Genomic DNA, 118,948 nt, shown 5'->3' on the forward strand with positions numbered 1-118,948 from the left:
GGAAAGGTTTGTCCATATCTGGTGCAAGTAGTACAGGTGCAGTGCTGAGTTTTTCCTTAAGGATGTCGAAGCTGTCTTGGCAAGTGTCAGTCCATACAATTGGTCGTCGTTTAGGTCCTGTTCCTTTGGTAAGATCAGTTAATGGAGCAGCAATTCCAGTGAAACCTGGGATAAAACAGCAATAATGCTGTGCCAAACCAATAAATTGGCGCACTTCTTGAACATTAGAGGGTGGAACCCATTCTTGTATGGTCTTGACTTTATCTGGAGACGGGAGGATACCTTGAGCAGACACATTGAAACCAAGAAATGTCAGTTCCTTTTTGTTAAATTCACATTTTTTAAAGTTGGCAATCAGCTTGGCTTCGCGGAGACGGTTCAAGACATGTCGTACATGTTCTTCGTGTTCTGCTGAGGTTTTACTGAATATGAGAATATCGTCCAAGTAGACCAAAGCGAAGTTGTCTAAACATTCTCTCAGAACTTTGTTCATCAAATGTTGGAAAGTTGGCGGGGCGTTGGTAAGACCAAAAGGAAGGACCAGGAACTCGTATTGACCATAGCGGGTGTTAAACGCTGTTTTTGGCACATCTGAATCTTGAATGCGTACTTGATGGTAGCCACTCTTGAGATCTAGGCTGGTGAAATGGTTGGCTCCACGCAATCGTTCTAGGCATTCGTCAATTCTTGGTAAAGGATGGTTATTGCGGATTGTGACTTTGTTGAGAGCACGATAGTCTACACACATGCGCATTTCGCCATTCTTTTTCTTTACAAATAATATAGGAGCACCCCATGGAGATGAGCTAGGGCGAATGAGACCAAGGTCAAGGAGTTCTTTGAGTTGCTTTTTGAGTTTGTCAAGTTCTCGGGGGCTCATCTTAAAAGGCGGTTTGTTTACAGGGTGTGCATCTTCAGTGTTTATTACATGTTGTACATCTCGACTCGGTGGTAACCCTGGCAAACCGTCTTGGAACACATCGTCAAACTCTTTCACTAGTTTCATCCATTGTTCATTGTTGGTTACTTCTTTCTCGGTCTTGATGTGCAGCAAAAAACACTCTGCCTCCTCCCTCCAAGAGAGTTTCTGGACTTGCTTTGCAGAAATGAGGTAATTAAGTTGAGGTTTCATGGGGCGGTTGCCATGGGGACGCAGGACAAACTCTTGGCCATCACGATATAAAGACCAGTTATCTCGATGCCAATCAGGAACAGGTTTAGCAGTCTGTAACCATGTGCGACCGAGAATCAAATCGAATTTAGTGGGGAAGATAAAAGCATCAACACTATCAGTATAACCATTAAGAGAAAGTGTAAGTGTGGCTTTCTGGTTAATTTTGATGCTATGCCCTCCAGCGGTTTCAACTGATCGCCCAGGAATATTCGAGACTTTTGTGGCAAGGTGTTTGATCCGGGGTGACACATAGTTTGCACTGGCTCCACTGTCGATGAGAATCAAGATTTGTTGTCCGTGAAGTGTTGCCGCATATAATGGTAAATCTGTGTCCACAGCAGAGTGAAGGTCTTCCAAAAAACGTTGATCGGTGGTGAGACAAGGGTCACAATTTTCTTTGGAAATGGCTTTTTTCTCTTCATTGGTAACAATTTTGTACTGGTCAAAAGTTTCTTTATTACTTAAATGTTCTGTAGGCTCATTACTAATACTGGCCTGTGGGGAGGATTTTTCTTCCATTGTACACAACCGACCTCCCATTACGGTTGTGCTTCGCGAAAACCCTGCTTCTTAAGACGCTCCTCGTCCAACTTCTTGATTGCGGCCAGACGGTCTCTACAATTTCTCTTGAAATGACCGGAGTCACCACACCAATGGCAAGTAGCATTAGTGCGTCTTGGAGGCGGGCGAGACTGGTAGTTGCTGCGACGGTTGTTGATTGCGTCCAGGTCCATGGGCTCGGGTCCACTGTACTGATATTGCTGTTGTTGGTACTGTGGCTGGTACTGCTGCTGGTATTGTTGCGGAGGTGGTACAGACGCATAATTGTTCTGGTATCCGAGTTGGAGACCACTGGCATATGCCAAGGCGATGTTACAAGCATTGTCAACATCAACAGGGCGGGCAGCAAGGACATTTCCACGGATGGACGGGTGTAGTCCACGGACAAATTTATCAAGTGCCTCTTCATTGTTCATTCCAGGCAATTCCAATTGAATGTCTTGGAAGGCATCGATATATTCAGCAACAGTCCCAGTCTGGTGTAATCGTGCTAGTCGATCTCTAGAGGTCTGGAGGGAATAAACTGGGCGGAATTCTCTGGTGAGGGCTGCTTTAAATTCGACCCAAGTAGTGGGATGGTCTGTTTTGAGTTCCGTGCGTCTCCACCATGTGTCAGCTCTATCGCGCAAAAGATTTACTGCAAAGTCGCAGGCTTTGGTCGGGGCGAAATTGTAGTACTTGGTGTAACGCTCGACTGCGCGCAGCCAGCCATCTACTACTGCGGCGGAGCGTTCACCTCGGAAACAATCAGGCTGCTTGATTCGTTTGGCACGGGACTCCTGTTGTGCTGTGATTGCTTTCATTGCTTCTGCAACAGCGGCTGCGATTGCTTCAGCGGTTACAGTGGCAGTTTGTGGGGCCATCTCTTCTAGTTCTTTATTTTTTCCTGTTAATGTTGCGGCAAGTTTTTTTGCAAGTTCGGACCACTTTTGTTCTCGTGCAGGAGTGTTCTTGAGTCTCTGTTCTTCAGGTATATGTGGTACACGCCGGTTCTTCTTGTAGTCGTTTACTAGTTCTTTGGGTAACAAGCCCTGGACTCGTTCTTCAATCTCGAACTGGCTAAGTGTCTTTTTGTCAAAATTTTCTTGGTGTCTTTCACCAGGATTCATCAAAGGTCTTTAGGAGGAAAAATAGCTTCAGCTACCAATTGTCGTTCCCGATCTGGGTTGGTCTTCCTTTTACTATAACAAAGTCAAAAGGTCAAACCCACTGGGGATCAAGGAGTATACGTAAAATCAAAGAGAGGATAAAAGATACTTTTTATTGATATGAATTGAATTGTCTTATATAGTTTTCTAAACTAATACTGCGCATTATCCGCAGTAGTTATTATTTATATTTAATTAAAGAAATAGTCATTATACTGCGGTTAATGCTCAGGAAGATGTTACTGTGGTTAATCTTTACAAGACATTACTGCGGTTCGTTATCTATGAGGTATCTTTGACATACAGAACTGCTGCAGTCAATTATCCCGATTTCTCGGATTCATCAAAATAATGTCCGACATCACCCCCTCTCGAAACTGTTGATCGTCCTCGGTCAACTCTGGTAGACTCTATCATCGAGAACGGCAAGGTGGAAGAGGAATCTATGGCCAGATCACGTCGCATATTGTTACGAGCAGCGGTCGGGTGATACCAGGTGCGGTCGAAATCGTCGGATTTGGCTATTTTGAGGCGGTCAGCATGAACCCAAGAAGTATAAGGGACACCTTCCATTGTTGTGAGCTTGTATATATTCTTATCGAAATTTTTATCTACTACAATATATGGGCCCATCCAGTTATATTCTAGTCCAAATTTGTTTTCATGCCGCAACAACAAATGTTCACCGATTGCGAACTGATGAGGTTTCATGATCGAATCCCATCGTTCCTTGTCTTGTTGGCTGTTGGCGGTTACTCGAGCGTCAGCATTTTTGCGAGCCTGTTGGAGATTACGAAGAAAAGGGATAGCGCCATCGGATACGAGGGTCGGGTCGTCAGGGATAGATGTATCCATAAATGGACGTAGGGGATCACCAGGAATACGAGGTTCGCGGCCATAAGTCAAGAAAAATGGACTGAACCCAGTTGTACGATGCTTTCTGATTCGGCAAGCCCAAAGTGCTGTTTCCAGATATTCGTCCCATCGGTGAATGGCACCATGTACATATTTACGTAACATCTGTTTAAGAACACCATTTAACCTTTCACATTTTCCATTAGTACGTGGGTGAAATGCTGAGGTTAATTTATGATGGAGCTTAATTTTCTTAATGTAAAAGCTCAAAATATGTGACATAAAGTTTGCACCACGATCTGTCAGAATTTCGTCTGGGCAACCAAAACGCATGACTATTTCTTCGTACAAAAAATTGGCGATGGCTTCGCCCGTAGCAGCAGGAACAGCACGTGCAATTGGCCAATTCGTAGCGTAGTCGACGGCAACCAAAATCCATCGATTTCCGTTGATTGTAGTGGGAAGTTCTCCAATGAAGTCGAGATGCCAACGAGAGAAAGCAGGGGGGATATCCAATGGTTCCAAAGGGGCATGGTGTATGTTGCGTTCTGCGTTTGAGACCAATTGACATTGATGACATTTCGATAACCATTCTTGAATTTGACTTCTCATGGCTGGCCACCACCAACGCTTCTTCATTAAATCATACACCGTTGTTTCTCCAGCATGTCCGAAACCATTGTGGAAATTATTTACTAAGTCTGCACGCTTGGCAAACAGTGCAAAACGAATTTCTTGTACCATGTCACCTATTTTAACGAGACGGAAAACCTTTTGGTCGTGGACCACAAACTTATTGCGTTGCCGATGGAGTAATTCTTTTATGTCTTCTGGCCATTCATCTTTTTTTCGTGCATAAAATTTTGGCCAGTCGGACGTTTGTGAGTCTGGTATGGTGTACAGGTATTCTGGTTCCATTGATTTAATTAATGTTGCATCGTATTCTGGGCCATCGAGACGAGAGAGCACATCAGGGACACCATTGTCTTTGCCCAGTTTGTATTGAATTATCGGGTCGTACAGCTCGAATTCAGAAATCCACCTTATCAGGCGAGGCGTGGGCTTAACCTGACTGCGAAAATACTTGAGTGGTAAGTGATCGGTGAATACAGTGAACGGTTTTCCTTCGATCATGCAGCGCCAAGTACGCAAGGCATGTAGAATACCGAGTAACTCGCGCTCTTGAGCAGGATACGATCTTTCGGCAGGGGAGAGTTTTTTCGATTCGAACGCTAATGGTTTCCAACTTCCGTTTTCGTCTTCTTGCATTAATACGGCACCAACACCAAAATCTGAAGCATCTGTTTCAATGCGGAATGGTTTATCCATGTCTGGGGCAAGTAATACAGGTGCAGTACTCATTTTCTCTTTTAGTAAATCAAAACTTTCCTGGCATGTCTCCGTCCAAACGATAGGCCGTCGTTTTGGTCCTGTCCCTTTAGTTAAGTCTGTTAAGGGCGCAGCGATTCCAGCAAACCCAGGGATGAAGCGGCGGTAGTGCTGTGCAAGGCCAATAAATTGTCTAACTTCTTGTACATTTGTTGGCGGTGTCCATTCTTTTATAGTCTTTACTTTGTCTGGCGATGGTAAGATGCCTTGCGCAGATACGTTGAATCCAAGGAAAGTTAGTTCGTTTTTGTTAAATTCGCATTTTTTAAGGTTGGCAATTAATTTCGCTTCACGTAGTTGGTTTAACACATGTCGTACATGTTCTTCGTGTTCTTCTGGTGTCGTGCTAAAGATTAGGATATCATCCAAATAGACTAAGGCAAACTTATCCAAACAATCTCCAAGAACTTTGTTCATAAGATGCTGAAACGTCGGTGGGGCATTGGTGAGACCAAAGGGAAGAACCAGAAACTCATATTGGCCATATCGGGTGTTAAAGGCGGTTTTTGGCACATCTGAGTCTTGAATTCTCACTTGATGGTAACCGCTTTTGAGGTCCAAACTGGTGAAATGGTTTGCTCCACGAAGGCGTTCCAAACACTCATCGATGCGTGGCAATGGATGGTTATTGCGGATAGTAACTTTGTTCAGGGCTCTGTAATCAACACACATGCGCATCTCACCATTTTTCTTTTTAACAAATAAAATTGGAGCACCCCATGGCGAAGAACTCGGACGAATTAAGCCGAGGTCTAGAAGTTCCTTTAGTTGTTGCTGTAATTCGTCGAGTTCTCGAGGGCTCATTTTGAATGGTGGTTTATTGACAGGGTAGGCATCTCCAGTGTTTATAACGTGTTGGACGTCACGGTTCGGCGGTAATCCAGGTAAACCGTCTTGGAAAACGTCCTCAAATTCTTTTACTAATTTCATCCAGTGTTCATCATTATGTATTTCTTTTTCTGTCTTAATGTGCAACAAAAAGCATTCGGCCTCCTCTCTCCTAGAGAGTTTCTCAATTTGTTTTGCAGATATCAGATAGTTTAGGTGAGGTTTAGTAGGACGGGGCCCATGAGGACGCAAAATAAATTCTTGTTCATCACGATGTAAAGACCAGCTATCGACATGCCAATCTGGGACGGGTTTAGCCATTTGCAACCAAGTGCGGCCAAGAATCAAGTCGAATTTAGTGGGAAATACAAAAGCATCGATGGTGTCAGTGTATCCATTTAAAGAGAGGTTTAATGTTGCCTTCTGATGGATCTTAATGCTGTGTCCTCCTGCAGTTTCGACTGATCGTCCGGGTATATCCAAAATGTGTGTGGCCAAATGGGCGATCTGGGGTGATACATAGTTTGCACTAGCACCACTATCAATTAACACCAGGATTTGTTGTCCGTCAAGTATAGCAGCGTATAAGGGCAAGTCTGTGTCCATGGCAGCATGGAGATCTTCTAAGAAATGTTGGTCGGCAGTGAGACAAGGGTCACAATTTTCTTCAGACATAGTCTCAGGCTCTTCATTGGTAACATTTGTATACTGTTCAGACACGTCTTTATTAATTTCTGGTTCGCTAGTTTCGCTAATATTATTAGCCTGTGGGGAGGATTTTTCTTCCATTGAACACAACCGACCTCCCGTTACGGTTGTGTTTCGCGAAAACCCTGCTTCTTGCTACGTGCCTCATCTAACTGTCTAATCGCTGCTAATCGATCCCTACAGTTCCTCTTGAAGTGACCAACTTCGCCGCACCAATGGCAAGTAGCCACATTACGTTTCTGAGGGGGGTGAGATCGATAGTTATTATGGCGACCTTGAATCGCATCCAGGTCCATGGGCTCGGGACCACTGTACTGCTGTTGGTACGGCTGTTGGTATGTCTGTTGGTACGGTTGGGGGACGGGTGCGTAGTTGTTCTGTTGCCCCAAGTGGAGGCCACTGGCATATGCCAAAGCGATGTTGCAGGCATTGTCAACGTCGACAGGTCGGGCGGCAAGAACATTTCCTCGTATGGTGGGGTGAAGTCCGCGGACAAACTTGTCGAGGGCTTCTTCATCGTTCATTCCAGGCAACTCCAACTGGATGTTGTGGAACGCGTCGATGTACTCTGCGACCGTTCCTGTTTGGTATAGTCGAGCAAGGCGGTCCCTGGACGTCTGTAGTGAGTAGACTAGACGAAATTCTCCCGACAGAGCCATCTTGAACTCATCCCAGGTTGTTGGATGTTTGTCCTTTACTTCCATGCGTCTCCACCATGTGTCTGCTCTGTCACGCAACAGATTCACTGCAAATTCACAGGCTTTTGTTGCGGAAAAATTGTAGTATCTGGTGTAACGTTCGACTGCGCGCAGCCAACCATCCACTACTGTGGCAGAACGTTCTCCATGGAAGCAATCAGGTTGCTTGATTCGTTCAGCACGGGCCTCCTGCTGCACCGTGATTGCTTTCATTGCTTCAGCGACGGCAGCAGCAATTGCTTCGGCTGTTAGAGTGGCGGTTTGGGGGGCCATTGTTTCTTCTTGTTCTTGTTTGTTCTTTCCTGTTAAGGTTGCGGCTAGTTTTGTGGCTAGTTCGGTCCACTTCTGTTCTCGGGCAGGGGTCTTCTTAATACGCTGTTCTTCAGGGATATGAGGAACACGCCGATTCTTCTTGTAGTCGTTTACTAATTCGCTGGGTAACAAGTCCTGGACTCGTTCTTCAATCTCGAATTGGCTAAGGGTCTTCTTATCAAATATGTCTTGGTGTCTTTCAACCGGATTCATCAAAGGTCTTGTTAGAGGAAAAATAGCTTCAGCTACCAATTGTCGTTCCTGATCTGGGATGGTCTTCCTTTTACTATAGCAAAGTCAAAAGGTCAAACCCACTGGGGATCGGAGAGTATATGTAAAATCGAAGAGAGGATAAAAGGTCCTTTTTATTGATAGGAATTGAATTGTCTTATATAGTTTTCTAAACTAATACTGCGCATTATCCGCAGTAAACTATTATACTCTATTTAATTACAAGAGAAGTCCTTTTACTGCGGTTGATGCTCAGAAGATGTTACTGTGGTTAATCTTTACAAGACATTACTGCAGTTCGTTATCTATGAGGTATCTTTGACATACAGAACTGCTGCAGTCAATTATCCCGATTTCTCGGATTCATCAAAATAATGTCCGACAAAAATAATAATAGACAATATACATTAAAAGTATAATAGTGTAATCTTGCCTTCTGCCAGAATTGAACTGGCGACCTTCTGCTTACTAGGCAGACGCTCTGCCAACTGAGCCAAGAAGGCACGTTTACGTCGTCTCACACATAAAAAAGTACACAACTCGTAAAAAACACTTGGTGTTGATACTGGCCGCATCTTGGATATCAATTTTCCTGCCAAAGATGTAGTTGGCATCCTAGTTCACAACCAGTATGCTGAGAAATTCCAGACCACTCTGACCACAGTTGCCATTGAGATCTTAGATGCGTTTGACCCTTTGGATTCCAAAAACATTGCAGATCCCAAATATAAGTCTCTTTCTGATTCAGAGCTAGAAGAAGTTGCTGCTGAACTTCATTCTGATCGTTGTCTGAAGGCTCTCAAGTACCTTCGTCCTCATGTTGCTGTTCCTGTTGGTCATTTCTTTTGTGATCAAGACTGGATCTCTAAGGAAGATATTCCTGTCCATTCTGTTTCTGGTCCTGGTGCTGGTATTCATGATTTCCAATCACCATCTTGTCGTACCTCTGTTGCAATATCTGAATGAGTGAAATCTCATTAGGACTTTGGAATGCTAATGGTCTGCAGCCTCGTGCAATTTATGATGTTCTTCAACACTGTCACTCTCTATATATGCTTTTTATCACTGAAACATGGCTTCTCCCCCCATCTTGTCTCCCCACTTCTTGGTCCCAGATTCATCTTTATGGTTCACCTGTAGCTAGCAACTACAGAGGTTCTATGGGTGTTTCTGTTCTTATTTCTCCATCTTGTCCTTATCCTGTCACTCAGATTCCTATGTCATCTAATTATGCTTTAGCCATCAAGATTGGCTCCCTCAGAATTGTATGCTTGTACTTACCGCCCTCTATGTCCACCCATGATGCTCTTGCAGTTCTCTCATCCCACTGCAAAAGGAGGGTGGATTTGGTCGAATTTTATTTTTTGAATTTTGGCAAAATTTGGAAAAATATTTCAAACACCATCATTTTTCAATATATTTTTTTCTTGAGATGGGAATTCGCAATTTTTTCTGATTATATTAAATAAACACAGATACAAACACAAATATTTATTAATTAGGCAATAAATTGTACAATTGTCTTAAAAAATGTTTCGATTGACTTGGCAGAAAAATAAAAAATAAAAATAAAATATTAAATGTTAAATGTAGTATTTAATTATTTTTCTGGAAGGAAAAACTTGTTGTTACAGATGCACCTAATTTAGACTCAATAATATTTTTATTGCATCGCAAAAAATACCGATTTTTATTAGAATATAATAATATATGATATATGACTTATTTTTAATAAGAAAGTATATCAAAAAAAATTGAAAAAAAGAGCAAAAATTGATGTCATAAAAAATACAAGAAAAAGAAAATCCAAAAAAGGCCACTTGCCAAAATGAGCGAGAATTGATGTCATGTTAAAAAAACGCAAAAGAGAAAAACTACGCCATTATATCAGTGATTATTAAATTGAAGCCCCATTAATAATCAGGCACACTTTTTTTAAGAAAAGATTGCTGCATCAAAATCTATTTGTAATTCTTACTAATAGGGACGGTAAGCTCAATGTAGTCAATGACATAGTGAACAAGATATATCAACTCATTATTAATGACAAAAATAAGAGACATATAAAAGATGAAAATAAAATATAGTATACACCTCTTTATTATTTTATTATTATTAATATTATTCTTACTGTTATGAATTCTACAACTAAAACCTACACTGTTATGTGTACATGTTCATCATGTACCAAAAATGCAATTGGCGGAATTTTGCAAAATGCACAGACCTTTAAGCGTCATAATAATGCTGATAAGTTATTAGACATTGGCCCAAAAAATCGAGGTAAATGACATTTGAGTAGTACGCGCATTACTGGATAAATTGTAATCTAATATTTTTTTTTGTTAATTATCAGTTAATACAGAAGTTGTCAAAGAAGAGACAGACGTTGAGATGGTAGATGTATCTGAAACATCGATTGATTGTGAGTATAAAATTTCTTTTTAATAAATCATAATTTAGATAGCTAATAGTCTGGTTTTACTATAGATGAAGACAATTATTCTATTGTATCAGCCGAAACTACCGTACAGAGTGTACCTTTTTTGAGAGAAGACGAGATTTTTCAATTCGAAGAGTCTGATGTCAAGACAACATCATTGGCTTCTGACAATGACGATCCTGATTCAAGTGATGAGTCTGAAGATGAGAGCGAAGTTGAGGTTGCCGGTGTTGAAGATTTTGAAGACATGGTTGCTTCCGGTATGCATACATTTAAAAAAGAAATATACATAAATTGTGTTACAAATAATTAACAGAAATACTTGCCTTTGTAGTTGCTTCTTTGAAAATTCATGAAATGTCTCAAACAAGCCAATTCATGGCTCTATTTGGCGTTATCTTTCAGGCGTTTTACTTGGTTCAAGCAGGTGGAACTGCTATGTTGAAATTCTTCCGCCATCTTCTTGTTGCCTTTGATAAGGATACCGATCTCCCACTCACCATTGATGCATTAAAGACTATGACCGGCTTCAATTTCATGACAAAAAGCATCGTCAAATACACTATCTGCAACAAGTGCTTTGCAATTTACCTACCAGGCAATCGCCAACCAAATTGCACATTTGAAAAATACACAACCACACCACCAACATACTGCGGAAATCCTCTTTTCTCTGACACCGAAGCTGATCGCGCCATCCCTCTCATGGTTTTTCCATACAACTCGCTCAAGAATGCATTGGCACAGCATTTCGCCAAACCTGGGTTCGAGCATCAAATCGTTCAATGGAGATCAAGGGAAACCGTAAACAGTACCTTGTTGGACGTCTATGATGGTGCAATGTGGTCTGAGCTCCTTGATGAAGATGACGAGCCTTTTGTGAATCACGACCATTCTTTGATGTTGACATTGAATGTGGATTGGTTTCAACCGTTCGAGGGTCGTACACATGCAAGTGGGGCCTTGTACCTGTCAATGAACAACCTGCCTAGGGAAGAAAGAATGAAGCCGGAAAACATTATCCTTGTCGGTGTCATGCCTGGTCCAAAGGAAGCAAAGATCGACCAGATGAACAACTTCTTGGAACCTCTGGTAGACGAGCTGGTAGAGTTATACGGCAGCATAACTATGAAAACTCCAGAGTTCCCCAATGGTACTAGTATCCGCGCTGCTCTTATGTGTGTTGCTTGCGACATACCTGCTGCAAGAAAGACTGCTGGATTTACAGGATTTGCAAGTACAAACGCCTGTCACATATGCAAGCGTCATTTCACTGTTGTTGCTGGAACAAGTAAGATCAATTATTCTGGATTCGATCATGAGAACTGGGTCTCCCGAACAAAAGAGGAAAATGCAACCGAAGCTGAGATGTGGTTCTGCGCAGAATCTGATGCAGAGAGAGCTGTTTTGGAGAAGCAGCATGGCACCCGTTTTTCCGAGTTGCATCGCCTACACTACTTTGATCCCGTCCGATGCATGATTGTTGATCCCATGCACAATTTGTTTCTTGGGACAGCAAAGTGTATGATCAGTGTTTAGAAAGACCTGAGGTATCTCCCAACTGCTGTTCTCGTCCGTATGCAATGTCTTGCCGATGGTATTCTTGTTCCTCCTGGGTATGCCGTTTTATCAACAAAGATCGAATCTGGTTTCCTGTATATGAAGGCAGACGAGTGGCGATCGTGGTGTCTGATTTATTTGTTGGTGGTACTAAAAGACGCTTTGCCTGAAGACGACTACAAAAACTGGACTCTCTTTGTAAAAGCATGCCGAAAGTTGACTGGTCCTTCAGTCACATATTCAGAAATTGACAGCGCACACCAGCTCCTTGGAGAATTCGGAAAAGAGTGTGAGACTCTTTATGGAGAGAGCAGCATCACGCCAAATATGAACTTGCATATGCACTTGCGTGAGTCAATGCTTAATTTTGGTCCGGTATACACATTCTGGCTGTATAGCTTCGAGAGATACAACGGCAAGTTGAAGAACATCAAGACGAACCGTCGCAATGGTCTTGAGGTCACCTTCATGAGAGTCTTCCTGGAGAAAGCATTCATTGGTAGCTTTCTTTGAGCGTATTCTACCAATCTTTCATCACCACTGATAGAGTTCCTTGAGGGGGTTGCCCAAGTAAAATCAAATTCCGACAGCTCTTCTCCCTTGAATTTGGATGCTGGCCACCCTCCTGCGTTGCCATTTAGCTTAGCAATGTTCCAACAAGCTGCTACAAATCCATGGTACAATGTCACCGGAAGTGAGGCCTTGCCCCCAACCACATTGCCAATCAAGTTGCAGCCTTTGACTATGATGAAGGATGATCACTATCAGTGGTTATTTGAATTCTATGTCAAGGCTTACCGGAGTACAAGTGTTTCCTTCTGTGTGGTAGGGAGAATCCCAATTGGTGAGGATGTATTTGTGAACAATCGGATTCAAAAGGTGAAGAAGATTTCGTTGCTGGGGCAAGAGTACTGCAGTGGTGAAAAGAAGAAGTGCGGGTCTTTTGTGAGGGTATTGTTTCTTGAGAGAACAAATGACGATGTATCTGAATTCCCTGGTCAAATAGAGTATTTATTTACTCATACCATCAAGATCGGTGGAGTCAAAAGAGTGTCAACGTTTGCATTCATTAAATGGTTTCCCGCCTACCATTCAAGTAGTCATCAGCCATTAGCTGATCAAGGTCTGCAGTTGTGGGACAAGGGATTTATGGAAGAAGATGCTTCATGCATTGTTCCAGTGCATCGTCTGCATTCGTGCTTTGCGTTGACTACGCATAAAATGCAGAGTGGGACGCAAAAGCACCTGGTTATTCCACTGCCTAGAAAAGTAGTCACATAAAAAAAAATAACAACTATTTAGGTTACCAGTATAAATAATTATAATACAAGTTTTTTTGACTGTAAAAAGGTTTAGCTTTATTTATCTCTGTATTCTTATTTAGTTTTAACATTACTTCTTTATTAAGTATTTAAAAGAGCAATAGTAAATTATATTACCAGTTTTTTTTAACTATTAACAAATAGTAAAAACCATTATTTATTTCTCTTGCTTTTATCAATAATATAAAAGACAAAAAAACTTGTATATTTAATACCCGACATTTACCATTTTCTTTGCCTTTATTGCATATTCTTGCTAATATCGGTATTATAATTTCCAATAAAAAAACGAGGATAAAACAATCAGGGTTATATAATTAAATAATTGCTTTGTATATATATTTTTTTTTATTAATTGGCTTTAAAATAAAATAAAATAAAATAAAATAAAATAATAATTTATTATTTTGATTTTTGATTTTGTCTTTTTCTTTTTCCTTTTATTTATATATTAATTGCTTCTCATCTTGACAATACCGCCTGATTATATTTTACCACTTCACCCACATCATTCAACACAATCAATAAAAATCATTAAAGTACTATATGCACTTTGTAAACAAAATAACGATTTATTGTTGGCGTGTGTGAATCCAAGCAGCAACACGTGCCTTTTTCTCATTCGATAACTTGGTGTTTCTCAAAATAATTGGATAGACAGAATTGCCAATGACGTCTGGTCCCTTGTTAGCAAGTCTCCGTTTCTTCAAAACAGTAAAGTATTCATCCACCTGCATTATAATATAAATACTTTTGAGTTAGAAGTATTAAAAAAAATAACTTTTATCATGAGAGCCTTACCAAGAGATGTCTATTTCTAGGAGTATATCTAGTTTTATTTTTCTCCTCATCTGACTCAATATCAGACAACATGTCATAGTCCAGAAGGTCAACGACAGTCTCACCAAACTTAGACTCAAGGTTTGCCTTGTCAGCTAAGTGAATTGCCTTGTAGTCTGCAAGAATCTGAAAAAAAAAGTTAAAATAGTTTACACAAAAACTGTTGACTATACTTACGTTTCTCTTTCTGGACCGGCGTCGAGAAATCCGATTTTGTTGAGCTATCTTTTCTGGCAAAGCTTTTGCCCTTTGAAGCATATACGAAATATGTCTTCGGGTTTTCTCTTCCACAACTGCAGACGAAACAGACTTTACTTCAGCTTGCTGATGTGTGTAGCTCTGCACTACATCAGCAATGGGACGGTTGGATGTCGAGAAGGCGCCCTCATTGACTGTCAATGGCATTGTTGCCAGAACTGCTCGTGTTTGAGAACGGATCAATCTCTGCAAAATATAATGTAAGTAACTTTGCAATATTCTATTACTAGTATATATCCTACCGAAACCGTTGGAAGGCGGTACTTTATATATTCTCCTGTAGTAAGAGCCTGACCGATGGGACTATGGTTCGAATTGTTATTCTGGCCATTGGTTGCTCCCATGTTGTGGTAGACCTTCTCCAGAAGTGAATGAGATTCATTCAGTCAGGTGCTCATGGTGGACAAAGTGGACAGGACAGTACCATCTAGCTCTGCGCTAACTGTCAAGCTGGGAAGAATTTCCCGTTGTCTTGTGCTTGCTGCTGTCCCAGCGGTTTGTTGAACAGACTTTTTTGTAGTCGTCTTTTTCGTTTTTTTGGATTGCTGCGTATTAGAAGACATGAATTGAGATATTTAAGGCTAATGAAAGAAATGGAAACAATGTGAATACTTTAATAATTAGAGTCGGGTTTCTTTAAAATAATAAAATAAATCAAAACATACGTAAAGGTGGAAAGTAAGGCACCAAAAGATTATTTTTCTGATGATGCTCTTTATAGCATTTTGCTCTCTATATTATACTTTTCTTTATAAGCCGACTTGGAAAGGCATTTGTAATAGCTTACATCCATTACAAAGATGTGAGAGATTATGGTTTAGTACGTAATGTCTTGTCTCAATCGGGATGGGTTGAATGACTTTCAATTTGCTCCATTGATTCTATCAGTTTCTCAGGGTCAACGGTCATAAAATTATAATTTTGAATTTCCCCCGTTTTTTTTTTTTTTAATTTTTTCTTTCTTCTTCTTTACTTCTTTCTTAATGTCTAACATGGTAAGCATCAACTCACATCAAAGTTTCAAGACCTAATCATCTTGTTGTTTTTATTCTAGCATGATACACTATGCTTTAAACCACCAAGTCCTTCTTAACTGCCTCAAAAATAATGATAAAAAGGTAATAAAAATATACTTGAATATTTATTCACGATTTATGTATTAATTATTCTGCTTATATTTTTCTGGCCCGTTAACAAAGACATATACCTTGGGAGGGTTTACAAAATGGTATGTTGTATAAATATTAACGTGCACCTTCAAGATACAACTTGTATTTATTATTTTTCTTATGTATACCATACACTCTATAGTCACTGATCTTTATCTCGGTCCTCTTTTTTTGATTATACACCGACTCTTATTCTCTACAGACAGACAAGTAAGTAAATAATCATTCTACTTCTTTGTATGTAATTCTAATGAAAAGAAATTATTTTATAGATAATATCTCCATTTCCCGCATGCTGCATCTTCTATTGTATTGAATAATTGGTAAGCAAAAAATAGTCTGATACTCTTTATTTCATTCTAATAAAAGATTATATTTTATAGACAATGTCATTGTATTTTGTGTTTGTCAACTCTTCTGTTTTCTGAACTGTCTGGTAAGCAAACCATAGTCTTATTTACTTTGCATCGTATTAACAAAAGTTATTATTTTTATAGACAATATTACTATAATTGAGACATTTAACTAAAACGTTGATATATCTATCTTTATGTTAAAGACATCCATCTGTTCTCGTGTTTAACTTTATTGTAAGTACATTCATATTTTTTAAATAATCTGTCGCTCTCAAATAAATATACCTAGAACATTCTTTCTAATCCACCCTATAATTATTTTTTATAAAAGTAAACAAACAGGCCAAGAAGGCGTGCCGCAGCAAGCAATGGAATACAGTAGGGGTCGATTGCACCAGGGGTGGACCAATGGATGTTCGAAAGGAATAACATAGTATCCACTAAAATAAATGACGGCATCGAGTGTGATGTTTCTACCCAATTGCAACAGAAGACGATTAGTGATGTAGACGAATAGAAACAGCTAGAAACAATAAGAAAATTTTTTCAAACCAATAAAAACCTTTAAAATGACCCATAAACCTCTAAATCTTGACTAAATCTTGACCAAATCTTGACCAAATCTCTTCTTTAACAACCCATATATAGTAATAAAAAGATGTTGAATGTTATGTGCTGTATTTAAAAAAAAACCCCAAAACCAATATAAAATGAAAAATCTGCGGTCTGATAAAAGTGCGTCTATATTTTCACGACCAAAATATATCACATAAAAGTATATCACACTTTTTCTTTTTGCGTTCCTAAAATTCAGTATACTAATTGTATTCATTTAGCTCACGAATTTTAAAAAATTGGCATCATAAATTCCAATCGAATTCATGCTGAATTTTATTCATTCAGACAGTATTTGGTCAAGATTTAGTATACTGAATTGGCCCTCCTTTTGCAGTGTCCATTCCTTTGACCAATGACACTATTATCTGTGGCGATTTTAATTCACGTTTGGGTTGACTTACTGGTGACTATGCTACTAACACTCGAGGTCTTGCTCTTTGTCAATGGTTAGAAGAACGTGCTCTTACTGTTGTCAATGGCCAGCTCTCACCATGCATACCTACATTCATTTCATTCCGCCAAAATGTGGAGATAAGCAGTATCATTGATCTGTTTATCACTAATATGTCCCTCACCAATGCCACTCTCAACATTCATACCGACCTCTCACTCAACTCTGACCACCGTCTGCTTTCACTTTCATTTACATATGCCATCAATCCAACATCACATGCACCACCACCATCTCGCAAAACATGGAACCTCTCACGTCTTCAAGAGCCTGATGTTCTCAAACTATATGCCCACACATTTGTCACTAATTCCACCAACCTCAAATCCACTTTGCAATCGACCTTCGAACACCCTCCTTCCTCACGTCCACCAATTGATGCACTAACTGATGAATTCAACTCACTCATTTATAATTCTTTAAGTAGCTCAATTGGCAACCGTCCTCCCCGTCCTTCCCACTGGAAAAAATTCTGGAATTCAGTACTTCAAGCAGCTGTGGAGCACCGCAATTTCTGCTACAAGAAATGGCGCCATGCATGTGGTATAGACAGAATTTATTGGTGGGATAAGCATCTCAAAGCGCAGGCAGAATTCCGACATCAAGTGCAATCATCTAAGCGCCAATCATGGCATGCTTTCTGCAAATCAATGGAACAAGACTTTTCCAAAGCAACATCAAAGATCAAGCTACTCAAACGCCGACGGCAGCCTCAGCACATGTTTCAACATAGTGATGGACCAGCAACAGCAGCAACAATTATGTGTGAGCATCTTGCATCTGTATACAGTAGCAGTATCCTCCCAGATCAGTGTCCTCCTCCTCCTCTTCACAGTACTAGTCTGCCTTTTGCCTCTGCCAACTCGCCATTTGTTTCTTCAGTAGTAGAGGGATGCATGCAATTTATGCCTAACTGCAAGGCACCAGGCCCAGATCATATCAGAGCAGAAATGTTGAAAGTAATTCGACCACAAATTGCTCCACTACTCTCACTCTTGTTCACCATCTGTTGGCAATGGTCATATGTACCTGTTATTTGGCGTCAGGCTCAAGTTTTTCCCATTTACAAAAAGGGAGATCCATCAATTGCTGCTAACTATCGACCTATTTCACTAACTTCCGTTGTGCGGAAACTGATGGAAATGTGTATTTCTCCAGTGCTTCACAAGTTTTCCCCTCCTCTGGATGTTGCTCAAGGTGGTTTCCGTCCTAGACGTGGTGCCATGGACCAAGCTCTCTGTCTGCATGACCTCATGAAAGCACACTTCCACCGCCATCACCATTATCCTGTTGTTGCATTCTTAGACATAAAGGCAGCTTATGATACAGTAGACCAACGAGTCATTTGGGATGCTCTTGCTAGACGTCACACACCACCAGCTTTACTTGGACTTCTTGTCAATATGTTTGATAATGTCTCTATATCTGTTCTTCTTGACAACTTCTCTTCTCATTCTTTTTCTCCCACCACAGATGTCCTTCAAGGTTCCGTTCTCAGTCCACATTTGTATTCAATCTATATCAACTCTCTGCCACCAATACTCTGCATAGTTGCATCACCACTCACCTCAACACATATCCCATCAACCTCTCCTTTCTCATTGGATGCTTACAATTCTCTTCTTGCACTATCAGATGCGAATGACTTTCAACACATTCACTTGCCTACTGCCATTAACAGTCTTCTTTTTGCTGATGATGTTGCTATCTTTGGCTCTGTCACTGATGTTCAGAGTATGCTTGATCTTGCTGCCCAACACTCCTTCCAGCTTGGCTACCATTGGAGTCCTTCAAAATGTGCTTTACTCTATCCTCCTTCACGATCTTTACCACGTTCTACTATCTCTCTGTATGGCGAGTTGCTTCCTGCAGTAAATGAGTTTATATACTTGGGTATACCTTTCCGTAACAAAGGCATCTTTGGACCATCTGTTGTCACTCATCGTCGTTCTGGAGCATTGGCTGCTATGGCAACTCTTACTGCTGTTGGTGCATGTAGATCTGGTTTCAGTTTGCTCTTAAGTTCACGTCTGTTCAAAACCTTTATACGACCAAAATTCGAGTATGGTCTTGCAATCACATGTCTTTTGCAAAAAGATGTTTTACTTCTAGAGAAAATTCAAGATAAATGCTTGCGAATGATTGTTGGTGGCCATGCAACTTCATCTACTGTGGTCTTGAAACATATCTGCAATCTGCCCAGTATGGCTTTTCGCGTTGACATTCTCAAAACAAAATTTTGTCTTTGGGCACACACTCTTCCTTCTGGTTGTCTTCTCTCTCTGCTCCATTCTCATCATCTCCAAGCATCAACACTATCCACTCTTCACACAAACCTTCTTTTTGCCAGCATTCCTCCTGATCTTAATTGCTCCAGCCACATAAAACTATTCAAGCACTTTGAGTCTTTTAGACAAGAAAAGTTTGCTCACTTTTGTCTCACCAACACTAAGATTCTCATCCAAGCTTGCCGCCCTCTTCTTGGAGTTGATCCTGTATTGTTTCTTCCTGCTACACGCATAGAACGTGGCCGTCTAGTACGTTGGAGAATGGGCTGGTTGCCTGGTAACCCAAAGGAGTGTGCATGTGGCTTTGATCATACTTCAAGACGCCATCTCCAATTCTGCATCACAATCCCATCTCAGCTGTTATCTCAACTTCCAGCACCACCCACAGATGAAGACAACATCATTGACTTTGCTATATCAGCACTACCAATCTCGTCTACATATCCAAGCCCTCTATATCGGAAAGCTCTTCTTACAATACTATGGCATATTGACATGCTATGCAATCCTAATGGCAACTACACACATGAAAACGATCATGGTTCTCTCTGGCACTAGCTCTAATAATTTAATATCTGTTTTCTTTTACTTCTTTTCTTCTTATTTTTGTTTTCTCATTTATGAAATGTTTCTAGATCTGCAATTCTGTCTCCTCCCTTTCACTGTTACAACTTTTTACACAGCTGCAAAGTGGAGAGCAGATTCAGTCTTTTAGCTTAGTATTGTTTATTTCTCTTCTTCTATTCATTTTTTTGTCTTTTGTGATCCTTTTGGACTTTTTTTATCTTTTTCTTTTGTACTTGGGAGGCTATATGATCTATAGATTGCCAGCAATATCTCCTTAATAAAAATAATCTTTAACCTGAGCCAAGAAGGCCAGCTCATGATTGTATAAGACCTTTGTCCACCCAAAGTTTGAATATGGTTTGACGATCTCCACTCTACTGAAACAAGATATCAAAGTACTGGAGTCCATTCAAGATAAGTGTCTTCGCATGATTGTTGGGGGGCATGCCACGTCCTCCACAACTGTGTTAAAGCACATCTGCAATCTACCAAGTATGAAGTTCCATGCCGATGCTCTTATTGCCAAGTTCTGTATAAGATTATGCTTTTTGCCAGCCCAGTGCCTCCTGTCTCTTTTGCACCATCATTGTTGTAAATGAGTATTGACTACTGCTGTAATTGAGAATAAGTCTGAAGGAAATAATATAAGGCCTCAGCTATTCCAGTCAAAGGTGTCTACTAATTACTTTATTATTTAACACACAGGTTTAGCATGCATGATAGTGATTATATTTCATATGATGATATCATCATAATATGGGATACATCAGTGGATTATTATAAGCATAATTATAACTCATAAACACATTTACTTTTGATATTAATACTTCATTGGGACTACACACATTTATATAATTAATCATACATTAATTATTCCAAGATCACATTGCTCTGATTATGGCTCAGATAGGATCGATTACCTGACCCCAGTCATATAATTTTCCCGATCCAAAATAATATAAATAGCAGTAGTAGTTCAGTGTAGGAACCTCGTCAAATTTTGATACCAAATCTTTCTCAATAAACAAACCTTACACAAGTTCTGATGAATCTTTGTTCCTCATCTCAAATCTTTAATTCTTTCTTTTAAAAACTTCTTCAACTTCAACCACCACAACAATTATAAATTAGAAAAATATATAAATATCAGTAGATAGTTCCGTGTAGAAAAACAATCGAATATTATTATTCTTTACTTTTCTTTTGAAATAAACAACCTATACAAATTCTCACAAATTCTTTTGTCTATATTGTATTTTGCTTTATTTTCTTCTCACAGCATAAATTATACAACAGAAGTAATATGAAACTTATAGTTATAATGTTTTTTATTAAACATATAAGATATATACACTTTCTGAGAATTATTAGTCAAAAATAAAAATCGATTCAGTGCAAGAATAAATATAAAACTTGGTGCAATTTTCTGCCATTTCTCTTCTTAATTCATCTTTTTTGATGTATTTGGTAAATTCTATTTTTTCACCAAATCAATTTTTATTTTTGTATGAATAATATCTGGAAAAAGTATATACCAGCAGGCAAAACACAGAAATGCAGAAAATAAAAAATAATATGCAATTTGAGTTTTTTTTATCGAAATTTACATTTATATTTTGTGCAAACAAGCTTTGCAAATTGAAGCTAAAGTAAAAATTAAAAGCACAAATTAAAAACGTAAATTTAAAAAAATATGCAAATTTGATAGAATAGAATGCAAATTAGTTTTCTGTGTGACAGCAAACTGATTCTAAAAAAATGTAAACTCTTTTTTATAAACTGCCAACTTTTTTTAAAAAACTGTAAACTTATTTTTATAAACCAGGATCAAATAGAAAAAATCCATTAATCTAAAATTCTGTAAATTATATTTGACTTAATTGTAAATCTTATAAATCGTATCTGACAAAAAAGTAAAACTAATAGGCTAAAAAAGGCATGCTATTGGCTATAAAAGTTATGAGTTTGTAACTCGTTACAAGGTTGGTATTTTAAAGACTGATTTTTAAATAGCAGAAGTTATGAGTACATAACTTGATACAAAGTTAGAGGTATAAATCCTGCCATTTTCTACAGTGCTAGCATCTAAGACATATTAATGTAGCTATTCTTTTAGCCAGAAATCAAGTATCAATTTGTATAAATAGTCAAGGAATCTATTTAATAAAAAGCATCTTTTATTTCCTATCCAAAAACTATTCATAAACTTGACAATCTCTGGTGGTATTGATTCTGCGACTTAGCTACAAGTGGAATACTGTTAGTTCCCCAATGAGAAAAAGAGGTCACAGCTGAAAAACCAGTTTGATTTTAAAGTTTTTTTGTAAAGTCAATTTTTTAAATAAAATAAAATATAAGATATAGAAATATGAAAATATGAAAATAAAAGATAATAAAAAAGATTGAAAAAAAAACTATATTTGTCTACAAGGACGGAACTGAGAGGGAGTGCCATGTTCTTTAAGTTTGTTGTATGCAGACTTCAATGGCATTAAGAATTCTTCCAAATCTCTTGGACTATCTTTATACTCTGCCATTTTTTCTTGAGCTCAATAGCATACAGTTGAATATGCTTGTCAATATCAGCTGATATCTCATCAGAGAGAAGAGAAAAGTCAACTACTGTAGTATTTTTGGCAAAAGAAGTATTAGTAGAAGAAGCAGAAGAGAGATTCTGACAGAGAGAATAAGACACTTGTAGCACTCAGTTGACAAGGAAGATGTGTTTGCAAAGTTTGGCAGTGTCAGGGCAGATGCAGTTTTGTAAAAAACTATTTTTGTACTTAATATTATAAAAGATAAGATCAGTAGTAAAACATCTGCATGTATATAAGAACTTGCTTTGTTGCTCTACCATTGAATCTGCTAATTTTTATTCACCCAAAAGTACTTTTCTTTGTGTCTTTTCTTTTTGCTATGAAAGACTTATGGCTTGGAACCCAAACATTGTTCTAATGTTATCTTGTCTGTAATCAAGGGTCAAGACTTTTGCAAGAGGATAAATAAGTCTATCAATATAGAGAGATCTCGCACATCAAAAATAAAATGTCTTTAACTGGTTGTGATATGATTCTATGAAGTTGTTCATGTGAAACGTGACCAGCTATTGTTTAGAACATTCATACTGTCAGTAAGAAATTAATCCAAGATAATTAATAGCATACATACTTGTCTCCATGCTTTACTCCAAAGCTGTTTTTTTGGGATCCCCATTTTTTCAAAATAAGCAATAAACGTTTCATAATCTTTGCATTTCTCAAGAAATGAATTATACAAATTATTGAAAGCAACAGAGGTAGAAGCATACATCATGTTGTTTAAAGCAGCTTGAATAATATTACATGCAATATTAGAATCTTGAGTAGAGTTAACTACTTTAATCTATATAGAGATATTATAAGATATATATCAGTAATTAAAAATATATTTCATTTATATGCTTTTTTACGTTTACTTCCCATGCTCTTTTAATATGCCAATGACGTAATATAAGATCAACTTCATTTCTAAAAACCTTGCCAATTGCTCTAATCTCGGCAGAACTGCAGTCAATCATTATTCTCTTAACATTTAAAACAAAGTTGTTGCTTAACCATATTAATCATTATGCCACAGTAGAAGACATTTTATGATTTGTTATAAAAAACAGACTGGTAATCCCTCATTTGTAACAGGACTGCAAACAACAATTGTATAGAGATAACAATCTTTGGGATCTTCATCTGGAACAGTTTTGAATGACTTGCTTGTCTTATGAGTAGAGTCAATACACTATTGTTCAGAGTTTTGAAGATACTAATTGAATAAGAATCAGAATCAATAACAATATATAATATAATATAATATAATATAATATAATATAATATAAATGATATGATTATTTACTTCTTTCTGCTAATTGGAAACCCAAGAAACAAGGAAGGGTCTATCATCTTCATGAGCTTGAAAGAGTGTGCTATTCCCACTTTCCCTCAGCTCTTGTACCTATAGTCTGACACTTTCACAATGATCTACATTTTTTCTCAAGAGTTTTATCATTCGATCATTAATTATATTTCTGACATACTGATAGTCAATCAAAAGAGAAGAAGGGAAAGAAGATCTATCACCAGCTTGTTCAAGCTATGTAATTAGAAATCAGAGAAAGAAAACACTTAAAAAATTTTATGAAATATTTACTTCAAGAAGTCTGTCTTCACTTATTCTTAACATGTTTTTAATGGATTTCCAATCTATATTTTGGTTAACAAGCTCTTTGACCCATTGCTTCAGTTTATCAAGTAATCTAGAAGCACTGATCTCTTCAATCTTGAAAGGATCATGTTCAGGATGTTGTCAGTTATACTTTACAAGAATTGCACCATCAGTTAACACATGCTTATAAATGCTGGCAGGACAATCAATCTTAATAGACTTGGTTACTCTGGCACATTTTTGGGCAGGCTTGGAAGAAGACTGTTTTTTTTGTGGTTTTCCAGCGTGATCATATACAGTCTCATCAATTAAATGAAAGAAAATTTTAGCTTCCGCCAAAGTGAAAAAATAACATCCTTAACTCTCTCCTCATTGTTTGTCTACTTTTACTTAAGAAACCACTTTCAAAATCATTGGAATAAGAATATATAACCTTTAAATATTAAGAAAAATAATTTTTATTGAAAGTTTAATATTTAGTAACATCACTACGGGCTTTCTTCATACGGGCTATACGAGTTGGCATAGACATGCAGTAGGCCTTGCATACTGCAACCGGTATTTTCTTCCATTCTTCATGGATAACCTTGTCTAGCTCCTTAATAGTTCTTGGAGCTGGTACTCTTGCCCTTACCATCCGACCCAAATGAGGCCATAGGTTCTCAATAGGACTGAGATCTGGGCTATTCGGCGGCCATTCCATTATTGGTACATTATGGATCTTTTTCCAGTTCTCAACAAGTTTTGACTTATGACAAGGGGCATTGTCTTCTTGGTAAATAAACTCCCCGTCATGTCTTTCACTTAGGCGACCATAAAATAGGAGCAACTTTCTTTCCAAAAGATTTATATAGCCAAATTGGTCAAGGCTGTTAATAATTGTTTTTAGTGGGACTACTCCTCCTGCCCACACACAGCCCCAAACCATCACCAAACCACCTCCAAACTGTACTCTAGGCATGATACAATCAGACTTGAACTTCTCCAGAGGAAAGCACCAAATTCTAAGGTTTCCATCCTTTGGGAAAACTATAAAGCGAGACTCATCGCTCCAAATCATACAATCCCATCTTTGATTGGTTTCTTTGCAACGTTTAGCAAACAACAATTGTTTCTTTTTATGTGCTCTGGATAGCTTTGGCTTAAACACAGGATGGCAAGAAGACATTCCGATCTTACGAATAGCTTTGCAGATGGTATTCTTGCAAATGTACTTGCCAATCATGAGTCTCATGGCGTTTGTGAGTTCTCCAAGTGTGACATTATGATCTTTCTTCATTTTGTTTTTAAGCTGGTGTAAATCTCTCTCACCCAAAATTGATGGACGTCCTTGGCGTTTTTCTGTTAATGGCGTGCCATTCTGTTTCCATCTTTGAACTGTGCTATGTACAGTTGTCATGGGTACGCCTGTCTTCTCCGAAATGGCAGTCAATGAAATATTATGGAGAGCACCACCAATAATAAGTCCTTTTTCATAGTCTGAAAGCTCTTTTCATTTCTTAGGAATACTTTTATTGATTTGCTGAGACATTGTGAGATTTGAATGAGAAGAGTTTTTAAAAAAAGCACAACAACTTTACATTAAAGATGTTCTATTTAGTTGAGTTTAAACTTTTTTCTTTCATTTATTGTATGGGTCTGTAGATAAGTAACTGTTTTTATTTTAAGTAGTTTTTTGAGACGTTGTCCAACAAAGATAAGATTTTTTGGGTGTTTATAAAAACAGTGATAAACCCAATTGACATGCTTCTTTGCTATATTATTAAGCCATGCTGTAAATTCATTCTTGGACAAAAGGTTGAAAGAGCTAACAGATTCTATTTAATCTGGAATAATACGATGATCATAATTGGTTGTACTATCAAAGGTCAACATTTCAAGATTAGAGAAAGAATTACATATTGAAGAAGAGATTTTAAGGGGTATGCGCATAATAAAAGTATGTCCATATAAAATGAGCAAAAAAACATTGTGACTTTTTTTCTGGTTGGGGAATTACTGTTACTGATTACAAATGCCAGAAAAGAAATACCAGATTGAGACTTGACAAAAATAATATCTGTCATTTTGTCATTCCCGATCTGGGTTGGTCTTCCTTTTACTATAACAAAGTCAAAAGGTCAAACCCACTGGGGATCAAGGAGTATACGTAAAATCAAAGAGAGAATAAAAGATACTTTTTATTGATATGAATTGAATTGTCTTATATAGTTTTCTAAACTAATACTACGCATTATCTGCAGTAGTTATTATTTATATTTAATTAAAGAAATAGTCATTATTGTTGTGGGGAGAAAATAAAGCAAAATATAATATAGACGAAAGAATTCGTGAGAACTTGTGTAGGTTGTTTATTTCAAAAGAAAAGTAAAGAATGATAAAATTCGATTGTCTTTCTACACGGAACTATCTACTGATATTTATATGTTTTTCTAATTTGTAATTCAGTGTGTGCTTAAGTAATCTTTATCACGATGAGTCATCTTCCAGGAGTATTGTTCTTCTGGAAAGATCCGGAAAGACCAATTGATATGATACTTCTCCAGTCAGATCAGTCCAAGAGTTTTGGTAAAGAAGAGCATTTATGCTATTGGTAATATTTTAGTATTCCGACCCAGATACTCGGGTAATGATTCATAATATTAGATAGTTGTAGTTGTAGTCTCTCAATTAAGTATTTGTATAATAAAAGAAATATGTAGATGAAATATAATGATGTCATATATATAATGTATATGTATTTGTATATCCCATGTCATGGTGATAATAATAAATAATCAATTATGTGTATGATGATCTGTGTATTAGATAATATCATAAAGGGAGATCCATTTGACTGGAATAGCTGAGGATATTATTTTATCCTTCAGTCTTACTCTCAGATTCCGCAGTAATCAATACTCATTCACAACAATTATACTGCGGTTAATGCACAGGAAGATATTACTGCGCATAAAGAAGTACTGCGGTTAACTATTGTCGTTCCTGATCTGGGATGGTCTTCCTTTTACTATAGCAAAGTCAAAAGGTCAAACCCACTGGGGATCGGAAAGTATATGTAAAATCGAAGAGAGGATAAAAGGTGCTTTTTATTGATAGGAATTGAATTGTCTTATATAGTTTTCTAAACTAATACTGCGCATTATCTGCAGTAAACTATTATACTCTATTTAATTACAAAAGAAGTCCTTTTACTGCGGTTGATGCTCAGAAGATGTTACTGTGGTTAATCTTTACAAGACATTACTGCGATTCGTTATCTATGAGGTATCTTTGACATACAGAACTGCTGCGGTCAATTATCCCGATTTCTCGGATTCATCAAAATAATGTCCGACAATTTGACGAATCAACACAAAAAGGACCCACCGTGATTTGAACACGGGACCTTAGGATCTGCAATCCCACGCTCTACCGCTGAGCTATAAGTCCATAGCTGATATGCCAAAAGAGTTGTAAAATTTTTTAACATTAACAAAAAACACATATTTGTTTGATGGGACGTCAACTTATGGACAGACTATTAAGTTATGGACAGTGCAAGGTCGTGACTCCATCTCTGGACATAACAAAATCCGATTTCTTGGATTTATTTTCTCTCTCCCTCTTTTTCCTTTTTTCTTGCTATCGACATTTAAATTCCTGCTGGACTTTAAATGCTTTTCCTCTTTTTTTCTATTTTTTCCTTGATTTTTATTTCCTTTTTAGCTTGCTTCCCTTTGCATTGCACTTGTTTCTTTACACTTCTTGATATTACTTCTTTAGTATGCTTCCCGAGAGTTCATTTTTTTAGTAGTTTGATTATTTTTATTTTTAATTATTTTTGATTATTTCCTTTTGTGATTATGCCTGAAGACCTGTACACTCTTGTAAATAATTATCATTTAGCATAAAATGTATCTAGATTGTCACCTTGTATACAGTTGTCAATTAGTATATAAGAGAGATGTTTTTATCCCAATAAAATTCATTCAGTTTTTCTCTATATTTCTTTTGAACATTGTCACTGAGCTTGAGCTATTGTCCTGCGGGAAATACTAAGTTGCACACTGTTAGGATCTACAAGTACTGTCTCACCCTTTGTCTGCCTGTCTGCTTGTCCATTGTCTGTTTGTCTGTTGTCCATATATCTGTTTCCATCCATTTAAAGTCCCGTTTATTGTCTAAATTCCTTTTTGTTGGATTGTTCTGAGCAAAATCACAAGAATATAACTATATATATAATATATATTATATTTCTAACCAGTTGCTACTATGACTAAAAAAGTAGTAACATGTTACTACTTTAGTGGCATAACTGCCATTTTTTACATAATAAAAAATGTCAGATTTGACTCTGTATAGCGCGATTAGAGGCATAGTTGTCATTTTTTTTAAAAGACCAAGGTTCATTTGTTTTTTTTTTTGTTTTTTTTTGCTCCACTGTATCCAATACCAGTATACTCCCTTGTTTTATCTTTGCCATATTAAATGAACCATTTATTGAATTGAATTAAATTGAATTGAATTGAAATGAATTAGAATGAATTGAATAGAATAAAATTTTGCTTCAATTTATGTTTTATTATATGATAGCAGTACTACTAAAAACCTGTCTATTGGAACTTGCAAAAAAGATATGATATTATTTGGCTACTGCAGAGGTATGTAGTAAAAACCTTTTATCCCAAATGCATTTCATGTGTTTTGAGTACTGCGATATAGACTAGATGACCTTCTTTAATTCTTACTGGTTTCTGTAAATATATCAATGTTAGAGAAAAAATAAATAAATAGGCATACTAATGTAGTGCTTACCTTTATGTAATATGCTTGATAGCTTCAAATAATAATTTTTTGCTATAAATATATATATATTAGAAAATAATATTAATATGTAAGCTTCTTATGTTATTAAAGAGTGTTAGAGTGTCTACAAGACAAGTGAAAAAAGCAGTGAGTATCACTCAAAATTATTACCAAATAAAACCCAAAAAAAAATTTGAACCATACAATATAAAGTCAAGTTGAATCTAGTTGAGAATTGAATGAGCACTGTTTTATAAACACGAGATGTATATTCTATCAAAGTACTTACATAGAATATAATAATTATCAAGTATAACATAGCAGCACAAGAGTATTATTAGTTTTTTTTATGTTCTTTAAAAAAAGAATCTATTGTGTTTCATTCAAAAATTAATTGTAGCAATGCTGCAGATATTGTACATTAGTTTTAAATGCTGATGACTATATAGATATCAATCATATAAAAAAGGGTTACACATCTTTATTTAAAAAGAAAGGAAGTAAAAAAAAACAAGAGAAAGGAAGAGAGAAGAAGAAAAAAAATATAAAAACTGAATTAAAAATACACTAGAAAATATTTTGAACCAATCAAAACCTCCTATGATCTTCGGCTTCTCTTGTGTGCTGGCTTAACACTTATTTCTGCCAGAGGAGACCTTTATAAAAAAGTAAAAGGTTTATATTAGATTCGTATTGACAGCATCAAACCAGCAGAAACCATGGCAACTCACAGCACATCCACCATAATAGGCAACTTGTCACCATTCATTTCTGACATATTATCAGAAGATAATGAAGAATCATTTGCATCTTGCTGTGCCTACATATTTTTTTAAATGTTAATTAAAATATATGAATGAAACATTTTGATTAATAAACTTACGTTGTTCTTCTCTACCATTCTTTTTTTTTGCTTCTGGTTGTCACTTTTGAAGCTTCCCCAGAGAAGGCTTTTTACATACCACATGCTCTTGCATTTGTAAATAGCAAAGCTGCTATCCTTTGCCAGTCTCTCCAATTGCATCATGTAGTACTTCCAGTGCTTTGCCAGGATACTTTTCCATTCTTTACTGAAAGCAGGAAAGACCTTGTCAAGCAGGTCATGCTTGATGCTACGACTCAAAGTCTTAAGCTGTAGTCGCTTCATTGTCAAATTGCTGTCCAAAAGAAGTACTAGTTGAGGCAAAGGTTGTCCTCCCGGAATTTCTTTGCAGCATGCTTTCCAGTCTTGTTCATGAAGCAACTGCAACAACAAATTGTATTTCTGGGCTTCGTTTTTCCCTTTGAAATTGCCACCTGTGCTAATTACTTGCTTGTCAAGCTGGTCAGGATACTCGGTGAATTGAGACCTTTTCACAGACTCAGCAACACATTCAAGAGCTACCAAAGAGAAAATTGTATACCATAATATTAATAAGGCAAGCGAATGTACTAGAATATAGTAAATATGTCTTACCACTTTGTTCAATGATGCTTTGTTGCATTGTACTAAGGTCTTCTGCGCTTACAGTTGGGGCAAATTGTTTGCTAAACTGATCTTGAAGTATGCGTACCATTTGCTTTATTTCAGCAATATCAATTTCAATTTTTCTGACAGAGTTTATGAGTGTGGTGTTGATATCAGACATTTTTGAATTATTGTTTTTAAGAAAGATAAAGTTAATAAAAGTTGTACTTCCCATAATATATATATTTCATAATGCTTACTTGTTTAACTTTCTGAAAAAAATATAAATCAACTTAACCATAAACATATAGTTGCTACAATATTATTTTTTTAATTTTTGGTGCCAGAATATTTTACCAATTAAAATAATAACATCAGTATAGATGGACTATATAATAGTAACACGATGTTTAAATACTATAAAGTTAATTAATTGTTAAGCATTGATCTTTTAAAGTAAATACTATTATAGATATACTTATATCATACTTGTTGTCATTATTAATCAAGATGTGTTTTAACTAATATTGTCATTATTGTCTTTATTGTTGTATCATTATTACAAGAATTTGTTTTAAAAAAAAACATTTTGTCTCAAAAGAAAAGTATATAAACCTCTCTTTTACATTACAAGAATATCATCAAAAACCTCTTTACACTTTAATATCATATATTAAATACTTACCAAAACAATCAATATGTCTTCCTCTAACACCAATCAGCAGAGAGATAGATTATCTACACAAAGATATCAATGTGCTCAGTGTGCCCTGTCGTTTTACAATTACCAGCAGCTTCAAAATCATAAGAGAGTCCACAGAGGCGATTGTACAACAGTAGCTGTCACAGATCAGTTTATTCTGCATGATGTTGAAATGCAACATGATGGAAACAATATCATTGATAACAATGAATTCGTTAGTGATTCAGGTAATAATAATCAATGTAATAATATCATTAATTTATTTGAATACTTATCTGATAATGCATTGTAGATTATTCCATGAATGCAATAGAGATCAACAAGGCCATTTCATATAAGTGCGGCTGTAGTTTTGAGGACAGTGAGGGTGAAGCTCACATTTACAATAGCAGCAGAATTGGTAGCAATACCTTTACAAAAGCCGAGTTGATAAGTATTCATCTCTCTCAATTGATGCTTCAGCACAGAATTTCCAGGGCAGCTTACAGAGACATTGTCCGATTTGTTAATACAATCATTCGAGATCACAATGAAATTATGTTGGGTAAAATAGAATATTTATGTTACCTTATACTTTAATTCCAAATTTCTAACACGTAGTGATTTCGTTCCTTTTTTTTTAGAACCTGGGGCTAAGATCAGCCACGGCAAAACTGTCAATGCTTTGCTTAAGTCCAAGTCAAGTGTCAAGGGCCATGAGTATGATGTCTGTCCTAATGGTTGCCAATTGTATGGCATTAATGACAATCAGGAATCTTGTGTTGACTGTGGCAAACCGCGATACAAGACTGATACTGAGCAAAGTCAAACACCAGCTGCCAGTATGAAGCTCATGTCAGTCGGTGGTATGTTTTCTCAAATTCTGGCTGATTCAGCCACAAGAGAACTTCTTCATTACAGGGCTAACCGGGAATCTGTAGCTAGTCAGCTCACCGATATTTTTGATGGTGAAAATTACAAGCAGTTGGTGCAGCAAGGCTTGTTCTCAAATCCTGATGATATTGCCATTGGGCTATATACCAATGGTTTTGTTAACCAAAAAAAGGGCAAGAGTTCGTACACCATCGTTCATGCTGTTGTATTCAACCTTGACCCATCAATAAGGTAATAAATTAATTAATATATTAATTTCAAAAAAAAAGTTACTAATAAAAAGCTTAGATACACAAATGAATACCTCTTGTATCTGACAATCTTGTCTGGTCCCAAGAAGTCTACCCACTTGGACTCTTTCCTGATGCCAATCATCAGTGAAATAAAAGATCTTGAGATGCATAGCTTGGTGATCAAGAGCAATGGAGTTGAGATTTGCCGTGCCAAGATCCACTTGTTGCTTGCTTCTGGTGACATCCCAGCTGTGGCTGACATGGCGCACATTGGCTCACATGCCAGTTTGTTTGGTTGCCGAATCTGCAAAACAAAGGGAAAAGCCCCAGACAACAGATGACACAGAATGTACTTTGAAGATAGTTCTGCTCCTTTGCAACCTTTGGAAGACTTCAAAACCGGCAATCCTGTAAGTATATAACAGTTTAATTAGATTTTTTCTTGTACTAAATAATTGCTTATAATAGATAAAAAATATATACCAGCCAAGCATCTTTAGTGAACTGTCAACCTTCTCTGGATCTTCCTTCTTCGCACTGAATGAACTTCATTTAGTTGCAAGAGGAATCAGAAAGCACATTTACGACTTGATCACTGTGTCCCTTACCAAGGGGACAAAAATTTTTATACCCATCCGGATGATACGCTTTCCACCACAGAATACCCATTTTTCATACCAAGAACTAGTCTTGTGACAATTGGCAACTTTATCACAAGTTCAAGACCATATATACCAGTATCATTCCAAGGCAGTTTTGATAATGTCTTCTCCAAGATTGACGGCACTCGTGCAGTAGATTGGCTTGACTTTCTTCTGTACATTGTTCCCACTCTTGTTATACCATTCTTATCAAATAGAGCTGTGAAAACTGCGGTGTTGTCACTTGTCAAAGGTTGTGCACTGGCATTGCAATAGACGTTGACTTCGGAGTTGCTGGATGAGATGGATGTGTAAGTCATAATGCCTCTAACACTATATATAAAACTAATCACAACCTTTTTTTTAAAAATAATAATAACAATAACAATAGACATTTTAAACACTGGCACCACTATCTATCGCAACAAGTCTAGAACAAGACTATATATCATAGTGTCTTCAGACCAGTACAGCACTATCTTATGCATATACCATTCATTGTCAAGCAACTAGGTCCACTTCGATGCTACTCCACTCGATCAATAGAGAGAGTAATTGGTGTCTTTTCCAAGCTAATCAAGTCTAAGTGCAAGGGCTGCTGTAATGCCAGTTTTCTTGTGGAGCGATTTACATTGCATAACTATATCAACACGGCCATCAGTATCCAGAACGAAATTGATCTTATTCAGCCCAAGCCGTATGGTAGAGAAAGTTATATGGATCTTCCTAATGATTTTAGTGGTGCGCAGTTGTGGGAGCCATTTCATCGATTTGCTCATTTGAATGATGATTTGGTGGAAGGTGTAAGCAGCCCTAGTGTGAAGGATGCCTTAACTAGATACTATCAACGAACTTCAGGTTTGATGATTTCCAACATTGGTGATTTTACGATTGTTGTTGCTGGTCGTTTATGGATGAATTCGACCATGTATTCATCTTGCATATATCAACAAAGAAGAAATGAAAGAAGCCGTGGTAATCATTACGTGATGTTTACCTGTCTTTACAGAAAGTAAGTATATATCATTTTTCAATATAAAATCAAAAGTTACTTACATTATATTTATTTCTTTACTTTAGCAACCGTAATATAATTGTTTACAGCTGGCTCGTTGGTGTGGTGATATTCTTTTTCCAGCATGAGTATTCACTTGGCTCTCTTCATTTCCTTGCTTTTGTTGAAGTAATGAAGGAACATGATGCGGCTGCCCACGACTCATCTGTACCAATCGTCAAACAGCAGTCACAAAACAGCTCAACAGGTCGCCAAACACAACCTACATATGCAGTAATAAGTGTCAATGATATTTGTCATCAAGTTGGCCTTATACAATACCCACCAAATGGAAATCAGTTCTATATAATTTCATCTTATTATGTTTTCAACAATAATATGCGCATTACAAAGGGCAACCTTTCTATTTTATAACTTTTTTTTTATTTTTTATTTTTTATATGCTCTATATACCCTATATTTTTATGCTTTCTATATCTCCCATGTATTCTATATTATTATTTTTATTTTCTATATACCTTATGTTTTTTTTATTTCTTATATACTCTATGTTTTCTATTTTTTTATTTCTCTATATGCCCTACCTTTTTTTTATTCTCTATATATCTTATATTTTTTTTCATTCTCTACATGTTCTACATGCCGTTACGCAATTTAAATTAAAATAAAATTATTAAGTGAACAAGAAGAGAGGTGTATCTTTTTAAAAAAAGTCTTGGTTTAAAAAAAAATAATGGCAGTTATGTTTCCATTTCGTTCACACATTCCATAAAAAATTAATCCGAATAAAACTAGACATCTTTAATATTAAATAAAACATACATTTTAATACTTAAAGTGGTCATTACAACTTACAAACACTTTTTAGACTATTCGAGACATCGTACAGCAACAAAAAAAACAGATTTCATGCTACTTTTTTAAAATGTTGCTAATGATATTGCCACCTTACCAAAAACTGCGGAGAAATTATTGGCTTTTGACCAGAAAAATAGCAGTTATGTGCCTATTTCGGGCACAGTTGCCACTCATATAGCCATAGTGTGCACCACACACCATAACTCAATACACATCAGATATTGACAAGGGGTGTTGTAAGAATGGTCAGCTTTTAACAAAATTTCAGTTGTCCAGCAGTGCGGTAAAGTTGCAGAATTCTTTGTAATTCTAGAAAAATTATATTCTATTATTATTATTATTTTTTGATTTTTTGACAGCGGCCAAGGCTGAATAGAAAGCAATTTTTCTATTCGTAAAGCAAAACACCAATAAGTACAACAAAAAAGTATCATCCTGTCAACAATAACTTTAGGCAACCACACATTATATCTTATTTTCTCACTATATTTAACTGAACGAATCAACTTGGAATTAATATTATTTTTATTTTATATTCTTATAAGCATAATTATCTTCATGATTATGACTTAATAATTATATTATTTTATTTGTACTTAATGATAGTAAAGAACAAATCACATTTAATAGATCGTCGATTATACAACTTTTATTATATATGTATTTTTTTATAGTTTTATTTATTTAATTATTCAACAAGTCAATTGCAAAACTATAAATATCGCAATACTTGCATTTAATAAACATTGATTTTTCTTCGTCTTATTTTCTGACAACAAGTTCTCTTAATATTTAACACTGTTGATATTTTACTTGTTTGATTATCCAAGTATATTGAGTCAAGTCTATCGAGATTGATCAATAGTACTGGTTTTCTCTTATTTTTCTCTTATTGATTTTATTATCAAGGGGTGAGGATTTCTAAAGATTTCTCTGGACATTCATTTTTAATGACCGACACTGGAATAACAGCCAATATCTTAGGTTCCCACCCAAAATAATTATTTCTTTTCAATGAAGGTCACCACAATTTTTTTTTCATAAGTTATATGCAGCCTAATAAAACTTTATTAAAAATTTGGTTTTTTTACATACATCTAAAAAATTATCATTATATTTTTATATATGTTCTTTAACATATTGATGAAGAAGCAGGTTTCTTTTATTAACTACTTATCTTGTTTCTCATATATAAGTGCAGCAATATCTTAATGTCGGAATTTCTCTTAGTCACCTATTACTAAGCATAATAAATTACAATGAATTTTCTGGCAAGACATTAATATAAGTAGCATGTAAAAGTTCTACCTTTTCATCTTCCCAGATCTTTTAATATCTGCTCAAAATGAACCCAAATGCTCCTAGCTATTCCGCTGCAACTTCTGATGTGAATGTTAGAATGATGGAGGCCCAGGTGTCTACTTCTTGCGAAGCTGAAGTTAACAGACCAGAAAACACAAAGAGAAGCTATGTTTCTAAGCAAAAAGAGTATAAAGATTGGTGTGATGAAGCTTTCTTGAGCATTCCCCTCGAAAATTGCTACACTGTATATGGAGATAAGCTCCATTTGTTTCTTAAAGACTGTGTAAGTTTTTTGCTGTTGTTTGGAGATATATTCTGTAAGTAATTGAATTAATTATCTTTTCTTCTGTTAGGTTGTCAACCGAACCTATGGAAGAGACACTGGAAAAACCATCAAGTATGGAACTGCAATGACCTATCTTGCTGCTATTGTGGATATGTACCAGAAGCAAGTTAAAGTCGGTGTGAGTAACCACCCTCACTCTCGCAAGGCTTGTATCCAGCTGTTGGACAACATGAAGCTCAACGATGAGCGTACCCATTGTGCTGAAAACCAGAACTGTGGCCTTGGAACTCTGGTAGATGGATACATCACAGAGAACAAGATTGCTAGCATTGTTAGCTATTATTTCTCGAGATCAAGTGGAGGTGACCTGAGAAATGCAGTGTCTTTTCTCCTGTTGCATTTTTGTATGCTCCGTGGCAAATCTGCAAGAAAAGCCGAATTTGCCGACCTTCAGACAGTCATGTTGGATCGTGAAGGACCTTCCGAATGCCCTGCCTTTGTCTTGGTCTTGAAGCAGGGAAAGACGAACCAGTTTGGACAAATTGAGCTTGCAGCCTGCTTGAGAAATTCCAAGGTTGAGATTTGTCCATTCATGGCACTCGGATGCTATTTCTTCTGGAGATGACATATTGATGGTGAGCAGCTTCCATCTTTTGAAACATCCAAGGAATAGTTCAACCATAAGTTGCTACGATCTGGGCAGGAACCAACCAGGGAAATGCCTTACTCCACCCATCTCAAAGCAATCAACAGGGCATTCAAGGCCTGTGGAATCGTTTTCACAGCAAAGACCCATGCTGCCCATAGATTATCAGCAAGAATGGCTGACATAAGTGGTGCCAACGAGTCAGATATCAGAAGGCAGGGTCGCTGGAATAGTAACACAATGAATGGTGCATACCTCACCAATCTTCCGAGAGGTGCAATGCGTACTATAGCTGGATTTCTGTCAGCTGAGGGGCAGTTCTACTTGCCAAGAGCCCAAGTGAAACCAGCCGAGTTGCTCCAGTGCAAGGTTTTCCAAATGGTAGACTTTTGGTATGGCAGGATTTCGTCAGGAGCATGCCAGCAAACCGCAGCTGCACATGGGTTTCTGGAGCTTCTGAAGCAATTAAGAATCACTTTTCTACAGGATTCTGTGTTAATGATGAGCAAAACTCCAGGGCACTCATTGTGGCAGCACAATGTATTCTATGATCCCGAACACATTGAGCTCAAGAGGTAAAAACAGCTAATATATAATACAGTGAAAAAAATAGTTCTAATATATTTACATGTCAATGTTTTAGATCAGTCGAGGCTTTTGTGGAGACAGATGTTGAGCCTACTGACATTCTTTTGCAGAGAGCACTTCCTCTGATGGCCAGAAACTTGGCTGAAATGCAGAATGCGGACAGCGGGTTTTGCAGAGAAGTTCTGCGGGAGTTTGATGTTCTTTGCCAGAAGATTGACGACTTGGTATCTGGGAGAATCCCTCTTCAGTCCCTTCAAGAAGATGGAGGGGAAAGAGGTGGAGCTAGATCAACAGAGGTCCAAGCATTTACAGTCCTGGCCAACAACTCTGGACTAATTTCCCAGCTGCCAGACATACCTGTTCAGTATAGAATAAGCAGAGGTGGGCAGACGGTACCTGACTTGTGGAGAGAATGGCATGTGGAACTCTCTGGCTGTGTCTCTGTACACGAGATGAAGACGAGGTATGACATTGCTTGGAGAAACAATGATCAACAGTTCTTCAATAGACGTAAAAGAATTGTCAGTTTTATTAAGGAATATATGGTTGACAATTCCATAAGTGAAGAAACAGCAGTCGAACTTGCAGAAGAAAACCGAAGAAGAAGACAAAGAACTCTGGACTTTTTGTCTAAAAATTCAAGCCAAATCTTTCAATGATTGTAAAAATAAAAAGAAATATCTTGTTTCTTTTTATGATATTCAGTTAATGCTGCTGTTAAGTAATTTAATAGCTTTCTATTATTTTCTGGTACCATCCTTGCTATATTCTACTTTATTAGATCGAATAGCTATATGTAATTAAACATATACTTAAAGAATAATACTTTATCCAATTCAATATCAGCTTTTTGATAGATATAAGAGAAATATAGATACTTTTAAAGCTTCTACTCACGTTCATATATATATATATATTTATAAGAATTTGAAAAAATCTCTTGTATGTAAAGAAATATTTTGTTTTGATCATTTTTTTGTAATGAGCAGCATATTTTTTGGTGAAAATTACCTATAAAATTTGGTGTTCTAATGATTTTTTTATTTTAAACAAGTCACTGGTTGGCTCGTCGTCTGAGTCTGTAACCCCACTAAAAACTCTGTGATAACTCCTTATTATCTTTAATTCTACATTCTCTTTTGAGTTTGTCTTTTTCTCTCTTGTGGAAAAGAGAGGTTATTTTACATCTACAAACCCATTCAAACCTCGAAAACCATGATAATATCACCTGTCAACATTTACTACAAATACAAGCACCAAACGCATCAAATTGGTGAAGAGAGTGGGATTTGAACAATTTATTGTATCCCTATTAGTGTGTTGTGCCATTTATTTTATTTTTTCAACAATGCCTGAAGACAAAAAGAATCAAATCAGTCTTACCAAGTTCATTGCAAATCTGGAGCCATTTTATAGTAACAAACAGGATAAAAAGCATACCACTTGGCTTAAGAGTGTAGACCGTCTCTGTAAAGCAGTCAATATGTCAGACAAAGATGTTCTTGTGGTTGCTACATCTTACCTTCATGGACCAGCCAAAATTTGGTGGGACAGCATCGAAGACCGAACATATATATGGAAAGAATTTACTGATACCTTTATGAATCGGTTTGCTTCTTGTCAACTGGATAATGTTTGCTGAAAAGAAATCCAGAACACCCATCAACAATCTGGAAAAACTATAGACAATGTTGTCTATAAGCTTCGGGAACTATTCTCATCTGTCAAGGTGAACAGTGAATCTTTCAAGGTCCATAGTCTTTTGCAGGCGATTGATCCTCAAATCGCTTATGAATTGGAGCAACGTGACGATTTGCCTGTTGATTTTGAGACCGTAGCAGAAAAAGCACAAAAACTGGAGCTGGTAAAAGCCAAATATCATAATGATTTGGTTGAAAGATCAAGCATTGGTTCCGAATCTGGTTGCAGTACCATTAGCAAGGCCTCGACTCTCCGTGATTTAGTCAAAGAATTTGGTGCTCTAAAGGTTCATGTAATTGAACAACCCAAATCCAAGTCTGTTTCTCTGCCATCAACTAATAAACCCCGTGGAAAATGCTGGGCGTGTGGTTCAGAAGATCATATTTCTCCCCAGTGTCCACAACAGCCCAAGCATAACAATGATCAGAGAAAAGGCAATGGCCAGCAATAAAAGAGGGTACTGCTGGTTCTCAAAATTCAATTCCTTATACTCAATTAAGACCAAGTCCTGTAAATCTTAGAGTACTATTAATTCCCCAATCAGAAAAGAAAGTCAGAACTTAAAAGATTCTTTGATTTTGATTTTTTTATAAAGACAACTTTAAAAAAAATAACAATTAAAAATAAAATAAAAAAAGATAGTAGTTGATAATATATAATTGATAATTGATAATAAAAAAAATAATAAAAAAAATTATATTTGTCAAGGTGGACAGGATTGAGAGGGGGAGCCATGTTCTTTCAGCTTGTTGTATGCAAACTTCAACGTATCTAAGAACTGGCTCATGTCTTCTGAGATTCTCTTATACTTGGCTATCTTGCTGTCAAGTTCAACAGAGTATAATTGACAATATTTCATGATATCAGCTTCTATCTCGTCAGAAAGAAGGGAAGTGTCAACTACTGCTTTAGTATTAGTATTAGATACATGGACAGCAGAGGAGGAGGAGGAAAGACTTTGGCGCAAAGAGTAGGAAATGCCTAGTGTATGATTGATGAGAAAGATATGCTTGCAAAGCTTGGAAGTATCAAGGCAAGTGCAGTTTTGCAGAAAGACATTCTGTAGCTCAATGTTATATACAACAAGATCAACTGTGAATGATCTGCAAGTGAATGCAGTACTACTCAATTTCTCAACCATTTTTATAGCAGTATTGCTATCTAACATGTACACATTTCATCTTTTTTACTCTTCTTGTCGTGTAAGACATACTGATTGGAATCCATATAACATCTTAACGTTCTCTTGTCTGTAGTCAAGAGTCAAGACTTTGGCCAGAAGATAAATAAGTCTATCTACTCAAAGAGATCTTGCACGTCCAAGATAGAAAGTCTTCAGCTGATTGTGATAAGACTCTATCAAATTATTGGTGTAAAAGGTTGCAGCCTATTGTTTATATTACATATTAGAAATGGGCTAATAATCTATAAAGTTTCATACTAACCTCTATGCTTTGCACCATAATTCTTTTTTTGGCACCCACATTCTGTTAAATACAAAATAAAGTCTTCATATTCCCCAAATTTAACAAGAAATTCATTATACAGTATATCATAGGCAACAGAAGTTGTTGCATGCATCATATTACTCAATATAGCACGAACACTGTTATGAGCTATGTTCGAAGCATGTGTTGATTTTTGCACTTTAATCTATATTATAGTGTTATATGAGATATACACAATTTTAAATAAATATGCTACTTACATGCTTCTTTACATTAATTTCTTATGCTCTTTTAATATGCCAATGACATAACAGGATATTAACACTATTGCCAAAGATTTCTTCAATTGCACCAATTTCGATGGAGCTGCAGTCAATCATTATTCTTTTCACCTTTAATGTAAAGATGTTCTTTACCCATGTTAACTATTGACTCAAGGTCGAGGTATATTCACGATCAGTTATAAAGAAGCAGACAGACAATCTCTTATTGGTGATAGGGTTTTGCTCAACAATTGTAAACAGAAAGTAATCTTCAGGTCCTTTACCAGCTACAGTATTGAATGACTTGCTTGTTTTGTGTGTTGAGTCAATGTACCACTCTTCCAAATTCTACAGAAACTAATACAATAATAAGATATATAAATAGGTGTGTTGTGGTGGTTGAAGTTAAAGAAGTTTAAGAAGAAGAATTAAAGATTTGAGAAGAGAAACAAAGATTCATCAGAACTTGTGTAATGTTTGTTTATTGAGAAAGATTTGATATCAAAATTTGACGAGATTTCTACACTGAACTACTACTGCTATTTATATTATTTTGGATCGGGAAAATTATATGACTGGGGTCAGGTAATCGATCCTATCTGAGCCTTAATCAGAGTAACGTGATCTTGAGATAATTAATATATGATTAATTATATAAATGTGTGTAGTCCCAATGAAGTATTAACATCGAAAGTAAATGTGTTTATGAGTTATAATTATGCTTATAATAATCCACTGATGTATTCTATATTATGGTGATATCATCATATGAAATATAATCACTATCATGCATACTAAACCTGTGTGTTAAATAATAAAGTAATTGGTAGACACCTTTGACTGGAATAGCTGAGGCCTTATATTATTTCCTTCAGACTTATTCTCAATTACAGCAGTAGTCAATACTCATTTACAACAAGGTGTATAGAATAAAATATAAATAATACATGTTATTTACTTCTTTCTGCCACTCAGAAACCCATGAAACAAGGAAGGAGCCATTCTTATGAACCGTGAAAAGAGTAGTATTTTCACTTTTGTTCAACTCTTCAACCCACAGTTTGACACTTTCATAATGATCCACAGGTTTTCTTAAGAGTTTCATCATTTAAGCATTGATAACATTTCTCACATATTGATAATCAATGAGAAGAGAAGAAGGGAAAAAAGATCTATTGTCAGCTTGTTCAAGCTATGTAATTTTAAATAAGCAAAGTCTCTCAAAATATACTATATAATATTTACTTCAAGTAGTCTGTCTTCACTCATTCTAAGCATGTTTTTGATGGATTTCCAATCCATGTTTTGGCTGACAAGCTCTTTTACCCATTGTTTTAATTCATCTGGCAATCTTGACGAACTGATCTCTTCAATCTTAAATGGATCATGGTTTGGGTGCTGCTAGCTGTATTTGATACAAACAGTATCATCAGTCATGGTATGCTTATAGATACTAGCAGAACAACCAATCTTGATAGACTTAGTTGTTCTGACGCATTTCTGAGCAAGCTGAAAAGTTTTTTTCACTTGTGGTTTTCCAGCATGATCACACAAGTAAACTACTGTCTTTACTTTGAGAGGATTTTCAAGAGGCTTTCCAACGAAGACCATGTTCTTTTCATGACTGTAAGATCGATGGTAAACCTAATTAGCATGTTTTTTAGCTGTATCATTTAACTAATTTGTAAATTCATCTTCAGATGAAAGGTCAAAGGAGTTAACAGCTTCTATATAATCTGGAATTATGCGATTGTTGTAATTAGCAGCAATATTAAAGGTTGACATTTTGAGATTCAGTAAAAAAAAGGTGTGTTTCAAAAAAAAAATTTAAGGGGTAAGTGTGTAATAAAAGTTTACCCAAACGAAACAAATGTATGACTTGCTTTTCTGATTGGGAAATTACTGTCACTGGTTATAGCATTGGAATGTCAAGTCTCGATCTGGTATTTCTTTTCTGGCATTTGTAACTAAGTTGCAGAATCAATACCACTGGGGATCATCAAGTTTATGAATAGTTTTTAGATAAGCATAAAAGATGCTTTTTATTAAATGTATTTCTTGAGTATTTATACAAAATGATAATTGATTTCTGGCTAAAAGAAAAGCTACAATAATATGACTTAGATGTTTGTTGTCTAGTAATATCTTCTACAAGTATATTCACCATCTTAAACATCTAAAACATATGTGAAAGACCAATCGGCGAAGTCAAGATCTTTTATCCTAAAAAGTCAACCATTACTGGTTGCTTGTGTCAGATATTATTTTGATGAATCCGAGAAATTGGGATAATTGACCTCAGCAGTTCTGTGTCAAAGATACCTCATAGATAATGAACCGCAGTAATGTCTTGTAAAGATTAACCACAGTAACATCTTCTGAGCATCAACCACAGTAAAAGGACTTCTCTTGTAATTAAATAGAGTATAATAGTTTACTGCGGATAATGTGCAGTATTAGTTTAGAAAACTATATAAGACAATTCAATTCCTATCAATAAAAAGTACCTTTTATCCTCTCTTCAATTTTACATATACTCTCCAATTCCCAGTGGGTTTGACCTTTTGACTTTGCTATAGTAAAAGGAAGACCATCCCAGATTAGGAACGACACTTGTAAATCCTGATTTTGGTTACTAATGTCAACTCTGACAGGAAGAACAACCCAGATTGAAAACGACACAAGAATTCGGGTATGACAAAATGTAAAATTTGAATGCAAGTGCATAATATAAATAGTATATAATAAGCCCAACGGGGGGGTCGAACCCCCAACCTTGAGATTAAGAGTCTCACGCTCTACCGATTGAGCTAGCCGGGCGTATTTGAATTGTCAAGTGTGTTGTAAATAAGTGTGGCGTTGGCCAGTTTCTGGTGATGGATACCTGACGGTGGATTCCTTCAGTGGTTTAGTTCGGCGGTGAGCCATGATGGGTAGTACCAGACTCATGGACGTTGACGTCGACAGTGAGTCGACCAAGTGACATGTCTCGAGGGACAAGAGTGGTCCTCCCAGGTTTCTTGGGAAATCTTGCTCCCGATAACCCTATACCTAAACCCCCTCAATATAATCCGGTTCCTTAAAATTAGAATACCCATCTATATTGTCACCTCAGAAACACCTGTCACCCACTAAAAACATTATACTTCTTTCCCCTAATTTTATACACTTCTTTATTGCCAGCATTTATTTACACTATCTTTTATTATATTTTATTAGATTCTATTATTATACTACTATTATATTTTTTACTTTACTTTACTACATCGTTATTATATTATTACTTTACTTCTATTCTACCTCACTATATTTTTACTTTACTCTCTTTATAATTTTCTATTCTATTTCTACTATCAACACCAGTTACATGTAGTAAAAATTTTCACTTGACTTTCTTTTCTTTTCTTCAAATAATTATTTTAATCAAACATTTTTGTTTATAAAAGGAACAATCTTTTCAATCAAAAAAATAATCATTCTATCCTTAATCTTATTTATTTTTTGTCTGTTATTATCATTATTCTTCATTCATACACAGTGTCCTTGTTCTTTGGAGTGTTGTCTGTTGATCTTGATATATTTTATTTCTCTGTTTTCCCTTTTCTGTTTTTCTCAAACTTTGTTGTTGTCACAATTTCCATTTTTATCTTCTTCCTATTTTTTCTACCTGTCTGTCACCAATTCTTACCTGTCAAATTACCCATTCTTTCCCATTCTTATTGTATTATCCTTCTTGTATTCGTAATTCACATTACATTTATTTGCCAAGTGATACTGTTACAATCCACAACAAACAAACACATCATGCATCAGAATTGACACAAGGTATAAAATCAATGGTCAAACATAAACAAACTTTTGGTAGTCCAGCAATGCAGTGGCATTGTAGAATTCTTTATAATTCTAAAAAAATTATATTCTATAATCTTTTTTGATTTTTTAATGGCGGCCGAGACTGAATAGAAATCAAATTTCTTATTTTTAGAACAAAATACTAATAAGTACAATAAAAGAGCATCACTCTGTCAAAAAAAACTTCATGCAACCACACAGCTTATCTTATTTTCTTACTATATTTAACTGAATGAATCAACTTGGAATTAATATTAAGAGGTTTCATTATCTGTTCGGATTTGAATTTGGATTAGGATTTGGAATGCAGATGTTTAAATAGTGAAATAATTGGCTGAGAATAATCTGAATAGAATTAAAATATATAAATTTAATCTAAAGGAAAAAACTTTAGTATTCAAGTTTAGAATCACTCATTTTGATGTCTTAAAATACTTCAAACAAAAAATTATTAATGTCTTTGCCTCTCTTATATTATTCTACTCTATATATCAATTTTTATAAAAAATACCCAATATAAGTAATAGAAAAGTTTTTCTCAAGTCGCTTAAAAAGTTGATTCTTTAAAAACTAATTGAATCCTAAATTCACAGTAAGAATAACGCATTAAACATTACTGTTGATATATCAGAAATCCTTATATATCTTACATTATCTAGAAAGAGATATCTTAGAGAGCAATCTATAGTCTCTTGGTCACCCAGTACAATCAGATGGTTTTTGAATGATTCTGATAATAATAGATTTAGACAAGAGTTTAGAATAAACAAGAACTCTTTCTTTACCACTGCAAAAGACTGCAAATTTGACAATTTAATATAGTTTTATTAGCATTGTTAAATTTTCAAAAAAAATAAAAATTAAAAATTATATTTTATTTTTAGTTGTAATTTTAAATCTGTTTTTTTTAGCTGTAAAGTTATATCAGTATCACTTTCCCCTCTGCATTTTATGTGTCTTTAATATCATTGTAAATTACACTCAAAAAAATATTTATATTAAAAGTGTTGTGGTGGTTGAAGTTAAAGAAGTTTAAGAAGAAGAATTAAAGATTTGAGATGAGAAACAAAGATTCATCAGAACTTGTATAATGTTTGTTTATTGAGAAAGATTTGATATCAAAATTTGACGAGATTTCTACACTGAACTACTACTGCTATTTATATTATTTTGGATCAGGAAAATTATATGACTGGGGTCAGGTAATCGATCCTATCTGAGCCTTAATCAGAGTAATGTGATCTTGAGATAATAAATATATGATTAATTATATAAATGTATGTAGTCCCAATGAAGTATTAACATCGAAAGTAAATGTGTTTATGAGTAATAATTATGCTTATAATAATCCACTGATGTATCCCATATTATAGTGATATCATCATATGAAATATAATCACTATCATGCATGCTAAACCTGTGTATTAAATAATAAAGTAATTGGTAGACACCTTTGACTGGAATAGCTGAGGCCTTATATTATTTCCTTCAGACTTATTCTCAATTACAGTAGTAGTCAATACTCATTTACAACAGAGAGTCTTAGTAAGAAGTTCGAATTTGCTATTTCCAGAAAAAAGCACTGTCATAACGTTTGAGAGAACTTGCATCAGCTGTTTATAGTCACACCCAACAAAAGAACCATTATGATGAAGCTGGTTTCTGAATTTTCTGCTATAATTCTTGCAGACTCTGTAAGAACTCAGAGCTGACTCAAGCCTTGCCATTTCTGCTGTTGACATTTTCGAGAACTTAAGGAGGTAATTGACCAGATACTGTGATAAGCCAAGTAGGATGATGTGAAGAATTTCAATGGGCATATCTTTTGTTGCATCAAATGCTTCAAGTCTAAGAAATTCTTTGCTGCCGTTCTTGCTATAGTTTAGGTCACACCCATGCTTATACAATTCTGAATCTGTATTGGCAGTGACAAAAGCATTTAAGAATTCCTTTGTTCTTTTTTCAGCACTATTATGGTCGACTGGAAGATAAGGTATCTCTGACGTGTTGTCTTTTTGAGTGCTTTGGGGTGTTTCTAAATGGCATTTCCTGCAGAAATGCTTTCCTGATGTTTCACTGTGCATAGCAAGTTGCAATTGCCAAGGATTATCACCCATGAACAATAACAGAGGAGCAACAACCAGAACATCTTCACCATAATCTTTGGAGTACATCACAATTCCTTTCTCCAATTCCACAAAATTATCAACAATCGGGGGCAGCATCTCAACAGCATTCAGCACATGATTTGAGGTGGAAATCAATATTGCATTCTCTCAATTATTTCTCACCTCAAGAGGCATCGCGACAAAATACATGAGATAGCTGTTGTATTTGTTGTATTGCTTTGAAGAGTTTCCGGAAGTGTTGTCAGAATACAAATTCAGTGGGCAAATAACTACCTTCATTAACCCGCCTCTGGGAAGTCTTATCTTGAATCTTTTAACAAAGAACGTGTTGAGTCACAATTGAGACTGAATACCAACAAGAGTGTCATAAAAAATCTCAGAAGGGCAGGACGAAACAGATAAACCACATCCAAGAAAAAGATTGCTGTCTTTTTGAACAATAGACAAAATTTTACTAACTCTAATAGTATACTTAAGGAGAGAGACAGCAAAATTTGTGAATCCACCAAACAACCAGAAGTAAGCATCATCACAATAACTTGGCAGAATACTATGACCACCATACACTTGGAAGATATTGGCATATGTAGATTGATTTTCTGTATAAAACTTCTCTAAGAGAAACCAATTTGACTACCCTTGTACTTTAACAATACTACCTACCCAATAATCCAAACCTTCAGATGTAATCATTGGGTTTTGGAATATGGGATTTTCCTTTCACTTGGTGCCTTGGTTGAGATTCAACCATTGACTTTCAGTGAAATCAGAAAGTGATGACATCTGTGCCGTTTTCCTGGACATGCCAGAGTATGCCTGAGATATTCAGATGGTTTGTTGATCAAAAATCCATGGCATTGGTCTTTTTAATTTACAGTAATACATGTTGTTGTTAGAAATATCTGGATCTCATTCTTCTTTTCCAAGTAATAATCTATCACTGCGTCAGACTTTGAAAAATCTAATTTCTCTTCAGCTTTCTCACGAGCCTTCAAAACTTCTCCATAGCAAACATGATTTTCTTGATAGATCTTTCAGAAGAAAGATTCTCATTGCCATAGAACAAGACATGTAAGATAAACACTGCCTTGGATTTTAAAGGACTTATATATCCAGAAAAACTCTCAGCATTGTTCTCTTGATGGTAGAACGTTTGTGTGTTGCTATATATATCCAAATAGGCATTCATGATCACAGCTATAGGGTTAGTGCCTATAAAAGCTGCATTTGTTTCAGTATCATGGCCCAGGACATCACTTTCAATGTCAAATTCTGTGCTTTCTCCATCACTTGACATGACTTTTTCATAATTACAAAAGTACTAGTCAAGCAAGTCATCACAAGGTTGGTCACTATAAATAATTAAATAAGTAATAAGCATTTATATTTTACAGTATTAACTAAGAAATCTCACTTTAGTATATCATCTGCACTATCATCAGAAGTACATATGGTATTTCAGATATGGAACAATAGAAAAATAATAAATTTGATAATAGAGACGTATAGAAATACTTTGAGACTGTGTAATAATCTAAATAAAAGAAGAGACTTGGAAAGTACAGTGAAACTTCTTTTATTATGAAAATTGAGAGAGGATCAAAACATTGTGATCTTTTGCTCCCTTTATATACATTTTAATCTAAGGACTGTCTTATTTGTTTCAATAATTTAATTGTGTGCCTTCGGGTCCAGTCACACTCTTTTTTATAACATTGATATTCCGCCTACTCAGAAGTACCTGTGGACTTCACAGACTGTATATAAGTTGTCCTTTATTCATAAATAAAAAGTATCCCTTTTTATAAGAAAACACAATCTGCTCTTGTCATTTCATCTTAATTTCTTAAGGTTTTCTTCCTTTACTATATTTGATTATTAGAGTGTATCACACCAAAAGAAATCAGGGTCCAAATTTGGACAGGTTTTAAGCATTGTTTTGTTGGCGTTTTCTGGGAGCAATATAATTGCCTTATATAAAATACAATAATTTCACTACAGAGCGTGTTTTGAACTTCATTTTTTAAAACAAATTGGAAATAATGAGTTTTGAAATGCAGCAATTTTATTCAGAAAAAATATTGGGGGGGGGGATTCAACTTTTACTAGGGTGGGAATCAGGCTAGGCTAGGTTACTGCTACTAGGACACCTTGGACTGATGCTTAGATTTCACTTGATCTTTGCTTTATGCCCACCCAGAATTTACCTGACTACTGAAGCTACCTAGATTCCATTGAGGCTCACTGACATAATATATGGAAAAGCAAATGATAGTGTGAAGAGACAAAGATGCTGGCAAGCTATCTGTATAAATACAAATAGAGATATTCATAGCTAACATAGAAAAATGACAAGAGTTAGGAGCTGTATTTACACTTATAATCAAATAATAAAATATCTTAACTATGAATAAAGAGCTATGCTATTTGATGTAGCTTTACTTATCTGAAATGTAAGCTATGTGTTAGTATGAAGTGTTTTGACTTGGAGCAGTTTGTTTATTTTTGTAAAGCTTACCTCACAATGGCAAGTACTTGATTAAAAGACTTTTGATTATTTAACATGTAGAAAAAGTAACATACAGTTTGATTTACTTACCTAAACTGATTATGAGCATGATTTGAGAATTCTATATAAGAGTAAAGTATTAATCATTGGCCATTACAAGTTCTGTTTGATGAGTAAAAATAAAGAAGGAAAAAAATTAACTTATAAAAAAGAAAACAAAGAAAAAATAAAGAAAAAAAAATACTAAGTGAAATTTAAGACTCAGAAGGGTATTTAAGTTTGCATTAGTTTCATTATTGTCAGGCACCTTTCTTTACTTCCTTTCATTTAATTAATCTTACTTTATAATGGGCAAAGAATAACTGAAATACAGCAAAAATTTGAGCAAAATTAAGCTCACAAGCCATTCTTTCACCTGCCATTTGTGCTCGCAAGAGTGCAGCACATCGTATAACCTTCAGCAACACGTTCAGACACATGACATAGCAACCTCTTTGGACTCTTTGACTGAAAATGCACCCAGCCTTAACATTAGAAGCATTCCTAATTCTGAGAGGGAATTTAATGTAGTCGAAGATAATTAAAAAGCATTGTTTCAAGCTGATATTTCGACCATGATTGAAGAAGAACAAGAAGAAGCCATGGGAGAGAATATCTCTTCTCTTAGAGAAAGAATATTCAACATGGCATCATCGACAATTAACAGTAACAAGAAATCAGATCTCCCTACCCTGGCTTTTGAAGATTGTCAATCCCTTTTAGATTTTTCTGCTGCTTCAGATGAATGGAATCGAAGCATGCCCCCCTTCTTCCCTTTTCAAAATCTTCAGACCTTGGTTTTGCAAGTGTTTGTTGACAGCAACGACAGCATGATCTCAGTGTCGATGCTTACAAAGGTCATGTATACCATCAATTTGTTGTTTGAGTTGAAGAAAAGAGCAGATTTTAAACTGCCAAAAGTCGAAACTCTGTTGAATTATCAGTATAACAAGTTCAACAAGGTCCCTCTGTCCCCTACCACCGTCAAGAAAGTGACTATCAAAGCTACTTCGAATTTGGGTTCAGGAATCACCAGTCAAGTGAAAACCATAGACTGCCATTTCAACTTACCTTCGGATCACTTGCGTCTTCTCTTGGCAAACCCCAAAAAGGCCTTTTATCTTTCAGCCCTCCCAGACTACACCGAAAATCAGTGTCTTTCTGTCCAGCAAGGAGAAAAATGGAGAAGAAATCCTTTGTTTCAACATCAATTTGTTCAAACAAATGGCAAAGACTTTTGGATTGGAGATGTTGCCGTGTTACATAGTGGGCAATCTATTCTAGTTGAAAGGTTCTACATGAAAGACATGCTTGCTCTCTTTGACAGATATCTTGTTGAACAAGGCTCTGACAGTGAAGGCCATGCTTTACATAAAGTACAAAGCTCTCCTGTCACATACGAAATCAAGTATCTGGTTTCTGCTTGGCTCCCTTCAATGTTCTATAGTTACCCCAAGAACTGGTCTTCCTCTGGTGAGACATCCTTGAATCCAACGCACCATGAACTGTTTTTCAAGAGTCATCCTATAAAAAAGCCAATATTCAATAGTGCCAACCAGTTCATTTGATTTCAGAAGGCCATCATCACTCCACTTGCTATCTTTTCTGATGATACTTCTAAGAACCTTACGAAAACGCATGGAATGTACAACAGTGTGCTGGTCAACTTCCCTGCGATGTCATACAGCATGAGAAACAGACGCAAGAACAATTTCTTTGTCACAGCCGTTTCCCAGCAAGCCGGATTCAAGTCGACCCATCTGATGCCCGTTCTAGCCACAGATCTAAAGACACTAGAAAATGGTGTTGATATGTACTCATTGACATATGATGAGACTGTCACTGTATGTGCTCCCTTGCTCTTTATCGCAGCCGATAATGCCCGACATGCTGAACTTGTTGGCTTGAAGCATTTGACGTCGAATTTCCTGTGTAGAAGATGCTACTATCGAAACCTGTCCAGATTTGGCTTTGATGACTTCGATTCTGAGTATTTGGTTTGCGACTGCCAGCACAGAACGAAAGAACATTATAAGATTGCAGCCACTGATCCAACTTGTAAAGAGAAGGCAATTCCTGGTATATTACCAAATGCTAATAATCTCTATCTGAAAATGGAAAAGCCTATCAATAAGGCACTTATCCTTGCTGATCTTGGATATAGTCATACTGGTACTGACAACCTACTGTGTTTGCAGTCCTTTAATCCTGCTCTTGATACACCTGTAGAGATTTTGCATACTGTGGCTCTTGGAGTTTGCAAATATCTTCTTAATCATCTGTTCAAGGAAGTTTTAAAGGGCAACACTGCTTCACAAGTAAAGTTATCTGATTTGCTGGAGCAAGAAAAAGGGTCTAGGGACTTCACAAGAACTTTCAGAAAGAAGCTTAGACATAGTGGGTCTTACCTTGGCAAGGAGTTCAAGATTCTGGCGCAAGTCTTGCCACCTATTCTTAACACTGAATTCACCAACAACACTGAAGTTAGTATGATTGCTAAGCCCTTCATGGAACTTGGCATTCTATTTTCTCTTTTATTCGTTTGAGAGGTCGATTCTGATTTTGATCAATATCTCAACAATGTTAATAATACTGCTCGTCGTCTTGTCAAGTCTTTGTATGAATATGATATATATGCCAACACCAAGTTCAGCTTGACTCTGAAGACGCACCTTCTGCTGCACTTGAAAGAAGACATCAAGAGGTTTGGTTGTGCTCTCCACTTTGAGACCGAAAAGGGTGAACAATTCAACAAGTTCATCCGGACTCATTTGGTGTACTCAAACCGTTGTGCTGATAACAGGGATCTTGCCCTTAAGTTTGGAAAGCAGGACATGCTCAGACACATTGCCAGTGGAAGCTCATGGATTGACAAATCTACAGGTACTCAAGTAAAAGGTGGATCTGGTATCTTTGCCTTTCTTCATGATCAAGAAAACAAATTTTCTGACAATTTCTTTGGCAAACACCAGGAATTCGTGAATAACAATCACGTGAAAACAAAGATAGTTGCTGGTGTCTCTGTTGCATTTTCTTACAGTAATAATGCTAACAGGATGTTCGTTGGAAGGGCGGTGGAAAGTAATAGTATTTTGCGCATTCAGCATTACCAGCTCTTCTCGCCTAACCTGAACTTGGCAACAGTCAGATGCCAGCCCATTGAACATTACTGCAATTTGGAAGACGTTAAAATTGAATGCATGCTACATCTGACTTCAGGTGAGCATCTTTCTTGCATCAACCTTCTCAAGTTTGGATCTTATCACTTCTTTTGCAAGAATTACTTCCATTTTTTTGCTTTGAATGAATAAACTTCTTATTTCTTCGCCCCCCATTTTTTTTTTCAATTGCTTTTTAATTTCAGTTTGGGCTATTAAGTATTTCTATTGGGTGCTTCTCAAAAAGTAACAATGAGTTTCGATTTTAGAAGTACTGACCCTTCAAAATAATTTTTTTTTGAGATTTTTCTAAAAAAAGAAATAGTTTTCAGCCTAAATTAACTTTTATAGATAAAAAACCCTTATTTTAGGCTCAGAGACCCAAAATTACAATTTTTATACAAGAATTTCTCTTGGTATGATTTACTGCTTAACTAGTGTTGGTGTTACAATTATGACATCAAGTCATAAATCATACTTCTTTAGCTCTTAGCTATTCTTTTCTCTTTTATACTAGAGCTTTAGAACTTCCTACTAAATTAGCTCCATATCAATCTGACACAGTTTACCTGGAAGTATGATATAATTATCTTAACAATCTTTAAGATATTATCTACAGTACTAACTGTAATAATTAGTGGTCTGATTACTTAATAGTTTATATATATTTTATACTGACAAGATGATAGCTACTAAGCTATCCCAATATAAATATGCTCTTATATGTGATAAACCCAACATCCGAGTGTCTGGATTACCACAGTTCTCATTGGAGCAGGCAACTCATTGCCAATAAAGCACATGGTGTGAAGTTTAGATACACCCTCAGATATACAGGGTCAGCACCCAAAGAAGGAGTTATGATGGGCCAGTTTCATCAAGTCTGACACAGCTGGATTATTGCCAGTTGCCATGACAAAATGAACTTTGACACTCACTTGCCCAGAATTTGTCTGAACTCTCAGACCAGAAGTTTGCAACATATGCAAATCTTCTACTATTGGTTCCAAAAAGGATGCAATATTCTTTGGGTGTTCAGGTCCAAGAATTATCGCCAGCTGCATCATGTTGTCTCTCTCATATCTAAGCATATTTAGTTAGCAATTTTATACAGGCGTCTTATATTATACATGTTTTTTGATCAATGTTGAGATTGATAACGTGGATAACAATTGCAGATATTTTTGAGTTGTTGAAAGGGTTAAATTGATCAATGAACATTGTAACCAAAATATCATTCTGACTAACAACACCACTCTGAACCAAACAGCAGACAGCATTACTGTCAAGGATATCAGATCTTGTAGTACTAACATTATGTGAAAGACAGTTTGTGCCATATTTCATCTTGGTGTGTTCCTGGGCATTACTGAGCTTGAATCTCAATTGCTCAGAGAGAAGCACAACCTGGAAGGTCTGCACAGAAATTAAAGTGCCTCTCTTGTGTTGGAATCATCAGCTATTACAATGAGGGCACCGCTCTTCCTCATCTGCATGCTGTTCAGCTTCTATGGCTTCAAAGCAGATACAACATTTTTTACACATGTCATGTGTGACAGGACGGACAGTATATTCTTGTCTTAGAAGTATGTCCATCTTGTAGTAAGACATCAGTGAATTGGCAGCAGCTAAGATAGTAGTAAGTTTACATGCTATAATTAATTGATATTGACTATATATTTACACAATTCACATTCTGCCATATACTTATTCATCATTTTCACACACTTGTCAAAAACATTATGAGACACATTGTTCTCAACAAACATGAAGAACAACTCCAGGCTAGCTGCCTCTGCCCCATTCATGAGCTCGTAATGAGAAACTCTAGGAGCCTCATCCAGTTTGCTTTCATCACTTTCATCGCTTTCATACTGGCTTGGGAAATCCACATGATTTACAGTGTTATGAACATGAAAGTAACCATGACCAGATTCTTATGTATATATATTTGCGTGTGGTTATTATTGTTTTTTTTTTCAGAAATTAAAGAGACTAGTTTAGTGGTTTCTTCTTTTCCCTACCAAGTGGAGTCTTGATGTCTGTAGGCACGTCTTGGCCAAATTCAACATCTATCACTACGCTAAAAAATAGGAGTTTTAGAGGTGGTTTCACAGGTGGTTCCGGAGGGGAAGCCAGGGCGCGTTTTGTGTCCTCCCCCTTTTTTCCAACCCTGAGTTTATGTGCATTTTAATACATCTCCGCTTACCAGTAGTTTTAAGATTCTATTAATATATTGATAACCTTTTCTTTTGCTAATATTTGTCTTTCAATTGGACAAAACTTCTTTAAATATAGTTGAAATATTATATGCCATTGGTTACTACTAATTCATTATTCTTTTAATTTAGATTCTTTTAAATATTTCTTGCTTAATCATTGTTTTTATTGGATAAGACATAATTGCACTGTAGTGTATTTTATAAAAATACATTTTTATTGGTTTCTCAAATGGATATATTTTTTATTTATCGTTTTTATTGGTTATTACACTACACAATTACATTTTATATATCACTTTTATTGGATGTTATGATAGACATTACATTTTATACATCATTTTTATTGGTTATAAACAGTCAAATACATCATATACTTCCAATATTAAATATACTACTTTACACTGCAGTGGATAGTTACTTACAATTGCCTCCTTTGATGGTCTTTCCAGAGATGACTGACTTTTGCAATGGATGCCCAATTTTGATGGCATCTGGTGAAATCTATACCAACCCTCTTAAGCATGTTTGCATGTTTATTGCAAATCATTGTTCGATCACATCGCTGGTGAGAATCCAATTCCTGCCAGCACAATGATACAGCTTCCTCTGGGTAGACAGCTTGCAGTTGCTTTGGCCAACGACCGCACCAGAAAAGAGATGTTGTATCGCCACCATCATACGCAAAAGGCTGATGGCAGCATTTCCGATGTCTTTGATGGACAGGCATATCAGTCAAAGAAGCATCTTTTCTCGGGTGAAAACGACATCGCCATTTTGCTGTCTGTTGATGGGTTTGCTCCCCATAGTGTTTTGGATTTGGTAACCATTGTCCACGTTACCAACCTCAACCTTCCCCCAATGATCCGCTACGAGCGCAGCCATATGATCCAAGTCGCGATCATCCCTGGTCCCAAAGCACCCGCCAACTTCTGGTCATTCCTGGAGCCTGTTCTGAAAGAACTTCGGGTTCTCCAAGCCGGTGGAATGGTTGTGAAGACACCATCTGGAGATATTAGTGCAAAAGTCCATGTACTAATGACAACTGGCGACATCCCAGCTCTGGGAAAGATGGCTTGTTATGTGGGCCATATGAGTAAGGATGGCTGCCACATCTGCCACGTTGTGGGTCAATCTCCTGGCCATGGCCAATATTTCCGAATGCCATCTGCCATCACCATGCGCACACCAGAAAGTTTCAAGCACTTTGATGAGGTGGTCTCATCCAGCAAAAAAGGGTTAACTGGCCAATCTCCCTTCTCCTTACTGGATTCCTTCTCTGGTCCGTTCTTCTTTGCATTGGATGAAATGCACGGCATTTGTCATGGCATTGGCAAACAGGTCTGGGGGCTCGTGTGTGGCAAGTATGGAAAAGATCATCCTCTCTCTCTCCCTTGCTGCTCAGAAAGAAATTAGTACTGCCATGGTGTCAACTAGAAGGAGTATTCCAACATCTTTCCACGGTGCATGGATCAACATTGCAACAAGATCAGGGTACTTCCGGGCTGTGGACTGGGCTGACTTCATTTTGTTTGTTATCCCCACGCTTGTGGCAGAGCGTGTCCATGACCAAGCTGCCCGTAAGGCATTGCTTGACCTGGTGCAGACATGCAACCTACTCATGAGCTGGGAGTTATCAGCAGAGGAGAAACCTTGATCAAAATGTAAGCTTTAATTATAATTAATATTATTATTTTATAACTTGTGTTAACTTATCTTTTTTTTTTAGAAATCTCGTCGCATGGAATGCGTATCTGAAAGCCTCACTAGCTAAAGGAGAGGTCCAGCTCAAGATTTTTATGATTAACCAGCACCTCCTGCAGCACTATCCCACAATGATAGAAGCATATGGTCCCCCCAGAGCATATAGTGCACGATCTGTTGAGAGGGCGATTGGGAAATACTCATGAGCAATAAAGAGTAATTCAGCAATTGAAATCAATGCTGGCAACATCATGCTTGGCTTGACACAGATTCGACAGATGAGAGTTGAAAATGCAATAACGACAACAGCAACAGTAACAGCAACAACTCTCCTTCAGTATGACAATCCCTCTGCTGGTTGGCCAATTGACCGAGAAGGTAGTAATGTTGATACTGATTCTGACATTGAGTTCTGGAGGCCTTTGAGAAACAGAACGATTGTTGATAGTTTTGGAGGCATTTCTTGTCTTCCAGAGCTTCTTCAAAAGTTCTACGAATCAAAGGGGGAAGAGTGTAGTATGATTGAAGCAGCCATTAAAACAAGCTGTAAGACATTTGTAAATGGTTATGTTATTGACTCTGCACTTGACCATAATTGTGTAAGAGAGGCACATAACGTCAGACTTCAGGTTCAGGTTGATGAGAACTGCAACATTGGGCAGAGCTACTCTCCAATCTATAAGGATTTCTTTGGGAAGGTCGTCGTTTTCTTTGAGCACAAGCTCAATAACAAGAGATGGTCACTTGTCCTTGTCAATGTTTATGCAGTTCGTTTGGTAAATAGTATACCAGCAATCAACAATGGGCAAATGAAGCCAATGGTAGTTCACCTGGCAGATGTCAAAGCATTAGTTGGTTTGGTGAAGTCGGACACAACTATAAACACAATAACAACAACAGCAACAACATATGTAATGTGGCCAGAGCTTAACCACGGCTCTAAACTGTCATTTGGTTCTCTTGCAGACTTATAATTTTTTTTTCTTGTAATATATTATTTTTTTTTCAAATTGTCTTAACATATTTTATCCTCCCAGCAAAAAGTTTAGATATTTTTCTCTCTTTTATCTCTGACTTTTAATAGTCATCAATTGCAATCTACATTTACTAAAAATGTAAGATCTGTAGTTAAAATGTACTTTTGTCTATCAGGAGATTTAATTTTAGGAGGTCAATCTGCTTTTTGTCAACCTTTTCAAAAAACAGAGATTTTTTTGTTTCATTTTGAATTTTTGGTGATTTTTTAATTATTATAGACCAAAAACAAAGTCACAAATGCAAAAAACCGCCCCTATTTTTTGGAACGTCTATATTTTCTGGTAGATGGTAAAGTATTAGCCGAAATTGAGGCTTATTTACCAGAAAATAAGACAAAAAATGCGATAATTTACTAAGTCGTTTTGAAAGTTGTTTCAATTTACAAAACATTTCTTTGAGAAAAAAGCTAGATAGTTATAATTTTATTCTTGTGTATGAGATCTGCGAAGATGAACTTCATATTTGTTTTTTATAGACTGAAAGACTTGTAGAGAGCATTGATATGCATCAAACAAAGTCTGACCATCATCTTCAGTCATATACTGTTGCATAGTCAGTAGATCTTGGTTTGAATACCGAAGTGTTTGATTGATGTCAATACATTGCTGTATAAAAGCAGATGTACGACTGATAGTTGGTGTGATTGTAGCTGTTTCAGATGTAGAGACTGGCTGTATTACGTTTGTACTTGTGACAGAAGGTGGAGAGAAGTAGAGAGATCAGTTTGTATGCATTTTAAGCAAATACATATGCTTACAAGGTTTATATCTTTGCTGATAACCAAAGCAGGTGCACAAAATAATCAAGTTTGGCTCTGCAACCTGAACAACATATGCTGTATTTTCATTTACAAACGACCAAACTTGCCAATTTACATCTTCTGCAGTACCAGAAGCAACAATCATCATTTCCTTGTCATCATCATCGACTTCTTCAGCTTCCATCTCATGTATTCTTTGTTGTCTAGTAAAAGAACTCATTGGACCATTGTTTGACATGACGCGTTTGTATTCTTGGGTGAGATAATACTTAACATTATGTACTAAAACAAAAACAAGCTTATCAAGTCTCTTGTTTCTAGATCTTTTCATGAAAACTGTTTTTAATTGATTGTGCCAGGACTCGATATAGTTATTTGTGAGCATATGGGAGAATTGTCGTTCATGGTATGCTCTACTCCAGATCTTAAACTTTGCTTCTGTGCACCAGTTTCTCTCAAAGTAATCCAAGAAGCTTTCTTGGTCGTCAAAGTCTTCTTTAAACTGTACAATTTTATGATGAAACTCGTCTATGTCTTCTTCATAAATGATCTCTTGCAGAGACTTCATCATCACACCACGTAAAATTCGTGCCTCTGATATTAAGGATCCAGGAATCTTCACACTGTCAGATAACTTTTGGTTCCATGCTTGGGTTACGTGAAAGATGCAAAATTAAATGGATGTTGCAGGGAAAGTTGTCTGAATGGCGTGAACTTCTGCTGCACAACAATCAATAGTAAATTGCTTTGGGTCAACAAGCAAAGAAGATCTCTTCAAGAACTGCAGCCACTGCACAATGGAGCTTACACCTCAATCATTGGTTACCATAAAGGCAACAGGCCATCCTCTACCAATATCTTCATCCTGCACCAAAAGAGTATAAAGAATCTCATTCACGTTGCTAGAGATTGCATGAGTACCATCCAAACAGAAAGAAGTTGCAGTTTTTATTTTTTCTTGCTGAACGGGTGACATAAAACCATATGCAAAGGCTGATGGATCTGGAGAATATAAAGTGTTTGCCTTAAAGATGTTGAAGTTTAAGGCAGGAAGTTTGTTGTTCATCCAGATTAAGAAAGAAGTCATTTGGTCTTTGTCAAAATGATACAGCTTTTTATTGATCTTTTACAGACATATATTAAAGTAAATGCTATAAGATATATTATTTTTAAAGCTTACTTTGTTCATCAAATTCCAGATATCATAATAGTTACCTTTTCTTTTAGACTTTCTACCATATCGATCTACAGCTCTCAACATATCAATTCTAATTTGACTAGCAGATTTTGACAACTGTTCTAATTGCTGGGCCAACTCATGAAGATATTTCTTTGCAAGAGGAAGGGTGCAAATGTCACTACGCATATCACCAGGAGTATGCTCTGCATGATCTTTTGTAACAACAAATTCATAAAACTTGGGTGTCTTAAAGAATCCTTTCACACAAAGAAGAGCAGAACACTTGTTTTTCTTTGTTCGCTTTTGAACCACACGCAAAGCTGCCTTAGATTCATTGGTTCCCCAACGATGACAGGAATACTCCTGAGAAAAACACAACTTAATACCAGTTGCTTTGGCTTCTTCAGCAGTAATGTTGGTGGGTTGCTTATTGGTGTTGCGAATGACCCACTTGACTGCACAAGCTTCCCCAATCTCTGTTAAACGTTCTTTCTACTCAGATGTTTTTACTCTAATAATATTTTCTAATCTAAGTGTCATCACTCCTGAAACAGAAGAGCATTCCAAGGCTTGGGAGATTGTTGCCAAAGTGTAAATGGTTTCATTAGATTGAGTGTTGTTGATTAACATATTTGGTGAGAGTGTGTATTTTAATAAAACACGTAATTTAATGGATATAGAATATCTGTTTCAAATAAACAATTCAAAAACAAAGAAAAGGATTGGCAGTCACCATTTCGGTTAATATTTTATCATCTACCAGAAAATATAGACTTTCATTTTTTGTAGTGTATGTCCATTGAACTTTTTGGGCAGTTGGTGGTTCCCTCTGACATAAACTCTCCCAGGTTGTATGACTCATTACTATACAAGGTATTGTCATAAGCAAGAGCCGAGAAGCATCTAGAAACATAGTTATTCCATGCTTGAATGCCTTGTTGATCAAATTCAGTTAAGTTGAAGACGTCTTTAGAATAGTTCATCAATTCAACTCTGTCTTTGTTGACACCGTTTTCAGATGTTTGTGTAATAAAATTGTCAATATTCATTTTAAATAAAGAGGTCTTTTTTATGAAGGATTAGTTGGATAATAATATATAGTAAAAATGTTTGGAATATAAGTTAAGAGAAAAAAAAAGATCAATATAGATGTGAATTTACGTTTTAGGTTTTTATTATTTCTTTAATACTGAATATAGTAAATTCATGCAATATATTGCATGATTATGACTGTGGATAATAAGAAGAATTTTTTCTTGTGAAAATCGGATTTCGTTCTCTTTCCTTTTCCAAAAAAAAATGTCAACTATTCAAGATCTCACAACACAAACATGCCTGGAAGCTCTTGAAGCTACTGTTGCCCAGTTACAGGCACGGGCTGATAATTCTTGAGAGATGGGAAATAACATTCCTTTGGAAAACATTGGCCATTTACTGGCTGGAGAACAAGAGATAGGACAAGTACCCAATGACAAGACTCTTCAAGACATTAGACGTCCTGGTGGAAGTGTTCCTGGCAACTCTTGGAAACTTTTGGCCGTAGCAATCTAATATGCAATGGCCATATATCTGACTGAAGGCAACGAGGCAGCTGCCTGTGTCATGTACAGATCGGCCTCAGGAATTGTTTGTAGTCTCCTCAGGACTGCTTTTAAACTTTTGCATGATTGAGGAGAGAGTGTTCCATTGTGGAGTGATCTTACAAAGTTGCAAAAGAAGGATTTGATTGAAAACCTTGAGCTACATGCTTCTTTTAGAAATATTTATCTCAATAAGTTTGTAGAATGATGGGGAGCCAAGTATATGGTTTCTCAAAAGTGGAGATCTGCCAGACTTCGATTACCAAGAAACTAAAACATATATTCTTTGAAGAAAACATGTATTATTTAATTATTTTATTCTAACTCTCAAGTAGTGTAATTCTTTGAAAATAACTGGTTATTCTTAAGTACAAAAGATAAAAATGTATACACAAAGATATACATAAATGTATACTACGGAAATTCTGTAGCTTAAACTGTTACTTAATAACATATGAATGAGTGCTTTCTTTACATACTTCTTCTTTTTACATTTACTTTTGATTATTTTGATTCATAAAAACAATAAAAATAAAAACTATAAAATTCCGATATAAAACATCATGCATTTGCTGGACCAATTATAAGAAAAAGCAGAGGCACTAAAAATGATATATATCTGCTATATTTGGCACTTTTGATTGGATTAAATGCAAAAATAATCTGAAATCCTATAAATCATATTTGACTATGCTCTACAGTAGTTCCTCAATAATTTCACGCCCCTTTAATTTCATGCTTCAATAATTTCAAGGCTCTGAAGACACAGCTCAAAAAATAGGGCTTAACTTTCATGATTCTTGTTAATTTCACTTTCACAAAATTTTTTGGCCTTGAATCCTTAAAGAAAAAAATTAGCCAATCAGACGAGAGCAATATAGTTACAGCTTGCTTTAAATTTTTTTAATTCTAGCTTTTCACGATTTTGTAATTGACATCAATGTCAAGTGCATTAAGTTTTCATGCCAAACACTGGGTTATCAAGTTGTCATCTAGCTTACTTTTTTTAAATTTTTTTTTCATTTTTTTTCATAAATAAAATAAAACTATATGTGCTATATTTTGATTAAGTTTCATTTATTAATTGTTTAGTAAAGATTATTCACTTGAAAAATATAAATATAATTCTAATTTGTTTGTTATAAAAGTTTTTATTATAGATTTTATTATTTCTATCTGTCATTACTATTTATTGTTATTTGCAATTGTTACTATTTACAAACATATTACAAAATCAAGCTTTGACTGTACTTGGCTGCTAACTATTTTTTTCTATTTTTAAATGAAGAAAAATATATTTCTTATAGAAAATTGTTTTTATTTTATTTGAAAAAGAATAAATTTTAAAAAGATTTAAAGAAGCTGGTTACTTTGGTTTGCTTTGAGTTCGCGGTTTTCTGGAACTTGTTTCTAAGGCCTTCAACCTTACTGACAAAGTCTCTGTCAATATTCTCGTCTTCCAAGATATCCAAAAGCGTGCAAATACACTCAAACTTTTCCAAAGCAGAATAAGTTCTCTTGAAAGGAACTGCTGATTCCACTTCAGCAATTTCTTTATTGCTGTTGTTGTTGGCTGCGTTGTTGTCTGTGTCATGCTCTTCCATGACAATGTCAGCGATCTCATTCTCATTGATCACTCTATGAGTGCATTGTCTCTCATAGAGTGGATCTGATTTGCTGGTCGGACAATCTTCAAGAGACAGAAGACCTGATCCGGCAATCTTGTCTAGGGTTTCTTTCAAACCCTTAACCAGAACCTTTTCAGTCAGACTTTGCTGAATCATAGCCTGGTTTACATCTATAAATTATATTTAGAATATTAAGAAAGTGGAATTGAAAGATTATAGTACTATTATAACCAATAAATTGTTTTACTAATACCTTCACTATCTTTGTCTTCAATGAAGCAAAAGATTATTGCAATCCAGCAGTTCTCAATAGTCTTTGCTGAGACAGATTCCCAAGTCTCTCTTATTCATATCATTGCCCACTGTTGTGGGGAGAAAATAAAGCAAAATATAATATAGACGAAAGAATTCGTGAGAACTTGTGTAGGTTGTTTATTTCAAAAGAAAAGTAAAGAATGATAAAATTCAATTGTCTTTCTACACGGAACTATCTACTGATATTTATATGTTTTTCTAATTTGTAATTCAGTGTGTGCTTAAGTAATCTTTATCACGATGAGTCATCTTCCAGGAGTATTGTTCTTCTGGAAAGATCCGGAAAGACCAATTGATATGATACTTCTCCAGTCAGATCAGTCCAAGAGTTTTGGTAAAGAAGAGCATTTATGCTATTGGTAATATTTTAGTATTCCGACCCAGATACTCGGATAATGTTTCATAATATTAGATAGTTGTAGTTGTAGTCTCTCAATTAAGTATTTGTATAATAAAAGAAATATGTAGATGAAATATAATGATGCCATATATATAATGTATATGTATTTGTATATCCCATGTCATGGTGATAATAATAAATAATCAATTATGTGTATGATGATCTGTGTATTAGATAATATCATAAAGGGAGATCCGTTTGACTGGAATAGCTGAGGATATTATTTTATCCTTCAGTCTTACTCTCAGATTCAGCAGTAATCAATACTCATTCACAACACCCACAATTGATCAATTTCAAAGATTTTATCAATGGCCCCAATCTTATCTTGTTGGGCATTTTGAATCATGCCAATATACGGATATGTCCTTGCATACTGTTTATGCTTGAAATAAGTCTTAAAAGCCCGAATGATACTACCATCCAATGGCTGAAGGTAGGACATGGTGTTTGGAGACAGAAAAAGAAGCTCAACATTTGTAGACACATAATCTACTATATGGCCAGAGAAAGTATTGAGGATCAAAAACACTTTGCAGTTTTGCGCTTTTATTGAATGATCAAAGTGATAAAAGAAAACATGGAAGATTTATCGTGTCATCCAGACATTACTGTTGTAATGATATATAGAAAATTCATGATCTACTACCTTTTGTGTTTTGTTGTTTTTGTTAAAACAGCTTGGTCTTGTTGTATGACCAATCATAAATATATCAGACTACTTGTCTGTTCCATTGGCATTGCACAAAGGGTCTACTGTAAGCTGCTTTTTATTTTCCTTCCAACCAGAAAATTTCTGGCGGGAAATCGTTGTTCTTGGTAGGGTGGTATAGAAAAGTGCTGTTTCATCAAAGTTATAGATGTCACAAGCGCTATAAGCCTCTATCTTCTCTTTGATAGAAGCCTTGTCAATCTGAAGTGACTCTATGTCTGTTGAACCAGCCTCACCATGAATTCAATTCATCTTGATACAATGACGCTTTCCAAACTTCTCCATCCAGCCTTGAGAAGTATTAAAATCTTTAACATCTATTCTTTCAGCAAAAATAGTAGCTTTAGTCTTAATCAATTCCCAAGTGATGAGAATCTGATTATTTTCAGCAATGTTGATCCAAAGGATCACTGCTTCTTTGATTTGCTATAGTTATGTGACAATATAATAAGGTTAATTTTATTTTTTATATAGAGCAAAAATGCATAATGTTGAGATATATTACATACAAGCCATTTTTCCTTTCTAACACACTTTCTGTTCTTTATGTCGGCTTGCATTATCAAGCCCTGGTCTTCTCTCTTCAAAATCTTTGAGATTGCAGAAGCATCAGGAGCTTTCTGAAGGCCAAAGATTTCCTTTGCCCACTCAGCCAATTGAGGGTTACTCATAGACAGCTTTTTCTTTTTCATATCGCAAATCTCAAAATGATTTGCAATATTAAGCAAAACGTTTTTTTTGCTTATATTTATTGTTTAGTTCTGGATTTGATAGATTTCATTAAAGTATCAAAAAAATTGAAAATGATATTTGATAAGCATTATATAATAAGTTAAAAGCATACCAAGAAGCTGTTATTATTTGATTGAATAAGAATTTGAAACAATAATTGGTTACAAGACAGGGGGAGTGGAAAACAGTAATGCAGCCAGAGGTTATATTTAACTAGAATGAATTTAAACAGAGGATTGAAGCATATCGAATCATTACTTAATATATTTTTTCTATTAAAGAATAATGTAAACTCCGCCCATAGTTGGCGGAAAATATATACTCCGAACTCATTAATTCTACTCTTTGATAATTTCAAGGCACCTGGCCTTCTCTAGGCCTTGAAATTATTGAGGGACCACTGTAAAACCCCATAAATCATATTTGACATAATCTAAAATCCTGTAAATCATATTTGACTTAATCGTAAATCCCATAAATCGTATCTGACAAAAAAGTAAACTAATAGGCTAAAACAGGCATGCTATTGACTATAAAAGTTATGAGTTTGTAACTCATTACAAGGTTGGTATTTTAAAGACTGACTTTTAAATAGCAAAAGTTACAAGTACATAACTCGGTATGAGGTCAGAGGTATAAATCCTGCCATTTTCTACAGTGTATGCAGGAAAGTAGGAGTGATAATAAAAGTAAATATATATATACACTACAGGAAAAAAAAGGTAGTTAGACTAGTGGTTTGACTGGTGGTTTGACTGATGGTTTGACCAGTGGTTTTTTGCAAGTTCTCCATTCAAACCACCATTGAGTTGGAATAAAAATAAATGACTTTCCACACTCTGTTCTTTAATATGTTGTTTGTATAACATAGCAATATTTCTTTCTTAGTATTGGCTTTTCTATTAGACGTGGTTTCTTTTATTTATTATATAAAGCTTACACGTCATTGGATACTTTTATTTGGTACCCTCTTATATGACAATTTTTGTTTTAAAATGTAGATTAAATAGACATTTTATTGGACACAATTTATTTTTGTTATTATTGCTCTAAAGAAAATAGCTGTCTATTGGATTATATTTATAAGAATTATTGTTTGATTTAATAATTATACTTTTATTGGGTATTATTAAAGAAAAAAGCTTTTATTGTTCATTTTATTGGATGTTAACACTGTAAGAAATGACAGAATTTGAAACACAGCCCTTACAACTTTCTTTTGGCCAATAGAAAACCAGTATTTAACCATTAGTGTTACAATGCTTTTCCTGTACATCGGAGGATTATATTCTTATTAGAAAGTTACATATACTCAAGTTTATTAAAAAAAACTTTATTGAAAAATAGAATTCTGCTTGTTGTGGTGGTTGAAGTTGAAGAAGTTTTTAAGAAGAAGAATTGAAGATTTGAGATTAGGAACAAAGATTCGTGAGAACTTGTGTAGGTTTTGTTTATTGAGAAAGATTTTGTATCAAAGTTTGACCAGGTTCCTACACTGAACTACTACTGCTATTTATATTATTTTGGATTGGGAAAATTATATGACTGGGGTCAGGTAATCGATTCTATCTGAGCCATAATCAGAGCAACGTGATCTTGGGATAATTAATGTATGATTAATTATATAAATGTGTGTAGTCCCAATGAAGTATTAACATCGAAAGTAAATGTGTTTATGAGTTATAATTATGCTTATAATAATCCACTGATGTATCCCATATTATGATGATATCATCATAAATATAATCACTATCATGCATGCTAAACCTGTGTGTTAAATAATAAAGTAATCGGTAGACACCTTTGACTGGAATAGCTGAGGCCTTATATTATTTCCTTCAGACTTATTCTCAATTACAGCAGTAGTCAATACTCATTTACAACACTGCTGAAATTATAGTCGAAACTTTTTATTTTATTTTCTCAAGTTGAAAATTTTGGGGTAAAAAATGCCCTAGTATGCGTCTAAGTACTTAAATGTCTTTTAGGAATTTTGCTAACTACTTGAGAAATATGGCATGAAAGAAGTAAAAAAACAATAGCAATAACTGAAACAATTTACACCTATACATAAAGAAAGAAAAAAAGGAAAAAAGAACTTTAGTATTTGTGATCTGAATGAATTTACTTTAAAAAACATACTTTTGATATTGAATGAACATCAAATAATACAAAGCTTTGTATTTGATTCTTTTTACACTTTACCAATATTTTTATTTTGAGTATTCATACGTTTAATGGTCTGAATGATGCAAGCCTAATTATGATCGAAATATGTTTGATTAGTAATGGACCATAAAAGCTATTAACATTGATAATATCTTTTCACTGATCTTCACATCTACATAGCAGTATTTTTCTATAGCAATGTTACTTAGTATGCAGCATGGTTAAAAGTATCATTGTTTTTATGATCTTAATTATGGAACATAAAAAAATATTAGTGTAATTAAAAAGCACTTAGTGTTTACTTTTGAGAAAAGAAGTCTAAGCCGCAGTACAATAACTGAGTATGAGTGTAAAGCTAGCATAAATTCTGCTAAGTCATTTTTTACTACTAGAATTCTATTGTGATTTCATTTACGAGTGTTTGTACATCACGGCAAGTCTTATTAAGGTGTTTTATTTTCTTCAAAAAAATAGTAGAGTGATATTCAGCACAAATAGTTTTACCGGACCAATTATATATCTTGTGAGCTTTTGATTTCCTAATATAACCTCGAGAGTCTTCTGTGACCAAACTCTTATTTAAACATTAGAATCAATATGCTTAATTAGACTTAAAGCATCCTAAACATGGTAAAGCTTGTAGGAGATTAAAGAAGTTGTAAGGATTTTACCACGAGTTGTAAGTTTTTTTAAAAAACTTGCAAATTTTTTCTTACAGTGTAATATAAGAAAAAGTTTTTATTATTTATTTTATTGGGTATTATTATAGGAAAAAGTTTTTATTGTTCATTTTATTAGGTGTTATTATACAAAAAAATTTTAATATTCATTTTATTGGTTATTATTTAATAATAGAAAATCAACATTTGAATTTTATTGGCTATAAACTGCACTATATTCTAAGTTATTACAGCAGAGTATCTCATTCGATTTTATTACATTCGATTACTTACAAGACTGCAATCTTCTATAATGGTCTCTCCAGAGATGAGAGATTCTTGAGGCAGACGCCCAGTTTTTATGGCATCTGATAAGGTCGATACCAGCATCTTTCATCAATGTTGCATATTTAGCACACATTTGTTTTCTAATCATTACTGGTATAGGCCCCCAGCTAGGACAAGAATCAAGATCCTTCACCAAAGAATAGACAGCCAGCTCATCACAATTGATCTTTGTAAATACTTGGAGAGTGGCCTTCTCTTCATTGTTTACCTCAATACCAAGATCTTCACTCATCATTTTGAAGACGTGCTTCAAAGTTATATCCCGGGTATTCAGAATAGGTACACAGATAAGACTGTTGCAAGGCTATTGGATTACATGTTAATACATATTCATTTTATTTTATTTTTGACTTACAATGTCAGTGGCAGAAGGTACTGTCTCTTGCTCAGAAAATCCTTTGTTGTCCAGTTGATTCTGGAGATAGTCAATATTCAAATTCAATTCTTCTCTGGTAGAATTCACTTCCAGTTTGATAGTGTCCTGTTCTGCCTTCAAAGAGATTATCTCACTGTGCATAGCTTGTAGTAAAGATATGACTTGGCTTTCTGTGTTATTCATGTTAAGAGTTTAGTTTGTGTGAGCAAAAAGATTGTTGTGAAAGGAGAATAAAGAGTGAAAAAACTTTCTATCATCTATTATTAGTTTCATATTAATTAGTTTAACTTATTCATCTCAGTCAATATTAATTTTGACTTAACATAGTTATATTGACAGCTAATACACAATGTTTCAGATTTTGTTTCTGAGTTTATACTCATATTATCTATGTCATCATTATCTTGAAGCTATTATGTCTATACAAAACTCAAAGTTATTAAGTATAAAGACATATCATTTAAAAGCAATTACTGATACTCATACCTTTATTTCAAAGTGTTATTTTCAACCTTTAAAAATGTCCTCAATTACAAAGCGTAGTAGTTACAAGTGCAGATTCTGTACTACATTTTACAATAGCACAAGAAAAGTCAATTTATACAGAATTCAGTGTATGAAAAACCGTTCTTCAAACATGGTTAATTTTGAGATTTCCCAACCTATTTCTGTCCCTGAGCAAACCAACGTTGTATCAAGCATTGTATCTGGATACACCTCTGAGTAAGTCTATGAAAGACATACGCACTGTTAGAACAAGTAATTAATTATATTATTACCTTCATGAACAAGCAGAGAAAACACGGTCACAAGTGATAACCAAACTGTGAATGCCTTCAATAATGGTGACAATGATAATGATCAGCCTATAGTAAGATATATATATACATCTATGTATTTATGTCTATAATACTAATTACTATTTATCTTAATAAAGTATGATGCTGATCTTGATCATGCCATGGATGACATCCACGTCAAAACCTCTCCTCTGATATTTGATTTCAGTCAACTCACTCCCATTCCTAACAATGACGACGCAAAAATCTTGAGTTCATTAAGATAATCAAGGATTTTGGAATTTTGCGTGAAGCACATGAAATGATTGCTTGTCATTTCAACAAGATTCTAGAGACATCTAATGACATAACATACAGAGCATGCTCTTTATACCTTGGAGATAAGCTTCTTGAGAGATTTTCTTCTGTAAAAAGAGAGAAGTATAACATCTGCCATAATAATTGTAAACTTTACAATGACAATCATGAGACAGTGTGTCCTAATTGTGGTGAGGCACATTATAAAAACGATGCCAAAGACAAAGACAGATTGGCAATTCCTGTCAAAACAATGATTCAGATCCCTTTGGTTAGACAGCTTGCTCTCTGTTTGGCCGATGACACTACAAGAAATGAGATGATGTATAATTATAACTATCAGTCCAGTCAAAATAGAAGCATATCTGATGTCTTTGATGGCCAAGCTTATGAATCGATCAAGCACTTTTTTTCTGATGAGAATGATATCGCCATTTCGTTGTCAGTTGATGGCTTTTCTCCACATAAGGTTCCTGGTTCGGTGACCATTTTACATGCCACTGTGCTCAATCTTCCTCCAAGGGTCTGTTACAAGTGCAGGCAAATAATCCAGATTGCAATGATTTCTGCTGCAACTGTACCTGCCAACTTCTGGTCATTTCTTGAGCTGACCATCAAATTGCTTGAGATACTGCAAGCAGACGGAATGGTGATAAAAACACCAACAAAAACAATGAGAGCAAAAGTCCATGTTCTCATGGCAACTGGTGACATTCCAGCATTGGCAAAGCTGGCATGCCATGTTGGCCATACAAGCAAAAATGGCTGTCATATCTGCAATGTTGTTGCACAAATTCCAGGTCATGGCCAATATTTCAGAACCTTGCCAGGCACCACCATCTGCACCGTAGAGAGCTTCAGAAGCTTCAACCCTGATAGTGTGTTGTGCAAGGGCCTCAAAGGACAATCTCTATTTGCTTCATTGACATCATTCACAGACCCATTTTTCTTTGCCCTCGATGAGATGCATGGTCTTTGTCACGGAATCGGCAAGCAGGTCTGGGGGCTTGTTTGTGGGAAGTATGGATCTAATCACCCCCTTTTCCTCTCTGCTGGAGCACAGAAGGAGATAGGCACAACAATGGAAGGAACAAGAGGATCGATCCCAACATCTTTCCATGGTTCTTGGAGGGACGTGACAAGACATGAAGAATATTTCTGATCTGTGGACTGGGCCAATTTCCTTCTGCTTGTGGTTCCCACTCTGGTGGCGGAGCGTGTCTATGATCAAGATGCATGGAAGGCATTGCTTGGTCTTTTGCAAGCATGCACTCTACTCATGAGCTGGGAGTTATCAGCAGAGGAACAAATCTCTATAAAAAGATATGTTTAGTATTATTCAGAGTTTTGTTATTGGAATTTATTCTGATCTTTCTCTTAGAAGCCTTATTAAGTGGAATTTATACCTGGAAGACCATTTCCAAAATGGTAAAGTTGGAATAGAGATATTCACTATCAACCAACACCTATTGCAGCATTATCTGGTGATGATGGATGCATTTGACCCTCCCAGAGCGTACAGCACTAGGTCACTAGAGAGGGCCATTGGAGAATATTCTTGGTCAATAAAGAGCAATTCTGCTATTGGTGCAAACGCCAGAAACATTATATTGAGACTTGCCTGTACAAGACGTGTGGATGTAAATGGAGCCTCAGTAGTTAAGGCGAGGACAACAGCAAGAATATTGCAATACAATGACGAGTCTGTTGGTTAGCCAATGACTGAGTGTTGTAAATGAGTATTGACTACTGCTGTAATTGAGAATAAGTCTGAAGGAAATAATATAAGGCCTCAGCTATTCCAGTCAAAGGTGTCTACCGATTACTTTATTATTTAACACACAGGTTTAGCATGCATGATAGTGATTATATTTCATATGATGATATCACCATAATATGGGATACATCAGTGGATTATTATAAGCATAATTATAACTCATAAACACATTTACTTTCGATGTTAATACTTCATTGGGACTACACACATTTATATAATTAATCATACATTAATTATCCCAAGATCACGTTGCTCTGATTAAGGCTCAGATAGGATCGATTACCTGATCCCAGTCATATAATTTTCCCGATCCAAAATAATATAAATAGCAGTAGTAGTTCAGTGTAGGAACCTGGTCAAACTTTGATACAAAATCTTTCTCAATAAACAAAACCTACACAAGTTCTCACGAATCTTCGTTCCTAATTTCAAATCTTCTATTCTTCCTCTTAAAAACTTCTTCAACTTCAACCACCACAACACTGAGGAAGGTGAGTGTGTTGGCATTGACTCAGACACTGAGTTCTGGGGGCCTTTGGAATGTAGAACAATTCATGACAGCATTGAAGAAATTTCTTGTCTCCCAGTTCTTCTTGCGAAGTTCTATGAATCAAAGGGAGTGGAATGCAGCACAATTGATCCAGCCTTGACAACAAGCCACAAGGCTTGTTGTCAATGGCTGTGTGATATACTCTGCGTTTGCCCACAAAGTACAAAGAGAGGCCCACCACGTTTGCCTTCAGTTGCAGATAAACAAGGCAACAAACGCAAGACCAGGATCGTCTCCTGCTTGAAAAGACTTCTTTGGCAAAGTTGTTCTTTTCTTTGAGCATGTCAATGAGGGGAAAAGATGGCCACTTGCTTTGGTGTTGGTATATAGCACGATGCTGTACAATGGTGTACCGGCGGTGCGAAATGGACAAATGAAGCCAAAGGTAGTCCACCTGGCGGATGTCAAGGAATTGGTTGGGCTGGTGGTATTGGACGCGACAGTAAATACAATAACAGCAACGACAACAGCATACATAGTGTGGCCAGAACTCAACCGTGGCCCTAAGTTGTAACTTGGTTCTTTTGCTGATATTTAATTTTTTTTTCTGTAATACATTTTTTTTTTCAAATTGTCTTAACATATTTTATCCTACCAGCAAAAAGTTTAGATATTTTCTTCTCTTTCACCTCTGACTTTTAATAATCATCAATTACAATCTATACTCACTAAAAATGTAAAGTCTGTAGTTAAAATGAACACTTGTCTATCAGGAGATTTAATTTTCGGTGCTAAATTTGCTTTTTGTTAATCTTTTCAAAAGACAGAGATTTTCTTGTTTCATTTAGGGTTTTTTGTAATTTTTTTAATTATTATAGGCCAGAAACAAAGTCACAAATGCAAAAAACCGCCATTTTTTCCCATAGTGATATATATTAAAATAAATTAGAATTAACTCAGTAAGAGGAAGCCGGTGATTGGCTGAAAGAGTAAAAAAGAAATATAGAACTTTTGAAGGAAATGAAAGATAATGTTTATTAATGATAATGTTGGTGATATTTATACTATTTTATGAGATACCGCAGTATCCTAGTTTCTATGTAAAGTTTCTTTTACTGCGGTATCTTGCTGAGCAGTGCTCCTCCTTTGCTTGCTTTTGCTCACTCAATGCCTGCGGTAGAAGTAGTTGCTTCTGATTGGAGAGGATTGGAACTGAGTGCTAATTCCAATACACTTCTCACAGTTGCTGACTCAGGGCTCACAACAACATAAATGTGACTATGAAGAGATGTGATAATATTTAAAGTGATAATAGGATGTTTCAGCAGTTTTAGATGTTTAGATTTTACTTTTGTGATAACTCAATACGTGAGCCAATAATGCTTGATATGAAAATAAAACTGTAGAAAGCTTTCGTATTTCATTTTTGCTCTTAATTTTATTTTCTTATGAAATATTCATAGGCAAAATTGGAGAACCTAAATTTGTATTCTATAAACAGCAATCTTAGGGGATGGGGGGTAACTGCACCGCACAATTTAAGGTGACTGCTGGTCCGAGGCCTGGCTATAACCTGACTTGAAGAACCCCCTGTCCCCATCCTTTATAAGCACATCCTTGTCCCCACCATTTATAAGCACACCTTGCTCCATCATTATAAGCACACCCCTGTCCCCATCTTTAGATCATTCCAATTTCCCGGGAAAAATAAAAACACTCCCTTTTTTAAAGTCATTAACATTTAGTTGTAAGAATAAAAAGTAATAATTCCAAATAACGAGATATAATGTCTTTTTTACATTGTGTACATTGCATATATTGCATAAATTGCATACATGAATGAATAAAAATTGTTGTAAATGAGTATTGACTACTGCTGTAATTGAGAATAAGTCTGAAGGAAATAATATAAGGCCTCAGCTATTCCAGTCAAAGGTGTCTACCAATTACTTTATTATTTAACACACAGGTTTAGCATGCATGATAGTGATTATATTTCATATGATGATATCATCATAATATGGGATATATCAGTGGATTATTATAAGCATAATTATAACTCATAAACACATTTACTTTCGATGTTAATACTTCATTGGGACTACACACATTTATATAATTAATCATACATTAATTATCCCAAGATCACGTTGCTCTGATTATGGCTCAGATAGAATCGATTACCTGACCCCAGTTATATAATTTTCCCGATCCAAAATAATATAAATAGCAGTAGTAGTTCAGTGTAGGAACCTGGTCAAACTTTGATACAAAATCCTTTCTCAATAAACAAAACCTACACAAGTTCTCACGAATCTTCGTTCCTAATCTCAAATCTTCAATTCTTCCTCTTAAAAACTTCTTCAACTTCAACCACCACAACAAAAATACTTATATAACTATAGTACTCTTTTATTAAATATGAACACCAACTTTGCTACCCCCATTGACAAGATGTATTCTGTTAAAACAACCCTCTCATTCCCAGAGAATGGTTATCCCGAAAAACAAAGCGTTTTGGAGGCCATAAATGAGTACGCTCTTTCTAACAACTTTACTGTCAAAATTAAGGATGGAAAGTTTCCAACACTTCACCTTGCTTGTTCAAAGGCTGGTGCCTAACGTGATAAGCATAACATCAGCGAGAATAAAAGAAAGAAGGCCCCTAACTCTTCCCTCACTGGGTGCCCCTTCCTATTGAGATTTTCTTTTAAAAATAAGAGTCAGAGATATCTTTCCTTGCCTGCCCGCGGTGACAATGAACATTGTCATAACCACCCCATCACCCCAAACAACTTGGCGTCTTCTCACCAGGGAAGAATGTCTCTCCTTACTTCGGAAGATGCAATTGTTGTATCCAACATAATCGTAGATTTAAATTAAAAGTACAGACACTCAATAAATACGTACATTGAGTTACCAACAACTAGTAACGATACTAAAAGATATACCTTCCCTTATACAAGGAAATTACGTAAAGAACATACTAAGACAAATACTAAGACTCTAGTCAATAACACTAAAAACATAAGAACTATATCATAGAAGATAATGGTAGAGAAACAGACATTACATGATATCATCATATCATCACCAAGCTAAATACAATGTCTATATAAACGCACAATACTAATAGCAATAGAACAGCATCTCTTTTCTGATCCTTTCACTTCTTCTAATAAAACAAAGTCTCACCGTACTCTCATCTGCACTTGTTTTATTTTATATCTTATTTTTACCTCATACATAACAGCAATTATTGCAAAGACAATGCTAGAAAACCATGCCAAGACTCGCAATATTCAGAAAGCTACAAGAGATAAGGTCACGGAAATGAGAAAGCTGAGAATTAGCGATATCAACAACCTGAAGTATAGCTCTTCTCGTGGTGGTGAATCATCAATTCATGATGCTACTGGGCTCATAAGAACTATGGAAGCAAAGGGATTTTCCGTCCTTTATCAATTCAATGAGAGAAAAAGCCTCACACACATTTTCTTTACAAATGAGACAATGATAAAAAGAGCCCGTCGTTTTCCTGAGGTTCTTATTGTGGATGCCACATACAAGACAAACTGCGCGAAGATGTCTTTAGTCTGTGTAGAGGGTGTCAGCAACCTTGGTGGAGAAAGATTGAAGAGCTTTCCTGTTGTATTTGCGTGGGTTTCTGATGAGACAGAGACAAGCTATGCCTGGTTCGCAAGATCGCTGAAATCAATTGTGTTGGAGGGAATCGAGGACAGCCCTATCTTTGTTACAGACAAGTGCAAGGCATTGATGAATGCCCTTGATTCCGAGTTCCCTGTGAACAAAAAGCTTCTCTGTGGTTGGCACATGATAAATAACATTGCCAAGATGGCAAAAAAGACTATGAAGACAGGCGAAGACAGGAATATGTGCAACAACTTGATAATCAGCATGATATTTGGAGACGATGCTGGCAAGTTTATGCAGAAATGAAAACTTTTCAGATCGTTGGCTTCTTGTGAAGATCTCAAGACTGAAGGACTGTCTGAAGATGGTAAAAAAGGTACAGTAAAGAGTTTTGAGGAGTACTTTGAGAAGGGGTGAATGAGCTGCAAAGAGAAGTGGGCTGGCTACCTCACTAATAAGCTAAAGCACTTTGACTGTGTGACAACACAGCATGTTGAGAGTGGCCATCATGCTCTGAAAAGAAGTATCTCGGCTCTCCAGTCTTTGGACTCCTCGTTTGAGCAAATATGCTCATATCTCTTGCAATTTGAGGGTGACTACCAAGATCGTAGACTGGATGAGAAGTTGGTGACCGATGCAAGAATCCTTGCTGATGAGCGCCTTTGTGGATTGGTCCACTTGGTTTCCAGAATGCCATTGTTTACAATTCGCGCTGAACTTCTTGAAGAGGTTATCATTGGTGAAGCTTGTTACTGCAGAGTAAAGACTATGTTTGGTCTCCCTTGCCACCATACTCTGCCACAAAATCGGGCCCTCACACTTCCAGACATTCCTGAAAGATGGGTTCTCTCTTCTGTTCTCCCATTCCATAATAAGGAAGTAGAAAAATTGGAAAGTATAAGTACTGTGGCAATTGAGAAACAAGTTCCATGGATGAAATCAATTGCATAACTTGAGCAGTTGTTTAGATGATGTGAAGGAGAACAACAAATCTGTAACCTGATGGCAAAGGTGAACGATCTTATAAATAATGCTGGTAATTTAAAGGATCACCTAGAGGTTGCCTTTCCTTTGTCAAGTGAGGTCAAAGCTCCTGAAAGATCTAAGCACGTCAAAAGAAAAACTGCTCTCCTAAAGGATTTTGTCCGTCACAAGCACAGGCATCTCCTTGTCCAAAAAAATAAGGTAATGAGATAACATACACGCAATAACACAATCTAATACATATTTTGTCTTGCTTATCTAGAGTGAAATTAGAAAAATCTTAAAAGAAGGAATTATAGATGTAATGAAGGAACTTTTAGAGAAGAAACCTCTTAAAAAAAGTATGTATTATTGACTTTTACAAAGTTACAATATAATATCTAATGTTTACTATTTACAGCCATTAAAAATATCAAAAAAGAAACCCAATTCGCTGAAAAGCAAGAGCCTCTCAAAGAAGGTAATTGATATAATATTTTACTGAAAGTAAATGTTAAATCTTATATTGTTTTTTGTTTCTTCTTAGCTGAAAAATATTCCTCTGGAATTAAAAGACCTAACCACCTCCCAGATGACTACTGGTACGATATTCCCAGTCCAAAAAAACAGAAGAAAAATGTGCACGACTTTGCTCTGCCAGATCAAATCGACCAAACCGCCATTTTGTTGACATTTAACCCCAAGTCCGATGGTTGGTGTGGTTTCCGTGTATTTGCACACCTGAAAGAGGGTGGAGAGGATCAGTTCCCTTTGGTAAAGAAGAAAATGTTAGCCACGATGACTACCCACAGTGAGCTCTATGAGCAAAACTTTGGAATGGATATTGCTGAGGTAACAAAGGTCATTGCATTTGGCCCTGACATTGACCCAGCCATTGGTAAAAACATCTCTTACTGTCCTTCCTCCATGTGGTTCTCTGCGCCAGACTGTGCTCAAATAATAGCTGACACATATAAAAAGCCTGTTTGTGTGTACTCAGACAATCAGAGCATCTTGCCCATAACTTTTCTTCCCCTCCATAATCGGAAGCTTCTCAAAAGAAAGCTATTGCCGATGGTCTTGCACCATGTACATGGGTGCCACTGGACAACAATCAAAGTTAAGCCTCATGTACATCGGTCCTGGCCTGAGGTAAATGCGCTGTATTTGATGCTATCTGTAGAGGGAGTATCACTGACTGTTTTTCTACAAGTTGGAATCATTGGGGTCAGTTCCCAAAGAACAAATCTTATCTTTTGCCTTCCACTACTATCACTAACTCTCTTACAAATTCTCCCGTAAATTCTTCTGATATTATTGACCTCACATATATATAACTTATCTATCTTTCTATCTTTTAATATACTTTACTCCTATTTTTTTCTTTAATTTTTTAACAAACACAATTCCACCCAGTCTGTCTTTAATTTTAATGTTATATATAAAACCTAGATACGAATATTATTGGCATCCAACTAATTAGAAGACTATATAATTGGCCTTTATTTTTTGGAGTACAAAGTCTGTGCATTTATAAGCAATCTGATTAAGATCTTCATCCACATGGCTCTTCCCGCTAAAGTACTGGATCCACCTATTGGGTCCACCACAACACTAGGTCAAGCCAATATAACCACTCCACAACCCTCTACTACTACCTCTACCACAACCAACACTAGGTCATATCTCAATGTCGCCACAGCCACTCCCGCCCCCGGTCAAGTACCAGTCATTCTTTTCTCTAACTTGCCGACATCTACGGATCGCGTCTGGCGCGAAAGTACATCTCGTCATTCGGTATTCTTCACCCCACCAACTGATTCCACCCTTACCTCTGAATTCTGGACTGCTCTCAGAGCAAGCGTTCCTACGGCATGCACCTTGGGAATATCATTCGCTCATCGTCAACCGCTCATCCATGAATTGCACCTGACCAATTCTACCATCTGCACCAAACTCTGTTCCAAAGGCTTCCTGGTTGGAGGCCAAACGTACTTCCCCTCTATGGGTATTGCCCCAGGCACAAAAATCTTGCGTATCTCCCTCTCCCAGCTTCCATACCTTCCTTCCCCTCTGCTTGAAGAGGCTATCAAAACAGCCTTGGCCGCATATGGCACCGTCCGCGAAGTCGGTTTGTATCTTCGTGTCAATTTTTTTGATGGCACTGGTTCTGCTTACCTTGAACGACCACCCAACCCCAATGCCACCCTTGCCAAACTCTCATACAAGATCCCGTATGATGGCGACTTGTACTTCTTAGGTACCTGGAAACAGATGGGTATTCACTGTAATTATTGTAAAGTTATGGGCCATGCTATCGAAAACTGTCCAGACCGCCCCAAAGATTCCTGATGCTGCTTCACTTGTGACCAGACTGGTCACTTGCAACATGCCTGCCCCAGAGCACCCCCCACGGACGCCAGCTCTTCCAAGAGACCCCGCAAGGTTCCCACGACACATGACTCCCCTGATCGCTCATGCAAGACTACTCCCGGTGTGTCTCACAGACCTCTGGCCAAGAAATCGATTCCCCCTCGCGGTACACCTACGATGGCTGAGGGATCCCAGGCTACTACCACCACCTCCAGCACGAATTCCTCAACACCGCGACGACCCTCTGTCCCCGCTGTTCCTACTTCCCCCCGCCAGTCTGCCAACAGGTTTGCTGCACTTGACGGACTAACTGACAACAGCCGCACAGGCGCACTCTTCGACCCCACTCTGCCTCTTCCTCAGACACACAACACCCAGTATGATCCCGTCTTTCACCCCCTCCACAACGCTTTTCTTCCCTCCAACTACACTTCCGGCTCCACTAAAGACGAAGAAGAATTTCACCCCAGCACTTTTGACGGCAATGACGACCAAGACTCCCAGAATATCCTAACTGATGACGAGATGGCAGACGGCGATCATTCTTAAATTTATGATTAATATAGCCTCCATGAACTGCCGCGGACTTGTCAAGTCCGGAAACACCAATAATCGCTCTCTCTTTATTAGATATCTTCGCTCCCTCTCTCTAGACATACTTGCCCTTCAAGAAACTCACGCCAACACAGACGCTCTTCAACAGACGTTTCATCTTCAATTTCAAGCATCCGACTCACTATGGTCTCCTCACTGTGGTTTGGTTTCCCTCTCTCCCCTCATTTCTTTTACTGATCCTCTTTTTTCTCTCTGTGGTCATTGCATTACTGCCACCATTGTTCACTCTTCCAATTTGTTTGCCCCATTTCGTATTTGCGTTTTATATGTCCCTGCTTCATATCGTCCTCGATATGATTTTCTCACCTCTCTCCTATCCTCCCCACATCTTCTCCCTTCCCTTCCTTCTCGCTTTCTTATGCTAGGAGATTTTAATTATTCCTCATATGCAAATGCCTCTCATGCTGGCCTCGCGCCACGTCTATGGCTGCATTTTGTCACTAACCACTTTGTAGACTGTGTCACTTTGTCTGACGCTCAACCTATGCCTACCTTTCATTGCGACCTTTCCTCTTCGACTATCGACTACATATATGCCTCCAAGGATATAGCGTCTTGTCACTCTTCGTCCACCGTCACATTTGTTCAGCCCCTGTGGACCGATCATTGCCTTGTACGTACCTGTCTTAGTTTTCCTATGCTGTCTCACATTGGTCGAGGTTTGTGGCGTGCGAACCCTCATTTGGTGAACATCCCTTCCTTCCGCTCCTCCCTGTCCGACTGTCTTTCATCCTTCATACCACTACTCTCGCTGTTATGTATGAGGTAAAAATAAGATATAAAATAAAACGAGTGCAGACGAGAGTACGGTGAGACTTTGTTTTATTAGAAGAAGTGCAAGAATCAGAAAAGAGATGCTGTTCTATTGCTATTAGTATTGTGCGTTTATATAGACATTGTATTTAGCTTGGTGATGATATGATGATATCATGTAATGTCTGTTTCTCTACCATTATCTTCTATGATTTAGTTCTTATGTTTTTAGTGTTATTGACTAGAGTCTTAGTATTTGTCTTAGTATGTTCTTTATGTAATTTCCTTGTATAAGGGAAGGTATATCTTTTAGTATCGTTACTAGTTGTTGGTAACTCAATGTACGTATTTATTGAGTGTCTGTACTTTTAATTTAAATCTACGATTATGTTGGATATAACACTCGCCTTCAATTTCCCCCCAATCACAGTGGGATCTGATCAAAGTCGAAGTGGCTCGTTTCACACGTTCATATTCACGCACAACCCGCCCATCACTTGCCACTTTGGAGGTAAAGCTTCAGAGTAAACGTGACCATTTGATACATAGATTTTGACATCAGCCTGCTCAGAACTTCCAGCTGCCCATCGTCGAGCATCAACTTCAGCAAGTTCAACAGGAACGCACCGAGATACTAGCACTCCATGCCGGAAAACACTGGAGAGAACAAGGCGAAACTTCCGCTGGGTTTTTGAAATGCACAGTTGCTTTTTGCCAAGCTCGAACCACAATAACCAGCCTCCGCCACCCCTTCACTGACACCTTATGCACTAATCCCGATGATCTTACGGAAGCTGCTGCTGCATTTTATGAAGATCTTTACACACCCGACCCTCCTGCTCAGACAGCTATCAACGACCTCCTCCTTCACTTGCCACCAGACCTCTTTCTTTCCAAAACTACCTCCACGACCCTCCTTAAACCCTTCACCTTGGATGACATCCAAGACGGCGCCACTCGCACTCCTAATGCCAGTAGCCCTGGGCCGGATGGCCTGCCTTATGAGATTCTGCAATTAATTATGGATCATCTGATGTGTGCTGTCTTACTTGTTCGAATATTTAACAATGGGCTTGCCTTCGGTGTGTTCCCTTCGTCCTGGCAATCAACCTGTGTCTCTCTTCTTCCCAAGAAAGGTGACCTCACCTCCCTCCGCAACTGGCGCCCGATCGCTCTCATCAATACCAATGCCAAAGTGTTCACTCGCCTCATCAATTGTTGCATGGTGTCTGCTGCTTCCTCCCTTGTTACGCCCTTCCAGACCAGGTTTGTCCAAGGACGCTTCATTGCTGACAATGGCATGCTGACCAAGTTGGTTATGGCACAGGCTAGACAGGACGGTTCATCTGGTATAGGCCTTCTTTTGGATCAGGAGAAAGCTTACGACAGAGTCCATCCCGACTACCTTCGCCAGGTCTTGCAGCATTTCAACTTTCCCCCTTCCCTCGTTACCTGTATATCTCAACTTTTCTTCTCTACACAGATTCGAATCAATGCCAATGGACACCTATCCCGATCATTCCTTCAGGCTCGTGGACTCCGGCAGGGTGATCCTCTTTCTCCTGTACTCTTTAACCTTGCATTCGAACCTTTGTTGTGTCGTGTGATTCATGATCCTTCCTTTGCCGGATTTTCTCCATCACCACGCACTGCTATTCCACCACCTCCACCCATCAAGCTCTTGGCCTATGCCGACGATCTGCTAGTCTTTCTGCCTGATGCCGCCCACTTGTCCCGTCTTCATCATCATCTTCTCACATACTCTCATGCCTCCAATGCTCGCATCAATCTCCATAAAACTGAAGCTTTCTCCCTGTCCGGTCTTCCACTGCCAGAATGGCGCCCCGTCCTACAACAATTCGACATCACCGACTGGTCTGACAGATCTTCCTCCACTCCCCTGCGATATCTCGGCTTTCCTCTTATTCAATCCTTACCTCAGCGCAATTCTTTCTGTGACAACATTCTTTCCAAGATTGAATCTACCTGTAATATCCACCACTCTTGCTCTCTCTCTATTCGTGGCCATGCCACAGTGCTCAACTCTCTCATCCTCTATAAGCTCTGGCACGTCCTCAGAGTTGTCACTGTACCTCTATCCTTTTTCTGTTGACTTCGCTCGATCATGAGTAAGTTTATACAATACCGCTCCTTTCCTCCCATTTCTCTTGGCACTTTCTGCCAGCCTATTCAGCTCGGCGGTCTAGGGGTCCTTGATCCTCAGGTTCAACAGGCTGCTCTTCAGTTGCACTGGCTCCGGCCTCTCGTCTGCTCTCCGCTGTCCCCCTCTGGCCTGGTCCCGCCTTGGTTCTCTTACGTCCTCCGCCTCGACTCCTCATCTGCTGATCCACTCGTTCCTTTGATATTTCCATCTCTCCAATCCTCTCATCAGCGTGATTTCGACTCTCCTCTGGCCACCCTACTTGCTGCCATTGATCTTCTCCCTCACAACTTCTCTGACGTGGTAGTCAACCTCCCCACCTGTCTCTCTCTGCCTCTCTCCTATATCACTACCGCACAACCAGACCACCCTCCCTTTCCATCTGCATGGCGCGATCTCCGGGTTTCTGACGCCTATGAAGTAGATCCTAGTTTTGGCGTGCTTGCCCAACGCCCCCTCCACCGCATACTCCATCGTCCTATTGTCCTTCACCGGTTCTTCGAACGTCTCTACACTCGCTCTCTTGTCTTGCACCCTGTCTTGTATCGTGCCACCATTCCCCCCGCGATCTGTGCCATACAGTTTCCTTTGCTAGATATGCCTTCCGGTACAGCTGTCGATGTGCGTCCTTTCTTGATGGCTCTTGTCCCCGGCATCCCTTGGCATCATTTGTCCACCCAGTCTTTCCGCCTACTCTGCAATTTCCACTCCAAATCCGCACGCCCCATAAGCCCCACACTCGTCCCTCGCCAGCTTCGTCGGTTTTGGTCCTTCCCCCTGCTGCATGGGGCCCGCAACGTTTGGTTTCGTGCCTTGCACAAGAACATTCCTTGCCGTTCTCGCCTCAATTCTAGGATCTCTACCGCTTTCCCAGACCCATCCTGTGCCCTCTGCTCTCACCCTCTGGACAATCAAACTCATTTTTTGTTCCAGTGTCCGGTCAAACTGTCCGTATGGTCGTCAACCTGGACATTGTACTTTGCCCAGACCGCGACACCCACTGTCTTGCTTTCTGGTTTGCAATCCTTCACATTCCCTCCTTGCACCGATTCTTCTCTTTCTGCTGCCTCAATTTTTGGCTGCACGCTGCTGGCTATATGGCACCATCATTGGCTGTTCATATTTGATCACGTTCCTTTTGTCTCCTCCGCTGTCTTTTCCACTGCTTCCTCTCTTCTCGACCGCCTCAAGAGCGAACTTGCTCTCGACTTTCCCCCCCTTTAGCTTCCTTCCATACCTCCACAATATATATAACCACAAACATATAAATAGAAAAACATTGTAAAAATATAAAAGCCAAAAACAAGTCGTGATTTTCCTCTTTTGCCTTGCAGCATAGAGGCTCACTAATAAACTAGAGCCTTCGGCTCCCTACAAAAAAAAGATCTTCATCCAATCACAGACGTGGATTTTATCATAAAAGATGTAAAACAAAAACGACACATAGCTTTTGATAGATTTCTGTCTTAATTCAAATGCTAAAGCTTGGATATTTTGCTATGTTTCTGAAAGAATATGTACATCTTTATGTCCAAAAGTTGAAGTTTTGATTATGTTTTGGTTGAATAAACAAGCAAAATATACACTTTTATTCACGATTTTAACCATTTGAGATAGATTGTTTTTGCTAATAAATACATTTTCTACATAATAATATGGTCTAAAACTTTTACTGAAATGTTTTTTTACTATTTTCTATTGATATAAAGCATTTGCAAGTGATTTTTACTAATATTTTCAAATTGTTGTTTTTTGTTCAATCTTTCACAAATGAAATGTACAGAACTTTTGTAATTCACTCTTTAAACGTGATTCAAAAAATATTACAAAACAAACAAATACTCAATTTATGCAGAAAAAATCAATGAAACCAACCATTCTACTCTCATATTTCTATCTATTTTTTTGAACTAGTTATGAATTTTTTAAAAATAAATAAAATGAAAATGAAAAGTTACAGACAAATGTTCTTCCACTTTTGCATGATTTTTCTTAGTGAATAAAGACAAGTGATTATACTGGATGGGGACAGGGTGTTACACACAGAAATGATAGATGTCTGCCGGACAAGTTAAAAGTAGTCACGCCTCTAATTATCTGCCGGACTACTCACTATAAGCCTGTGTAACACCCTGTCCCCATCATCCAAAAACCCCCTGTCCCCTAATATTTACGTTCTATAAACAACTAAGAGTAGTCCTTAGTTGTTTAGAGCATCCCCAGCAGTTACATTTCCTCCTTTTTTTTCTAAATGTTTTTTAGCCACCCCGGTGTTTTAAAACGGCCAAAAAAATAGAGGGCCAAGTTTCAGTAACATTTAATAAAAAATCACGAAATAATTATATTCTCAGCTATCAAAAAAAATACCTGTACCTTAATTTCTTTCTTTATTTCCTACAAATTTATTATATATTTTACTTAAAAACTTTGCATATCACTGTAGAAAAAAATCTGCAAGTACTTGCAAAAAAAATTGCACATTTGCAAAAATTGTGTAACTTTATAAAAATTATATTGACTATATCTAATTTAGGACTTGCTAAACCTATTTAGACACATTGAGACTGATGTTAAAATAAAAGCTTGATCACAGAATATTCAAGATAATATATTAGAAAATGAAAAATGTATAAGTTATATTATTGGCTCACTAAAACCATTGAGTGCGGAATATCATCTCTGTTCTTTTTTCAAAAATAAAATATCTTTATAAGGCACACTTTGAGGTACAAGCACCCCTAAACCAAATCACAGCGGGATTCTCAAAGGTGAAAAATGACTTAGCAAAAATTCATGATTACAATTGCGAAATTCAACTATTGTATTGGGGCTTAGATTTTTTTACAGAAATAAACATTGTGCTTTTTAACTCTACACTAACTTTTTGTTTATTTTTTTAATCATCATAAAAGTAATGATACTTTCTGACTTTGCTGCATACTAAATACTATTGTTACAGGCCAGTATTGCTACATAGATGTAAACATCAGTGAAAAGGTATTATTAATGTTAAAAGATTTTAATTACTAATTACTAATGAAACTTCATTTTGATTATAAGTAGGCTTGCATCATCTAGACTATCAAAGGTATGCATACTCAAAATAAAAGAATTATTAGTATAAAAAACATAAAATACAAGGCTTTGCATTTCTTTATGTTTATTCAATATCAAAGATATGTCATTTAAAGTAAATTAAATTAAATCACAAATACTAAAGTTTTTTTTTCTCTTTTCTTTTTTCTTTCTTCTTTTTCTTTATGCATAGATTAAAAGTATATCAGTTACTGCTACCGTTTCTCTGCCTATTCTATATAGTGCCTTTCAATTAGCTAGCAATGTTTCTATAAGTCATTTAAGTACTTAGACGTGTATTAGGCTCTTTATTCCCAATATTTTCAACTTGGAAAAATAAAAATAAATAAAAATTTTCAACTATAATTTCAGCAGAATTCTATTTTTTAATTGAGTTTTTTTTATGAATTTGAGTATCTGTAACTTTCTAATAAGGGCATTGATCCCCAAAAGTATAAAAAACCATTGTAATACAAAAAGGATATTCTCTAAAGCTATTGGTTAAAATAGGGTTTAAATCATAAGAATATACGCTTCTTATTTGCTGAGATAGGTAACACTATTAGCTAAATACTAAATTCCTATTGGTTTAGAGCAAATCTGCAAGTATGCATTTTTTACATAGTAATCTGCATTGGCGGAATTACAAATGCTGCCATTTCCTATAGTGTATACTTAAAAAAATGAATTTCGAAGAACTTCTCAAGATGTCTATTGAAGAAGAAGCCGAGAATAGAGAAATGTTTGCAAGCATTCACAACGAGCTGGTCAGTACAATAAAGCGCCGGTTCTCAGGCATAGACATGGAAGAAAAGAGGCAAAAGAAAACCCGTATCACGATATTCCGTGATAGACTTACTGGTGAAGTGCAGTTGCGCAAAGACTACTTCGATGAAAACAGTGTATATACTGAAGAGCAGTTCTGTAGACGTTACAGAATGAGCAAAACCTTGTTCAAGTGTGTTGTTGAGGGTATCAAAGAGTACGATGGATACTTTGAGCAGAAATTTAATGCTGCTCGTACTCTTGGGTTTTTTCCTTTGCAGAAGGCATCTGTAGCTCTCCGCCAGTTGGCCTATGGAATTCCAGCTGATGCTCTGGATGAAACCTTCAGAATTGCCGAATCAACTGCCACTGAGAGCCTGAAGCATTTCTCCTCTGCAGTCGTAGCTGTTTTTGGCAAGGAGTATCTTAGGTCACCAACCCAAGATGATGTTAAGAGACTCATGGTAGAAAACGAGGCTAGAGGCTTCCCTGGCATGCTAGGTTCCCTTGATTGCATGCATTGGGAGTGGAAGAACTGCCCCACTGCTTGGCATAGGCAGTATATTGGAAAGGAGAAAACTCCCACTTTGATTTTGGAAGCTGTAGCATCCTACGACTTGTGGATATGGGATGCATTCTTTGGCTTACCTGGCTCCCTGAATGACATTAATGTCTTGGACCGATCTGACCTTTTTAAGGACCTTGCTGCTGGAAAAGGACCCGAAATAGAATACACTATCAATGGTAATATGTATACTATGGGATATTACTTGACAGACGGTATATATCCTTCGTATGCTGCTTTTGTTAAGAGCCTCAATGATCCTCGATCTGCAAAAGAGAAGGTATTTGAATATACATTCTGTTGTTTCAATTATGTCAATTAATCAACACTTTTCGTTATAGAACTTTGCCAAGGCACAAGGGGCAGTACGGAAAGATGTGGAGCAAGCATTTGGTGTGTTGCAATCACGCTTTGCAATAGTCGCTGGACCAGCACGAATGTGGGGTAAAAAAACTCTACATGATATCATGACTGCATGTGTAATTCTACATAACATGATTGTTGAGCATGATAGAGAGAAGAGAGTTACCAGTGCTGAGGATACTATGATGAATAGAGGGGTGGAGGTAGAAGAGACAGAAAGGACAGATATTGTCTCGACTAGAATGCCACCTTTGATGCCTAGATCAGACATATCTCTCCCAGATGGAAGTTTTGCCAGTCAGCTCCGAAGACACCTGGAGATTAGGGATCGCGAACACCACTTCCAGTTAAGACAGGATTTTATAGATAGCCTGTGGCAAATAGAAGGACAAAAACATTAAAAACATATTATATATATATCTTTATTATTTTTGCGTTGATTGCAGTTGAGAACGTCAACATCACTAGCAATAGCTGTGATGACTCTGGTAGGTTCGTTCCCTACTCCTCTCTTTCTGATCTCCTTCTTTATATCCAAAAGGATCTGACGGTCCTCGGGATCTTCAATGGAGAAGAGATTTGTCATCAAGATCTTGACATCTTCCTCCTGTCGTTTCATGGCTTGTTCTCTTTCCATAGCCATGGTATGTCTGTTGTCAGACTCCATCTTTATATGGGCGAATTCAAGCCCTTCCCTGAGGATCGTGTTTCTCTCATCACCTTTTCTGATGTAATCAGAGTGACTGGAGTATAGCCGCTCCATATGAGCGGTATAGTCCCTTGTATTGGCCTCCAGACCCTTTGCCCGCTTTCTTCCAACAGGGCGTTGTGAAGACACTTCGTCCTCGTCGGTATTGCTGATCTCAGCAAGGTAGACTCCACTGTCTTCTTCTTCGATGTCTTCTTCGTCTTCTTTTTTGGAACACTTGGTGTCCACTTCGGGTGTTTCGACAAGATGTTGTAGCAATGCTCCAGGTTGAAGCTTGTTCCCATCTCGGCCAAGTAAAACTCCTTTGCTTTAGACTCCTAATTTTTTATTAACTACTGTGAAAAGCATAGTACATGTATTTCATACTTTGACTACTTACATCTGATTGCTCATTGGAACTGCTTGCTTCCATCCGTCTTACTTGGGATAAGATCCCAGCATATTTTCCAACAGCCTAGTTTATAATCTGCCAGCGAGCAGGCAAGGCACGGCTAGTGCGTACCACAGATACCTTAATAGCAGAACCATGGTAGTGGTCGCTTATTCTCGACCAGAACGTATCACTCTTTTGCTCCGAGCCCTGTACAGAATCCAAGGCAATGTAAAGGTACGACTTGCAGAGCTGCTCATCATCTTGTACAGTGAACTTCTTCTTTGGAGGAACTTTCTTCTCTATATAAATACCAAGAATAAATATTACCAAAGTTATGTGAGCCAAACTCTTCGCCTTAGTATCAGATACAAGTAGCCCAAAATTAAAATATTACTTTGGGTAGGAATGGGTCCATCAGTAGAAATGGGGATGGGGATGTCGCTCATTGTTGAAAAAGTGGTGTAAAGATTTGTTATTATTTTGAAAGAGTTGAAAAAAAAATTAAAACGCAAAGGCAATTTTTTAAAAAAAATACATGGAAATCTATGGAGCAGGCAGTAAATTTGCCAAATTTTTTATTAAATGTTTTCGGAAATGTAACTGCTGGGGCAGTTTTTTTTTGGGTACATTTGCTAAAGTACATGTATTTCGTGTAAAACTGGATTTAAATGTAACTGCTGGGGATGCTCTAAGGATTTTACCACGAGTTGTAAGTTTTTTTAAAAAACTTGCATATTTTTTCTTACAGTGAAAACTGCTGAAACACCCTAATTTAAATGATGGCGAGGAAAAATGGAATGGGAAATGATTTGAGAAGAAGAAAAATAAATTAGGATGGGCAAAGCTGGAGAACCCACAACATCCGTGTCAGGATCCTGATTATTTTGTGGGGTATGATAGATTGGGAACAAAGAACAGTGCTTAAATCTTCAAAATTGAAAATTTTCCGGGTGGTGACGAACACCTTATGAAATAAAATTTTAAAAAGTGATATGCCTAACTTATCAACATTTTTAGTAATAAAACTCTTAAAAACCTCACTGCTTAGAATTGTTGCAGAACTCGTCTTTTCTTTAGGCTCTCTAACTCTTTTTTTTTTAATATTCTTTCTAACTCAATCCCTATAGAGCGCCAAAAAAAATGGCTGAGCTAAAAGAAAAAGGATTATTACATATTCGCTACTATTCCACTACCCAAGTAATATGTTAAACCTGTGGTATCGGCTGCGTTGATAATACGCATAAAGGTCGTTAAAACAAGCCCAGATCTGCTAAAATATCCAGAGTCTCCGAAGATGAATTAAGAATGCCTGACGGTTTGAATGCTCATAATCAGCATCCGGGAAGGCATATTGTGATCATCCCAAAGACAAGAAAATATGAATTTAAAGCGTTAAAGACAATTGGCGCAAGTATTCTTTGAGCACACAACCGGTAACAGCACTTATCCTTCCATTGAAGAGCTCATATATGTATATATGTATAAATACACGGAGAGATGAAACGGGTATGTAATAAATAACGATTTATGTAGTGCTAATATATTTGCTTTACTTTTTGCGTATTTTGTAGCGCGACAGTTCTATCCTTGAGTTTCTATTCTCCATGGTATAAAAATAAAAATAGCAGAGGCGGATGACATTGACTTTAAGGAAGCAGTAAATAAAGTAGAAGACATGTAAGATAATGATTTATACTCAACCAGCTTAGCAAAGCCCTTAAGCTTGAGCTTTATTTAGCATAATATATTTTTTGCAAATTGAAATGTTGGGAAAGTGATCCTCTATTTCTGAACAAAGCAGCACTTTGTAAAGGAATTTTTAGGGCTGTTTTTAGATTTTGGTTGCTTTATACGAATGTTTCAAATACCTCTTTCTTTCTCTCCTTTTTAAAAGATACAAAGATACATTTTTACTGTTATTGTCTATTTTTTTTTATTATGTGTTCGAAAAATTCAGGTGAAAATAGTGAATATAGTAAAAACAATGAAAATATAGATTTACTTGAAATTTAAGGTTTTGACGTTAATTTTACCAGTTTAATCCGACTTTTTAGCAGATAAGATAACAAGTAAAAGGCCTGTAAAGAGGATAATTGAAATGGGAAGCTAAAAAAAAAAAGCCTAAAATTTTGTGCAACATATCTAAAGCAATAGATTGATAGACTGCTTTATTACTAATTTAATTTAATTTGATATCTTTTCGCTCTAATACTTGATCCTTAGCACAGATACTACAAAGCTTTACTCAACTCTAGACAGTATGCATGTGTCAGGAAGTTAGCCTAACCATCATCAGATTTGACTCATAAAATGTTTAACGTTTAAATATGTGGTATATTCTTTTTTCTTTGTATTGATAAAACTTCCTGCTAAAGTGTCTTGGTTTTTTATTGGAGCAATTTAGTCACGGAGAAATAGGAGTTGCGTGTTTTGACTGTGCCCTATCTTAACCAAACAACAACAAAAAATTGATAAGGATTTTTGGCTGTATGGGTCGGTAAAAGGCGCACCAATTGTCTTATTTGGCGTGGGAAAATGATAACGTGCATATAAAGCGATGTTTTAGGATTTTTTTTGGTATATAGCTTCCATCACTTTTCTTTCTTTCTAATAAATAGCAATGCCTGGCAGACTTTCTGGTAAAGTAGCAATTGTCACTGGTGCAGCAAGGTAAGACCATTGAACAGAAAACATCAAATATTAATAGTAACAATTACCTATCACTTTAGTGGAATTGGCCTTGAAACATCAGTACTATTTGTCAAAGAAGGAGCAAAGGTCATATGTGCCGACTTGAATGAAGAGGGAGCCAAAAAGACTGCTGCTAGAATCGCAGCTACATATGGCGAAGGATTGGCTATTGCTGTAAAGGTCGACGTGTCCAAGGAAGATCAAATAAAGAATGTAGTCGATCTGGCTGTTGAAAAGTTTGGTAAGAGTGCGATCATATATATGATGCTTAAAATCAGAATAATGAAATAATTGAGACTGAATTACTTATTATTATAGGCAAATTGAGTATTATGTTCAATAATGCTGGTGTTATGCACCCAGAGGATGACAATGCTTTGACAACTGAAGAACGCATCTGGTAATTCAGCCTTCTTCATGACAGATATTTATTATCACCAATCCAATTATTTACCATAAAATAACTAGGGATCTGACCATGGGTATCAATGTAAAAGGTGTGTGGTATGGTTGCAAGCATGCCATTATAGCTATGCGTAAAAGTGGCGGTGGATCAATTATCAACACTGCCAGTTTTGTTGCCTTGATGGGTGCTGCTACTCCACAGCTGGCCTGTAAGTATTTACTGACATACAAGTTCAAGTAATAAGATTCTAGTATTAATATTTATGCTCTTTGCCTTGAAAAGACACTGCTTCAAAAGGTGCTGTCCTTGCCATGACGTAAGTATCTGCGTAACAAAGCACCAGACCTTTGAGTTAAAATAACAGCTGTATATATATTAGACGAGAGCTTGCTATTGTCCATGCTCGTGAGAATATCCGATTCAACTCTCTTTGCCCTGGTCCTCTTCGGACACCATTACTGATGGATTTCTTAAACACTGAAGAGAAAAAGACTAGACGTCTTGTCCACGTTCCACAAGGAAGATTCGGTAAGCTGACATAGTACTTAAATAGGGTGACAAAGTCTAACAAACCAACAAACGACACAGGTGAGGCCATTGAGCAGGCTTACGGGGTACTCTTTCTGGCTTCGGATGAGAGTTCTTACGTCACAGGCACTGATTTCCGTGTTGATGGTGGTATTGCATCTGCTTACGTTGTAAGTAATAATAAAAAGCTATGTATGGAAAACAAATTAACCGTTATTTTTGTTTTCTTGTAGACACCCGAAGGCGAACCAACTGGCCCTGTTCCAAAGAACTTTGCCGATCAATAAACATCAGGAGACTTCTTTTACTTACTTCTAACCTATATATGTAATCTGCACTTCAGAATACTATCAAAGTATTATCGCTATCTATTAGTTTATGAACAGATATTGTCCTGTTATCATTATAAAAATAAAGGAAAAATATAAAAGTCTTATTATTTGATTCAATTTTTTTTGGAATATATCTCGAGAGTCGGTCACAGCCCTTAGATTTCTCTTTTTTTTTTAAAAAAAAATTATTTATTTTTTTGGCTTCTCTTGCTTGAATCTTAGTTTGACTATCAGCATGTCCGAATCTATTCAATCGCAAGGCGATCGAGTCCAATCAAACACTTTACCCCAAGTTACTGCGCAAGAAATTAACAATTGCTCAATCTCTTCATGGTACGATAATTTTCTATCAGTGACATTAAAAACCAAGATCATCCCTCTGTCAGATTCATTCATTGACTATCTCAAAGAGGATGGTATTTTTCTACCTGATGATGGGTAAGAAGATGGCTTCTTTAATAAAAAGAAGAAGAAAAAAGCGGGCAACATTTTAATCAAGTTTTATAGACAGCCACAGTCGGCCACAATTGAAGAAATTGACTCTGATGATGAAACGACGTTCTTTGAAGACAAAACAGAAATACAGGTAAGCCAACAATTGGTAATAGCTTTTGTAAGATTCCTTTTTTTTTTGGTGACTAAATTAAATTAAAAAAAGAAACCTGACTTTCCTGAAGTTGAAAGTTTCATTCGAAAGACAGTCCATGAATTTGGAGCCGTTTTCCCAAAGTTGAATTGGAGTTCACCTCGCGTAAGTCTCTATCGCTTTTGTAAGAAATAGAATTCTTACAACATGATTATAGGATGCAGCATGGATCACAGCTACTCAATCCTTACTGTGTACTTCACCATTTGATGTTTTCTTGCTCCTCAAGTCATCCGACTTTATCAACCATGATATAAACCATGCCTTTGACAATTGTAGCGATGCTTCCCAATCTCCAAGAACATACCACCTTGCTCTTCGAAAATGGTATGACCTTCAGCCATCCATGGAATTCAGATGTTTTGTCAAAGACAATCGTTTAATTGGTAATAATATACTTTGCAATCTAATCCCACACCAACCATAATCTATCTATTTTTATTTTGCCCAAACAACAGGCATCAGTCAGAGAGATGTCAATTTTTACCCATTTTTATCCGAGATCAAGGAAGACATCGAGGGCCATATCCATGATTTTTTTGAAGATCATGTTTTGGATATATTCCCAAGCCGAAAATGTATGCTGTCACATTGTAGTGTCTTGTACCCTTGCTATCCCCTTTACAAAACACACACACCACTAACTAATACTCTTCTCCCTCTTCTTCTTCTTTGCATTAGATGTTTTCGATGTTTACCTGAAAAGAAACCCCCATAAGGTGTACTTGGTCGATTTCAACCCGTTCTCAACTACTACCGACAGTCTTTTGTACGATTGGGCAGAACTCAATGCTTGTATGTGATCTTTTGTGGGCTTACTTTTTGTTGTACTCACCCCAATTTGTAGTCCAAGTTGGGATACAGGAGCCAGAAGTCAGAATCATTGAATCACAAGATGAAGCCAATAGAAATGCATGTAATGCGCCTAGGTTTGCTACTAATATGGTACCAAAGGATGTCATTGAACTGTCCGATGGAAAATCAATTGCAGCATTTGCAGAAGAATTCCAACGTGCAATGGAACTCAATGGCCAACGCAATGATGAAGACTCTTCATCTGATGAAGAATAACGCTTCATTCACAAATTATAGATCAAATAGTATTTCAGCTGTTGTTGTTGATATATATATATATATACTGTATAGATTGATGTTATTAATTCACTTTGTAACGCTGCCTTTTCCTTTTAATGAAGTAAGCCAACTCTGAGGGTTTCGGTTGTACATAGGCCAAGGGGGAAGTACAACCTACGTATGTATATATTTATATTAGAAAAAGGTGTCAGATTTCTTTTTTTAAAGAATTTTTTTTAAAAAAAAAAGTTAAATCACTATTTTTCAATACTTGCAATCAAAGTTGTGCCAAGGCCAATCAAGAAAATACAGATTGACAGCTGAAGAGACTGAAGCGAGTAGCCTGCAATAAGAGCAAGTACCTAAGAATAAGAAATATGTTAAGCACAACCGCATAATCATGAAAATGATTATTGCTTACAGCAGACACGATGAGTGCAGCATGGGTTATACTGTCTGCCAAACGTTGTCCTTCAAAGTCCTATAAAAAAGGACAGATCAGTAATAGATCTCGGTAATCGATATATTCTTCAGATTCTTACAATGGGGCACTCTAATAATTCTGCAATGGACATTTGAAAGGAGATGAAGACAAGAGAGACCACTTCGGATATTTAATTTATCAATCAATCATATACGTCATGGCACTTCACTGTTCGTGCTACAGTTTTTTTTTGCTTGAAATTGAAACGAATTATATTTAATATGTAGATACATTACGGGAGAAGTTCAGGCGAGTCTATACTTTTTTTTAGACAAAATAAAATTGCAAATTGAAATAAACAAGATGTTTTATGAGACAATTTTGTTTTTTGTACAATTGTTAGCCAAGATGGAATAATTGTATCAAGATCAATAAACACTAAGCTTACCATGTTTAACAGCTATATTATCATTATTGACTTTGTAAGTACTGACATTAAAGACTAAAAGAGAGTCTTCTGCAGAGTTATAGATTTTAAAGCGCTCAAACTTTTATTTTTATTTTTTGAAATTAGAAACGGTGGGAGGAAGCCATTTAGACTTGTTGCTGATTTGAAATACACTATTATTTTCTGAGAATATGATCTTTCCTCGACGTCTCTATTAAAAGAAAAACTCAAAAAATGCCTTGCCTGTCTCAATTTGCAAGAAGGATAATAGAGCCATCTAAAAAGAAAGGTTTATATATTATGTTTAGTGGAAAGGATTGGGCCAAATATAAAATAATTTAGAATCCTTCAAGTGGGATTTACTAAATAAAATTAATGTTAGAATCTGACAGGCTGTTGACTTGGAGAAAGTTACAAGCCAAGAGTTTTATATCCTCCAATTATTTACGGCATCTACCCGCAGCACATATTATTTAGTGTCTTTAAAGTACCAGGAAGAGAAAAAGGGAGATTGGCAGTAATTTTGTTTCATATAAAAAAAGTTAATTGGCAACAAAACGGACTCTAGGTTGATCTTTAGAGTCACTCAGATAGAAAAGAAAGGGATGTTCAAAAATAGTATAGATCGACCTTCAAGAATTCATAAGCAGTGCCATTGATTACCTTTTGGGGATGAAATCAAGGGAAAAGACACCATCCCAGTAAGAAGAATGCTATCTGGCACAACGTCAATTCTACATGGCGAAATCAGACCCAAAAGTGCTTCATTCAAGTCGGCAATAATAGAAATTGACGAATATTGCACAAAAGTAAAGTATATGAAACCCAAGTCTATTTGCAGCAATTATATCATGAAGTAACTTGCTCCAATAAAACTCTTCATATATAAGGCTACCAACGTATGCTCAAATGCAACAATTGTAATATACCGTGGAATAAAGATATCAATAAATCCAAAACAACATGCATACTATCTCCATTTCTATCTACAAAATCCATAACATATACTCTTCATAAGAGAAATCACCGTACAAACAACGTTTCCGCCTGAAAGGGTACCTTTGATATTTACACTGTAAAATTGCTGCAAGAAGTCTCTATTCGTCTAAATACCAAAAGAAAAAAAAAAGTGATTTGTCTTAATATCAAGTTTAACCACTGTATTTGTACTCGCTGCTGTATTTTATAAGACAAAAGAGTAAGGAAAAAAATATTAGATCTTCTATCTAGCTAGTCATCAAATGCAATGTTAGATGGTATTGTTATATTATTCAAAGTTTGTGACATCGTAATATCTTGCACGGTAGTCATCACTAATACGGAAGATTAGCCAAAGCAATTTACACACAAAGAGACATACCTGCACGTCAGGACACCGTTATCAATGGGAGAAGCAGCCACACATCGTACAAGGTTATTTTGACCTACGAATCAATAAGTACCCATTTATTCTAGACAATATCAAGACTATTGATTTACCCTTTATTCTTGAGAGAAGGGCGCCTGTTTGAGTATCATAACACACGACGTCTGTGGATGATTCGTCGCCAATCAATACGTAGTCTTCATTGTATGTAAAGGATGGCTACAAGAAAAAAAATAGAAACAAAGAGAGTTTGAGATTTTCTTTTTCTTTTAAGAGATGATGTACTCACCTGTAGCATTTGTGTGCGTTGTTGATGACCTGTGTATTCCATAACCATCTTGCCACTTGTGATCTCCCAGAGACGAACAGTAGAATCCAATCCGGCAGTAAGAACAAATTTCTCGTTTGCAGTCAGGCGTACACTAGATACAGGCGTTCCAGTGTGGACATTTTCTAGATTCCGAATACATTTGCTGGTAATACCATCCCAGATACGCACGCTTCCGTCAGCTGAAGAAGAAGCAAACATCTTTCCAGTGTGTGAGTATCTAATCTGGGTGATTGATCCACGATGCATTTCGGCAGTGTTGTTGTTGGAATAACATTGGAGTGTCTTGACATCATATACTCTAACAGCAGCATCTCGGGTACCTTATTTTGTGCGTTCATTCTTAGCAATTAGACATCATCCATTAATTTATTTTTATATATATTTATATTACAGCCTACCTGCCAACAAGAAGTCACCTGAAGGATGAAAGCAGATAGAGTTGACAGGTTGGGCATCCTATTGAAAGAAAATGACATATGGTTATTATCGTTATCTTGAAACACTCTATTAAATATTCATATAATCAAACATTTACCTGGAGATAGCGAAATGCTCGTTTGACACCTGATTTAGATAGGTCAAACAACTTTATACTTTCATCATCTGCACAACTAGCAAGTACAAGGCCATTTGGGTGGAAGCTAAGATCATTAACAGGTGCCGTGTGGTCATAAAGTGTACGGATAACGGGTTTGTCACTTGCATCCCCGCTTCTGTTCTTCATCTTGTGGACATCTAGTAGTTTAAGAGAAGAGTCATGCGAGCCAGTCGCAGCAAATCGGCCATCTGCACTGAAGATAGCTGTTTGGCAAGGTCCTTTATGCTGAGTGTAGTATAATTGAGTGTATTCTGGTGCTGGCTTGGGTTCTACCAAATGGATATAGGTTTAAACTTATTTCAGGGTTTCTTTTTTGTTCATCATAATTACGTGATGTCTTGACTGCATCTGTATCGAATCCGGTGTGGTGTATACTGCGATCCAGATCATCCTGTTCGCGATCAGAATCCTTGTCGGCAAAGTCTGAATCATCCATGTCTTCAATGTTTCTTAGATGTCAAGTATATAATAGCCGGTAGGATTTTACAAGAGTCATACCTCTTTCTTTTCCAATCTGGAGAAGTTCAGCTAATCGATTGCTCGGAATCATGTCCGTTGTTGCTCCGGTCGCGTTTGCGACTGTCTGAGCAACTGCAGAAAAACCATAAGCGATGAGCTGGCTAAGACATCAATTGCATTGTGTTGGTTAAAGTTCAGTATTGAAGATCTCGCAGGAAAAAGAAATTATTTTTAAGTTACCCAATAATGAGAGGAAGCACCTCACTTTCTGGCAAAAGGTCCATATCCATCGTGTAATGGTTTACTTTGTAAAAGGGCAATTGAGAAGGACTAAAATGGACTGTCTAGAGTGAGTAGTGTGACGGCTGATTGGTGCAGACAGCATATCCGCGGGCATGGCATGCACTTGTGTTTGAGCCAATAATTGACTGTATATTTGCTAGGCTGCGACTTGATATTTTCAGTGTTAATATGAAGCCTTTTATTATTCTGTTTATTTGTTCTTTAGTATTTGTGTCTTCAGTTGCTTGATAGTGAATGAGCAATGCTACAATGTCTATGACTGAACTTTGACATTTTTAGTTTTACTTTATCTTTGGACAATTATGCTTCAAAATTTAGACGAAAATATTTTTTTTTATATTATTATTATTATTACTTGTATCCAAACTCCCTTGCAAAAAAATAATATAAAAATATGTTGTATAATAGTGAGTGGTGAGAGTCATTGGATTATGTGTTTGAGTAATGGTGTAGTGAATATATATCCGGAAATATATCCTGTTCTTACTTGTCCCTTTTATTCTTATTTTTGTGGATCATTAAGATAGTGGCGCTATTTCCAGGCCTCTCAATTACGAAGGTTATTTTATACAGACCACATCCAAGATTCCACTGCGGTGATTGTAAGCAGAATGCACAAAACTATAACTAAAAGTCAAGACCAGCTGACGAACGAATCATTAATCAAGGCTTATGTTTTCCAATATATGTCTAGTCTGAGCCCCCCCCCCTTTTTTTTTTTTTTGGCTTGTCTAATCTTTGACAGAACATATTTTATACAAGAAAAATTATATTATATATAAAGACAAGTATAATTATCAGAGCAAATTTTCAGGTCAATAGGTTAAAATCTTATATATATATATATATATGTGAATTATAGTGAGAGTGAGAGTGAGAGTGAGAAAACAACTCAAGATAACCTTGCTTTCTTCAACTGTCAAATACTATAAAAGAGGTTCAAATATCTTGGCACACAACTCATTCAAAAAGGGTGTTTTATGATTGGACTGGAAGGTTATGGGGGTTTTTTTTTTCTTTTTCTTTTTTTTGGTAGCTAAACCACCAATAACTATCAGCTCACCTCTGTTCTTGTCTTTTAGTGATACACTTTTATTTATTTAAACAAAAAGAAAAAGAAAGACAATTATGGGATATTTAACTAAAGCTGGTCTGGGTATAATACTTTACATAGTCTTATTTAATAACAGACAATATAATCTTAAATTTCCAAAAGAAAGAAAAAGAGTAACTTCTTTAAAAATGTAAGCCTCACTAGAAGTACTTGATTGAGAAAGCTATATGTTATTATACTTTGTTTTTGATTTATTTATTTTTGATAATATTGAAAATTACAGCCATTACATTAAAAAGAGTTATATTTATACATTAACACAAGATATTGACCCAAGCCTATGAAGAGCGCCTTTTTCTTTGCTTCTTTTAAAAATAAATAAATAAATAAATAAATAATATAATATAATATAATATAATATGATAAAAGGCGGATTGTCTGACTTTAATACCCAGAGATTTTCAAATTATATTTTGAAAAGAATATTTTTAGAATAAGCACAAATAATATACAACAGATCGTGTATAGATCAGAAATGTAATATAAAAAATAATATATAAAAAAAAAAGGTGCAGAATACTCTGAGTAACAAAATTGAAAATTGTCTAGAGAAATAGAGAAGGGATGGTTGAATCAGCCCAACCGTATAGTTGTCGGGGACTGTCTTTACAACTTCAAATGGCCACCCGTTTGTCCCACTGGCAAGCCCTTTCTTGGTCTTCTTTTTCCTTTTCTTGTTAAACAGTCTTCTAACAACAACAAAAACAAAAACAAAAAAAAAGTAGCCCTCAGAAAATGCCACCTTTTGTTGAGATTGAAGACAAGGGAGAGCCTGTTACTGCACCAGCTGTTGACCCAAAGCTCAAGCATCCCGATCATCGCTATCCTCTTTTTGTCGGAAAGTGGAAGCGGTCCATCCCGTATGTCGATGATGACTTTGCACATGAGGACATGGACGAACCGCATTTGAAGCGAAAACATACCATCCTTGGAGACCATCCCGAAGTCGAAAAGCTCTATGGCACAGAAATCAGAACTCTTTACGTAACGATTGCAATCACTGTTGTCCAACTTAGTCTAGCTTATGGTTTTGGTCGTGTTTGGCAGGCTCCGTTCTGGGTTTTCTTCTTGGTGGCCTATGTGGTTGGTGCGACACTTATTGGCGCGATTGGTGTCATAATTCATGAGGCCTGTCACTGCCTGATTATGCCCACAAAGAGTCACAACCGCTATGTCGGACTACTGGCAAATGTTTCTCTGCCTGTGCCTATCGCACAGTCTTTTAGACGCTATCATATCGAGCATCATACCTGGCAGGGAGTTGAAGGCATGGATCCTGACCTGCCTCTCGATTGGGAGAAAGAGCTTATTAAAGGAAACAGCCTGACGAAACTATTGTGGATCCTCATCTACCCTGTCATGTACGTTGTCCGAGGTGCAGTCCAGCAGCACCAGCGAAACATGAAACCATCAAAGTGGGAGATCATCAACCTAATCTTTACTGTGTGCACGGACATCATAATTCAGCAGGTCTGTGGATGGACTGGACTTGGCTATCTTATGCTCTCTCTCTGGCTAGGATATTCTCTCCACCCAGGAGCTGCTCACTTTATCCAGGAACATTACACATTTGGTGATGGCCAAGAGACATATTCATACTACGGTGTCCTTAACATCCCCTTTATGAACATTGGGTATCACAATGAGCATCATGATTTCCAAAAGGTAAGATAAATAAATATATTTATATATATATATATATATATACATTTCTTACTTTATTCACCTAATTTACGATCTGTCAAAGATTCCTTGGACAAAGTTGCCCGAGCTGCGATCAATTGCAAGCGAATATTATGATACACTAGCTTACCATACCTCATGGATCTTTGTTCATTGGAAATTTATTCTCGAGCCTACCTTGGGTGCTCAAAGTCGCGTTGTACGTACCTATGAGGAATTCAAGAAAGGTCGTGCTATGTTGAGACCTATGCGTATTTTCGAAGAGATGAAGAGAAAAAAGGATTAGTCATTCCGTATTCTGGATAAATATTGATACTATTCAACAGCTTAATTATCAATATAACTTATATATCTATATAAGCCAAATCTCAATTATTGATAAAATATAATACATAATAAAGTTAATTTGATTCTAATGGGCTGTGCTGTAAACAATGCTTTGTTGATTGAAAATGGGATCTGGCTTTAATGCAATGATCTCTTTATAAGTTCTGATAAATTTGTCTAACAGCGTTCACAGTATCTGGATTCTGTACCTATACAATTCTTGATACTTTAGTTATTTAGGAAGCTTTTGAATTGTACTTTGACAACTAGACATCGCTTAATTCGTATTCTTATCACTTGAGGTGGCTATTGTACTGTCCATTGACTCCTAGGTTCTGTCATTTCACGTCCAACTAAAGTACGTTTTAAATTACTAATAGTAATAAAGTATACCTAGCCTCTTCTTTGTAAATTATATGTATGTATATAATATATGCTTGTCAAATTAAATTTAGCAAAAAAAAAAATTCATCTACATATATCCTCTCATAGTATTGCATACCTTAACCCTTACGTTAAATAGTGCTCTCCACTGAGCGAATCTGAGCCTTGGTCAAATATCTTTAACGATCATTTTGGGTTTTTACAAAAAAAAATAACAAAGTAATAAGCATGCTTATTTATCCTATCCCAATGATAGTGGCACTGTTTGGTGAGCCAGAAGATATATCCCAGTCTTCCAGGTAATTTTCGAGGCAGACTGGAGAGAGGCGAAGAGGGATTTTATTTTCTTACTACACAAAAGCGTCTCATGACACGATACTGTTGGGTCTTAAAGTATTTAAAAAGCTTTCGAAGAAATTCAAGGAGAATATTGTCGTGAATCTCCAAGAGTATATTCTTCATCTTTTATTTTTCAACACCTCCATTTAAGTAGAAACGCGTAATAATATATATATATATATATATATAGTTCTTCTATCGCTTCCTGGCTTACGAAGAAGAAACACTTGCGAAGAAAACTTGGAATTATGTAATGTAATATTTTATTTCAAAGGTCTCGGGATAAACAAGTAGCCGAAAGCAAAGATGTATACATAACAACTAAAGCTCGGAAAACTTGCAAGATCCAGACAGAAAAAAGCAAGCGCCCTTTTTCTAATCTCCTGAGAAACGATGGTTTTATGGCGGATGCTGTTCTCTTTAACAAAGTAAATCGAAGCGCAGAAGATTATAAGTTTTGCTGTGAGCAGGAAGTCGACATTGAGCACGTGGTGCAGACAGTTGTTAACCGAGATCCTGCACGCTTCTTTTTGTGGTGTTGATCCTAATCGTAAGCACATCTTTACTGCTGCATACGGCGAAACAAAACAATGGCACTGAATTAGAAGATTCTCCCAGAATGAATACTACATAATGATTGGATCTATTAGAGTAGCAAAGCAATAAAAACAAAGAATAAATCAAGAAGGTTTATCAGGCGTCCTTTTAAACATTTCCACAAGCAAAGTCACTTCTATTACTATCTACTTGGATTATGTAAAATACATCTTGTATTTACAGCAAGTATTGGCCTTCAGTAATAAAAAAAAAACTGCTAAAAGGCATATCTGTATATACCAAGGTATACAACGAGTGCAAGAATATATGGTGATACATACAGGATTTTAACTTCTTCGGACTTTTTCAAAAAACAATTGGACTTTCTCTATTTTTTATTAAATGAATTCATTTTTAATTTCAGACTTATTCCACTTCCAATTTTGGACTAACTTGCTAAATTATTGGACACGCATTTCTGATATTAGACAATTAAATTCTTAATCTAGAAATTTTATTGGGCACACTACATCCAAAACACCCCTTTCATAGAAGATGTTGTTCTACAACACTCTATATCTCTCAACCACTTAATCATAGATTAAGTATTACATCACATTATTTATTTCGATCGTTGCACTGGTTTGGGTCTACAACCAACTTTTTCAAGTAATTTTACATCAGACAGCAGCGTACTTGAATCATAAATGAATACTTCATTAGAAACAGCAAATGTTTCTATAACTACTTTTTTGATTGAGGGGTTTTTGTCTTTAGGCTTTAAAAATGAGACCTTATTCGTAGAACACCAATGAGCAAATGAAAGTAATGTTTTGTTCTCAAACAAGCTGGAAAATCCTTTTACTGTTTCAAATATTTCTTGAGTAGAGACAAGTTTTTTTTTTTTTTTTTTGAAAAACCTCACTATTTCCTTGATCTTCGATGCAGTAAATATTATTCACGAATCGAACTACTTGTGCTTCGGTTTCTTAAAAGATTGGTTAGTGTTGATATCACAATTACTTTCTTTTTTTCAAAACTTACGAAACTCAAGTCTTTTCTTCTTTTGTCCTGCTTCTTCAACTGGGACGACGTCCATGTATTTACATGTTAACGGATCACCAAGTATTCGTTAATGAGTAACAAGTACAGGTTGATTGGGTGTTACATTGTAACAAATTTCACAACTTGCTTCTCTAAGTCTTTTTTTTTGCAAGTATTTATGTTTTCTGGAGTAAATTCCATATAGTAGAGCACGCAGAGAGCCATGTCTCTAGTAACATTATTCATATTGTTAAAGAATAATTGAAAGACGGTTCAGAGACGGTAGAAAAATAATTTCTTTTGAGTACCAAGTAAATGAATATTTTTTAAAATCCGAAGACGATTCAAAGACTGATTAAAGACGTTGCTGAAACTTTTTTATTTTCTTTTGCCAACATCTATAAACTATGGATTATATACATTATCAACCTACTGCCGATAATTACACGTCTGAAGCCAATGAAGATGATATAAACTTGGAAACAACTGCCGTGGAGTATGGCGCAGTGGAGATGATTCTAGATTATGATGGAATGCAGAAAGTCCAAGAGGTGCAAATAGAAAAAGTCGTCAACGATCTTGCTGAGGATATGGAGCTCGTTTCGATCAAAACGACAAGAAAGAATAAAAATTAGGGACCAAGCAACGTAGAACGTCTCATTCATGTCATGCAAGAAGAGGGTTTGTCTGTTCCCAAAACTGCTGAAGGCGCTGGTATACCTCGAAGCACTGCTTACGAATTGATAAACGAGCTCAATGCTGGTGACGGGACTGTTCTGTCCGGAAACAATTCTAGAAAAACGAACGATAAGGGTAAAAAGCTTTTTTCCTGAGCAGTCTGCTTTTTTGATCACTCTTTTCGTCAACCCTTCCATAGTGCTGGAGAAAGCAAGGATCAAGCTTTGCGAGACATTTCCAGACCTCACGATTTCGATTCCTGGGTTATATAAGCATATTCGCGAAAAATGTGCTCTATCGTTGAAGCAAGCATCAAAATATACCGCAGAAAGAGATTCCCCAAGAAATCTGAATATTCACTTTGACATTGTCACACAATGGAAAGCAGCTAGTGTTGATTATCAAAGCAAAAATTGCGTATTTGTTGACAAGGCAGGCTTCCACACACAAATGATGAGAGGGCGTGTATAGTCAAAAAAAAAGATGACCCAGCAATTGTGAAGGTGCACACTCAGAAAGGCGTAAAAATTAGTATTGTAGGCTGTATTTCTGCTCGTGGAAGCATTAATTTCTCGAAGGTTGAGCCATTGAAGAAGAGCGATGCAGCTTAAATCGAGAAGGAATTTGGTTCGCAACAAACGAGCAAGAAAAGAAAAGCGAGTAGTCAGGATGCAGGTAAGAATAAAAAAAAGTTCCAAAGGGGACAACCGCCTACCATATTGTTCGATCCATGGATTCAGTTATGGACGTTTTGGACAAACCATTATGAGAAAGGTAGATTCATTGTTTTAGATAAGTGTAGAATACATCACTCTGCTTTTGTAGTTGATGCTATAAACAAACGAGACTATAGACCTTTGTTCATGCCACCATACTCTTCATTTTTAAATCCAATCGAAGAGTGCTGGGCAAAAATTAAACAACATATACGTCGGAATTCTCTCGATAAAGCGGATACTCTTACCCCACGTATCACCGAGGCTATCTCTAAAGTCACTCCAAATGACTGTAAGGGAAGGGTTCTACATGCTGAAACTTATTGGCATAAATGTCTCGATAAAGAGATCGGTTTAAAATAAAACAAAGCAAATGCTCATATCTAAAAACGTTGATAACCATGTCTAAAATAAAAAAAGAGTATGTCCAAAAATGTTACAAATTAGTCTTGAAAGTGGAATAAGTCTGAAATTAAGAATGAATTCGTCCAATAAAAAATAAAGTCCAAAAACGAAGTTAAAATCCTGTACATAGTACATTAATACACCTTGAAAGAACTAATAATTTGTATTAGTGGAAAAGGGTATTGGTGACCAAAAAATAAAAAAAAATTCAACCGTGATCCGTCTAAATTGACGGTCACATTTAAAGGCTATCGTGCAGTAGTTGTAGGTGCTCTGTACCGATCATTGAAGAATAGACAAAAGGGCAAAGATCTTCTTGTGGTGAATGTTGGCGAGCTTAGACCATTTGTAAGACTTGGCTAACAATGTCTTTATTTCTTTGCTATAAATATTTTAAATGATCTTAAAGCAATCATCGCTTGCCAAAGTTGCAAGATGGTGTAGAGTAAAGATGTGAATGCTTTCAATATATATATAGTAGATACTTCCCCTAGCTAAATCTCAAGTCAAGTATGGCAGGTGTTTGTGGAGCACCAAGAGTTATATTACGTTATTGTCTTTCCTTAATTTTCTTTTGCTGGATCTGTCCTTCTTACCAATTCCAGAAATTGTGGATCAAATAACCCCCCCAAATCTGATCAACTAACGAAAAGACCCTTTTTTTTTTTTGGTTCTAGGGTATCACCTTTTGCTGACCAGGATACTTTTGCATTTAATAGCTATTGAATATGGAGGGAATACAGTAAAGTATTGGAAGCAGTGTATTTAAACATAGGATGACCAAGGTTTTATTTTATTTTTCTTTCCTATCTCTACGCCGAATACATAATTTTTGGATCTCTAAGTCTTCTTATTGATCGTTCCACCCGCACTCATGAGAGCTTAGGCTATCGAAAACATCAATTATATCTTGCTCAGCTAGTACACCTCTAAGCACACACCCGTAGTGATAGCGATTTAGGGCGAATTAACGAAGGCATTGCTATTAGAGTACTTGTGTGTACCTGATATTGCTATAGTCGATACAATTCCTTCAAAGCAGGCCAAGTATTCTGGCCAACAAGTTTTAATACAAGTAATTGACTTATTTATTATCAATCTCTTTAAAAGAAGAAATTGAAACTCTTTCTATTTTATATTTTATTTTATTTATAAACTACAGCAATTTTTGAAATTTAATCTTCCGTTTATCGTTTTAAGCAACCATCAAATTAGCGATGGCAAGACTCTGTTGAAAAATAGAAAAATATAAAACTTTTCTTTTTTTTTCTTCATTTTCATCTTCAGAGCTGTCCTGTGTAGACGGAACTTTCCATTCTTGGTATGTCGTACAAAAAACACATTTGGTCTTTTCCGCTTCATATAAAAATTCACAATCCTATTTACGTTTGTGTAGAAATCTACCTTAATATTGACAATTATCAATATAATCTTCTTTAAATGTATATATAGAAGAAAGTCACTTTGAGACCCTAATGCCTAATATCCCAGCTTTGTACTCAATAAGATCATTATTGGTCAACTTCCTCTCCTTACCTTGTGCTTAACTATCCAATTTAGTATGCCAAACAGATATTTCTGGATCGTGTAAAGGAATCCAATCTGATTCAATTCAATATTTTCCATGTTTATATATATAAAAGTTTTCTTCCTCTTTATCTTCCTCTTCCTTTCCAATACTTATTCCTTGGCTCTCTTAAGCTATGAATATACTCTTACTATCTTTTGTTTGTGTTGTAATATATTCCATCGGACATGTCAATGGATCCTATTTTGTGCCCCAGAAGCTTCTTGGCGAAATGGACCAACGGTACGGATCGGCCACATTTATACGTAACAAGACGGTCTACAACTATGGAGGCAACACATACGCAGACCAACTGTCAAATGGCATGAGCTCCACATCATTATCAAGCATAGGAAATGTGGTGTACGAAGAGCTGCCTACAAGCCCAACCGATCCACACTGCTCCTATCCTTCTACAGTCTACCTCCCCGGAAATGATACCGTCTTGTTATTCTGTGGCGAATTGTCAGATGACTCGGACAGCACAATACTGACCATATGGTCTTACAACTTTGACACCCAGAATCCTACCTGGACTGAGATTGCACCCATCATCGACCAGGGACTCCTAACTGTTGAGGCAAGGTTCAATGCTGTCCTGGGATCCAATGGAAAGGTCTACATTTACTTTAACTATCTGACCACAACTGCAAATAAAACCAACGAGTTTATCTCTTTCGATCCGACCACCCGTCACATAACAGATCTTTCAAAGAATATTCCTCTACACCTGCTGTATACTTCTACTGTTGCCCTTCCGTAAGTAGCCTTTCAAACAAAACTTTCAAGTATTAACTGTTTATACATCTATTTATTGATTAGTAATGGATTAATAGTATTCTCTGCTGGAAAAACAAAGACAGATGCTTCAACAGCAGAGTTTATGCCTGCAAACCAAGTGTATGTGTACAATGTTAATGACAATACTTGGAGAAACCAACTTGTTAGTGGATATGCTTTTCTACCAAGAAACTATCCCAATTCTGCACTCGGTAAGACTTTAACAAAAGAAAGCTACACACGTATTTACACTAAATTTATTTGTATATATATATATATATAGGGTCTGATAACCAAACCATTTTCTTGTTTGGAGGTAAGAATGAATCGATATTGTGTAAATGCTAGCAAAATACTTATCAGCTTTTTATTTTATTACTTCCAATATATATATATATAATAGGCATATCTCCTCATCTTGATGGAGTAGACGCCATGTACAACGATTTGCTGCTCCTAAACACAACCACATGGAGCTGGTCGCTTTTTGAAGCTGGTGGCTATCCGCCAGCTCCTCGGTTGTATGCCTCCATGGGATTTATACAAGATGATATTCTATCAATCTCTTTTGGTGAGTTGATAACATATTATTTTGTCTTATTTTTATTTATTTCTGCACTAAAAATCATATCTCATCTCATCTTTGCTTTGCTTTGCTTCATTTAAATTATTTTGTTAAAATTGGCATAGGTATACTGACACCGAATCCAAGAAACGATGTAAACTTTCTCAGATACAGTGCGGATGAAAAAACACCTTCGTATTGGATGCGAGACTGGGAAGAGTACCAAAACGGCCAAACTCCAGTCGTAGTAGAGAAAAAGGGTCTAAAGCCAGGCGCTATTGCTGGCATAGCTATCGGTTCATTAGCAGCTCTTGCCTTGATGTCGGCGTACCTATGGAATTCATGGAGCCCAAGGCAAGTCAACAGATATATTGTTTAATCTATAGTGTATTTTATTGTTATTATCATTATGCTAATAACGCTTGCTTTTCATGGGGTTTTTAGATCTGGTGAGCCAATTTGGGCTGAAATAAGTCGAATTGTTTTCCAGTGCATTGGCTATCTTTTGCTGGCAGCGTACCTGGTGTATATTATAATGGATGTCGTGAATAGCCCAAAGGCTATTATCACTTTGAGAAATAGTGCTCTTACCTTGAAGACACCTGGTAAGTATATTGACTTAGTTGACCAGCATATGAAAAATAAGAAGAAAAAAATCTAAACAATCTTTATTTGACTTTTTAATTAAAACAGACATTCGGTTCTGTTTCGACGGTTGGAATAACAGCCTGTCCGTCAATGAATACTTACGACCTCACATGAGATGCTCTACGGATGAGGGATATGACTGTACTCAGCACATAACTTCACTCAATATGTCGATCCACAAACCGGCTTTTTCAGAACACATGGGCGAAATTACCTGTTTCTTGTATGCGGCACCCAGCAAATTCGTCTTGACTGATCCTACTCGTAGAATTGGCAATGGTTCATCATTAGACTTTTCATTTTACGGAGATCCTACTGCTTCTGGTGCTATACATGCTGTATTTTTCCCACCTGGGATGGATCCCAACATTATTCTGTACAATATCAACACCACTGACATTGATCCAATTATAACTCCAGAACAAATGGATGACTGGGTGGTTGCTGACTTGGGTGATCGATATGCTGAGAATGTATACACTATCAACCCTAATTCCACTACCACTCTTGGATATGAACTTCAGAGCTACCAGCACCTGACAGACGATGGTTGGAACAACGTAGGATTCTCTCCAAATGTAGAAAAGATACCCCAGATCAGTACGACATTTCGTTCAGGAACTATGAGCAAAGGCACACGAAGTCTGGCTTACATCATTAGTACCTTAAAGGTCTTTCCAAACGAGTATGTTGATGTGATTTTGCAAGAGAAAAAGACGTCGACACTTCTGGATGCACTTGGATCTGCAGGTGGTGTGTTGAGTCTTATAATGGGTGTCCAGCTGTGGCTATTTGGTTTCCGTCCTCAATCGCCTTGGGGTGTTGTCCATCGATGGTCTATTGGGCGTATGAGTCACTCGATTAAAGAGAGTCTAAGATCCGGATTTGACCCTACACACAAGTCTATTCCGTTTGTTGATCCTATTGGCCAACCCATATTATCCTCTAATTCGTACTATAATTCTCCTCATATTGCTACCGGTGGTCTTAGTGGTGCTACTACTGCTGCTTCTGCTGGCGGCGGCGTTGTCGCTACTAGTTCTGGTTCTGGTGATATTTGTGCTACAGGCTATTCAGATATTGAAGGCAAAGATACCGCACAGCTTTTAACCGAGCCAGGAACACAAATTCCTGGCCAACTGCAACGACTGAGTCAAGTGGAGGAGAGAATGCAGCTTATGGAACAAATGTTGAAAGCTTACTATATTGACACTGAGATCTTTAAACAGTTTTCACAGTCAGTCAAGACGAGCCAACCTGACTTATCAAGATTAGATGTAGTTGAAAGTATACCAATAACAGAATCAGGAGAAATGCGACAAAGATTGTGGGGTAGAGACAATGTCTAAAGGATCTTGTATTTTATATCTTGTACCTTATATTTTGGTACCTTGTATTTTTTTTTATATTTTTTATGTATAAATGTATCCACGCACATATACTCTTTTGTACTGTTCTAGAAAAGAACATTTGAAAGATGTATAAAGAATGTATTTATTGATTCATTATAGAGCCAAAGAAAATCAATAGATAATAATAATAATAAAAAGGCTTTTTGGGTATATGTATTATGGTATACTCTTGTATTGCTAAAGGACTGGTTTGGATTCATATTTTCTATTGATTACTGAAGATAATGGTATGATTTTATCACAATTATGTTTTGTTCGATTTGTTGCAAGTAAGTTGTAAGAAGGTGTATGATGTGAAATTGATCTTTTATACTCGGGGCTTGTTTGATAGTTATGTACCCTTTGAATATTTAATTTAGTGGATGACTAAAGGTAGTTGATAGAGTTCCAATAGAAAATAAAATAAAAAGTGCCGATGATTTGAGCACAAAGAGTACATGACGTAGATTTTATAATGATCGTACCATAGACTTATTGGTTATGAGTGTATGAAAAGTAAAATGTGTAAGAGACAGCCGAATTGATTTTTAGTATAGGTATACTACTTACAAATGTTCCAGACACTTCAAATAAATAAGGCTTGTTACTTTTGGGTACCCACTGTCTTGATTAGAAGAAAGGAAATACGAGGGAAGAAGGGAGGTAATGTGAGATAATATGAGGTGAGGTGGGAGTACACAGATAATGATTTTATAAGATCCTTTGATCTCGATAACAGTAAAGAGCAAGTAAAGATTTTCTGTGGCACAAAAAAAAAAGACTGAAAGACGTCGCTTGGACGTCATTCAATAAATAAATAAATCAGAAGATAGAGCAGAGCACTCCACTGAACGGATCGTAGACTTTAATGACCCACTTGCATTGTCCAAAACTGACTATGAGACGTGCACAAGAAAGTACAGCAGGCAAAGAAATTTGTGTAGAAAACTAAACAATCTATTCAAGATATGCTTTTATCGGTCTGTTAAAATTGTGTTGATTGTTTTTAGTATGATATAGATACAGTCGTATTTCTGGTGTATTATTGTCTATATCTATATATGTCCCTGTAGCTGTAGCTGTAGCTGTAGCTGTAGCTGTAACTGTAACTGTAACTGTGCGTGAGATCGAGAGAAGGAGATAAAGACATGGATTTTTTCTTAAAAAAAAGGATAGTCCATGTTTCACGATAAACCTATTGTGGCTGTATTGTTTCTACAAAACTCACCTGTCCCCAGATATCGGGTTATGCTGATTATATATGTATTATATATTGTATATTATATATATATATATACTAAAAAGAAGAAGTAATTAAATTCTGAAACGACGTGTGGCCCATTGGTGATATTCTTTTTAAATCAACAGCTTGGATAAAGATGGCTTATCAAATCACAGTTTAATACATTCACACACAAAAATTGATCATGCACCCATTCACACAAATATGTATATATGTGTGTATTAAGTTATCTATTGTATGCCAGAAATACTTGTTTAAAGCACTAAAGATCCAGCCAAAGCCCAAAACTTAGTATTATACTTTTAAGAAGAAAAAACAAGGTCTGAAGAATCAATTGGTTAACTGGCAATTGCAATTATTTCCTTTTCGTACCAACAGTCGATAAAATAAAAGAAAATAAAATAAAATGAAGAGAAAGAAAGAGGCATATGGCTAGTGGATAAATATGAGATCAAATGTCTAAAATTTTGAAGACTATCCTCAACAAGAAACACACATATACGCATGTTTTATATGAATATGTATTTTATTTAACAACATAAGCTAGTAAACACTCACGCCACCCCCAAAAGAGTGTGATAGACATTGTGTCTTTGTTTGTATGTGATTTGCAATGTATTGGCTCAGCTTGGTCAATATCCTTTACTTTGCTTCCTACCAGTGAATAATATCTCTCCCTCTATCTTGTCTTGGTAGTAAGTTTGAAATACACTACTTGTAAATGTTTCTTTTCTTTTTTTTCCCATTGTAGCTTCATTGTGTGGGACAAATGATAAGTTGATTGCGTGCTTCCATCGCTTGTTTGACCATTTCTTTCATTCATTCATTCTTTTAAAACACTCATGTCCAGTTTATGTATGCAAGTGTTTGTGTTTGGGGGGGACGCTGACAAATTGATTGAATATTCAATTTATCATTTTCATGTAAATACATAATAAATAGATATATATATATAAATATTAATCAGTAACGGATAATTTATTGATTTATACCGAAAATAAAAGAAGTATATTTCCGATTCGATTGAGCTATATACCAAAATTGTGTTTGGAATTATTATTAATTATTAATGATAAAAAAAAAGACTTGGATTGTACAAAGAGAAAGTTTGTCGGTGTGTATAGATTTTGAATTTATAGAAAGTTAAGGAAGTTGTGTAAAATAAAGAGGATGATTTTTGGGCTAATAGTAAAATGACACCCAAATTGACAAGTATGTTGTCAAAATAATAAAGCGTTATTTACTTGGTGAATGGGTAAAAAAGTGCATGAGTTGTAGTAAAAAATGAGTGCTATTTTGTTTTTTTATATTTATTTTTTGTCTGTACAGTTACAGAAATATATATAAAATCCTTTTAATACCTTGGTGACAGTCAAGACTAGCAACATCATTAACAATAATGACATGTTGGAAAATATTATATCTGTTATATAAAATGGTATGGGATATCTTTTAGGCAAAATCATTTCAAGAAATTTCATCACCTCTTCCCTTCAATACCTTGGATACACACAGACAAATAAAAATAATTATAAAATAAAAAAAAACAAAAAAAAACATTGCTCATTTTAATCCCCACAGTCACACACCCACACTTTACACTTTACACTTTACACTGTACACTGTATACTGTACACATATACCCTCATATAACCCGCGTGCGCACTACATAGTACATTCACATCTACATCTACATTCATTCACATTACAATTTTTTTTCTTAAAAAAATAAAAGGAAGTCCTTTTATTATTTATTGCTAAGCATGGCAAAGTCAAAGAAGGCTCAGTCTGAACCACCAAAAGTGCCTAAATTACCTACCTTGAGTCCTAAAAAAGATTTGGTGGTAACCGAAGTAGAGCCGAGACAGATCTATTTGATCCATGACTTCTTTACTGCCAAGGAGTGCAATTCACTCATTCAACATTTTGAAACACATCTTCCTCTTCAGCAAGTGTCTACGACTCCTAGACCTGGAGAGGCGTTCCGTAGTAATGATCGACAGTCGTTTGAGGATCCTATATTTGCTCAGAGACTTTGGCAGTTGGGGCTGGATAAAGTGTGCCGGCTGACTGAGGGAATCCAAGGCTTGGCACTTCCACGTCAACCGGTTGGACTGAATTCAAACTTGCGGATTTATCGGTATCGCCCGGGCCAGATGTTCCAGGCACATTATGACGAGAGCGTCAAGGATGCGGCAAGCGGACTGTGGACTGAATGGACCCTGCTGATCTATTTGAATGAGGAAATGGAAGGAGGTGAGACAGTATTTTACAAATCTGTGTCCAAGAGACGTCTTGGAGATCCGATTGTTGTCCAGCCACAGCAAGGTATGGCTTTATTGCATGCACACGATAAAAACTGCATGCTTCACGAGGGTAAAGAGGTTAAAAAGGGTGTTAAATGGGTTCTACGAAGCGATGTGCTTGTAGGATAAATAACTAGATATATATAAGAAGAGAGAAAGATGCAGACAGACACATACCTTGGATGTGTCATAATGATACAAATAATTATAAAAATTATAAAAATTATAATAATGATGATTCAAATTCTGTAATATTTTTATTTATTTATTTTACGAATGACCAGGAAGAAATATAGTCTTGTTATATAAATATCGATATATCGATATATCGATATATCAGTATCTTGTATAAATTTATGGCTTGACTTTTCTCTCTCTCTCTCTCTCTTATATTTATATATTTCAATTCATTTTATTCAAAAATAAAAACAATATTTATATATTTATAACGAATTATTAAATTTAGAATATCAAATGTATCATTTCTTATTTTATAAAGATTGCATGTATTGAATCGGCTTTCCATACTACAATGAATAGGACCAAAAGGAGAAGAAGAAGAAGAATAAGAAGTAGTATATATTATAATTATTATTGTTAATATGTTATCCAAGCATAGTATTATACGATTGTGATTTAGTACAATGCTCTGTAATGACGTCAAAATAAAAGAAAGAAAGAAGGGGGGATGGAGAGGGACCCATAAAGCTCGGTTCTTGTGTGTGAATATGAGAGATAAAGTTCAAAAAGAAGTCTAGAAACCAAGGCGTTAATTCGAAATATTTCCTTTTTGTCTTTTCTTTTTCTTTCTTTTCTTTTCTGCTTCTTCCAAATATATATGTAAGTTTATTGTATAACAATGGATAATGCTCATCAGCTATATAAATAAAGAAACTACCAAGCAACCCAGCACATTTGTATATAAATACAAATACAAATATAACTATAAATATATCTTATCACCAAAGGAGATATTTTACAAGTTAATAATAATAATAATACTTAAAAGAAAGAGAGTTTGGTTCCTAGTTACCATACCAACATGTCTTTTATCATTATATATAATTGTTTCCATGCCAACAAATTTATTATTCCTTTTTATTTATTTATCCTATCAAATAGAATAAGATAAAATAAAATAAAATACACTAAAATCGAACATGGGTTGTGCATGACCTTTTCATTCCAGATCACTCGATAGAACCTGACAAAGAGAACTTGCTAACAACTTGGCGCAGCCCGTAGTCTCCGTACACCATGTGTGACGGGTGTCAGGACATCGTTGTTCCCAGACAGACAAGTCATGCTCTTCTATTTGTCAATATTCTTTTTATTTTATTTTATTTTATTTTATTTTGTGGTTTCTCTAGAAACCTAATTAAATTATGTTTCCGCAGTCAAATTATATAGCTTGATTCTAATGGGGAGCACAAAAATGATATCCAGAAAGATATATATATATATACATTAAAAAAAAAAGAAAAGGGGGTGGTCAAGTAAAGTTTAACAAAATGAAATAGAGTATGAATATGAATACGAGTTTGTCTTGTTCTCTTTATCTCCTTTGGCCTTGAATAGCCCAGTTGTTCTGGTCGTTACATCTTGCAATGTACCATATGGCATCTTTTGTATTGTATTGGATTGCATTAATTTTTGGTACACTGCTCACATAGCTATCTTTTAATATAGGTAAATAAATAAATAGATAACTAAAAGGGTTCATTTGTGGAGCTGTGTAAAGTGGCTTGAGGAAAGGAGATATAGTGGAGATCTGTATTGGATTTCTCTTTCTCATTGTTAAAAGTCAAATCAAGGTGTCTTATTTACTTGATTATTTATTTGATCTGTCTACTTTTATTTATTTATATATTTATATTAAAAATAAAAGATGAAAAGAGAGATAGAGAGAGAGAGGATTGCAGAGCAAAGTTGCCTCTCAGCCGTGATCTGTTTGCTTTGCAATATGTAGTATGTAGTGTAGACAATGATTCAAGGATCAACAGCGCCAGATATACATCAATATCGATATAGATAATGATAAAAGAAAGTATTTTTGAGGTTGGTCCTGTCAGATTTTGTTTCCCCCCTTCTTTTTACCTTTTAGTTAATTAATGATAAGCAATAATAATATAATAGAAATAATAAATAAAGTAGTGATGCTCATATTCATGTTCATGTTTTGTAACCTAGCAATAGATAACTCTTTTTATTTATATTATTCTCATTCTAAATAATTTGTTCCTTTGAGTCCAATATTCTCCACAAAAAAAATGTATATATATATATATATATATATTGTGTACGTGTGTGCTATTTCTATCTGGTCCAAATGTTGGAAATGTATGAAACACGCAAATAAAAAATAAAATAGAAATTAAAATATATTTTTTAAAAAAAAACCATATTTATATATATATGACCCGGGCGTCCGTCATATGGTTCTACCGGTACAACCTTGCCAAAATAAAGAAAGACCGATCCCAATACACAAGATAAAAAGAAAATATAAAGAAGAGGGCTTTGTGGAAAAGATATTAGAATAGGTAAAAATTAAAATTGAATTTAAATAAGAATAAGGGTAAGAAGTAGAAGAAGTAGAAGAAGTAGATGAAGGGGAGAGCCATTATCTATGCAATTATATTAGTTTGCAGATAAAAGAGAATGAACACATAGTCAATATATATATATATATCACAAGACAAAGTGATCGTTTCTACTAACAAAGAGCAAAAAAAAAAATCAAAAAAGGGGGAGGCGGTGTTGCACTAGGACCATCCTAAAAAACAAAACCCAAAAAAAAATACGACCAATTTTCTTTTTCTTTGAAAGATATAAAAAGATCCATGCTTTTATTTGTCTTTTTTGTCTTTCTTTTTTTTCCTGTTTTATTTACACTTCTTTTCTTTTTCTTTTCTTTTATATAAGAAAACAAGAAATTACATTAAAACGCGAAAACGCAAACAGACAAACACAAAAACGCAAAAAGCGAAAGAAAATAAAGATTATAATTATTATTATATACCAACCGTAAACGCATAATACAATACCATGGTGACAAAATCAATCAAGTCAGAGGAACACCCTAGTTACTCTGAATCATGCTTCCAGATCTTCACACCTATTGAATCCAATATGTCCCAGACACCTGCAGTCAGAAGCACAGAAAATCAATCAAACAACACCAACAACAACAAACAGAATGCTTCCTGCATGGGAACCCTCTCATCATTTCCAATCATCCAAGAGACACCCAAAAGAACCACATCTAATACAACAAGTAACAACCTATCTCAATCAAAGAAATCTCAATCAAACACCTCTACTACCACCACCACCACAATCACCACCACTGCTTCTACTTTTGTTAATAAGGAACTCAAAAGAAATCCACAGCACAATCAACCATCTGAATTGAAGTTCAAAATCGAATCAATGGGTACACAACCAGAAGAAGATGACGATATCGACATGTGTCCTGCAAGAACACGCTCAGCATGGCCAGTCAACATTGTTACCTGGTGGAAGCCAAGTCAACCACGCGAGAAACCACCATATTCTTATGCAACCCTAATTGCTCATGCAATCCTGTCAAGCAAAGACGGTCGTCTTACATTAAGTGACATTTACCGCTGGATATCAGTATACTATCCATTCTTTACTCTTGGTCGCAGAGGCTGGCAGGTAATATATATATCTACATTAGATATCTATATCTACATTTATACTTATATTCATTATTTCTTTGTTTAGAATTCTATTCGTCACAATCTATCTTTAAACAAAAAGTGGTTTGTCAAACTCGACAGAAGACCTACCCAGGCTAATCCTGGAAAGGGTTGTTACTGGACCCTCATCTCAGGAACCGAGCAAATATTTATCGAAAGTCTCACACAGGCCGGTGGCCACAGCCGTAAGCATCACGACATTGGTCTCACCGCTGAATTATCTGCAAATCAACGCCGTGGATCGTGCTTCTATGCCCCCAGCACAGCCACCCCATTATCCTTAGCATCAGCCCTTGTATCCAGTGCCACCAATTCCTCATCCTCTCCTCTGATGGTCAGCAATGCCTATTTTGCAAGCACTCACATGTTCATCACCAGACCAGAGGACTATCAAAAGAATACAAAAGGAAGCACAAGCAAGCCGTCATCTATGCGCCATCCGCAGCACGAGAGCGTACGCCAGAACAGTGTGCGACATACTGTCAAGGAAACATCTACACTTGCCACTTCCACTTCCACTTCCACAACTACCGGTGCTACTACCGGCTCTGCCGCTTCTGCCGCTACTTCTGCTACTACAAGTGCTACCACTAGTAGTGTCAAGGGATCTCAGCTTTCTTCTGACAAGGCCGTGGCACGTGCATCCATGTATAGTACCTTCCGAATGTCCCACACCCAGGTCACTTCTACCTCAACATCCACATCCACATCTACATCTAAGAAAGGCGATTTATCATCATCGTTGCGAAAGACTAGACGAAGAAAACAGCGTCAATCAGTCGGAGCTACCACTACAGTCAATACTACTTGCGATGATTCTGAATATGATTCTGGTGTCGATGTTGGCAATGAATACATTGGATCCATTAAGCGTCAAAAGAAAAGCAACAAGACCAAAACCAAACCAAGTGAATCAGAACAGCAAAAGGAAGAAGGAAATAATCAACTGTCGTCTTCTATTGATACATTACAAAACAATCAACAATCAATTGAACTCAATCAACAAAACTATGTCGGAAGCCTTGGTCTTGAAGGATGGGACGAATTGCTGAACATTGACTTGGATCAACTGCGAGCTGCAACAGCCGGTCTTATGGGCGGAGGAGTGTCTGGTCTGTTTGATAATGTTGATCCTTCAAAGTTCAGTTTCGATCAGACATTACTTGGTCATAACAATACTAATATTAATGGTGTCGATGGTTCCTCCTCTTGTTCTTCCTCCCAGACCGAATGGTTGATGTCCAATGACGAGTGGCTAGCATCCATGTGTAATCCTAACGTGTTCCCTAATACTATCCAATTCAACCCATTTTCCCAGCCTTGTGTTTACCCCACTCTGCTGACCTCATCTTATGAACCTGCCCAACCTTCAACAGCAACGGTAACAAGAAATGATACTACCGCTATTGAGCCAGAGTACACCGATGTACTCGAAGAACTATTTAAATTCCAACAAGAGCAACAAAAACAAAGACAACAAGAAGAATCAAAAGAAAAGATGAATTATCCAAGCACTGACAAACATCAGCCATTGATGATTGACTTGAGTGATGAGATTACAGCCAAATATCTTCACTTTGAGAACGACAGTGTCAATGGAGATGAGGACAAGTGGATGTGTCCGGTGCCCAACCCATATGACGGTACCTTTGTGGACCCTCCTCTTCCTTCTTCGTCCTTATCCTCTTCTTCTTCCGTGCCTGCGACTATTGAGGGCTCTGTACTGCAAATGTCAGACTACTGTTCCATGACAGACCTCTTGTATTCCTAAGCCAGTATATAAACATACATATACATATACATATACATATAACATATACATATTTACATATATACATTATTATTACCATTACCATTATTCTTATTCTTATTCTTATTCATATTATCC

General features: G+C 36.3%; 38 protein-coding genes and 3 non-coding genes across 41 annotated transcripts; 20 read left to right on the top strand and 21 right to left on the bottom strand.

Annotated features, from left to right (window-relative positions):
* Positions 1-2,373: 2,373 nt before the first annotated feature.
* PHYBLDRAFT_74048 (hypothetical protein) lies at positions 2,374-2,844 on the bottom strand (the record flags this gene model as incomplete). Its single annotated transcript, XM_018442972.1, has 1 exon — positions 2,374-2,844. A coding segment is annotated over one exon (471 nt), but the record flags the coding sequence as incomplete, so codon positions are not given.
* A 5,434-nt stretch (positions 2,845-8,278) lies between these two features.
* On the top strand, positions 8,279-8,870 carry PHYBLDRAFT_74046 (hypothetical protein; the record flags this gene model as incomplete). The annotated part of the gene is made up of 2 exons (XM_018442971.1): positions 8,279-8,317; positions 8,535-8,870. The coding sequence occupies 2 exons, from the start codon at positions 8,279-8,281 to the stop codon at positions 8,868-8,870; spliced, it is 375 nt and encodes a 124-aa protein (XP_018285283.1).
* PHYBLDRAFT_t254 lies at positions 8,335-8,407 on the bottom strand. The gene has a single exon. It is a non-coding gene; the product is annotated as a tRNA-Thr (tRNA).
* A 1,169-nt stretch (positions 8,871-10,039) lies between the features above and the next one.
* PHYBLDRAFT_174281 (hypothetical protein) lies at positions 10,040-13,188 on the top strand (the record flags this gene model as incomplete). Its single annotated transcript, XM_018437219.1, has 7 exons — positions 10,040-10,187; positions 10,261-10,329; positions 10,395-10,607; positions 10,664-11,127; positions 11,695-11,869; positions 11,891-12,406; positions 12,455-13,188. The coding sequence occupies 7 exons, from the start codon at positions 10,040-10,042 to the stop codon at positions 13,186-13,188; spliced, it is 2,319 nt and encodes a 772-aa protein (XP_018285284.1).
* Positions 13,189-13,801: 613 nt separating this feature from the next.
* PHYBLDRAFT_151496 (hypothetical protein) lies at positions 13,802-14,890 on the bottom strand (the record flags this gene model as incomplete). Its single annotated transcript, XM_018432692.1, has 5 exons — positions 13,802-13,960; positions 14,031-14,195; positions 14,247-14,513; positions 14,570-14,686; positions 14,747-14,890. 5 exons carry the CDS (start codon positions 14,888-14,890, stop codon positions 13,802-13,804), a joined length of 852 nt encoding a protein of 283 aa, XP_018285285.1.
* Positions 14,891-15,310: 420 nt separating this feature from the next.
* On the top strand, positions 15,311-16,286 carry PHYBLDRAFT_174283 (hypothetical protein; the record flags this gene model as incomplete). The annotated part of the gene is made up of 7 exons (XM_018437220.1): positions 15,311-15,322; positions 15,411-15,445; positions 15,527-15,555; positions 15,639-15,706; positions 15,866-15,932; positions 16,056-16,086; positions 16,184-16,286. 7 exons carry the CDS (start codon positions 15,311-15,313, stop codon positions 16,284-16,286), a joined length of 345 nt encoding a protein of 114 aa, XP_018285286.1.
* Positions 16,287-16,562: 276 nt separating this feature from the next.
* On the top strand, positions 16,563-19,767 carry PHYBLDRAFT_174284 (hypothetical protein; the record flags this gene model as incomplete). Its single annotated transcript, XM_018437221.1, has 3 exons — positions 16,563-16,587; positions 16,898-17,929; positions 18,836-19,767. The coding sequence occupies 3 exons, from the start codon at positions 16,563-16,565 to the stop codon at positions 19,765-19,767; spliced, it is 1,989 nt and encodes a 662-aa protein (XP_018285287.1).
* A 3,043-nt stretch (positions 19,768-22,810) lies between these two features.
* PHYBLDRAFT_63758 (hypothetical protein) lies at positions 22,811-23,332 on the bottom strand (the record flags this gene model as incomplete). The annotated part of the gene is made up of 3 exons (XM_018441176.1): positions 22,811-22,879; positions 22,945-23,157; positions 23,225-23,332. The coding sequence occupies 3 exons, from the start codon at positions 23,330-23,332 to the stop codon at positions 22,811-22,813; spliced, it is 390 nt and encodes a 129-aa protein (XP_018285288.1).
* A 3,998-nt stretch (positions 23,333-27,330) lies between these two features.
* PHYBLDRAFT_t253 lies at positions 27,331-27,402 on the bottom strand. The gene has a single exon. It is a non-coding gene; the product is annotated as a tRNA-Cys (tRNA).
* A 1,954-nt stretch (positions 27,403-29,356) lies between these two features.
* Positions 29,357-30,386, bottom strand: PHYBLDRAFT_63756 (hypothetical protein; the record flags this gene model as incomplete). Its single annotated transcript, XM_018441175.1, has 4 exons — positions 29,357-29,414; positions 29,490-29,578; positions 29,642-30,138; positions 30,215-30,386. 4 exons carry the CDS (start codon positions 30,384-30,386, stop codon positions 29,357-29,359), a joined length of 816 nt encoding a protein of 271 aa, XP_018285289.1.
* A 517-nt stretch (positions 30,387-30,903) lies between these two features.
* PHYBLDRAFT_63755 (C2H2-type zinc finger transcription factor) lies at positions 30,904-32,931 on the top strand (the record flags this gene model as incomplete). Its single annotated transcript, XM_018441174.1, has 6 exons — positions 30,904-31,135; positions 31,201-31,452; positions 31,532-32,012; positions 32,070-32,299; positions 32,352-32,424; positions 32,571-32,931. 6 exons carry the CDS (start codon positions 30,904-30,906, stop codon positions 32,929-32,931), a joined length of 1,629 nt encoding a protein of 542 aa, XP_018285290.1.
* A 206-nt stretch (positions 32,932-33,137) lies between these two features.
* On the top strand, positions 33,138-34,084 carry PHYBLDRAFT_63754 (hypothetical protein; the record flags this gene model as incomplete). Its single annotated transcript, XM_018441173.1, has 2 exons — positions 33,138-33,667; positions 33,736-34,084. The coding sequence occupies 2 exons, from the start codon at positions 33,138-33,140 to the stop codon at positions 34,082-34,084; spliced, it is 879 nt and encodes a 292-aa protein (XP_018285291.1).
* A 4,614-nt stretch (positions 34,085-38,698) lies between these two features.
* PHYBLDRAFT_174291 (CCHC-type zinc finger transcription factor) lies at positions 38,699-39,502 on the top strand (the record flags this gene model as incomplete). Its single annotated transcript, XM_018437222.1, has 2 exons — positions 38,699-38,969; positions 39,036-39,502. The coding sequence occupies 2 exons, from the start codon at positions 38,699-38,701 to the stop codon at positions 39,500-39,502; spliced, it is 738 nt and encodes a 245-aa protein (XP_018285292.1).
* A 252-nt stretch (positions 39,503-39,754) lies between these two features.
* On the bottom strand, positions 39,755-41,867 carry PHYBLDRAFT_174292 (hypothetical protein; the record flags this gene model as incomplete). The annotated part of the gene is made up of 5 exons (XM_018437223.1): positions 39,755-40,212; positions 40,497-40,704; positions 40,823-40,883; positions 40,980-41,110; positions 41,721-41,867. 5 exons carry the CDS (start codon positions 41,865-41,867, stop codon positions 39,755-39,757), a joined length of 1,005 nt encoding a protein of 334 aa, XP_018285293.1.
* A 296-nt stretch (positions 41,868-42,163) lies between these two features.
* Positions 42,164-42,547, bottom strand: PHYBLDRAFT_63750 (hypothetical protein; the record flags this gene model as incomplete). Its single annotated transcript, XM_018441172.1, has 2 exons — positions 42,164-42,386; positions 42,441-42,547. 2 exons carry the CDS (start codon positions 42,545-42,547, stop codon positions 42,164-42,166), a joined length of 330 nt encoding a protein of 109 aa, XP_018285294.1.
* A 527-nt stretch (positions 42,548-43,074) lies between these two features.
* On the bottom strand, positions 43,075-43,489 carry PHYBLDRAFT_63749 (hypothetical protein; the record flags this gene model as incomplete). Its single annotated transcript, XM_018441171.1, has 2 exons — positions 43,075-43,199; positions 43,294-43,489. The coding sequence occupies 2 exons, from the start codon at positions 43,487-43,489 to the stop codon at positions 43,075-43,077; spliced, it is 321 nt and encodes a 106-aa protein (XP_018285295.1).
* A 20-nt stretch (positions 43,490-43,509) lies between these two features.
* On the bottom strand, positions 43,510-43,582 carry PHYBLDRAFT_t252. Its single transcript has one exon. It is a non-coding gene; the product is annotated as a tRNA-Lys (tRNA).
* Positions 43,583-45,812: 2,230 nt separating this feature from the next.
* On the bottom strand, positions 45,813-47,547 carry PHYBLDRAFT_63748 (hypothetical protein; the record flags this gene model as incomplete). Its single annotated transcript, XM_018441170.1, has 4 exons — positions 45,813-45,856; positions 46,146-46,839; positions 46,906-47,053; positions 47,468-47,547. The coding sequence occupies 4 exons, from the start codon at positions 47,545-47,547 to the stop codon at positions 45,813-45,815; spliced, it is 966 nt and encodes a 321-aa protein (XP_018285296.1).
* Positions 47,548-47,734: 187 nt separating this feature from the next.
* Positions 47,735-48,040, bottom strand: PHYBLDRAFT_151508 (hypothetical protein; the record flags this gene model as incomplete). The annotated part of the gene is made up of 1 exon (XM_018432693.1): positions 47,735-48,040. The coding sequence occupies one exon, from the start codon at positions 48,038-48,040 to the stop codon at positions 47,735-47,737; it is 306 nt and encodes a 101-aa protein (XP_018285297.1).
* A 581-nt stretch (positions 48,041-48,621) lies between these two features.
* On the bottom strand, positions 48,622-49,731 carry PHYBLDRAFT_63746 (hypothetical protein; the record flags this gene model as incomplete). Its single annotated transcript, XM_018441169.1, has 4 exons — positions 48,622-48,714; positions 48,951-49,048; positions 49,343-49,373; positions 49,594-49,731. The coding sequence occupies 4 exons, from the start codon at positions 49,729-49,731 to the stop codon at positions 48,622-48,624; spliced, it is 360 nt and encodes a 119-aa protein (XP_018285298.1).
* Positions 49,732-49,866: 135 nt separating this feature from the next.
* PHYBLDRAFT_63745 (hypothetical protein) lies at positions 49,867-52,942 on the top strand (the record flags this gene model as incomplete). Its single annotated transcript, XM_018441168.1, has 4 exons — positions 49,867-50,667; positions 50,869-51,778; positions 51,839-52,510; positions 52,821-52,942. 4 exons carry the CDS (start codon positions 49,867-49,869, stop codon positions 52,940-52,942), a joined length of 2,505 nt encoding a protein of 834 aa, XP_018285299.1.
* Positions 52,943-53,288: 346 nt separating this feature from the next.
* On the bottom strand, positions 53,289-54,638 carry PHYBLDRAFT_63744 (hypothetical protein; the record flags this gene model as incomplete). Its single annotated transcript, XM_018441167.1, has 5 exons — positions 53,289-53,532; positions 53,993-54,077; positions 54,134-54,385; positions 54,474-54,532; positions 54,622-54,638. 5 exons carry the CDS (start codon positions 54,636-54,638, stop codon positions 53,289-53,291), a joined length of 657 nt encoding a protein of 218 aa, XP_018285300.1.
* Positions 54,639-57,832: 3,194 nt separating this feature from the next.
* Positions 57,833-60,399, bottom strand: PHYBLDRAFT_151513 (hypothetical protein; the record flags this gene model as incomplete). Its single annotated transcript, XM_018432694.1, has 6 exons — positions 57,833-58,077; positions 58,168-58,793; positions 58,829-58,890; positions 58,997-59,293; positions 59,351-59,826; positions 60,156-60,399. The coding sequence occupies 6 exons, from the start codon at positions 60,397-60,399 to the stop codon at positions 57,833-57,835; spliced, it is 1,950 nt and encodes a 649-aa protein (XP_018285301.1).
* Positions 60,400-60,649: 250 nt separating this feature from the next.
* PHYBLDRAFT_151514 (hypothetical protein) lies at positions 60,650-60,901 on the top strand (the record flags this gene model as incomplete). Its single annotated transcript, XM_018432695.1, has 2 exons — positions 60,650-60,706; positions 60,746-60,901. 2 exons carry the CDS (start codon positions 60,650-60,652, stop codon positions 60,899-60,901), a joined length of 213 nt encoding a protein of 70 aa, XP_018285302.1.
* Positions 60,902-62,273: 1,372 nt separating this feature from the next.
* Positions 62,274-63,718, bottom strand: PHYBLDRAFT_63741 (hypothetical protein; the record flags this gene model as incomplete). Its single annotated transcript, XM_018441166.1, has 3 exons — positions 62,274-62,728; positions 62,812-62,900; positions 63,558-63,718. The coding sequence occupies 3 exons, from the start codon at positions 63,716-63,718 to the stop codon at positions 62,274-62,276; spliced, it is 705 nt and encodes a 234-aa protein (XP_018285303.1).
* Positions 63,719-63,991: 273 nt separating this feature from the next.
* On the bottom strand, positions 63,992-64,225 carry PHYBLDRAFT_118494 (hypothetical protein; the record flags this gene model as incomplete). Its single annotated transcript, XM_018428638.1, has 1 exon — positions 63,992-64,225. A coding segment is annotated over one exon (234 nt), but the record flags the coding sequence as incomplete, so codon positions are not given.
* A 3,606-nt stretch (positions 64,226-67,831) lies between these two features.
* On the bottom strand, positions 67,832-68,452 carry PHYBLDRAFT_174303 (hypothetical protein; the record flags this gene model as incomplete). Its single annotated transcript, XM_018437224.1, has 2 exons — positions 67,832-68,197; positions 68,249-68,452. The coding sequence occupies 2 exons, from the start codon at positions 68,450-68,452 to the stop codon at positions 67,832-67,834; spliced, it is 570 nt and encodes a 189-aa protein (XP_018285305.1).
* A 5,602-nt stretch (positions 68,453-74,054) lies between these two features.
* PHYBLDRAFT_151518 (hypothetical protein) lies at positions 74,055-74,516 on the top strand (the record flags this gene model as incomplete). The annotated part of the gene is made up of 2 exons (XM_018432696.1): positions 74,055-74,212; positions 74,357-74,516. 2 exons carry the CDS (start codon positions 74,055-74,057, stop codon positions 74,514-74,516), a joined length of 318 nt encoding a protein of 105 aa, XP_018285306.1.
* A 1,188-nt stretch (positions 74,517-75,704) lies between these two features.
* On the top strand, positions 75,705-79,172 carry PHYBLDRAFT_151520 (hypothetical protein; the record flags this gene model as incomplete). The annotated part of the gene is made up of 9 exons (XM_018432697.1): positions 75,705-76,182; positions 76,267-76,472; positions 76,534-76,612; positions 76,672-76,731; positions 76,798-77,148; positions 77,251-77,402; positions 77,483-77,548; positions 77,766-78,551; positions 78,624-79,172. 9 exons carry the CDS (start codon positions 75,705-75,707, stop codon positions 79,170-79,172), a joined length of 2,727 nt encoding a protein of 908 aa, XP_018285307.1.
* Positions 79,173-82,116: 2,944 nt separating this feature from the next.
* PHYBLDRAFT_174306 (hypothetical protein) lies at positions 82,117-83,376 on the top strand (the record flags this gene model as incomplete). The annotated part of the gene is made up of 1 exon (XM_018437225.1): positions 82,117-83,376. One exon carries the CDS (start codon positions 82,117-82,119, stop codon positions 83,374-83,376), a length of 1,260 nt encoding a protein of 419 aa, XP_018285308.1.
* A 3,941-nt stretch (positions 83,377-87,317) lies between these two features.
* Positions 87,318-88,448, bottom strand: PHYBLDRAFT_63734 (hypothetical protein; the record flags this gene model as incomplete). The annotated part of the gene is made up of 5 exons (XM_018441165.1): positions 87,318-87,931; positions 88,051-88,120; positions 88,141-88,301; positions 88,330-88,356; positions 88,397-88,448. 5 exons carry the CDS (start codon positions 88,446-88,448, stop codon positions 87,318-87,320), a joined length of 924 nt encoding a protein of 307 aa, XP_018285309.1.
* A 2,147-nt stretch (positions 88,449-90,595) lies between these two features.
* PHYBLDRAFT_128144 (hypothetical protein) lies at positions 90,596-92,074 on the top strand. Its single transcript, XM_018429206.1, has 8 exons — positions 90,596-90,672; positions 90,732-90,934; positions 91,012-91,093; positions 91,162-91,307; positions 91,382-91,415; positions 91,479-91,627; positions 91,688-91,797; positions 91,861-92,074. The coding sequence occupies exons 1-8, from the start codon at positions 90,623-90,625 to the stop codon at positions 91,912-91,914; spliced, it is 828 nt and encodes a 275-aa protein (XP_018285310.1). The 5' UTR covers positions 90,596-90,622; the 3' UTR covers positions 91,915-92,074.
* A 120-nt stretch (positions 92,075-92,194) lies between these two features.
* Positions 92,195-93,676, top strand: PHYBLDRAFT_63732 (hypothetical protein; the record flags this gene model as incomplete). Its single annotated transcript, XM_018441164.1, has 7 exons — positions 92,195-92,397; positions 92,467-92,545; positions 92,618-92,710; positions 92,763-92,991; positions 93,064-93,183; positions 93,287-93,400; positions 93,453-93,676. 7 exons carry the CDS (start codon positions 92,195-92,197, stop codon positions 93,674-93,676), a joined length of 1,062 nt encoding a protein of 353 aa, XP_018285311.1.
* Positions 93,677-93,761: 85 nt separating this feature from the next.
* PHYBLDRAFT_151526 (hypothetical protein) lies at positions 93,762-94,254 on the bottom strand (the record flags this gene model as incomplete). Its single annotated transcript, XM_018432698.1, has 4 exons — positions 93,762-93,853; positions 93,951-94,041; positions 94,101-94,160; positions 94,222-94,254. 4 exons carry the CDS (start codon positions 94,252-94,254, stop codon positions 93,762-93,764), a joined length of 276 nt encoding a protein of 91 aa, XP_018285312.1.
* Positions 94,255-95,818: 1,564 nt separating this feature from the next.
* PHYBLDRAFT_151527 (hypothetical protein) lies at positions 95,819-97,595 on the bottom strand (the record flags this gene model as incomplete). The annotated part of the gene is made up of 9 exons (XM_018432699.1): positions 95,819-95,864; positions 95,912-95,975; positions 96,031-96,136; positions 96,207-96,568; positions 96,647-96,704; positions 96,784-97,115; positions 97,177-97,284; positions 97,345-97,466; positions 97,546-97,595. 9 exons carry the CDS (start codon positions 97,593-97,595, stop codon positions 95,819-95,821), a joined length of 1,248 nt encoding a protein of 415 aa, XP_018285313.1.
* A 1,805-nt stretch (positions 97,596-99,400) lies between these two features.
* Positions 99,401-100,819, top strand: PHYBLDRAFT_128146 (hypothetical protein). The gene is made up of 2 exons (XM_018429207.1): positions 99,401-100,387; positions 100,470-100,819. Exons 1-2 carry the CDS (start codon positions 99,458-99,460, stop codon positions 100,689-100,691), a joined length of 1,152 nt encoding a protein of 383 aa, XP_018285314.1. The 5' UTR covers positions 99,401-99,457; the 3' UTR covers positions 100,692-100,819.
* Positions 100,820-101,344: 525 nt separating this feature from the next.
* PHYBLDRAFT_174313 (hypothetical protein) lies at positions 101,345-101,997 on the top strand (the record flags this gene model as incomplete). The annotated part of the gene is made up of 3 exons (XM_018437226.1): positions 101,345-101,415; positions 101,646-101,705; positions 101,730-101,997. 3 exons carry the CDS (start codon positions 101,345-101,347, stop codon positions 101,995-101,997), a joined length of 399 nt encoding a protein of 132 aa, XP_018285315.1.
* Positions 101,998-103,395: 1,398 nt separating this feature from the next.
* PHYBLDRAFT_189050 (hypothetical protein) lies at positions 103,396-105,292 on the top strand (the record flags this gene model as incomplete). The annotated part of the gene is made up of 5 exons (XM_018439604.1): positions 103,396-103,849; positions 103,914-104,105; positions 104,666-104,722; positions 105,083-105,183; positions 105,245-105,292. The coding sequence occupies exons 1-5, from the start codon at positions 103,705-103,707 to the stop codon at positions 105,290-105,292; spliced, it is 543 nt and encodes a 180-aa protein (XP_018285316.1). The 5' UTR covers positions 103,396-103,704.
* Positions 105,293-106,538: 1,246 nt separating this feature from the next.
* On the top strand, positions 106,539-109,744 carry PHYBLDRAFT_174316 (hypothetical protein; the record flags this gene model as incomplete). The annotated part of the gene is made up of 7 exons (XM_018437227.1): positions 106,539-107,161; positions 107,225-107,394; positions 107,466-107,498; positions 107,586-107,753; positions 107,873-108,074; positions 108,192-108,352; positions 108,441-109,744. 7 exons carry the CDS (start codon positions 106,539-106,541, stop codon positions 109,742-109,744), a joined length of 2,661 nt encoding a protein of 886 aa, XP_018285317.1.
* Positions 109,745-112,837: 3,093 nt separating this feature from the next.
* PHYBLDRAFT_92875 (hypothetical protein) lies at positions 112,838-113,455 on the top strand (the record flags this gene model as incomplete). Its single annotated transcript, XM_018443806.1, has 1 exon — positions 112,838-113,455. A coding segment is annotated over one exon (618 nt), but the record flags the coding sequence as incomplete, so codon positions are not given.
* A 3,348-nt stretch (positions 113,456-116,803) lies between these two features.
* On the top strand, positions 116,804-117,187 carry PHYBLDRAFT_118587 (fork head transcription factor; the record flags this gene model as incomplete). Its single annotated transcript, XM_018428644.1, has 2 exons — positions 116,804-117,016; positions 117,086-117,187. Coding segments are annotated over 2 exons (315 nt in total), but the record flags the coding sequence as incomplete, so codon positions are not given.
* Positions 117,188-118,948: the final 1,761 nt, after the last annotated feature.

This window comes from Phycomyces blakesleeanus (assembly GCF_001638985.1).
Source record: "Phycomyces blakesleeanus NRRL 1555(-) unplaced genomic scaffold PHYBLscaffold_30, whole genome shotgun sequence".
Taxonomy (NCBI): Eukaryota; Fungi; Mucoromycota; class Mucoromycetes; order Mucorales; family Phycomycetaceae; genus Phycomyces; species Phycomyces blakesleeanus.

Excerpts from the sequence above, each read along its gene's own strand:
- PHYBLDRAFT_128144 (XM_018429206.1), top strand. The coding sequence starts at position 90,623 with ATGCCTGGCAGACTTTCTGGTAAAGTAGCAATTGTCACTGGTGCAGCA. Across the intron at positions 90,673-90,731 it reads ATTGTCACTGGTGCAGCAAG|TGGAATTGGCCTTGAAACAT; the intron begins GTAAGACCATTG and ends CTATCACTTTAG. Across the intron at positions 91,798-91,860 it reads GTATTGCATCTGCTTACGTT|ACACCCGAAGGCGAACCAAC; the intron begins GTAAGTAATAAT and ends GTTTTCTTGTAG.
- PHYBLDRAFT_128146 (XM_018429207.1), top strand. The coding sequence starts at position 99,458 with ATGCCACCTTTTGTTGAGATTGAAGACAAGGGAGAGCCTGTTACTGCA. Across the intron at positions 100,388-100,469 it reads AGCATCATGATTTCCAAAAG|ATTCCTTGGACAAAGTTGCC; the intron begins GTAAGATAAATA and ends GATCTGTCAAAG.